Here is a 144,179-nt window from a genome sequence, read left to right on the forward strand (position 1 = left end):
CTTGTGTTCATACTGTACTGCAAATCGCTGCTGCTATTGAGGTGAGATGGGGACAGGTTTGGTGGTGTGGGAAGATTTAAGGGTGGGTTAAGGTGTAATGGATGGGTCAATAGTGCAATTATAAATGTAAGTACAAAAATGTATTACAGATGTAATTACATACTGTCACGTATGAAGGGTCTGAGGCGTGCGGATCCATGTGCAGGCTTTTATTAAACGAAGGCATGGTCAAAACAGGCAGGCGTCAAACAGGGCGAACAGGAATATCAGAGGCAAGACAATAGCAAAATCCAGAGACAGGCGGTGGTCAGGTCAGGCAGCAAACAATCACGGAATCAGAAGACAGGCAGGGTCAAAACCAGATAAACCAGAGACAATAATCCACGGGCGATCTAACAACGAAACAGGCGAAACAATGCAACCTGCAGTTGAGTGGCTTGCTGCAGTATTTATAGTCCTCTGACAGGAAGTAGCAGCAGAGGGAGTGATCGCAGATCACCCAGAGGTAAGAGCTCCCTCTGCTGGCTTGGTGACATAGCCCCCCTCCTAGGAGCGACTCCTGGCGCTCCACAAAACAAACAAAACAAAACATAACTGGGAGCTTGGGAGGGGTTCCGGGAGGAGTCAGCAAGCTGAGACCAGGAGGAAGAGACGGTGGGAGGAGCCAGGAGAAGACGGGAGGAGTAAGGAGCGGGAGGCGATACCGAGCCCAGCCATGATGGTCAGTGGTGGAGCCGACGGAGGGAGGAGCCATAGAGAGGGAACGGTCATCAACCCCATGGAGCCGACCGACGGCGGTGGAGCAGGTGGTCGAGGAGACTGAGGCGAAGGCGGAGAGCAGAAGAGCCAGGGTGATGCAGAGGCGCTGGAGGTCCCAGGCGACACCGCAGGCTTTGGCGACTGATGCGGAGATCGGGGGACGAGAAGGACGCGGCGGAGCCAGAGCGACAGAGGACTGAGGTAGAGCCGGGGGAAGGGAGGAGCCTGACAGAGCCGGAGGGACGGAGGGACGAGGCGAAGCTGGAGGAGAGGAATCCTGAGGCGACGGATGGTCGACGACCGACCAGGGCGTAGCCGGAGAGACGATGGAGCCTGGTGAAGCTGGTGGATTGACGGAGCACGGTGGAGAGGAGGGAGCTAGGAGCCTAAGGGAAGCCGACGGGTCTACAAGCCGAGCTGGAGTCCGGGGCTCGGAGGCGGGACGATGAAGCGAGGGATCCTTCACCCACGGCGGCAATGGAGACTGGCAGACCCGTGGCGAGCTCCAGGTGGAGGGCAGAGGATGAGTGCAGGGGCTGCTGGGATCCATCGTCGACGTGTGGTAAGGGTGGGAGGGTGGGTTAACTTGAGGAGCGCGACGAGGCGCGGGCACTGGACGGGCGCACGCAGGCGCGGGCACTGGGACAGGCGCACGCAGCGCGCGGGCACTGGACGGGCGCACGAGGCGCGGGCACTGGACGGGCGCACGAGGCGCCGGCACTGGACGGGGCGCCAGGCGCCGGCACTGGACGGGCGCACGCAGGCGCGGGCACTGGACGGGCGCACGAGGCGCGGCACTGGACGGGCGCACGAGGCGCGGGCACTGGACGGGGCGCACGAGGCGCGGGCACTGGACGGGGCGCACGAGGCGCTGGCACTGGAGGGCGCACGCAGGCGCGGGCCCTGGAGGGCTGGCACGAGGCGCGGGCACTGGAGGCTTGGCACGCAGGCGCGGGCACTGGAGGCTTTGCACGCAGGCGCGGGCACTGGAGGCTTTGCACGCAGGCGCGGGCACTGGAGGCTTTGCACGCAGGCGCGGCACTGGAGGCTTTGCACGGGCGCGGGCACTGGAGGCTTTGCTGGGCAGGCGGCAGCCATCTTGGGAAGCGGCTCTGGGCAGGCGCGCCATCTTGGAAAGCGGCTCTGGGCAGACGGCGACCATCTTGGGAAGCGGCTCTGGGCAGGCGGCGACCATCTTGGGAAGCGGCTCTGGGCAGGCGGCGACCATCTTGGGAAGCGGCTCTGGGCAGGCGGCGACCATCTTGGGAAGCGGCTCTGGGCAGGCGGCGACCATCTTGGGAAGCGGCTCTGGGCAGGCGGCGACCATCTTGGGAAGCGGCTCTGGGCAGGCGGCGACCATCTTGGGAAGCGGCTCTGGGCAGGCGGCGACCATCTTGGGAAGCGGCTCTGGGCAGGCGGCGGCCATCTTGGGAAGCGGCTCTGGGCAGGCGGCGGCCATCTTGGGAAGCGGCTCTGGGCAGGCGGCGGCCATCTTGGGAAGCGGCTCTGGGCAGGCGGCGGCCATCTTGGGAAGCGGCTCTGGGCAGGCGGCAGCCATCTTGGGAAGCGGCTCTGGGCAGGCGGCAGCCATCTTGGGAAGCGGCTCGGGGAAGGCGGCCATCTTGGGCAGCGGCTCGGGGAAGGCGGCCATCTTGGGAATAAATGCAGTGTCTTCTTCCTCCATAATACCCAACGTGAGAGCTGACCCCACAGTCACTAAACCAAACTCAATAAAGTGTGCCAGTGATTCACGTGGACCCTCTCGAACAAGTTGTGTTTTGAGTGGCTGATTTATTCCCTCGTGAAAAAATTCAATTAGCAAACAGTCCGGTAAATCAGAGAAGTAAGCCAGGTCCAGAAATTCCTGAGTATAATCCTCAAGTGATCGGGTGCCCTGCTTGAGGGTTAGCAAAGACATTGCAAGGTGCATACCTGGCCATGGTTCGGTGAAAAGCCGCTGGATCCTGGTGTGAGGTTGCATTCTGTCACGTGTGAAGGGTCTGAGGCGTGCGGATCCATGTGCAGGCTTTTATTAAACGAAGGCATGGTCAAAACAGGCAGGCGTCAAACAGGGCGAACAGGAATATCAGAGGCAAGACAATAGCAAAATCCAGAGACAGGCGGTGGTCAGGTCAGGCAGCAAACAATCACGGAATCAGAAGACAGGCAGGGTCAAAACCAGATAAACCAGAGACAATAATCCACGGGCGATCTAACAACGAAACAGGCGAAACAATGCAACCTGCAGTTGAGTGGCTTGCTGCAGTATTTATAGTCCTCTGACAGGAAGTAGCAGCAGAGGGAGTGATCGCAGATCACCCAGAGGTAAGAGCTCCCTCTGCTGGCTTGGTGACACATACATACCAAATGATTAATTTAATAATTTAATTTGAATTAACAATTTAAATGTAATATAAAGTGGGACCAAAACTATTATTTTGGATGTGATTATATATATATATATATATATATATATATATATATATATATATATATATATATATATATATATATATATATATATATATATATGGAAGGATGGATATATACATGCTTATATAAATGATTGATTGCTAGGCACAAAGGACCGAAAGCAAAATGTTCTGAGATTATAGCCAAAAAGACATGACAAAAGACACAAATGTTGCCAAATCTGACGCGCATCTTCTGCAATGTGTGAAGTGGCGCCCATGTCGCTTGCTTGTTTATGGAGGAAGTGAGATCAGCTGCCCACTGCTGAGAAGATGTATAGTCTGCAGAGAGTGAGCAGGTGTCAGATATCAGGAGGTCAATAGATGTGAAATGTTCTGCGATGAAGAGACGTTGAACTTGCATTTAAATTCCAGTTCTCTTCTATTGCTGCTGCTTAAGCATGTGCCCACTTACAAACACACACACACACACACACCAACACTCGTTTCTTCCCTCTCATCAACTTCATCTGCATACATGTACACAGACAGTCTGGACTGACTGTCACTTCCCATTAGGATCAGTCTCTCTCTCTTTGTGTCCTCTATTTCCGTTCACACCTGACCAAAAGAACCTCTGGCACCTCTGGATAAAATATGAATTATAAGTTATATAAGTTATAATAGTTTATAACATATTTTTCACCATATACCCAAATGACACAAAATCAGTTTTGGGTTTGGACAATGTTCGATATTTATTTGACTGGTTATTATTAAATAGTAATAAATAAAGCTTGCAATTTAAAATAATTTCTAATGCATCTAACTAATATATTTCTAAAGACAATTACATAAATTTTTTAGTGAATCAGGTTAATGTAATAATGCATTAAAGTGATCCAAAGTAAAAACATTAACATTTTTGGAATTATTAAGCAGCGCAAATGCTTTTAACATTGATAAAAAAATTAGATATTTTTGAGCTGCAAATCAGCATATTAGAATGATTTCTGAAGGATCATGTAACACTGAAGACTGTAGTAATGATGCTGAAAATTCAGCTTTAACATCACAGGAATACATTTCATTTTAAGTATACCCAAACAGAAAACCTTGTTTAATTTGAAATGTATTTAGATACAAAAAATGTGAAACTTTAATACTGGCAAATTATCTGACAGATCGAAAGCACCCATAAATGATTTCATATTTCCAAAGTGCAGCTGAGAACACAAATATGCTGCAATGTATGAGTCTTAAATGAAGAGAAATATGCCTAACATATGTTAGAGAGTTTCCAAGACCCCAGACTTCTGAAATATGAACATTTAAGTGGATGACTAGGGGTGCATAACTAATTCACATGCACTTAGCTGAGCAAAAAAAAAAAAAAAAAAAAAAAGTCTGAATCAAGAGAAGGATTACAGCTGGTACTCAGTGATCCAAATACTTGAATTATTTAAGGAAGTGGAATCTTCATTAATATATTATTGTATATGCCTTGGTGTGGACAAGCTAGAGAAGCTAAGGAGAGAGAGAGAGAGATAGATAGAGAGAGATATATATATATATATAGAGAGAGAGAGAGAGAGAGAGAGAGAGAGAGTGGAGTGAGCGAGAAGGGTTTGATTATTGACAGTGCAGTTGTTAATACACAGAGAAAGAGAATGTGAGAGAGCGATCAGAAGGGCAATAAATACTTTTATCTCTTCCACTGTTTATTTTCTCCTACAAGAAAGAGTAAAGTATCCTTACTTGACTCTCCTCGACCACGGTGACTGCATTCATCTCATGCCGGACAACACAGAGCTTTTCTGGGAAAACAGAGAGACGAATCGGATCTGGGGAAAAAAGAGAGAATAAGTCAGCCGCATTTTAAAATGTCAGGAAGAAAATGAGAGGAGGAGAGAAAAGAGCAACTGGGTTGTGAGATGTAACAAATGAGGAATTTGGCCTACAGGCGGATAGATAGATGAAGGAGGGATGGTATGCAGGCAAAAAATAAATAAAGAAAATGCTCGTGTGTACCGTATTCCAACCAGCTGCGACCAACTGCTTGGTTTCCATGTCAGCTTCATTAGTTTGGTAGCTCCGCCCACAGTGAAATTTTTATTGGTCGATTACATCTTCTCCATCACCTATAAAGCACAAGATGCAATATTAGCTGACATATTTAATAATCTCCACTGGCCTGTAATCAATACACTTGTACAGTATGATCGATCTCTCAGTCATTGCTGAAGAGAATAAGATAAGTGCATTTATCTGCCCTTCATTACGTTCTTTTATGTCCTTTCTAGGAGGGAGGAAAGATATAATTAACAGATTGACCACAAAACCATATTATAGTTTCTCCTGCACATTACATGCAAAACATTACACATTTTTTATGAACAGTCGAGATTCCCCAATGACTCTTGCTGAAGCATTCAAGTCAATACATACAAGTTCATGTTTTAGTTAAGAAATGAGATGCATTTGCATAATCAATCCCACCAACCTCTATACTCTCCATACTAACTCTCAAAGCAGAATATTAAAATCTTGTACCCTGTTTTAACATGTGTAAAATTGATCCAGAAGTTGTTGTTTTTTTTGGCGCGCTTAAGAGCAGAGGAAGTGGAGAATGTGATTTGCTGTACCATCTGCTCTGCTGTATGTTTATGTGGGGCGTAACCGAGTGTTAACAGGAGCTAAAGGTGTGACAGGACAGATGCTGCATTAGGAGTAAACAAGAATAAACAAGACTAGTAATAAAAAAAATCTTTAATTTGCTGTTAACATTTTTGTCAATTTGACATTGTTGGTTCATGCTGTTGTGTGAACAGCTCAGGTGCCTCATGCACACAAAAGGTCTTCTCAGTACAGGATGGGGTTAGGATAAGGAGAAGTGTTTAGTAAAAGCAAATTAATTGTATGGCGATTAGAAAAAAAAGAAGTTTAACATGTATGATAATTTCAATTTTAAATTAATAAATATAAATTAAAATGAATCACGAATTATATAAAAAATTTGTGTTCAAACTGATATTAATATTTTTTAATACATATATTTTTTTATTTTAGATGCAGTATTCGGGACTGGCTTACCTAGTAGTAGGCCTAAAGAAAATAAAAATAGTGGTAACATTCTTATTCATCCGTTTTTTTTTTTTATATTTACTGTGAAAACTTGTAACGCTTGTATTTAACTGCAATGTAGTGACTACAACGATTTATACCGCGCAGCTGTTTGTGTTTGATTCATGAAATGGAAACGACTCATTAGAATCTTCCATCGAGAATCGGACTACACTGTTCGAGCTGTATGTTTTTGATTCATTAAAAACGATTGTCTCGTCCGTAATACACTGTATGTGAAATTTGTAATTCCCTAAAAAAGACCAGACCGTAGGCTACCTGATGTCTAACTTTGTGCCAGTGAATAATTATAGCGCGGGAAAAAGCTTTGAAGAATGTACGTGCAAGAAACCTAAGCTATAGCATCATTCAGGTATTATATTTCACATATGTTTATATGCAGTGAAGATTAGCATTGAATTAATTGCATAGAAAAACTTTTTTATAAAGAAGTTGTTTTTTCTGCAGACGTGTGCCTATTTAGTCTTACTTGTTAAAAAAGCTGAACTTGCTAATTGTGGATGAAATGCGAATGTTTTAACCAACAGCAGCCCTTATTACAGTTCAAGCATTATAGAGGTGTTTATCACGTATGTGTGAAGCTCAGCCCGCAGTTGACTTTTTTAAGATTCACAGATAGACAACTTTATACATCACCTCCGCCACAAGAACACTGTTTGCGAAAGACAGCTCTACTTCAGATGACTAATTCAAACCGAACTTCTCAGCAGAGACAAGACGAAAAATCAACAAAATGACAGCGAGTTCTTTTATATCAAACGTTTGAGGAAGTGATGCAAAGAGCCGAACAGAGAAGCGAAGATGGGATCGAAAAGAAGAAAGGTGGAGGGAGCGAAAAGTGAACAGTAATGTACTGCTGCGTTCAGGTGTGATGGGAACACTGCTGTCAGCGTGATTTATGAAAATAGAAAATGTATATGTTGTAATGACTTTTCTGTGCATGTGTGTGTGAGAACGAGAGAGCATTTGGAAAGAAGGACAGAGAGTACGTTCTCATATAACACAGCCAACATAAGTAGACAACAAGGCTGCATCAATATCTAAGGCCTTTCCTGACCTCATCCTACGTGACGGATTCCCTTTGGACAGAAGTTTTATCTGGCTTCGGTGATTACGAAATAGCTTAAACTCTTTGTGATCAAAAATACTGTTTCATACTGTATAAAACATCTTAGTGTCGAGAATTTATTATCGTGTCAAGGCCAAGCCGCGGACCATTTTACAGTTTCTTTAAATGGTCTAAAAGTAAATGACTAAAGCGAAGTGCGAGAAGAAAAGGATAAACAAATGAAAGATAACCTTGGTGAGAGATGTGCGATTGTGCTATTTATATTTAGTCTATTTATACTTCACTGTTGCACACCCAAACACACGCAGTGTCACAGCTGTCTGAGACAGCGAATGTAATTACACCGAATTAAACAGAGCGCATTGATCAGAAGGCATTTAATGTCAAGACTTTGTTTGGCTACTGCACATTCTCCAATATCTGGTCTTTTTAGCATACTGGAGTGTAAACACCCATCAGAACAGACTCCTGCCAACTCTTTGATTTCGCGAAATTGCGCAGCTTGCCGAGGAGCTATTTCTATTACTTTTCTAAATGATTGGACTGACATTTTTTGCCTGGCAGACAATAAAACAGAATACAAAATATAAACTGAAGGAGGATCCTAGACATATCTATGGGCCAAAATACCATAGAGAAATTGTGATTTTTTTTTAAAACTTAGGCCTGTAAGAAACCACAAAGAACTATTTAGCACCCACATGAAAACAAGCTAGTAATTCCTCAGAACAAGTCTGAGGTAACTAACAAAACACCCAAGCAACCACATAACAATAACAATCACCGAAAACGTACTTGCAACTGCATAGCAATGTATTTGCAAACTCATTACGATATTAAGTAAAGATCATGTTTCATGAAGATATTTTGTACATTTCCTACCGCAAATGTATCCAAACCTTTTTTAACATGCATTGCTAATATGCAACTTAATTTGGATTTCCTCAAATTCATCAGAGTCCAGATTTTCAAAATAGTTGTATTTCAGCCAAATACTGTGCTACAAACCATCAGCGGAAAGCTTATTTATTCAGCTTTCAGAAGATGTAACAATCTCAGTTTCAAAAAATGTAGCATTATGATTGCTCTTGTGGTCCAAGGTCACATACAGTACGATATTTTATGGAAACCTGTTTCTACTACAAAAAAAGGTTATTTTATCTCACTTTTTACTTGCAGTTGCAAGTTTTTCACATTTCACAAGTCATCACACACTTTTTCTTACAATTCTGAGATATAAACCTGCAGTTGCAAGTTATAGTCCTATTCAGAAGACAAAAGATTATTTTCTTAAAATTGAAAGTTTATGTCTCACAATTCTGCAGTTTTTGACTTCTGACCTTCTGACTCTCACAGTTTTGACATTATAACACATAACTGGCACTTTATCACACAACGCAGAAAAAAGAAACGTCGTAATTGTGAGATGTAAATTTGCAATTGCGAGAAAAAAATTACCTTTTTTATTTTTATTTAGTGACGGAAACATGTTTCCATTTCTAGTTAGCCAAAACTAAACATTTGGTGCTTAATGTCCTCATCAGAAAGACAGATGCAGACGGTGTGAGTGCTGCCCAATTGGACCTAGTCCAAAAAAACAAAACAAAAAAACCCCAAAATGGCAATAAAAACTAAGTTACAGCAAAAATGGATGTGCACTTCCACAAGCATACACCCATTAAAACCGCTCAAACTTGAGTTTAGACATTTGGAGAACTCTGGAGGAAAAACAAGCTACTAAATACATGTCATTTCTCAGAGCTGCAGATCACAAGTGTCACGATTAACAATCCAACAGGGAGCTAAAAATATAAACAGTTGAGATTCCTCAATGACTCTTGCTAAATCAATACATACAAGATCATATTTTAGTTTAAAAAGGAGATGCATGTGCTAAAAGCTAAGAATACAAGCCTCAAAATAAGACAAAGCAACTAAAGTTTGAGGAATATCTTATTTTTATTCACCTCCACAGCTGTTTTTTCTTTGAAGAGTCTGGGTTCCCATCTAGACAACTCAGGATATATTAAATAGTGTGATTTCTACACTTTCTACACCCTAAAGTTAAAAATGAGTTCATTATCCTTCAATCCTGATCCAGCATCCAGTATATCAAGAACAAGCGGAAAAGTCACGGGGGCTTTGAAAAAACTGCCTGTTGTTGATAGATCAATCTGGTCTTTCAAGTGAACAAGATTTCACGATAACGCTAAAGTGATGCAAGTAACCACTGAATAACCTTCTCATCCAGTCCGTAGTGATTCAAACCCGAGTTCAGACACTTCTTTTTCCGCACTTCTGCTCTGCGTCTACGCGGCCCATATGGTGATAAGTGTGTCAACTGGGCTCGTGCCGGTGAAAGGCGACAGAGAAATGGGACATGCGATCCTTCTCAGTCCAGCCCTCGGTGCCTGCTGTTGAGTTTTGGGTCGTGAGCTGGCCGCCGTCCCTTCACACACATGGTGGGCTGTGGGGTGAATCAGAAATTCACACGGTCACAGAGCTTCCAGCAAACAACCCAGCTGACTAAACACTCACACAAGGTCACGGTATCAGTGCAAACGCCTGAGGGCCAGAAATGCTACGGATGGTAAGAAGGTATGACAGGGTCACAAAGCAAGAGAGAGAGAACTTTTTCGCATCTTAAAGGTATGTGAGACTTTTGTGAGAGGTTTTTTTTTAAAATAGCATATTATCACGCTAGCATGTGAATGCACAGTACGCTTGAAACGACCTTAAACGTTTGCTGAAATGTGCATGCAATCAGAACGCTCTATGAAATGCAATAAACCACTACTCAGTCAATGGCTTAACAGACAGGATTTTGTTTTGAAGACACCTATAGAAACTAGCTTTCAAGGCATCTGTCTGGTATGAATAATTTTCAAGGTTTCCGACATGTTTCAGTGTGACGAATGAACCAGAAGCAATGTCCATTTGCTACTTGACTTATAATTTCATCGGATTGCCAGAAACATTTTCCTTAAAATTGAAATAAGATGCAAAATAACTGGATGAGAATATGACCACACTAGAAAACCAGTGCAAATATAACTGATGTGAAGAGAATACAAGACGCAATAAAATCACAGATGTATGGGGTAATTATTATTATGACCACAGCTATCTTTCTGAGAGTGAGTCTGTGTGTGTGTGTGTGTGTGTGTGTGTGTGTGTGCTTGTAGGGGTGACAGTGTGCCAAGCTGAATGCATAATTCAGGTGGACCGTCTTCAGTGATGATGGGGAAGCAACGGGCAGGTCAACACAGACTGAAACATGACAGGAAAGTAATACAGCAGCAAAGCATATTTTTCCAGTCTGACAGGCCAAAGTTTGTTTGTGTGTGCAGAGTTACATGTCAGGAGAATTTGATGTGCCTGACATGCAGTGTTTAAGGTGAAGGTGGACTAGATGTCACGAAGTGGGAGAATAAATTGCTTAACTTGAGTTTGGACATTTGGAAGATTTTGGAAGAGAAACAAACGATTAAACTGAGGATTTTCTGAGATGCGGATTCCTGTATTAACACATTAGATAATAAAACTGTTTGTGTGCACGCATAGAAGTGAATATCCATGAGTGTGTTCAAGTGAATGTGTAAACAGTGTCGACTGCAGCGAGATGCTTCATTGCAAACAAACCTCTAGAAAATGCAATTGTTTCCCCGTCTCTTTGTTTTATTAATATGCAGCCTGGTACTGCACACTTTCTGTTCTGTTTCTGAAATAACAAGAATTTTCAGCTCTCTCTCTCTCCTCTTTTGATAACAACAGTGTTGGGCTAAATGATGACACATTGATTCAAGATTCTAGGCTGCCAAGCCTTTCCTGACAGACAAACCTAAACATGTACAACAAACACTGACTGTAATTTTGCCATTAGTTGACCTCCAGTCCCTCAAATCCTGGTCCTATTTCCGAGCCTGTAAGCACGTTCAGAAATATACAGGAATACATGCAGTATTGACATAAGAAATACATTTAAATACATTGATTTGTATTTAAAATGAGGCCCTAAAAACAAAAAGCTGGTTAGTGGTTGAGCTAAGCAGTGATATGTGCTTATGACTCAAGTGTTTTCTGTGTTTTTCTCTCTACTTAATGATGTGGCATGCCCCTCTGGTAGCGTTCAAAGTTCAGTAGGAGAGAGAAACTCCACGTCCCGTGAGTCACGAAATCCAACGTCGTCAGCAGTCTGCTCCATCTCCCTGTATATTCATTATCCCTCTTTCCTGGAAATTAGGACTCATCCCTCACCTCTTCCTGCATTCACACCATCATTTTCTGTGTTGGCGGGAGAGCTCTCACACCTTCTATCTATCTATCTATCTATCTATCTATCTATCTATCTATCTATCTATCTATCTATCTATCTATCTATCTATCTATCTATCTATCTATCTATCTATCTATCTATCAACATAAATATCTATTCATCATCATCTATCTATCTATCTATCTATCTATCTATCTATCTATCTATCTATCTATCTATCTATCTATCTATCAACATAAATATCTATCTATCTATCTATCTATCTATCTATCTATCTATCTATCTATCTATCTATCTATCAACATAAATATCTATCTGTCTATCTATGTATCAACATAAATATCTATCTGTCTATCTATCTATCTATCTATCTATCTATCTATCTATCTATCTATCTATCTATCTATCTATCTATCTATCAACATAAATATCTATTCATCATCTATCTATCTATCTATCTATCTATCTATCTATCAACATAAATATCTATCTATCTATCTATCTATCTATCTATCTATCTATCTATCTATCTATCTATCAACATAAATATCTATCTGTCTATCTATGTATCAACATAAATATCTATCTATCTATCTATCTATCTATCTATCTATCTATCTATCTATCTATCTATCTATCTATCTATCTATCAACATAAATTATCTATCTATCTATCTATCTATCTATCTATCTATCTATCTATCTATCTATCTATCTATCTATCTATCTATCAACATATAAGTATCTATTTATCTATCTTTGTTGTTCATCCTTCCTTTATCAGTCAGTTAGTCTGTCTATCACTTCATCTATCAATCAGTCTCTCTCACATACCCTCAGAGATCCACTGTTTACATGGCACATGCATATTGATTGACATATCTGTTGGGCGTTGTGTCACGGATGCCTGTAACCTTGGCAGAGTTGAGCGGGACTCCCACGGACCGCACAGCACATGTGCTGTAGCTAAAAGTGCACCAGTCGTTGAAGTTCACAAAATGACTCATAGTTTTCATCAGAAAGGAGGGATTGTATAATTTGGCAAGGAGAGTGAAGGCAAGAGCCCATCTGTTGAAAAGGTCGAGATCTAAGCTTCAGACTTGGATGTTAGGAAGCTAGAGTACAAAGTGTTCATTACGAGACAGAAGTTTGTGGGATGGTCAATGAAAGGTCACCAAAAGGTCAAAAACCCTTCAAGTTGATCACTTATCTGCCAGAATTGGAAGTTATATTCACAGCACAGGCTGCCAAAATTGATTTTAAGTTCAAAACAACATAATTATTTTTTTTGGCCTAATTATTTTTGGTGGTTAACTCGTGTAAATAGTATATGATTAAAATACTATTAACCATGAACCCAGAAAGTAAGTAGGCTACAAATCATCAAACATTATGGCCCTATAGGAAATGCTTGTTCCAATAATATTCATTCCCTTGCCAAAATCTCTAACAATTCCTCAAAAGCTCTGTAATACACTGAACATGAAAGAGAGAACATTCCTAAAGTCCGAATCCAAACCTTTTGCCTCTAGAGTCAAACCCTAATTCTTTATATATAATGAGGGCCTGTGAGACTAACTTTTAAGAGTAAATAACAGTAGTTTGCTTCTCAAGAAATTTTGCATGATGTGACAAAAAGACTATTCTCACCTCAATGCTCACCGCACACCGTGCTATGCATTTGTGAGAGAGATTTTGTGAAGCTTTAAACCAGTGGCAGAATGGGATCAACCTAACTTGTCATGTTTATTGCCTTATAAAGCTATGCCACCCTTTTCCTTGATCTTTCAATTTTCCTAGACATAGGGTTATTTTTTAGTCATAAGAGTCCATTCCCAAGTCTCCATAAGAAGAATAAACAGTGCGCGATGAGTTACATGTAAAGTTTAACATAAGAGCATTTAGGTGAAATAAAGTGCTTTTATATTCAGATGGTAAACTCAACAAGACTCAAGGTTTTCAAAACAAGCGAAAGGACAGACTGGACTCAGAAAGAAAATCAACAGCAGACATCCCTACTGAGTTCACAGTTCTTAGCGCCCTGGTGTGTGACCAGTTTCTAAATGTCTTCATCAGCACTTTAAAACAACGGATTTGTTGCTGCACCTCCCGGAGACAAACAATATTGTGTGTCAGTTGACCAGGTTCCTCTGGGAGAACAGGCACAGGCTGCATGACTCCTCCTCTCACGCAATGTTGTTTTGTCTTTCATTTCATGCATGCCTCATGCTTGCTTGTGATTCAGTGTCTGTTTTCCAATCAAGCACTGTAATGCAACGACTAAATCTTGACAAAATTGACCTGTCCTCATTTACCCATTCTCAAGTTTTTCCCAAACCATAGCAGCCTGCTTTTTCAGTATAAAGACATATATAGCAACCAATTAAATGTATTACGATGTACAATGTGATTAAACTGCATCCTCACTTTTCAGCCTGCTGGAGATAAACCAAAATGGAGAAAGCAAGGCACCACCGGGGAGGTAGAACAATTTATATTTATCAGTGTCCATCCTATGCCGGGTCCCCTGAGGGAGAGGGAGGGAGGAAAGGGGGAACATTATCCTCTTTACTCTGGATTAAAGCGGCCTTGTGATTGACCCTACTACTTTCTGGATTGTGTGATCCTGATGTGACAGGTGCTTTTGTCAGATGACGCTGGATAGGGACATTAACCCCCTTTGCCCTACACAGATACATACAGGACACAGGGACATTAACACTCTCACCTTACACAGACACAGAGATTTACGGCTTTTTGCTCTGACCACTTGGTTCAGTGAAGAAGGGCCGGTCATGCTTTCATGGCAGATTTATTGGTTGCAGCCAGATGAAAACATATCCTAAAAATAAATCACAAAACAACATATTAAAAATGGTACACTATAAATTCGTTTTAAACACTAATCTACCATTATTGATTACATTTTTAAAATAGGCTAATAAATCTTTGTTTCCTGAATGCATGATATGGATGACTTTATAATATCATGATCCAACACTCAAAAATATATCACCAAATCCAGACATACTCATGAAAGCTAATGCAATTTAAGCGGTTATTTTTTTCTTAAGACCTCGCTCTAAAACACTGAAAGATCGCTCCTCCTATCTTTCCGTCGTCAGAGGGTAAGTGAGAGCAGACAGGTAGTTTCATCTGCTCAGAAAGAAAACATAGGGCAGGCTTTGAGACGAACGGGCACGCATTAGCTTTCTTTGTAGCTGTAGGTCTGTCTGAGGAAGAGAAAGCGGGAAGGAAATATTTTTAGAATGAAAGTGAGAGAGGAGAGGGTCTCACTCCGTGTTTCATTTGGTCATATAGCCACTAGTGATGCCGATTCAATTCTGCTAATCGGTTCTTTTGAACTGTCCACCTTAATGAACGGTCCAAACGAAACAATTCAGAGATTCTTTTAATACGTCACAACGTAATCGCGTCATCAAGCGGTCCTTGATATCCCAAAACATACCAATAATAATAATAATAATAATAATAATAATAATAATAATAATAATAATAACAATAATAAAAAGTCACATTGATGTTTACGTTTAATTAATTATGGTGTTTAATGCAATTCACTGTCTCTCAGGTCAGTTTCATCATGATTTAGCTCACGAAAAAGTAGCAAGATCCATTTGTACAATTTCTAATAAAATAGTAGACCATTTAATGATATTAAAAGTAACTCTTATTCACATTTCTCAAACACCTGTAAGCCGCTAACAGTACGCTTAATATTAAACATGCATGCGATTATTGAAACGAATTACTTTTCTCTCTTTCACTGTTCTTTACGAATTCAAAACAAACGGTTCTCAAGAGCCGCTCGAGAGCTCGTGAGGCATTCAACCGATTCACCGAAAAGATCCGATTCATAAGAACGGCTCTTTCACGAATCGGGCATCGCTAATACCCTCCTCTACACCTCCCTCCCGTAGAGCTCCAGCTTTCCGACTCCTGAAGAGACACGGGCGCCTGTCATCCGTTAACCACCCGAGCATCTCCAGCATCCAAACGCAGTTTCTAAACAGAACAGCCCTTTGACTCGTCGTTTAAGTGGTCTGCAATACCAGAAGGCTTCTTCCCCGTCACATCGACCAATATTGCAAAACTTTAAATGTTCTACTTATGGCTGTCGGAAAGCTTCTCGCGGCAATTATAACTGCTAACTGAAGCTTATATGAAACATTTTGTCTGACATCTCTCGGAGTCAATCTCAGGGATTGTGAGACTTCCATGTCGGCGATGTTGTTTTCCATTTTAATCGATACCTGAGACCAGGGGTCAAGAGTTAAGAATCTGTAGCCTGTTTGGTGCGGATCGTTAGAAGATCGTTAAAACAGATCAAACTTTTATCACATATGACACGGATTATTAAAGATGAGACGCTTATTTTGACTATCACAGCGGGATAAAGTACAGCGCATCACCACCGCACCTTCAGGATGTTCCGGCGAGGTAAGATCAACATTTTAGATTATATAATTGCGTTTTTGGTGCAGTTCAAGCAAATGCATGATGCTGAAAGTAGGTTACGTTTCTATTCATCGCGCGCGTGACTCTTCCTCGCACATCCGAGTTTATATCTCTGAAACTCTTTATGAGGTTTTAACCAGGTTAGTTTCAGGTTTGTCTGGCTCTTTAAGCATCTGGCTGTGCGCCGATGAAATATTAATACACAGCACGTAATATTATTCTTAAAAATAGACAAGCGATGCCGCACTGCAGCTGACAATTACTAGAGCTTACTTACCGCGCGCGCTTAACTAGTACTAGTAAAACACACAGTTAGTGATCTTTTTTTAAGGCTAAAGAGGCGGTGCATGGCGACAGGCGCCCATGGGACCAGTGTTTGTGAACTCTTATGTGCTGCCTCAGACTCACACACACACACACACACACACACACACACACACACACACACACACACACACCAAGAAATAATATACGTTTTAATTTCGCAGTCTATGTCAGTAGGCAGTATGTGGCATATAAGATGTGGACAGAAAACCCAAATATATACTGCTACTCTGCTGTCTAGATATCAAAACAAATCTAGCACAGAATAATTCAAGAAACATCCAGGTCATGAAATTTGATGGATCGATATAAGTGCGTCCACAGAGAGGAGCTGTTTCACCTTTGTTAGGAAGTCATTCACGCCACAGTGTTTTTGGGACATTTTCGCCTTGGGTTTCATTTCACTAACGTTTTCGTTCTCTTTCTTGTCGTAATTAGTTGTAGATAATTATTCTGGATGATAATATTTGAGCAATTTAGATTTTTATTGACGCGCTCGCTCACGCGCAGACTTCCGGTGCTCTCGGCGCAACCTCACACGTACTGAATGGTTTTCATACAAAAACAATACATTTAGCGTGCATTACACCTGAATTTAACCCTCACCTAATCCTGTTAGATGTAAAGCAAAAACTCTTTAGCTGTTTGTGATTGTGTGGACCAGTTCAAATGCCTTCGCCTGTTGGTTTTTGACGTGTTTTACTATATTTTCAAACATCTACCTGCATAAACGAAGACCTCTCACAGATCCGTTCATTTTAACATTAAGCTAATGATATTAGCAATGCCCAAACCTAACCCTTAACTAGTTCTAATTAAAAGATGGAAACCAAAACACGATTTAGCTTGTTTCAAATAAGATCCTCATAAGTCAGAATTTGCTTTTTACCCACACACGCATCAATTTTAATTAAAATATCTAGCAACTTTAGCAAGAACTGCTTTAATTTGCATGTTTGATCTGCGACGTTGGTGCCTGCCGTTCTGCTATTATGTACCTGCCTAAAAAAAAAGCGAAAGAAAAAAACTCCTCCATCCGGTTATTTTTTCCTCCGAGGAGTGACAGCGGAGTCATAACACTTTTACTAATGCTCAGCCTGCAGCTTCAAACCAGCCTGCTCTGGGAACTGCTTCCTCATTTTCTTCTCATTACAAAAGAATGTGTGGGTTTGAGTTGAGGCAAAAGATGGGATGGAGAAAGAGAGAGGGGGGATTTGTTTGTGTGCTTAAAGCATTCTGCATCAGCTGTGGCGCTGAGCCCCTTCTCAATGCAAACACACAATAACAGACAATAAAATGATAAGGAGTTATGACTGTTTATTGTTGCTGCTCCTAGCAGTAGGGGTCTATGCGTACAGCCCCGGGGTACAGAAAAAGGTCTTGAATGCATAATAATGGTGAGCAGCACAGATGTGTTTACAGGAGAGCTGTAAGTCTACGTCAGATAGTGTGTGGTTTTACCGCTTACGGGCTTTTGACTGGTGACAAACTATAGATCAACAAAATTCCAATTAAAACTGCATTAAGTGGGTGTCTGAGTTGCTTACTTAGTCTTAGATGCCATATGGGAATTTAGCATATTATATTTTTATATATTTATGCAATTGGCTGATACTTGTTAACGGTTTTGTACACCCCTTGTGGATGAAACCCATGATCTCTGTGTTTGAGATGAGATTACAGACGGACAGACATACGGAAAGAGAGATAGACAACACAGCTTTGAAGGCAATGAAAAAAGTTTACAGTGTATAAAGTTATTGCCTCTCAAAAGAAATAGCCAACGAGTCGTTTCATGTTGACATCAAAATTAATTTTCGCATTGGTCTGAATGAAAACGCAAAAATGGATGCTATAAGAAAATGAAAGTGTTTTTTGACCTTGCGTGCATGTCAACCTTTTGTTTAAGACTTTCAAAACCAAAATACGAACCTTTAATAAAACATAACAGGGGCACTTTATAGGGGAAGTTACCACAAAAATAAAAAAAATATATTTATAATTTATGCATCCTCCACTGTTTTCAAACCTGTATACATTTCTTTGATGGTAGGGTAACACTTTAGACATTCAACATTCAGCGTTCTTCAGAAGCATTTCTCTTTTGCTCAGTTGAAACGAAAAAAAAACTCTTGCAAGCTTGGAACAACTTGAGGGTGAGTAAATGATGACAGAATTTTCTATTTTTGGCCGAACAATCCCCATAAAGGGTCAGGCCAGGTCAGGTGGAAGCCACACCTGAGACCATGTAAGACAAGCACAGGTTTTTATGTGACAAATGAGCAAATTCATGCTTTCTTTCCCTAATGCTGCCTGCGAGTTCGAATACCCACAGAGCCATAAGATAAAGACATTAAATGTAGTCGAGATGATTCTGCAGGCCAAAAGGCTCCTGTTTTTTTGGCAGCTGAGACTGTGGATCTGAAGCAGCAGGAGGCCCACTAGCTGCTTGCCGTAATGAGCCTGTTTCTTTTTCTGCCCACTTCTGCGATACCCTCTCTTAACCCCAGATTGCTCCAGGTTCTCTACAATATGGCACCTCTTTTTCCATTATCCCTCCACCTGCGCGAGAGCCCAAGCCTCGGAGTAGAAGCAGCTCAGATTAAATAAAGGTTTGAAACACAAAAAAAAATTCTATTGGCTGAAGCGCAGGCAGGAAACAGGAGGCTACTTACCATACAAAGTGCTACTGGCTGGGCAGTGAGCCGGTGCGGCTCATTGGCCCATTTTAATAGCTCGTTCAGTTGAAAGCTCGTTTAGTCAGAGATTTCACACGCAGCCAGAAAGAAATGGAGCCACGCACATTCCCCCACCTGTGGAGTAAAAAAAAATTGCCAGATTGCGAACCTACTTTTAACGATGATTCAGTGCGAGTGTCCTCGCTTGATAATTTCGAAGCATTTCTATGTTTTGTAGGTGTCTGTGGCCGGAGGCATGCTTGCTGCATGTGGCCAACTATTAGCATGTGGAAAGCACACTGAGTTGTAAGCGACTGTTCAATTTAGAAGTGATTAAGTGGCTCTAAATGATTGTTCAACAGGTCTTAGGTGCAGCCGGTGACCTTCATATGTGACTAATTGGATTGGAACGGAAACTCTGTGATTGTAATTAAAGACATGTACTACTATACATTGATATATTAGCATCATCCATATGTATAAAACGGGTATGAAGCGTAAATAATATATTTTAGAAAAATAAATGTGAGAAATTGTAACACTTAAAGGTGTAGTTCACCTAAAAATACCTAGAAACCTTTTTTTGCATAAAAAAACAAAAGGACAGTTTCTAAAAAATTTCTTTTGAAATCCTCAATGTAGTAATGATAGGGAGTAAATAATTACAAAATATACAATTTCTCGGTGAACTATCTCTTTAATATATTGGCTAACTAATGAAAACCCTAAATGAAAAACCTAAGCCTAGCCTGGGGCCCGTTCTTCATACTTCGCTAACTAAGTTAGCCTGATCTTGGATTGTTTGGTTCTTCGAAGCTCATCCCCGACTGGCTGTCATAGCAACAAGTCCATTAGCTTAAATCTGCTCTGGAGCAGGCTTATTTCATGCGCACAGGATACGATTGCATCTTTTTAAGCAGAATTGATGTTTCAAATCTATCCCAGGCACCGCTGTTTTATTACAAGAGTATCCTACTGATCCAGGGAGAGTAAATTCTTTGAAAAATAATATAATAACGTTGTGTAATCTATAATACTATAGACACAGCGGGTTTACTCACTGAAATATTTATTCATGATAAAACAATTACTTTACAACTGTGTTGGAATCTTACACACATGCTATAGTTAATCTGAGCTGTGCATTAAGTGCTGATAGATATTATGGGAGTGGCTTGATGGAGCGCAGGAGGTGCAGAGAACTTGATCCTGACCCTTAAGAAACTTAAATTAAAGCAGCCTCGTTACAAATCTCTTTCAAAGAAAAAAAATAAAGGAATTGCTAATTACAGCATTAAAATAAAAATTTACAAGCATTTACAAATACTAGAAATTGTAAATATAAATAACTGGAAATCATGTAAAAAATATACTGTATATTTTTACAGTTTATTGCATGAAACTAAATGCAAAAATTTTAAATAAAAATAAATGTTATAAATGTAAAATATAGTTTGAATATATATATATATATATATATATATATATATATATATATATATATATATATATATATATATATATATATATATATATATATATATATAAATATCACAGTTGAACTACACTTTTTTATCACAAAATTGTATTTAAGACAAATAATAATTAGAGATCATGGTATAAAACACTTAAACTGTAAAATTATAATATATAATGTAATAACATCATTAATAAAACGTTGCACATGTATCAATTAAATATATTTGATTTTATTATATCAATTAAATCAAAGCCTTGAGAATCGCCCTTACCCACGCCACAACTTCATTTTCATTACATTTTCTTCAAAATACAAAGCGCAGGCGCAGTTTGCGTAAAACAGGCCTAATTGCACAATTATATGGGTAAACGCACTGTTTTTCTAACATTACTCTCTGAGTCATAGAAATGTTGTTCAGAAAAGGGCAAAGCCATGAACCCATTTGTATATATGTCACATCTTCTTAAAAATGTTTTTATTCATCGCCGTTCACCTCGTTGCTGGGTAATCACCACAGTACGCTCATATTTAGCATTTCTAGAATCATAAAAATAGATCCCGGCCAAGTCTGACCCCTTTACTGTGTCATACAGATGATTAACCCAAACTCTCAGCAAACATTTGGCCCTCTCTTTCTCTTTGGAGTGTTAATTAAATCTGAAGGGTAGGAAGGCGCGGTCATTAGCTGATGATAATTAGGAGTCAACGAGAGAAAAAGCAAACAATAATCTTTCGGCAGAGGTCTGTCGTGTCACCGCCTATTGAGAGATTAATGATGTATTAACGGGAGAAGAGGCGAACCGTACGGCGAAAGGTCATCTGTGACGTGAGCTCACTCTGCAAACGGGGAGGCATGACGCTGGGTTCTGTTTGTGCTTGTCAGCTAGCTGTCTCCCTGACCGCTGAATGCTGTTTGTACAGCGGAGAAAAGTACTTCCTGCATAAGATTTCCATTTTATTAACTTGGAACCAAGTGAGCCGGGGGTGAAGGCAGAAAATGATCCGGCTGTTTGTCAAATGCCTACAACTTCCAGGGACCTTACTTGACATAAAAGACGTAAAGGTCAAAACAAGGCGGTCTGTAATACCTGGAGAAAGCTGTCTGTTACCGTTCCCGTTCACCTCCGACACTTGCTCAGCCTGCGCAGGACCCCCTGGATGTGATCCCTGAAAACCAAAAATATAAAACGTTTGTGATGTTCAGCGCTCACCAAGTAAGAATTTATCCACTAGTTAACCAGCCAAACTCTGACTCTGACTGTAGTGTTTTTTCCACTAAGGGACTACAAAGGTCTTGAGGTTATCTCTCTTAAGAATATCCTTGTTTTTGTTACAAGTGCAACTGCAGCTGTAAACACAGAAGTGTATGTCAGCTGATATATAATATATAACACATTTTATTGGGACAATTAGGGTCGTAGAACAATATTTTCGCGGTCAAAGATATTAATTCAAATAAATCTTTAAAAAAACAGAATCTAAATATTAGTAATAAAGTATAAAGCAATAAAGTACTGTATTTTCCGAAAAACAGGCCGATTTTTTTATGAACTTATATATTGCGGTTAATGTCAAGTGCGGTGAATGAGCGAGGTATGTGAGTTTATGCGTATAGAGCATTTCTCACTCTATAAATAATGTAGTTTCACTATAAATGAGTTTGTTTAGGCTTGGCGTTTAAATTAAATCTTGTTTATAATGAATGCCGCTATAATTTATGCCTGTTTTATACTTGCATTTGTCATTCTTGTTCTGTTTTGAATATCATTAAATTTAGAGGGTTTTGTCGTGGAGTAACTAAAACGGATGTTTTTAGTGTCTGTAATGTTATTTTTTGTTATATGATATGTTACGGTATATATCATTATTTATAAATATTTAAAAATATATATTTTCTTTTTCTGGAAAATACAGCTATCGAATTAGTGAGACTAAAAAAGGAATAAAGATAAACGGAAATATTTTATATCTAAATATTTCATGTATTTATATATAAAAATGAAAGCTGAATTCTACTGTAATATAAAATATTGCAATAATGCTAAAATAACCCTGAAAGGATTCAGCCGCTTCAACCCTGGTCTGGCAGTACCTCGCATGATAATAGTCGCAAACTTCCATAATGAACATCGCTGGACCATTTTGCCCGCTCTGAAATCTTCCCAGTTGCTTTAATGAAGGTGAGTTAAAATACAGAATGTGCTCATTTGAACCGCACCATCTGAAGTGAATACTTTGTCCATGAGGTTCTTAAATGATTTACTGCATTCAGAAAAGATGAGAGCTTCGCCTTGATCCCGACAGTTTAAAAATTGAGCGCTCATTATCACAGTCTGTTAAAAGACAGAACAAGGACGTCGGGTCTGGCGCGTGTGTTTTACCCCTCTCTTCCTCCCAGACGTTTGTATCTCAGCTGAAGGCAGGAGAAAATACACACCTTGAACATCAAGAGCGTTTGACAGGAGCCATCCAAATCTCTGATTCGACATGGCAGCCTTCACTTTCCTTGAGACATGACGTAAAGATGTGTTCAAACGCATCTCGGACTCCACAGAAAATGAGCTTGTGGTGATAATGCGAGAGGACGTTCTTCGGCGGCTAACATGTCAGCGGTCGCTTTGAGTGTTGGCCGTGTTTTATTTTGGGAGACAAGACGAGGAAAGGACTGTCCATTTCTGTGGCATCTTTTCCTCTTTTCCCTCTTTCTCTCTTGTCTTGTCAGGTCTTTCCTGATGCGGACCGACACCGAGCTAACAGAGAAGGCTAAGCACGGCAAAGCATGCAGAGTTTATAGAACTGCCTGCTTATTTTCAACCTGTATTTTAGGGCACGCGTTACCTTCCTGCCTTAGGCCGGGCAGCCTGTCAGGTAGTGTTCAGGGTGCTTTTCCCCAGCGGAGCCTCGGGCAGGCGCTAGTGCTGGTGCCAGAGCTGGTGCTCAGCCGGAGGATCTGACCTGACAGCCCAATGATAATGATGTATCTGACTGTGATACTTCTTAACCTGCACACAAAGACGTATAGCGCATTATGGTGGTTTACCGACACTGGAAAAAAAAAATATACATAACATAAAACATTTTTTAACATTCCTTTAACTCTGATATTGGCACTGTCTGACAGATTTGACGTCTTTAAGGATTTTGGACTTTACACGAAGGATGCCAGATTGCATGTTTACCTCCTTTAGATGTATGTAACAGTGCTTTTATATAAAAAGCGCATTTTAAGATACAGTGCATACACGTGTACCATGTTTAAACTCGCCTTTAAACGAATCTTTAAAATGATTTGCTGTTATACCCCTGCTCTTAAAACTCTTTATTTACTTTCCAGATGAAAACAGTGAAAAATCCTTGTTTATACTTTTAGCTCGGAGTTATCATTTTGTGTGAAATTTCATGCTGTTTTATGTTTTCTTCCCCGTTGCGTTAGGCTGTCAAAGAGAGGCTCACAGAGCAAAACCTCTGCAGAGAAGGAAGGCAGGAGGAGTGTAAGTGTTGTTAAGTAAACAGGTATCAGCCATTTCAGGCTTTGCTCTGTTGGTTTGAAGAGCATCCTTTGTAGAGGAATACGAGCCAGGACAGAGAAGGAGAGAACGAGAAAGAGAAAGAAAGGAATAAACTCCAGTTTGTCCAACTCAACACAAATACCAAAGCACTATGTTTACTCAAATAATGAAAGCTGTAAATGGACTTTTCTGATGATATTAAAGGTATTGTAAATAATCACAATTCTGTTATCACTGAAATTTAAGTCTAAAGTCTAATGTGGTGCAGTGTGTCTGGACAAAGAGCTTTTCCGCACACAGCATGCGAGTCACTTTTTTATGTTACCTTATTTTTGAATTGTTATATATTAGCTATTATCACTATATTTTTATATTCCCATTTATTTTGTATATTTTTAGTTATCAGTTTAATTTTAGTTAAAGTTTTCTTTAGCTTTTTTACATTGGTTGGTACTTTCAATAGTTCAGCTTCAACTTATTCAATTTAGTCGCCAATGTAGCATTCAAATGTTTGTTCACTTCTCTGTCATGTAATATTTTATTTAACAAAATAGTTTTAGGTAACCTAATACTTTTATATGGTAATTGTTTTTGTAATCATTCTTATCTTCAAACAAAGAAAGTAATGTATAGTAAAAAAACAAAACAAAGGGAAAGTTTGTGGAAGCTTGAAATACATGAACAGTGAGAAATACACTATTGTATATAATATACTATTATTGTGATATATAAAGTCACACAGTGAGCTGTAAGGTCAGAATTGTAAAATATAAAGTTACAGTTGGGAGATATAAAGTCCCAAACACGAGAAATAGAGTCATAATTGTGAGATATACGCTTCTTTTTTTCCTCCAAGGCAGAAACTAGCTTCCATATGTACAGTTTTTCTGAACATAAGTGAGAGTAAATTTGCCAAACCTTGTAAGTAATCTATTTTTAATAACATCTCAAAGTTTGAACAAGGTGACCTTGAGGTTTGACCCTGATGGGTTGCACACATTCTCTTAAGTGATGCAAATACCAAACAAAATACAAGGTTTGGCAACTAATTTCTGCTGAATATTAAACAGGTTACTGTGTTTGCAGCCAACTGATGTGATCATTGTACTAGTGAGCACATTTTGTGTGTTGCCAAACAGGCTGGTGGAAATTGATACCGCAGCACCTAGATTAGTCCATCTGAAGGGGTACTCACTAACAGATAGAATCTACCAGGAGCTGATGTTTATAAATGGGATACAGAGATAGAGTGAGAGCGGAGAGCAGTGCCTTCCCTGTAGATAAAGATGTTAAGCTTTGTCTTAGATAGCAAGAACAATGAGGTGGTTGGATGTGTACATTTACACAAGTGTGTGTGTGTGTGTGTTTATGACTTATTGCATGTCACTGCGACACCGCTCCTTAGGGGAAAGTGAGGCAGAGGCTGCTGGGAAGGCCTTGGGGACGGCTGGTGCAAATGCCAAACCAGAAACATGCAATTCCGAACTAGATAGATGTAACAACAGTGATCTCCAGAATGAGAGATGCTGTGGGTGTGCAACAATGCTTAGTATGATAGAGACCGTAGTGGTGGGGGATTTGAATCATTCCAGTGAATTCCTTTGAATCAGTTCGTTCAGTGAATCGCTACAGTCTGCATAAAGTCTGCATACACTCAATGTGTATAGTGTATCGTATGAATGTAATCCAAGCATACTACATTTACCATGTTGTCATTGTCATTTGATCTACCAATATCAGCAGCGTAGCTTTACTGGCATTTATTCCCGTCCCGTGGCCTCATGGGATAGTAACATGTCTGTCGTATGAATAAAAATATCAGCGTTGAATTCCACATTTACATGGTGATCTTGTGGGTGATCCCAGATATTGAGTAAAAAAAAAAAAAGTTCCCTTCAAAACTATTGTTTGCTGTTCGTATGTTGTTTACTTGACCAACAGAAAAGTAACTTGGTCTAAAAGTGCATTGCTACATTATTGCTATGAAGTAATTTGCGCAAAAACCCCCCAGAAAAACAAAAAACAAAGCACCCCTAATCTTTTGCGTAATGTAAAATTTACAAAATGCAAATAAATTAGCCACAAATTCGCTAAAACTTAAAACCTTTCCGTGGAAATAGTGAGGAAAAACAGAAACGGGGTCATACTTCAAACAGAAACATATGGAAAGAGGGAGAGAGAGGGATTGTTCAAGAGATTGCCGCTTTTTCCCTACTCCTCTGAGACCTGGGGATTCAGTGGAATCTGGCCTCTGCAGGTGCTAGAAAGAAAAAAAAAACGGCTGTTAACTAAACTCAGACATGTCTACATAGATTCAGGTTGTGTTGTAGGACTGTACCATATATGCTACAGTGTGTTTCTGGAAGGCACAACAGGACTTCCCTGATGAAAATTAACCACAAATTGAATTAAACTAAATTAATAAAAAATTATAATTTATATAAATCATTTACATACTTTAGCTAAAAAATGGTAACTTCAAATTATCCATGTTTTTTTACATACATTAACCATGGTATTTGTAGTAAATCTGTGGTTATACCAATGGTAATCAATACCAAAATCATAGTTACTACACTTACTGTAATAAATCCATGGCTAATTTTTGTTTAATCTTATAACTAGCCATGTTAAAACCTAGTAGCTCATATGGTTTTAGCTGGTGTGGTTTCACTTGTTGGAAATCCATCTAAAACCATGAAACCAGGCAATCATATCTTACTTAGACTGGTTTGTTTTGCCTGTTTTTTTTTACCTAAATACAATTTTAAACAGGATTGGAGTCTAGTTAAAACATTTATAACCAGCTAAGGCCATCAAACTACCATGCGCAAGGCTAGTTTAAACAGCGTCTAGCAGCAGGTTGTTTCCCATCTTTTTTTCTATCTGCTCTCTTTTATGTTTTAAAACGACCAGAAACAGAATGTAAAACAGTGAGCCATGCTACGCTAAAAGACGCTAACTACTTGACATTACAGAAAAAGGGAACAAAACCACTGTTAGGGCACTGATTGTTTTTAAAGTGAGATAGACTTATTCCCAATGTAATTGTGAAATAACTTAATATGCTAGCGGCGCTAACTGCTTGACATAACTGCTTGACATTAAGGTTACAAAACCACAGTTAGGGCACAAATTGTTGTCAAAGTGAGATTTTGAGACTTATTCCCAATGTAATCGTGAAATAACTAAATATGCTAGCAGCTATAACAGGCGCTAACTGCTTGACATTACAGAATGAGGCAACAAAACCAGAGTTAGGGCACAGATTGTTGTCAAATTGAGATTTTAAGGCTTTATTCCCAATGTAATCATGAAAAAAACTTGCGAGTTTTCACTAGCTAGTGAAAGAAGCATTACAGAAGCAAATAAAAGTTCCCTCAGGCCATGTAAAGGCCTATAGGTGTGCTAACACTCTTGCTGTTTCTTGGTTTTTATATAAAAGTAACTCTGATGGGCACAGCAGAACAATATGACCTTGTTAAGCTCTCTATGGATAAAATAAACCTTTAATTATTTAGTAATAAAATTTATGAGAAAGAAAAAAAAAAAACTAATACCAGCTGATACAGAACTTGTGTTGCCTGCGCCGCTGTGGAAATGAGAGATGGTTAAGGGGACCCAGGAGACCGTGTGTCCTCTCAAACACTCTCTGACCTTGGCTATCGATTCCCATGGCTTTGCCTGCCCTTCCTTAGCTGTCAGCGTAACTTTATAGCCCTTTAATGACCACTCCACCATCATCACCATGGTTGGCTGACGCACCAAACACAAAATATGGGATTGAGCATGTTTCAGACGATATTCATACACACTGGTGTTTGCAGTGGCAGGGGGTTCACTGCGCAGTATTTCATTGCTCAGACTATATAAACAGAGAGGTTGAGAACAAGCATTAAACAACATGGCATTTCATTGATTTTGCGCTTTTGTAGTATCTAAATTCCATTATTGACATTAGTCTGCTGCTTTGTTATTAATGCATTGGGTGTTTTATTCAGTGTTTTTTAATGAGGACTTGTTTATTGATTGAGACGTTTGTGCTATCGATCAGGTTTGACTTGTTTGTAGTGCTTTGCACTGCGAACTCCAGCTTTCTTCTCTTTCCTGAGTTTTTGTCATAGCGTTGTCCGCAGCCTCTGTGTGTCTCTCGCCCCTTTCCTCTCTCTCTCTCTGTTCCTGCTGAATTATTAAAGCATGTTTTGATTGCCAGAATGATTGGGAATCTTAGGCTGAAATACTCAACAGCTAAATCTTCACACTTTCTCTGCATCCATCTGCTATAAATGTCTTCAAAGTGTGTTTAAAAACATGAAATTTGCATCAACCCTGTTTGCTCTTTTTTAACGATATATTAAACTTGTCATATTAAACATGTCCAAATCATATTTAAAAAAATAAAATATAATATCAAATAAATAAATAATTAAATTATTTAATGTAATAATTTTGCATCAAGACATGTTATTTAAAATAATAACACGATTGACATGACTAGATTGCAAAATTAATAATCTTTAAATTTTATTCTACTACATTTTAGTAATGTTTGTTTTATTGCTTTTATTTTATGCACATTTCTGATATAAAATGCTATAAATTAATTACTGTATATTAAATGACTATAAATGAATGATTTTATGAATATTCAACATTTTCAAATAAAAAAGTGCTGCATTACACTAATGAGAATCAACACTGAGAATATGAAGAAGGAAAATAAATAAATAAAATGCTTGGACTCATCAAAATCATTTACGTCAAATTACATCTCAGTGGTCCTAAAAAACGTTCTATATTTATGCAAATATTTTATATATCATATAATATATGCTGGTTTGATTTTGAGGTGAGCTGTGACTAAGACAGGTTTCTTTAGTGTTTATGATTCATTATTAATAGGTTTTCATAATCTTTTCTGAGATTTTTAATGTAGCCTTATAGCAGAAAAGCAATCTTTTTAGAAGATGAAACTGATGTAACTCAAGCTTGGTAACTAAAAGCAATGATGAAAGCCTCAACCGAAGCTTTAGTAAGTCTGTTACTCCATAGATTCGGTTTTACAAGACTAAAGATAGATCTTCCATGGAAATACTCCCCCGTGTCTGTAACTCCAGCACTGTGTGTGTATTTTAACAGCATAAAGCAATACACCGTTGGCGTCAGAGCCATTGCTTACATAATGGACTGCATTAACTCTACATCTGCCTCTAGAGCCGTGAGGCTGTGCAAGGTTTACATGCTCAGCTGTGCTCATCTGGAGCTTTATTGTTGAGCTGAACATGAGTTCAAATCATTTAGTGTTGTAAAGCAGTTTGTATATTTTCTTGGAGCTTGGTTATGTTTGGAGCAGCGTATCCATATGTTTCTATATAGTGTGCACAGAAGCTATGGGAATTTTCTGTATGAATAGAATACGCAGACAATGACCTACATTTGCTAAAATGTGCAGTTTGCAGCAGATACTTTATCCCACAATGCAGCTGACTCCACTTGACCTTCCATTTACAGTGTGACAAATAAACTAGAAGCATATCAACCGTGAATCCTAATTTGCCAAAAAACTGATTTTTGTATTTCAAAGATGATCATTCTAAATTATTACGATTATTGCTTTAATTGCTTTATTTGTTTAAAATGAATTAAAACTTTGCAAGTACACAACATTGTAATTTTAATGGTAAGTGGATTTACGTTATTTTCATGATAATTAATCACATGTGGTTTTATCCTACCCTTATTTTTAATCTTCCCTTATTTTAGGAAGGATGTATTATTATTACTATTTACTGAACATGAATGCAAACCCAAAGTACATTTGTAAGATACAAGTTATAATGCAAAATGTAATTAAAATGTAGTAAAAATAAAGTATTATATTCATATTAATGAATTATTAAATATAATAATAATTGAAACCAGAGATGATCATTTTAAATGAGATGTTCATTTTGCATTATACTATTAAATAAAAGTGAATTTAAATAAGGAAAAATAAAGCCATACATTGTTAAATAAAAAATTAAAATAAAATTAAATTAAATTAAATTAAATTAAATTAAATTAAATGTTAATTTTAGTTTAGTGAAATAATATGTTGGACATTTTTTCACCCACTATTCTACATCCAACTGCTATTGTATAAGCAGTAAACCAGAACTAATGACAGATGACCTTTCTATTTGTTCATTCAAGGTCAACAACAAGAGGGAGTGAAACAGAGAGAAAAGGGCGAAATTGAAAGAAAGAAAGAAAGATCAGCAGAGAGAGCACATCGCCAATCCTTTTTAAGTGAAGGAGTTTTTGGCACGTGTTTATATGAGAGATATAAAGGGAGCGAGGAAACAGATTTTGAATAGGTCAGTAATTGGACTGTGACAGCGCAGAGACAGCTGTGTGCTGACAGTAGATTTACATGCTATATACTTACTGACCACAGGGATTTCTTCCAGTAATCTGTGCTGTGTGTGTGTGTGTGTAGCTTGATACTGTTTTCAGTGTGTTCACAGAGGTCAGTCAACTTACGAAAGCATCATGACTAAGCTGCTGGTATTAAAGTCTTGAACTCGCTAAATGCAAGAATAAAAAGAAAAAAAAAAAACAGGAAGCACCAAGCGATCCTTTAAAATGACCGTGATCTCTGCTCAGATCATGACTGATGTAAAATATTATTTCCTTGATGGAGTCAACATGCAGATCTTTCCTTTACAAGTTCCTCCTCCGTCTCTAATTCTGGCTCAGCAAAACATTTGGTAGCGTCTTGGCAGTAATAGTTATTATTAAATACGATCGATCATCCAGTGACGCATATCTTTCTGCCGGTGGGAGGAATGACTATGGCTAGCAAAATAGATATTGGCCTAGAGACTACAGTACTAAATGGAGGTTTAACAGTCAGTCTTTGAGAACATTTTATAAGAAATAAAAGATTTTTTTCTCTATTTTAATCCTTTTACGTGTTTTAAGGTCTCTTGAAAATGACTCAGTCTTCTGAATTGTAATTATGATGTAAATTTATTTCAAGATTTCAGAAGCGTGTGCTTCCTCCGTGTTTGTTTACTCTGTGTTCCCTTATAATTGGTTTATTGCAGGATTGGGAGCGACTATAAAACATTATTGTTTTAAGGAGACCATTTTGAGAGATTAGTGCCGGCAGAACCTCATTTAACCATTTAACCCTCCACTCCATCCTTCTCATTGTGTAGTCTAAGATTAAGACGTCTCTTTAGAGTTTTAATCCTACGCTAAAAACCAGATGAAACGCAAATGATTCACATTTCTATGGACTAAATTATTGACCAGAACAAGTAAAAAATTAATGATCTTTGATTTACCATGTTTAGGCGCAAAGCTTCAGGCGCAGTAGGACTTTTAAAGTTCTGATATCTATGGACTTATATTAAGCCAGTCTGAAAGTAGCAGATTACAAATAATTTCCAAAGCTATTAACAGTTTCGAAATGTTTCAGTGAGCTTTAGTCAGTATCGAGAGAAATGTGTAAATTTAATTTAGTTTACGTCTCATCATGTCAGCGACTATAAATCCGTAGTTGTTCACAGCTACATCAGTGGTTCTCAGCTGGTGATGAAAAATTGTTGACCTCTAATTAAATTAGTCATAACAGAGGTTTTTCAGCTGGTGATAAAAAGATAGATAGATAGAAATGGAAAAAAAGAATGTTCCACTCACCGATTGTTCAGATTTAAAAAAAATATGCTTATGTAATGAGTAGAAAATAGATTTCCCATTTTTCTGTTGCTGACGTTAATCGTTGTACATCTAATCAGTCTTTATCCGTAATTGTTATATTCATTAAATTTCATGACGGATAGGCTGTGACATGCTTATGCGGAAAAACCACGAAACAAATTGAGTATAATATGAATAGATTTAATATGTGATAAACATGGAGCACTGTAGATGTAAACTAATACACTGATCTAAAGGTGTCTACAATGAAATCCTTATTTCCTTATATCCTCAAAGAAACCTGTAAGGTGAATATTGTGCGTGATTTAGGCTTCAGTAATAAATCGACGTTCATGTGAATTTGCTTAAAAGACCATTTATATTGAGCTGATGAGCTGACCGAGTGTATGATAATGTCTCCCGCTTGTGGCCTTTCCGTCGAGGAAGGATAGACGTCATATATGACATTTCGCCCGTGATCTTAAGCAAGATATATAGCATAATTTATTTCCAGTTACGGACAGGTGATTTGGCGGTTGTCAGGGCCAGTTGTGCGCCAGCTCGCCCTTCTCACCCCGCTCCGAGGAGACAGATGGTCATGTGAGCTGCCAAATCACCGGGCGAATACGTATTTACAGTACCCGTATCTGCATGGAAACTCTCCAAGATATTCTTTATCCACTTTGAAATGTTTTAGCATACTGGCCTTTTCTTATTATGGCAAAACTGCCTTGCTATATGCCATAGGCTGACATACGAAGTGTGTTGGTTTCCTTCTGTGCTTCGTAATTATACTGATAATGCAAGAATAGGTTATAAAGATTAGGTGTGTCATTTTTTGTTCGGGAAACCTGTTTGGAAATTGTTAGTAAGACTTGTTTAAAGAAACCGAAAAACTTCCTACTTGCTGACTGTTAATTAGTTGTTTCAACTGAGAACCACTGATATGACAATGCAAAAGGAAAAAATATATATAATAAACAATATAAATAATTAAATGAGATTTAAGTATTTTTTAAGCCTAGAAATTTGGTAATTTGTTGAGCCTTTAATTTAATAATAAAAAAAAAAAACCCTCACCAGACAGGTGTGCCTTGAAGCATAAAAACACTTTTCTGAGGTGTTGAAGAGTTTGCAGCAGAAGAGCAAAAGAGCAGACTGTGTGTGTGTGTGTGTGTGTGTGTGTGTGTGTGTGTTTTGTGTATCGGTGACTACGAGAGGCCATCATTTCCCATAGTGCCTCTGTTTGGCTCTGGCTTTTATTCTGGTGTGGTGAGAGTAAGAGGTGAGTCTCATATCAACAGCTGTGCTCAACCTAGATAACACAACACATTTAAAGCACAGAAATGTCAACAGAAATTCATCTGAGAGACTACACTATTATACCATGCAGATGTTCAAAACATAATTCAGGGCAGGAGCCTTTACACTCACACTTTTCTTGTTGATAAAAAGCACTCAGGACTTGCAGTGGGGTCCAAAAGTCCGGGACCATGTTGAAAGTAAAGGATTGAAATGACAAATATGCATGTTTAGGGTCTTTACAATTTTTTTGAATGTTTTTTGGAAAGTTTCTTTAAATAGGCTGCATTTATCTGATTAAAAAAATAAATTAAAAACTAATGCTGTGAAATATTATTACAATTTAAAATGTAGCTTATTCCTGTGATTACAAACCATCACATTATTTTTGTGGAAACTGTGGTAATTTGTTTTCAGATTTATTTGATGAAAGGAATATTTATTTGAAAGAGATTTTTGTAACATTATCAATACCTTTAATTATGTGTCCTTGCTTTAAAAAACGAGTTTCTTAAACAAAATTAAAAAAAAGGAATTGCTGACCTCAAACCTTTGAACAGTAGTATGCATATAGACACACACACACACACGCATCTAAAAAGATAAAAAAGTAACAGAATGTATTTTCACTAGTGGTCTCAAGCTAGAAGATAAATGGAGGAACCTGCATGTTTCCAGTTCTTTTCTCATGTTTCTGTTCTTCGATTTTAGGCTCTTTTCTTATTTGTGTGAGTAAATATTTCTGGCAATGACTGCTCTAGATTACCAAGCCCCTTAAGATTAAGCAAAAATCATGAGAGGATCTGAGCACCACTAAAACACACACACACACACACACACACACACACACACACACACACACATTGCAGATACAGTGGAGTTAATTACTTTCCACGGATAAAGGCAAAAGCAAGATAAAACGAATGAGAAAGTAAAAGAGAGGTGGTGAGAGAGAGAGAGAGAGAGAGAAGCAGCAACAATGCTTCCAGGCATCCGTTCTATCACTTTGTTAAAAGCCTGATCGATAGTGTGTCAATGTGTCTTGTAACAGCATAACCTTAGACATGTCCTTATTCACTTACATGGCATAGCAATCAGCTACAACACGGTGCAGAGCACGCAAACGCACATACGTACATATTCAGCCTCTGATATAATCTCCTGCACAATACAGAGCTCTTGTAGCGATAAACCTTGAAATAATCTCTAAGAAAATACCACTGTCCTCGTTACAACCCAACAAATGCAGCACATGTATATACCTCTCTGCCCTGCCGCTTTGGTCTCCTTGCTGGAAAAACCAGGTCAGAACTGCCTAGCTGTGTCTTAACCAGTCGTGCAGTGTACCGGTGCTAAAGTACACTGCAGTGCCATCATTTAGCAAATTTCTGAATCTGACCTAAGCAATGCTATACTGCTATTCAGCACAGTTTGCATTTCAGCTTATTTATATTATTACATTTTTAGTGGCACCAAAAACATGGTCAGTTTTGTCCAAAACAGATAAATATAAACCGTGCAACATTTTAGTATGTTAAGTGTTTTATGTGTTGTGGCAAATCAGAAATAAAATGTGCGTTCAGTGGCGTTAAAAAGTAAATGCTTAATACTGTAACTTACCGTGAACCTAATGGATAGGTTAACATGTGAGATAAAAATGCATTTACTGAAGTAACCATGTCATTTTAACTTGCTTCTAGTGTTTGAGCTCTTTTATCTGTAGCGTTTCATGAGAGCGCAATGCTGTATGGGGTAAGCTACTGAGCAAGTTTACCACATCAGAAAAGTCGCACTTATAAAACGTTGGTTATGTAACGCTATAAATGTCAAAAAGTATAGTTTTCAAACCATGCACTGTGGTAAAAGTGTTTTAAGGTCATTTAATCTTATTAACTTTTTCTGCGTCTGTTTTTAAAAATAAAACGTTGCCAGCCACTGCCTGCATGTGTTGTATGGATATCTGAACATGCAATATGTCAAAACAAAGAACAGCCTCTGCTTTAATAAAGTTTTAATCTAAGCTTCTTTTTAAACACTTAAAGATGAAGTTATATCATCCTTCGACTCCGTTCTTGAAACTTCAACGGAAGAGAATCAATTGTTGAAGAAAGTCATTATTTTTGTTTTCTTTGCAAAAAAAAGTATTTTTGTATCTTCGTAAAATTAAGGTTAAACCACTGATGTCAGTGGTTAGTAAGCAACTACAAAAGTTAGTAAGGACATTGTTAAAATAGTCCATCTATTTTAACAATGTCCTTACTAACTTTTGTAGTCCCTTAAATGTAGTAGCTGTGTTGTTGTCCTTGGAGGGTCAGAAAGCTCCCGGATTTCTTAAAAAATATATTAATTTGTGTTCTGAAGATGAACAAAGCTCTTACAGGTTTGGAACAATGCAAGGGTGGGTGAACTATCGCTTTAAGAACTTCAATCAAATATTGTTGAAGCGAAACGTTTTTTTAAAAAAGGATTTTAGAACAAACAATCACAAAAATTAATTTAACCCCATTGAGGTTTTCAGTGAAGTGCTAAGCTGTGCTCTGTTAGAGCCGTGGTCGGTTTAGTCCAGCTAACAGAAAACTAGCAGCACATGTTTCCCTTAGAGAGCCATGAAACCATCAACCCTGGAGAGAGTCTTCCTCAGACCCTCAATAGACAGCCCATAAACGTATTGATCGGCAGTTAGCTGTTAACATTGATATGTTTGTAATGATGTCCTCTGCGACTCCATCACCTCATTAGCTAAGATGCTGATGCTTGCCCATACAGAACTGCTAGGAGAAATGGTGGCTAACATACTTTAACATAAACCTTGCTTTAGCTAAACTGTCAAAGTAACCAAAAACACTCTCTTAAAAAGAGTACTTGTAGGTTTTTATCAATGACAGATACAATTAGCAAAATCGCTTTAAAATAGCAAATATCGCTGATCCTAGCTTAGCACTTTTCCAAAGAATAACCCAATCACTCATTCCTGGAGTTGTACGAATGCAGCTCACGTTCAGCACACAGGGTCCACATAAGCAGGTGTCTGAATATGTCCCTCGATTTTGGAAAAAGAGTCCAGAGGTGAGACAGAGAGGGGACGTTTTATGTAAAGCTGCTTTGTTTTATGCAGGATGAGGGTAGTGCTCTGTGGGTCCTTGTGAATAATGCAGGGACGGGCTGAGCCCTCTGGTCTGTCATGGAAAGGCATGGAGGGATGTGATTAAAGATTTATACCCTCTGGGCCACTGGAGAGAGTCCACTTTGTGGTCTAACTCGGCTGAGGTCCTTTGTACCCCTGTCAGTAGGGTCATATATGTCCTATGAAGAAGACAGAGAGGACAGGGGCCCTGAATAATACAGATGTAAGGCAATGAAGTGACCAATCGCATCAGGGATTCCCACCAAGTGCATGGGTCAAGAATGCGTCTGGTGTTTATTTGAAGAAGTTTTTATTCTGCCAGTTTTACACGTAAAATTATGAAAGGTTTTTTGAAACATATGATTAATATGTTTAAAGACAAATATCAGTGGCTTTTTTTAAGCTTTGTTAAAACCAAAGGCTTTTTTGTTGCAGCATATTTAAGTGACAGATGCGACTTGAGAGGGTAGTGTTATAATTATGTTGTTAATGAAAAACGTTTGACATAAGCTTTTAGTACAATAAAAATGGAGAGATACAAGATATGACATATATAAAAAAGGCAAAAAATCTGGAATATGTATTTAGTTGTTTAAATCTGTCATGTTTTTTATTTATTTATAATGAATATGAATACTAATATGATACTAATATAGACCAAATGTAGACCAAAGTGTCTGTCTCTCTCTAACACACACACACACACACACACACACACACACACACACACACACACACACACACACACCTTATTTATAAACAGACTATGGACAGACCCAAAAAACACACTACAAAAAAAGTTAATATTTGAATTTTCTGTTATTATTATTATGTTTTGATAAATACACTTTTTCTTTCTTTCTTTCTTTTTTTTTTGCTGTGTAGCAACATTAACACTTAACTAACAGAAATGCATAGGTTGAAATGGATATTTCCGAGTAGAATTACTGGCTACAGTATTATTTTTCAGAGAAACAACTGTGTAAACGTAACATGGTTCCTAGATATCTTCAAACATATTGTTATTTTTTGACTATAGAAGAGTCAAAAACTTACATACAGCACCTTTAAGAAGTATTCTGACTCGAACTGGTGGACCAGGTAAGTCTTGTTAGCGAACAGGGAATAGCCTAATAAGAAGCAAAATTCAACAGAAGGGCCCTCGTACCCTTAACCTCCAGCCATCCTCGAACTCCTCGGCCTCTATAGCCCTTACGCAGCATATGCTGATGGATCTCTTAAAGTAACAATTTTTCACCTGTCGGTTGTGATTCTGGTCCAAGGCCGAGGACGTGTGACAGCGCCGCACTCTGCTCCTCTACCTCTGCCTCACATCCATCCAACGGACAGATTTAGGGCTGGAAACCAGCCTGCACATCTTCTCAAAATAACACTCTGCCCTTTTCACACAAAATCCGCTCCTTTCCTCCCCGACCATTACTGAAGGCCCACCTCTGAAAACACACACACACTTGTAATGGAAACAATGGCCACTAGCTGCCTCAAGCCTTGGGAGATAACGAGAGCGAGCGTGGTTTGGGAAGGTTAGATGTGGTATCGATCAGTTCTCCCGGTCTGAGACTTTTACCACGCTAGAGTAATTGAGGATGAAGCAGGCAGAGCATGGTGCTTTCACCGGCCACATCACCAGCTGTAGTGCGCTAATGGAAAGGCAGCTGCTCTTGTCAGGGCTTTCCTCCAAGTGTCCTTAGCACAGAATACTGAACAGTAAGTTGAGAACGTCTCTCACACACACATTGTATTTTCCCTGGAACCAAATCCAATTTTTCATCAAGCTAGGATTAGTTTCTCACTAAAAATGTAAAAGTTGTCATTTACTCACCCTCATGTTGTTTCAAACCTGCATGCATTTCTTTCTTCAGTTGAACACGAAGGGAGATTTTCACTGATTTACGTTTTACCTATGGCAAAGGCATAATGGCAAAGGTATTCAAAAATGAACATTTACAATTAAATAGCCAATATAAAATAAAATATCATTATTTGTACATTTATTTAAAATATTATTATCTGCTAAATGTGACTATAATGCTTAACATAAAAAAAATATATATATATATATATATTAGTATAAAGATATGAAATATTTAATTTTAAAATTAATATAAAATTAAATATATGTAATATTGACCAGTATATATCCAGCCAGATGTCATTATTCAATAACTGTTTAAGTATCAATATATTATGTATCCCAGTACTATCAAGCTTGAAAGAAAAAATGACGAAAAGCATAACAATACATTCATAAAAGCTCATCTGAAGGCACACTGTAGAGCATGACCGCTTAAATATCAGTCTGTTTCACACCAAAGTTATCGTATGGCTGTAGACGACTTGTATGGACTGCCTTTATGATACTTTTCTTATGTTTTTTTCTCATTTTTGGAGTTTTTGATGACATCCATCTCACATTCACGGTATGGAAATGAGCAGATATAAACATTCTGCCCTGCTTTTGTGTCCTACAGAAGAAAGCAAGATTTGCAACGACACGAGGGTGAGTAAATAATGAGAGAATTGTCTAGACAGAACTAATCTCTCAGGACCAGATACGCAGACCTAAACGCTCACTTGATACAAAGAAAAAAATTCTATTCAGAGTCACCATGAGCGATTAATGGCCGCATGTGAACTGACACTGAATTAACAGATGAATTCCAAGGGCTGTGAATCAGACTTAAAGGAGATGACCATGTCAGATTGTCAAAGTAGGAAAAAGACATACAGTTTCTAGTAACATTCAGTGGTTTCTATAGAGTTCCGTGTCTGACTGAGCGTTCAGTCATGAGTGTTTGGGAAGAATCATCCATCTCTCAGTAATTTAGACTTTGCTCTTATCAAACGATACAAATAACCCAAGCCCACTCCCTGACCGGCCTGTCTGCCATCTTTAATACTCGAAAACTGGCCTACTTAATCATGAGCCGACAAACGATCTATTGTAGATGGTGATGCCGTGGTGTGTCCTTGCAGCCGTGATAGATTCAGATAACACTGCCATATAGTTTCTGTACTCTTTCACAGGGCCATTCAATTAGCCAGTTAAATGCTCTGGCAGCTCTCATTGCCAACCAACACACAGAAATCAGAACAAACTTTTTTTTATTCAATGCATCAAATATTGCCCAAGGGCCTTATGAGCTTGCGAAAAATCCAGAGTGGGGGTGCTGTTAAGGATGAAAGGAATCGTTTACTCGCCGTCATCTGTCAGCATTCGCCACTTTCTTTCTTCTGTAGAACAGGAACAATGCATTTTGGAAGAATATCCTGTCCGCACTGCATGAATTATTTAAAGAAAATGTCCAGAAAAAGTTAAATACAACTTTTGCGCATTATATTACAAGTCTCTTGGGGTCATAGGATAAACTAAAAGGATAGACGGATTTTTACTCTTACTCAAGTAATCATTCAGGCTGTTACTTTTACTTTTTTATTTGAGTAAATATTTCTATAAGTACTTTTATTTTTACTTGAGTAGAGTTTTGGGTACTCTGTAGACAGACAGACAGACAGGCAGATAGATAAATAGATAGGTATGCTACCTATACAGATATGTATTTGGTTTATATTCATTGCACTTAATCAGCCAATCTTTGCGGACAGGGGCACTTAATTTCCTCAAATGCATTATCTGTGTTCAATTTCTTTGAATTCCAGTCCATCCAGATGTAATAAGCACTGCATCCTCACTGTTGCGAAGTTGCTGATGGTGCAGGGAAGGTAATAAAGTGAGGATTTCTGATGAGTCACACGGCAGCAGAGGATCATGGGAAGCAGGCAGAGGACACTTGGCAGGAGATAGGAGAGCATGGAGGGAGATTTCTGTTGCTATTTTACACAAATGAGAAGAGCAAGCAAGGAAATTGAGCGCTGAAGAGAGAATATTGCTGTACAGAAAGTGCAGCTGGTGTTTCCGTATATGTGAATGCTATATAGCACACATCCCCGCCGCCCGCTGTGAGATATGAAACATCCTGATCACAGATGCGGAGCTCCTATAGGTCCATTGTTCTAGCCGGCGAGCTCCCTCACAGCGAGGAAGAGAGAGAAACCGCAAGTTTTCCTCTATTACCCCCTACTCCGGCAGCAATCATCCTAGCATTCAGCCGTGAGCTGGGGCAGAGGGTCGCCCGCTCCAGCAGCGCAGGCCAGGAGGGTAAAAACCGTAGAGCAGAGGTGCACAACATGAGCAACACAGATACAAGCACAAACCCTCTCCGAGGACGCATTAAGCCTGGAACATTTCTCGTGCGATGGAATGGCGAACGCATAGCTCATGAATATTAATTATGTTTCCGCAAATAAATAATTGACATTGCATGATCTTTCATATACATAAATGCTGTACATATATATGCGCGCATATGGAAAAGAATGTATGGGTAATGGGGTTGGGTAACTTTGGTAAAGTAACGTTAGACAAAATGAGGCTGAGCTTATACCAAATGTTGATTTATAGTTATTTATATTTATTAATATTTTATTTATATTTATTGTTAAATTAAACTAAAATATTTGTTTGTTAATTGTTCCTATATCAACAGAGTAAGTTGATGGGCTTGGGACATATGCAAGATTATAATTTGAGGAAAATTGTTAGTTAAAAGTTATTAATTAAATAATAAAAAAAACTGCATAATGGATAGCAGATGCAAATTTAGCATAAAAGAAGCTATTACTAGAATCAACTGTCGATTTATAGTTTTCAATTTTTCAATTGATAGTTTTTAACAATTTTTTTCCATAAATCAAACACAAATATTTATTCATAAATGTTTTTTACTGTAACCTGGGTAACAGGACTGGACAGTTGGGCCAGACAAAAATAAGCAAAAAAATTAAGATTTAAGTGTTTTGTAATGAAAATTTGTGTTTTATTGTATATTTTAACATTAATATAGATCAATCTATTAAATATCTATTACTTAATCTAATCTTATCCTAGTTAATCTAGTATCTATTAGCTATGCACAAATAAAACAACATGACCTTTAAATGTCTTTCGATAAATAGTTTTAGGAAAGTAGTAGAGGAAGTTGCAGTGGAGGAAATGCAACTTAAATAAGCAGCAAAAAACAAGTGTAAAATGCTCTTGAAATGATCAGCATATTTACAGTTTGCTATGAAAACGATTAACATAAGCGCCTTTTAAAAGACTGTCAGAATATAGGTACCGCTGTTCACATTAAACATGCGTGAAAGGGAGAGAGTATAATTTACAGCTAGGCTGTGTGATATTAGCGGTTTCGCCCCGTGATAACCCTCTTTAGGTGTAGACAAGACAGGAGTTTGAGCAGCAGGGTGTGCTAATTACAGGTTTGCATTAAACGAGCCCCGCTGAGACTATAGCCCTCCACTCTCTTTCTAGTTTTTCTCTTTTTACAATCATTCCTCACTCTCTTTCTATGTCATTCACCTTCCTTTTTGCTTTGTTCATTCCAATCTGGTTCCTCCTCTCAACCCTTTCCTTATTTTTCAACTCTTGCAAAATAATCAGCGGTCTCTCCCAGAATAGAAAAGCCATTACTTACATTTAAAGCTCAAGTAATACATTGTGAAAATCGCAGGCAGGCAGATTTGGATTAACCTCGGCTTTCCGTACATCAAAAGAAAAATGCTGTCTCCCAGCGGTCGCGTTCAAGTTATGTGCCAGAAAGAAGGGGAAAAACATATTTCAGAGCCATTTTTTTGCATTAAATTGCTTTTCCGGTTGATTCTCGAGAGTCAAGCTGCTTTTCATGGCTCTACCAAAGATGTGCAGTCACAGGCCAAAAGTTCAGCAACCTCATCAAAAGCATGAGTTGTTTTCTGAAACAGCACATTCATACTGAGTCACGCTCAGACTGTGTGTGTGTAGATGAGTTGGAGTCAGACTGGAACAATGTGAGAGAGGGGCAGAGAGAGAGAAGACAGATAAATCACAAATAGAGACATCTGTCTGTCTATCTGCAGGGTACAAAACAGTGAAGTCTCTACTTGTGCTTTTTATTTAAGGGTTACATAAAATGGATAAAGATATACATAAGATGTACTTTAAGATGCATTATATATACTGTGTGTATATATATATATATATATATATATATATATATATATATATATATATATACTGAATATATGCACACACACATACAAGAAATATATTTGTTAATTTTTAACAAAGTTGACTGGCTGGCTGTGTGTGTAGTGAAGTGTAGTAAAATTACCTTTTTGGTAATGAAAATTAAAAAATATAATATTTTTGCATAACATTAATTATTTTACAGTTCATTTACATTAATATATTATATTATGATCATTGTCAATGTGTTAAAAACACTAAATTATAACAATAATAATGAATGATTATCAATTATAACAAACATAATTAGTAAACAAATCACAATTCTTTTTGTGAGTATAGTGCTGGTTTGTGTACAGTGCTACCAGGGAAACCGCTTTTTTTAATGTCCCCAAAAATTAATTTGCATTTTCTTTCAGACCAACACAAAAAAGAACAACAAGTGGGCGGGCAATATGCTAATATTGACGTGAACATGAAAAGGCTTGGGATTCAGTATAAAAAACGACTTGTTTAAATGATTCAGAGTCGACTCTTTCTTTTAAGAGAGAACAACTTTGAAGACGGTGCACTTTCAGATTTAAAACTTTGAACTTTGCAGGATGTTTTCATTCACTTACACACTGCACTTTAAAAGAAGCTACTACTTAATAGTAGTTTGTGACCAAATCTTGGTTTATAGTTATTTTAACATTAATAGTGTTACGTATTAAAAAATATGTTATAATTCATATTGGATTTTTTTTATGCAAAATAGATGCATTTCCACTAGTAGTCTTTTGGGACCTCACTGTAGATAGTAAGTCATAATTTAATTAATAAATTAGTAGGATTTGTGTAAAAACTGATGGATTACCTCAAAAAGACCCTCCAGGATTTGAGGGTTGGACCTTTTGCCCGGAGAAACAAAGCGAGACAAAGCTGTAGAACGCAGCACAAAAAGCCCAGGGTTTGCTGATGAGACCAGATAGTTTCCCGCTGACTGCAGAGAAAGAGGGAGGGAAAGCACAGTGTGGGAGTAGCTGTATTATTTGCAACATTAGAAATGTGCATATCCTCAACTTCATTACAAAGTACGTGGGTGTTAAGTGTGCAATCTTATCTGGCCCGGACAGCTATAACAGACTCCCACTACCACTAAATGTGTGTGTGTGTGTGTGTGTGTGTGTGTGTGTGTGTGTATGTGATGAGGCCTGCGTGAGAAAAACAGAGCTGTTTCTTTTGTAAATATTAGGCTCAAATACTATAAATCTTTTGCCTTTATTCTCAGCCGCAGAACAAGACGACGATTTGCTTCCTATCCGAATCTGCTTGATATATTTAATCTATTTTTGATGACTTAGATCACTGAAGAGACATTGATCTTTAAAAGAAAATCATTTGTTTTCAATCCCTTTCTATCAGCTTAAACCCTTGCGTTATTTTTTTCAGTTTGCACACATGAGATATCAAACCGTCCTGTCATTAATTCCCATCTCTGAGGGAGCAGCTGTAATCTACATGATCTTCTTAGCTACCTTGGGTCTGCAGCAGCAGTATCAAGGATGCAGAGCAGATCCGACGGCTCAAATGAGCATCCTCATGGGCTGTGAATCCCACAGCTGTCCGCCGTCTCGAAATCCTGTATTAATCAGCGCCTGAAATTCAGCAAATCCTGTTGAAGCAGTGCATTAGCCCTTCCTGGAGCTGTCCTTGGTGCTGATGTCTCTCCATTGCATTCTCTGCTCAGAATGAAGGACTGACATAATGAGGAGTGCTATATTTCACAGTTTCTGTCGGTGGTATTGAAGTTTTTGAGTCAGTTATTGATATTCCTTTTTAGTTTTATTATCCAATTAATGTGGCTTGAAATCATAGTTTATTTTCTTTTTGAAATCAAAGCCACCGCTCGATCTTTCTCACGATGTTCCAAACCTGTATGAGTTTTCTTCAGAAGAAAGAAAACGTGGCTGACAAAAAAGATTTTTATTTCTACTTAAGATGTGAAAGTTTTTTGTTTCATTTCAATTTTAGAATTTAAAATGATCATCACTAATGTCATTAAAATGTTTGCCTGAAATGCAAATTTGAGTTTCTTATATTTATTTGCATACTGAATTGTGATTCAGTATGCAAATAAATATAAGAAGAGCAAAATTAATGCAGTAATTATTTTCAGATGTTAATTTTAACGTTGGTTCTGTTAATTGATAAATGGCCAATATTAGTTTTATAAAAGTTTTTTTTGTAAACGCTTTAATTTCGGCATTACATACATATACATATATATATATATATTATATATATATATTTTTGCATACATGAAAAAGCATGAAATATTTAATATGAACAATACCACTAAATAAAAAAGTAGCAGTATAAATTTGATTTAGTCATACTAAGTCAAGTATGGCTGGTAAAGTTTGATCGACTTACACAGCACAAGGATCCCGAAGTGTAAGTCGTCTACCCACACAAAGGCAAATGAGTCTGTTAGGGAGTGAGAACACACTAGTTAGGCTGCGTATCGAGTGGGTCCCTCAGGGAGAAGCAGGAGGGTGATGTGACAGGCCCGCTGAGGCAGGGCGGATCAGGGTCAGCGGTGCTGCTATCGACAGACACATTACGGATCGGAAAAGAAGCCATTATTGAGAAAGGGGGTGTAGGAAAAGTAAAGCCACAGGAACTATCTCGGTAATAACAGGGTGGAGGAAAAACACAGAAAATAACCACAGAGACAAAGAGGAAGATAACAAATCGAGATCTAGAGGAGGAGAAGAAGCGATCGGAAGAGTGGAAACACTAGTCAATGAGAGACTAGGGAGCGAGAGCACCATTAAGGAGCTTGCGCAACTCTAATCTACTCTGTGACTGTACTCCCAATATAGGGAATTCAGCTCGCAAAAAAGCAAAAAAATGCCTTAAAATTGGTGCCCTAATTTTTTATTTTTTTTAATATATCTACTACATAATGTCATTTAATTACAATTAAATTAATCTGTACAAATACTAACTTGGTATTATTGGTACAAATAATAGTTATATATTTTAGGGAATTGTGCCACTACTGCTACTACTACTGCCAAATAATTTGAGCCTAGATAGACAAACAAAGCAGTATTATAAAGGATTATGTATGTGTATTTTTGTGTTTTTTAAAAAATATTGAATTAATCTGTGCAATCCCAGCTTGGTATTACTGGTGTAACAAATGTTATACATTTGTTATATATATATATATATATATATATATATATATATATATATATATATATATATATATATAGCTTGGAAGTTGGAATAATTGGTATAAAAAAATTAAAATAAAAAAAATATTAATTATACAGATGGCTATATAAAATATTATGTGTGAAACAATAATGAGTAGATGAATCAGTATTTAAAAAACTTATTTCATTTTAAATATTTCTTTTCGTTTAATTTGTGTAATTTCCATTTCCAATTTTTTTATTATTTTAAATTAATAATTAAATTAATAAACATATTAAATGTATGCCTTTATTTTACTTTTAACTGTTCTGTATTAGGTATTCTATAGTCCTTAAATCACTTTTCCAGGTCTATTAGAGCTTCTGACCCTTTTAAAATGCTTCTGCTCTGTGCCATTTTATTCCCTGAATACCTTTATGCAGGTTGTGTTAAAATAATTAAGGTTAGCCTGACTCGCTGTCTCTAATTTGGACATGAAATGCAATTATAACTTGCCTTTAGCTCCGCTGCGACGTCTGCTGGCATTTAAACAGCTGTTGTAAGAGACAGGTGAGATTGTGAGGTGAAGGACTGGACAGGTGCATTTAGCTTGCAGCTGAGGTCTGCTAAAGCTAGCCTCTTATGCTCACGGCGTGACCTACTTCTGTCCGTTTCTGAGAAAAACAGTGTCTGGAAAATACGAGAAGCTGAAATTTTAAAGAAGTTTTTTTCTTGACTTAAAGGCCATTAATACTGGACACATACTGTGTGTTTGCTGCTACATCTGCAAATTTCTAAAGCCCAGTGCCAGGACCCAAGCAATGGATTATGGGAGTTGCCAGGTCTCTTATGAAAGAACGTCACATGCCGCTTACTAAGGGGCGGAAGAGTCCGTGTCTCTTGAACAGATGTTGTTTAATAGGGGCTTAGCTTCTGTAAGCATGTCCTCTGGCCACAAAGTGTGCCTATTGAGTCGTTTGCATTGGACCGATGTAGACGCTTTCACTGGTGTGTGTTTATCTCATCCTAATGTGGGTTTCGCAGTAAGAACAGCAAAAAGGAAAGCTATGCGCTCAGAGAGGAAGATAACAGAGAAGCTGGACAACAGAGGGCTAAATCAGCTGCATAATATGGGCAGTATCTCATTCTGCAAAGCTTGTATAACAAGCCAAAGCCTCCAAACGGTTCTTGACATAATTGAAGCTTGTTTCAATTTTTGGGACTTGTGTGTGCTGTTGGAAAACACATTAAAATGAAAAATGGCTCTCAAGCTAACTCGACAATTGATGAAGGTGCATTATAATGAGAGGAATAAACAAAAGCTCTTAAAGGGGTAGTTCACTCATAAATGAAAATCTGTCATGATTTACTCTAATTTTGTTCTAAATCCATTTATTCTGCAGAACACAAGCAGCATTATTTAGGGCAATATGGATCCCTTTTCTGATGTTGTTTTTGTTTATCTTGGAGGAAACATTCTTTAAAAAACGACCTACGTTATCCTGGGATCATATGTGTCCATCGCATCAAGCTGTGGCGCTCATATGGGTGACGTGAGTTCAAATCCAGCTTGCAACACTTTCTGGCATCCATCGTTTCTTGTCCAGAAATGACTACAATGCAAATAAAGACAAATTTAGTGAAGTACTAAAGAACTATCAACACAGTAAAAAACATCTTTGATTGTCTCACACTTTGGCTTCTGTTGAAGGCCCAAACTATACTATGTTAGCGTATGTGTGCAGTCGAAGATGTAGCCTTTCAAAGTATACCTTATTAGATAGTGTGCTCAAAACTAGGTTCATTTTTGTTCAGCGTCTGCATTATTTTTCTCTATACGTTATGACCGATAATTATGTCTTTGTACTGTAGTTAAACTAAAGTTTTGTCTTTCTAACTCGTTTTTATTTGTTCCTTCTCTTTAGTTTTTACTACTGAGATAAAATGGCTTGGGCCGGTGTTGTCACCTTAGTGATTTGCACAAAACTCAATGCACACGTGCGACATGGGCGGACAAAGTAAGCGTGGTTAGAAAAATCAGTTTGTAAGAATAAAGTATGCACAACTCTAGCATCACATGCACATGCGCATGTAAAAAACAAAGTCTAACTCCGCAAATGACGCTTCAATAGACTCCCTTGGTAACTGTAGCCTATTAAAACAAGCTTTGTGGAATGTCCTATGAGAATGAATGAGCAGCAATCAATAGTAAATTATTGAACATTTGTGAGCAACACAGTTTCTGTGGCAACAGTAGCTAAGGTAAAATTGGTCAGTATTGATTTTAAAGAGATGGTTCACACAAAACTGCCACATCATTCTTTTTGGGATTGATGGTTCCTTTAAAAGCCTTCATGTAGCCTTTCAATTCATTAACATTGGAAAACTCTTCTTGAAGAACATTAAAGTCATCCTAAGAAAAACCGAACCTTTTGGGAACTAAAATTGGTTCCTTTTAGAGCCTTTATTTTTAAGATTGTACAGTGAAAGTCAGGAGGAAGAAATGCATGCATAAGTAATGCCAGAATTTCCATTTTTGGTTAACTCATCCCTTGAACATGGGGCTTAGCGAAAGGTCAGTGTCCTTGATCTCCAAAACCGCTGAAATGTTTTGACCCTCACACAAAAGCAGACGTCTCAGAGGTGATTGGCGACATGCATCCCTACGTTCATCCTCCAAAGGGAGCTCATTATGCGGCTGTTGAGCATCATCTCCTGTTCCATGTCTAATCTGGGCCACTGCAGCTTCTCACATTCCAGCGTCTTCAGCGGAAGAGTCTTCTTCGCACCCGCTCCTGACGAAGGGTGGCTGCTATCCAGGGCTCTGACAGGAGCAGAAATTAGTAGATTAAATACTGCATGAGTTAGAAAGAACCTGCTGTACTGTGTTTATCCCACTTCCACATGCAATAAACAAGCTGTACTTGTGAATTTGCTCTTGAGAATGGTATTAAATAAATGAATAAATTAAATCATTCTCATCCAAATAAATACGTTTGGAAATGCATGAAATTACTCTTGGGTTTTGCTGCAGAGGAAATGACAACACAGCTCCCTCTGTTTGCCACAGTGCAGATAGAGACAGACAGTGACCCACTTAAAGTACATTGAGAACCATACATCACACTCATTTGCATACAGAGTCCAAAATTAAGACTTTACCAAGTGCCAAATGTGAGTAAAAGGTTGGGGATGGCCATTATTTGAAAAGAGAATATGTTGCACTATTTGTTTAATGATTATAAGCTGAATCTTGCTTATATGTTCGCGTTAAAGTACTACAATAAAATTCTGAGGAATAAGGTCACGATGCACATATGCAAACACTGAGGACGTCATGGCAGGTGTCTGAATCGTCATGGATTTTTAATTTTTTTTGTGTCAGAAAGTGAGTGCACACTAGTTCCAGGAACTGATGGAGTGTGTTTGTAAGTGTTAAATATAAAGGTACGGTGTGTGATGGATGTGTTTGGACGCCATTCTAGCCAGGATGTGATGAACAAGCGCTAAGATCAGCATGTTAGGATGTCCACTAATCCCAACATGTTTGATCTTCTCCTCCAACCAGCTTGACTCAAGGGCACGCTCCTTTTTGTGCACGCACACACACACACACACACACACCAATAACAGATATGCTCTTTTTTTAATGTTTTGATTGACAGCAGTGTTTAGTGAAGCTTTATATAGCCCGTGCTTTATTTGACCTCGGCCCCAGTGGGATGGTTTGCTTGTCAGCTTGATGCGCTTGTAAATGTGTGTTTATGATGTTTTCCGTATGTGCATTTGTTTTGTGGTTTTGTGGCTTTTGCTTGAACATGCCTCGTGTTTGTAGGATGTGGCAGCAATCAGAAACGTGATACTCATTTATAGGAGAAGGATGTACACTAGATTGGAATGATTACATTAAAAAAAAAAAAGGCCACCAATGCTATATTTATTTCAAATATGATTAAATATTAGTACTGTGAAATCTTATTACAAGCTAAAATAACTGTTGACTATTTGAATGTATTGTAAACTATTAATAGAGTTTTCATGTCTCATTAATAGAGTCTAATATGCTTAATATTTTTACCATTCAAAAGGTTAGGGTAAAAAGGTTAGTAACAAAAAAATAAAAGAAAGTAGTATAGAAAGAAATTAATACTTGTTTAGAGAGGTTGCATTAAAGTGATCAAAATTCACAATAAAAAAAAAATCATTTTCATTTAAAATATTTTGTTCAGTTGTTCATCAAAGAAGCAGCACGACTGTTTTTACTATTGATAATAATAAGAAATGTTTCTTAAATAGCAAACCAGCATATTAAAATGACTTCTGAAGGATCTTGTGACATTAAAAACATTAATAATGGTGCTGAAAATTCAGCAGAGATAAATTACATTTAAAAATATATTAAAAAAATAGAAAATAGTTATTTTCAATTGTAATCCTATTTGGCAATATTACAGTTTCCTCTATTTTTTGTCAAATAAATGCAGCCTTGCATATAAAAAAAAAATTGTAAACCTCTAAATAATAGTTTACACATAGAATATGGTAAGGTTTGGAACGATATGATTTGATTATTTAGTTTTGGGTGAACTGTTCCTTTAAGTCTTTAATGCCACTACAAAATACACGACATCAATAATCCTGTACATTGTTCTCCACCGTCGATATGATGTGTACGATGACAGATCTATATCTGCCCACGACTCTGAATCCTGCAAAGTGAGCTTGTGTTTCATGCACAAGTGCTTTGATTATAATTCTAATTAAAGTAAGTTAATCAGCGTATAGGGACACAACGACCTAGTGTGCATGTAATTCAGTAACACAAGTTTCACTGGACGGGTATCGCTAGCAATTAAATCAATGTCATCACTGCTTTGTGTCGCTTCATCCGGATGGGCTATCAGGTTCATCTGCACACAAAAATATAAATGCAAACAGGCAGAAACTGACGTCGACAGTCAAATAAAAAGTGACAGCATAATAAAGAAGTGAAAGACAGGGAAGTTATGAAAGAGAACAAGCTGGCATTTGTTATGTCTGAATTACGCCAAGATTGCAAAGAGAGATGGAGCGCGGAGATATTCATAGAGCCGAGAAAGTGGGAGGGAGGCAGGGAACTCTATTGTGCTCACTTTAACAAGACAAGGGAAGAATAAAATGGAGGAAATGGCCTAAAATTTGCCAACCCACTGTCACTTCTTTAGTCAAGCCCAGTATTTATCGCTTTCCCTTTGCGTGACTCATCTTACCGATCGGCGTTGATTTGACAAAAGCTATTGAAGTCATTTCAAGTCACGCTTTCTTTCCCAGTTTGGCACTTTTGGGGGGAAGACGAGCGCAGATGACAGTCGATCAATTGCGAAACGCTAGCCGAAGTGACGTTTTTCTGTTGTTACATGACCCCCCTAGGATACGACTCGTTCTTTGTTTCGCTATTCGCTATCATTCATCATTCAGCTCACTCTGCGTGAGCGTTTCGTTCATTTGGACACATTCTCTCCTTTTATGTGCGGTTTAGAACAGAGCACTCGCAATTTCATGTAATTGTAATCTAATAAAGAGATGGATCTCTCTGTCTTCTCTTTCTGCTGTGACTCAGATATGTTTCATTAGATCCACTCACGTCTTTACACCTTCCAATCTGTTAATGCACTCGCAGGAAGTGTCGTGTTTGGATCATGACACTGAATTGTCCAAATCATGAGTTGTGAAAGGGCTTTAGTGCCCACGCTACACTAGTGAGTCTTATGTAAACATGAGTGCAAATTTTGATAATAAATAGTGTAAAAAATATTTTGTCTCCCACACTCAAGCGCACCATTCATTTAACCTTGTGTCGGTGGTCTTGGTGATGCTCCAGATACACACTTAACTTGAATCGTATTTGCTTTATTAAAACTTTTACTTAATTGCTGGTATTATATTTCAAAGACCACTCGTATTGAACTTCTATCAGATAACAACATAAAATAAACACAAAATAACATAAAAAAAATCAAATAAACTAGAAACGGCAAAATTATGACAGGAAAAGTAGACAGAATGTATACGTTTTAAAAAGCAAACAAACACCTGCCAATATCTGATATGGAACCAATATATTGTGCATTTCTACCAAACATGAAACATATATTGGTCAAATCCATTGTGTAAAAAGTACACTTGATACATGTCAAGACATTGATCAGATGATATATTTCACAGTATTTGTCCGGCTTTTGTACTTAAAAATGCTATTAGGATTATTTCTTCCACATCTCCTCCACTGTCTCCATTGTTAATTCCAAAACATCTTAGACCTAGTAACCGAGGCTTGAGCTGTTGAAAGCTGACTAATGCAGTTAATAGCTAAGTTGTGTGTGTGTGTGTGTGAGAGAGAGATAGAGATAGAGATTTGAAGTACCCAAAAGTGTTTTGCTAATAGTGAAACTTTTTTCGCCGTTGTTGCCTCACATGTGAGAAGTCAAGTTGTTTTAAAGTTGATGTTAAGGATTGAACATTGTTAATGTGTGCTTGTCTCTGAGGGAGAGAGGGCAGGAAAGATAGAGTATGTGCTTGTCGTGCATAATAAAAAGGTAATTTTGTGATCGTTTTTATCGTATTGATTATTACATCTATTTTTTGGGCCAGTGTCATTGTAAGACCTTTAAGCAATAGAAACAAAGTGATATATGATTGTAATGTGGTCAAAGAGCTGCCTGGAACTACTTTCTCTGTGTGGTTCAGTGAAAATAATTGCACACCTTAGAACGTCCGTCAGCAAATCAGATTCAAGCAGTTGCAGGCCTGATATTATGAATCACCTAAAGTTTATAAGAATCGTGTGTACTGAGATGAATAGTGAAATATCAATATTTGTACTAATATAGAAGAGAGTGAATGTGAAAAACACAATTTTTGTTATTTCAGAGGCAGTTCTTCATAAGAACAGACAGCATCCTAATATCGCATACACAAATATTCAAACAGACACTTGGCAGCACTTTCATAAAAGCTGCACCATAGCTCCAAATTACATAAGCGATTCCAAGAAGAGAAAGAAAGAGAAATAACTATTCGAACATTTTTAAGCTTTGTTCTTTCCACATCTGGCTAAGCGTTAACCAAATTACCCTAATGAGCTCAGCCAAAAAAATCTAATCTCTCAATCTTTCTCTTTCCCCCACCCCATTATGCACCTTTCCAACCTGCCCAATTCACTTAGAGTTCATTTATTGCTATGATTTGTCGAAAAAGGCTTTTTCAAAATCAATTATCCAGTTACCCTGCACTCTCATTGGAATAAAGGCTTGTTAGATGCACTTCCCATCACTGCGATCGGTGCTGGAAATAAAGCTAATGAATGCTAATGCATGCTAATAAATGCTAAATGGGCCGATCTATTAGAGACCAGGCAGCAGTGGCTAGTGACACCATCCTCACACAAAATAAGACACAAATGCACAGAGGCCACGCATATTATCTGTAACCCTAAACACATGCTATTAGTTTTACAATAATGGCCAGAATCACCGAGCGATCACATGAATGGGTGGTATTGTGCAATGGTTAAGGAGATGGGCTGGGCAACAACAAATATGACAACACAATTTTAAAACATAATGACAACAAAATCTTTTGCTGTAGGCTTGGAATTCAACATTATATAGGGACAACTGCGTCACCATTAACACCACACTGCAAAACGATGATGGGAAAGCTAAGTGCAAAGGTAAAAAACTAATGCATATTATAAGAAAAGTGTTTTTTGAACTCGCATGAACGTCAACCTGTTTGTTTGCACCATATTAAAAACTAAAATATGAACCTTTCATAACCCATAACAGGGCCACTTTACCATATAATTAGAAAGTGTGTGGACATGGCAACCCCAGCCCTCATTAATGTGACAAAAAACAATAGCATTTTAACCTACCCTGCTTCTCTAAAAAACATAGTTTACTAGAAAAGTTGAAAACATCTTGTGACAATAAAATAGCATTTTAAGCTAACATGCTAATTGTCTAGTAATGTAGTTTGTTACTGTAATAGCTAAGCTGCTTTAAAAAGAGTTTAGCTAATACTGTGCTAGTGTGAAATATATTTAAGTTATGATGGCTTTTGTGCTGTTGGTACCGAGCAACTGACATTCCCAGTCGATTCCAAAAGCATAAATCCTGCACACAGACTCACAAAACAAACAAGTACAACTGTTTGCTAACCGTTATGTCAATGTACACCAAGGGTCTGTTGTTGCAGAGTAAACCCTGTGCTTTCTAAGCGTGTAGGCCGCATAGATCAGCCTCAGCGCAGTGTCTTAAAAAGCCTTAGTGAAATATTAGGGAATCTTCTGCTTGCGCTGATGAATGAGCTTGCCGCTATTATTGAGGTCCTGCTCCGCTGTTCCCCTCCACAGAACGCAGGCTTGTGTACCCAGCACAGCGGATCATTGGCAAATTTAATTACCTTTCTGAGAGCTCTTCAATCACACGGATTAGTGTGTGTGTGTGTGTGTGTGTGTGTGTGTGTGTGTGTCTGTGGGGGAACAGAGAGAGAGAGAGAGTGACAGAAGTGAACTTGCAAGTGTATATTTTTAGAAGGTGTGTGTGTGACACTGTGGAGGCAACTATTCCTGTGGACGCAATGAAAAACTCCTCTCTGCTCTAATAAAGTCTCACAGAGCAACATTCCCAGAGGCTCTCTGACTGATACAGGGCTTGTGATGGTGATTCACTCTAAATCCATAAGTTTTTAACAACGGTTGAGAATTAATACAGCCTGAGGTCATTGGTGATACGGTGTATGACCAAACATGTGAAATCTGCAGAAAGTGACTCATATTTCCACTCTTTAAGTTGTGCTTTTTTTTATGAAATATTTAATTACCAAGTAGTTTCAAATCAAAATGATTATAATCCCACAAATGGATTACAATAATTAATTACAAAAATAATTAACAGTAATAAATGTAAATAATTTTTTTTTGGAAGTTTTCGGAATATTTTGGAACCTCTTTGCAACGCTAGTCAGACTATTATTTTTAACAAATTAGATACTAATTACTTTTATTTTTTTACTCCCACCTTTTTACACAGCCTAAAACATTGTGTAGAAATGTCTTATGCTATATTATTACTACAAGTTTATTCACCTCAGTTTTTGAGTGAACACTGCCAGAATAATTCACACACACACACACACACACGTATACTGTGAGTGAGAGAGAAACTGGTCTCGACTTGAACTCTGTTTTCTGACAAATAAGGCAAGTTTCCTTTCAGTATGCAGGTTATTTTGTGCTTGTCCAGATAGTCCAGCATCTATGTGTATAGGTGTGTGTTTGTGTGGTTAATAAATTCCATGATTCTGAAGGGCATCTTCCTCTTTTAACATGAGAGTGAAAAGTGTTTCTCCTTGATGCATGTCCTTGCTTTAGTGAGACATGTTTCTCTGTCTGAAGACCTTTATAAACAGATTACTAGCCCATTTTTTATGTCTCTCAAACATCCCCTTTAGTTAACACACACACACAAACTTTCTTGTACCTCGTTTTTTCCTCTTTAAACTGTTCCGGTGTCCATCTCACTCTGTCGTGTTCTGTTCCTGCCTTTGTTCTTCCTTTTCATTTCAGTTTTTTTCTCTCTGTCCTCTGATCCTCGGTTCAGAGTGCCGGTCACATCGGCTCTTCTAATTACAGTTCTGACATAGAAAGAAAGCCACCGGTTTATGTCACCTCATTTTCTTTCACTTTTTCACTCAGTCTCCTTAAGGGATCTGAATTTCTTTTTGATGCTAACCCAACTAACTTAACCAAGACGGTCTGTCAGGTGAAGATCATCTAAAAGCATGTAAAACCTGGAATTTCCAGCATGAATCTGATGGGGACTGAAGCAAAGTGCCCTTTATTGATTTTCTTTTTGTAAAGTGATAAATAACTCGAAATGAAAAACATTGTAATCTTTTACCCACCTCATGTCGTTTTGAGTTATTTTCTTCACTCTCTGAAACACAGAAAGATGTCAACCACATCTGAAGTTCATTAATGATTCTTTTAAAGGAAACATTGAATAATCGATTATATAGATGTGCTGTGATTTTCATTTACTGGTTATTCTGCTGATATGACCGCTTTTGTAATACACCAAGATATTGTGTCTTAGTGCATCACGATGTTTCCAGTATGACAGACACAAAACCCATAGTTTTTTGCTAAATCACGCACTTCTATGTGCGTTGCTTGTAGGCTATGTGCAAGTCCTTCTCAGCTCTGCTTTCCCCCCCCCCCATGCCACGAGCTTTGCTGTGAAAGCATTCTGGTGTGAAATGGCCAACAGGAGAGAGATATTAATCCAGCGGCTCTCGTCTCAGGTACTAAAGTGAGAAGCTCACCGGCACAGCGCTAACATTGGGATATTTTCGTTCCTCTGAGTTTATTTGGGTCCGCTCGTTTATGTTTGATATTCCAACAGCATCTGATTAGAATTGATAGGTATATGAACATAAAGTAGCGTTCTAGCACACATTCAGTGCTTTTTTGACAGTGACTGTATTGGCAGCGCCTAACATTGCAATCCCTGATCTAATATTTTCAAATATTTTGTATGTTTTTGAAAGGCTTATACTGCGAAAGAGTTTCATTTGATCAAAAAAAGCAACAGCGTATACAGTAATGTAATTTTTAGTTGTTATTGTGAATATAAATTTGCAATGGTAGCTTATCATGTTTCCATCAAACCTTCGAAAAGGTAACATTTATTTTGAATTGTCCTAATATTTTACAATATGACTGTTTTCACTGTCCGTATCATATAAATACAGCCTTGGTAAGTATATGAACAGTGAACGGAATAGAATAGTGAATAGAACTAATAGAAACCGTTCTACACTTTCAGTAGCCTCTTCTTTGTTGAACAGAAACTTTTGATCAGTACGAATACATATAAATACTACTATCATTATGCTTCCTTTTGCTGTGATCTTAAAGTCAAAAAGTAGTCATTTATTTTTCAGATCCTATTTTTCCTGTGGCATAATACCTATTACCTTGTGTGATATCATCCCCCCGCAGCAATTTGTATACATATTCATGTAGTCAGTCACGTTAAAACAGTTCATTACTTGGGAGGAATATTCATGCCTGATATCAATATTTATAGCGTTCGAACTAGAGTAGGACAGTTAGCAGGTGCAGACAGAAGTACATTAATGTAATGCCATGTGACATTTTACACCAATGACTCGATGAAATCAAGCATCATTTTCATAGCGCTCGCAAGCACATAAAATTCGCTCCGCGCCCGTTTCTCTCTCGTCTCACGCACACACACACACACACACACACACACACACACACACACACACACATTGATAACCTATAACCAATGTCAAGCTTCATTAGGAAGCCATTTGTATGCCCTCGGGACTGACTTCCCGTCTTGCGGGGCGTTCGTCTAGTCAGCCATTAATTCCGACCTCTGCTGTCGCTCATAAAAACATTATTCTCTGGCATTAGCCCCCTGCTCTCATTACAGCCGCACTGACCAATAGGTGAAGAGAAGCAGGTAGAGTGTGTGAGGAGAGATTACAGTAATCTAGCGTGTAGGACAGGCCAAGGAGACTCTATGCTGCCTACTTTTAATAGAGTATTATATTATCATTTCAAAGGATTATTGCTTTGAAAAAAGGTCTACTATCCGCTTATGATGGCTGACCTGCCAATCAGCTGATATTAATGTAATAATTATGTGTAATTATAATTATTATGTAAGAAAAATGATGCAACACTTTTTTAAAAGCCTGGTGTTATGTGTGCTATACTAAAGCAGTAAGCACTGTTAAGTGCTATAAACACCCAAATTGTGATTAACTTAAAACAACAACAACAATAATCACGTGATAAAATAATAATAATAATAATAATAATAATAATAATAATAATAATAATAATAATAATAATAATAATAATAATTTAAAAGTCTGAAACAACTAGTGAAAATAAGATAATTTACTTTTCAGGTTTAATATATATATATATATATATATATATATATATATATATATATATATAAATACATGTAAAATATAATAATAATAATATATATCATTAACGTATTATAACTAATTATTGAACAAAATATTTTATATTTCTATTTTAAAGTGAAAAAAACTGAAAAGATTCACATTTATATATTTATACATTTTACATTCGCTGTCAAAAGATTAATCATGATTAATCACATCCAAAACATTTTTTTATAATTTTGTAATAACATATTTTATAATATATATAGAATATTTAAATATAACATTTTTCTTAAATATATACATGCATGTTTTTGTATTTATATATACATAATAAATATAAATAAATATTTTATTATGGAAGTGATTAATTGCAATTGTTTGACAGCGCTAAAAAAAAAAAAAAAAAAAAAAAAAAAAATATATATATATATATATATATATATATATATATATATATATATATATATATATATATATATATATTTATACAAACAGACATGCATATACATACAATATCTAATATATATGAAAAAAAAATAATATAGCTGTAAATAAAACTAGATTAGATTACTAGAATAGTTTTTTATTTTTGGCAAGAAAATACTATTTCCGTTTTTCTACATCAACATTTTCTATTTCGTTTAATGTTTACTCCATTTCCCTGTAATTATTTGTGAAATTTACTAGCATTGAAAATGTTATGTTGTTTATTTCTCTAAATAAATCCGCACATAAAAGTGAAAATTCAATAAAAATCACCCAGCCCCATGTAGTACAATTACCACACACTCGCTTTCTCTCCAACCTTCCTTCACACATTATACTGCTGTCTAAACTTTTTATAGGTGAAACACACATTTTTGTCCTTTATCAGTGAGGTACTCATAATTACTGTCTCCTTTTTAAAGCAAGACATGCAGCCACAAATCACCCAGTTCTCCTGAGGATGACCAATTTAGTCTTTAACCTCTAGCCCTCGTGGAGAGAAATAAAGAGAGGGGGAGATATGTATGAGAGGTATAGAGCGAGTGAGTGCATGTGTGATAGAGAAGAAAAAGAGAGATAGAGGGAGGCCATCTGGGAGGAGGAGGCGTAGAGGAACATGTTGTTGAGAGGGGTTTATAGCCCGCTGTCTGAGCTCAGCCTGTGCCTGCAAAAACACATCAATTATACAGTGGTGCTTTTAGACAGCTGGCCTGTGAGAAAAAAAAAAAAAAAAAACAGCAAGCATGAATATAACATAAAAGAGTGGTGTCTTTTAAAGGCCCACTGATCTCTCCTCATTGAACACAACTGAGAGTTATTGCTGCACTTCGTGGAATGATTGCTTCTGCTGCAGCCCGACACCGTATTAAAGATCCCATTCACCCTCCATCTACTGGATAAAAAAAAAAAACTAAAAACTTTTTAGAGCCTCAGTAGATCACATTCGCTGAAATGAAGAGAGGTGTTTGAGGTCCAGAAATCTGAGACCACTGGAAGAAACGCTTCTGTTTTGCATTCGTTTCTAACTGGAATCATTTATTTACTATATATATATGATCTATAGTATTAGTTTTAGTATCAGGATTATACATTAACGTTGGTGCTCATTTATTAATAATCTTTCTTATTACTATCAGAATTTAAAAAAAATAAAAATGTTTGGAATATTGTAGAGAAATAAAACATTTATATTTTACTGAAAAAAATACAATCAACGTACAATTTAATAAATATGTATATAAATACACACCTACAGTATATATTTTTAATTATAATTATATAATATATATAAATATACTTCATATATAAACATAAAAGTTTTACTTATATATATCACGCACTTTTTGTTCAACATTTTAAAACGTTCACTTCATTTCATCATTATTTATGTGTAGTTTAAATGGAACCTGTCAGTGTTGTCTCAGACCCCCGCTAGGTCTTTGGTCTTATTGTCCAACAGTGTTGGCATTGGCTGCGGTAGGGTGACGGTAAGGCTTGCTTTGTTCCATTAGCGCGGGGTGGGCTGGTAACAGCGTGTGGGGAGTTGGCAGTTGTTTCATTGTGTTCAGTCAGCTCAGAGCTGACATTGCAGTTCAGCTGTCTTGAGAGTTTGCAGATTGTACCGGCATAATGGAAAGTCCAGTCGCTTGTCGCTCACTTACGTAAGACTGGGACATTTGAACTGACAGGAACCGCTAATGTGTACTTAAAAGCACACAGCGAGCCAAAAGTATTGAAATGCAAATCAACGATCTGTGCCGGCTTGTTCAGAGATAAATATGTCGCGACACTGCAAAAGTTTCAAGCAGAAAGTGCTTCCGTATTATTCACGAATAACTAGGAAACAAATTTCATCTGTGAACCTCACGAAACGCGCACACCCACACAAACTCTGATCGACCTGGGAAATAAAAGAATGAAATTAAAGTAGATGAAATACTGAATAAACTACAATGCACAGAAGAAGGGATTGGAAAGCAAGACACTAGATTTGAACTATGGTTTAAAAAATTATATATGTATAGTATCTCGATTTCATTTTATAAATATTGCATATAAAAATGTAATAGAAAAATGTATAAATATGATAATATGATTTCTATAATATGTATTATATAAAATGTTCTGTGATGTTTTTAATTAATATATTATTTATTTTATATGTGAACTAAATTACGCTATATATATATATATATATATATATATATATATATATATATATATATATTTTTTTTTTTTTTTTTAAATATATACATGCATGTATAGACACATAAATATGTAATAAATATGCACAGTATAGACACATTTACTGTAGTACTTTATAAGCAAATACTTTTAATAATATATAATACATGCTAAATATATATATATATATATATATATATATATATATATATATATATATATATATATAATATTTATTTCTAAATATTTAGCATAATTTATATATACACTAGTATATATACACTACTATACTTCAAATGTTGACTGCTGTATATACACATATGCACAATATTACATGTCAAATAAATGATTTATTAAAAAACAAAACTGTAAAATATGGTAAATATTTGAATGCGATATTTAATGTAGTACGGATATATATGTATCGATTGCGTTTCCTTTAAGGAAATGCCATAGGCTTGTCATTTTTTTATTATTCTTTACAAAGCCAATTATAATATCTTCTAACCTGTCCCATAATCCAAGCAGACTCATCTCAACAATCCTGAATCTGTCTGTCTCTCTCTTGCTCTGCATCTCTCTATTTGTTTCATTCTCTCTGCTTGTCTCTCTCACTCACTTTTTCTGTGTGGGAGATAGACAGGAAGAGTCTGGGAGCTTTGTGATTACTGAACCGGCCAGCCGTGATGTACAACTCCTTCTGCTCTGCCAACACACACGTACTGCCTGAGCGAACCAGGAAGATTCCTTTTGTCGAGATGAAAAGGAAAACTCTGTAACATTTGATTTGGTTGCTTTACATGCTTGTCGAATGCAAATTGGATGAAATTGGTGCATGCTGTCAGACTTCTGCTGATGATTCATGCTGCCCTATAAACGCAGCCTTTCACGCTCATTTTTACACAGTCCTGATCGTTAAATCAAGATGAACCCACATAAATCAAACGCTAAACCTGCGACAGGATCAGACGCACCTGCAGGTGGCGCTGGTCGGGCCGGGTGAGATCGAATGCGTCTCGGCTGAATTCCTTGGAAATGTCAAGCCGAAACAGTTCGACTTTCTCATCAGCTTTCGCCAGACAGAGGGAGAGAGAAAGAGAGAGAGAGAAAATTACATAAATAAAACGAGGCAGGTTACAATCAAGGGTGGGAATTGATTTCAGAAGCCTATTCAAGCAGAACACCACAGAGAGCTAGCACATCAAAACAGAACAGTTTTGATTAGCTTGACATGCACAGAAGCACGTGAACACACACACACACACACATACAGAAATGTGAACGTACACACGGTCTTCCAAGAAATGAGAAATTTTAATGTGGACATTCACTTTGACTTGCATTTTTCCAGGAAATTCTTCATTTAACATTCATTGCTACTTAATTTAGATTCTGAGATGCAACATCTTGTCAACATTTTCTTCTAATGCTCATTTTATATGGATAAAGTGCATTTAAAAAGCCAAATATCCTGTCTATTACCCAGTCGCTGGATTTTTTTACTGCTATTTGTTGCTCTTATAGAAAATATAATCCCTGGTTTTATCCCACTTCTTCATCCATTAGATTATAGTCATAAGAAACTGATGTGTTAAGCAACCATGGCTCTTATCAAAAAGAACTACATAAAAATCACTTGTTATCTAGTCTAGAATCTTTTTAATGATAATGGATAATGCAATTATAGGAAAAACAATATTAATCCATTAGCTACTAAAGCGCGTAATTACAAATGAGACCTTTTTAATGTCTTTTAATATTTTGTAAATAGCGATGAGATTAAAATTAGGAGAAAATTGGTGTTTGCTTGTGCTTTTCCTGAGAAAATGGCCTGTATGATTTCACATGTACCTCTTTTAGAGTTCATAAAACTGAACTATTTCTTGAAATGATCTTAAATCTTTCAGTATGAAAGGAAAAACCCCAAATTTTATCATGTTACCCAATTCACTGTAAGGTTACCATACAGTGTTACAAAGATATATATATACTGTATATAAATTAAAATTAATGGAGAATGGGTTTAGGACCAAATGTTGGTTGATAGTTTTTCACAACATATTTCCCATTAATTAAACAAATATTTATTCATTAAGTTTTCTCATCGTAATCTGGGTAACTAACATGGTTCAACAATTGGGTTAAATGAAAGCAACACTAAAATTTGTCTAAAAATCGAGTACATATAAGATTAATTATATTATTATTACATTTATTATATTATATTAATAATACATCTTAAATGTAGTCTGTAAAAAAATTTTTTTTACGCCCATTTGGGTGTTTTTTCATTATAATTTATTTGGGTTCTCCTAAATTTTTTTGAGAAAAATCTAGGACAAAGCAGGCTCTTAATGAAAAGTAAATGACTGTGATCTTTCTTGTTATCTAACCTGCTTCAGTTTAAATACCTTATTCAGACAGGGGACAAATGTTGCTTCAGCTTTTGTAATGGTTGCATTATAGAATGTGACATGAGAGAACACAGAAAGACAGATTGTTGAAATTGAAAAATCACCTGTGACTCACATTCAGAGCAAAGGCAGCAAGGACTTTGGCAGATGAAGAAAGAAGGGATCACAGCACAAAGGTGAAGCTCTTAGAAGGAACACAAGAGAGCCCTTTCCCATGAGCGATGAGGTATAAACCTCAAACGACTGTTTAACGATTCACATTTTTATTTTTCATGAAGGTGACTGACTTATTCATGCCATGTAGCGTCTTTGGGATAATTTTGTAAGATCTGATGTGACAAGGTCTCTCTTGGCTTTATTGATCTGCAGCTCTTGAGCTTTAACGTTAAAGCCTTGCAGCTTTGGAGAGCGATACCTGCTGATTGGTTGCTGCCTGCATCTGATTGGACGAGCACAACAGGCCAGACGCTGCGATTGGCTGAGCTCTCAAAACAAGTCACCAGGCTGTTTTCTGCCAGAAGTCAGCGCTGTTTCTCCAGCTAAACATCTAGACGGATAGAGATAAACAGAGAGATAGAAAGAGCGAGGGAGAGAGGAGGGGTTAACAGTCATTTTCAGTCCACAGCAGTTTATAGAGTGAGATATTACATAACCGATACCTAAGGAGATTCTTCAGCGTTGCTTGTGGGAAAGAGTGCCTCCTGCTTTGTAAGACATGCTGACTGAAGCCAAACAGCTTAATATCGACAAACTACTGAATAACAGAGAGATGCAGTCCTCTTCAATCTTTCCTGCATGTAAATCCTTTTCTGTGACTGAACTAGCAAATATATGTCAGATAAGAACGTAAACATTTTACATAGGTTTTGCATAATTGAGTCTTTTTTATCATGCGACGAAAATGTCTGTCACTGTATTTTTGGACTGCCATGTGATGCTGTTAGTTACAGAGAATTGAACTGAAAAATTGAAAATTCATTAGATTGCAGTCATTAAAAAAAGATCCATAATTCAACCATGACTTATATCATAAAGACCCTCAAAAAACTCAATTATCATCCTTGTAAGAGTTCTGAAGGACTAATAATAGCATATTATTATAAACGAAGGAAAATTGCATATTATTATAAAAAATAGCGTATTATTAATTTTTATTAATAAAACAGTTTTTAGATTATGAGCCAAATGGATCAAAATTAAGATTGCTGGGATTTTGTGGGTTCAAATAAGGGAGAATTATTCAGCTCTCCATTTTAACAGGACGGCCATGTTCTGTCTCCCTCTGTGCTGATTCAATTCATCATCTATGTATAGATATATATATAGATCCATCACGTATGCTATGGGTGGATCCATCATCTATTCTCCAACCTACAGAGACCAACAGAAACATGAGAGAAAAATCACTCTGAGATCTATTTTGAGAGGAAAAATTCAGGAGAGTGAAAGAGGGATGGCAGAATGCTTGCATAAAGATTGAAGCGAGGAATGCCTATAGCCAGAGCGAAAATGTGTTTATTAAATTTTCATTAAATTCAAAAATGCCTTCATCTGACCCAGAGTGCACTAGAGCTGCTATAACAGAGATCTCTGCATGCCTCGTTCTCCCTTCTTTCTCGCTCTTTATCACTGTTTCGATGTGTTCTGGTGTGTGAGGTCACGAAAGGGTCAAGAGACAAGTAGTAAACAGAAAATAAGCAGAAAATACAGTAAAGGCAACATATGAAACTATGAATATATCAACATGGTTAGATAGGCCCAGCCGAAGGTTTAATGCACGTTCTGTCTTTTACTTGTGCTTTTGAAATGATCAGAAATTAGTCCAAATGTTAGTCTGTGGGTATAGGCAGAGAGTTCAGAATGGATCAAATATAACATTTTGTTTTCACATCCCTCCTCAACAGAATACAATTCTACAAAGGTTTTTAATCTTTCTCATAAGTGACTACTGTGAAATTGAGACCACGTTACCAATCGCACAGAGACCTTTAGAACAACATCAAACATGAAGGTGAAAAGCAATATGTTCACAAGATCATCTTTTGTGTGCTTTTATCTTAATTTCAACTATGAAATTGTGCTTCCCTTTTCAGCCTAAAGTGTTTTAGCAGCTTAGAGTTTAACCTGATTTATTTAGCCTCGAAATTCGACTAGTCTGATGTAAACTACCCCAAACCCCTCTAGAATCACTGAAACAGCTTGTTGGGCAACAAAGACCAGCGAACCACCTGATTTGGGCTTCTTTTTTTCAGCATGTAACACTTGCACAATATCGGTTAATCAACCTTGTGGTGAAACACTGTTGTCAATACAGATAATGAACATGCCTGATGGCAAAAAAAAATCTGTGCTGCATTTTGTTGTTGTGTAGTCATGCCTCCCCGATTAAACACTTGTCTTGAGGTGCACTCATTGGCATGTTATTGTGAAGTCCTTGGTTTAGAACAAGCTCTCTAATTAAGCCACAATTAGTTAGATTGATCAAGCGTTCAGTCTTTGGGGCTCAACTGAACCAGTTGGAAATGGAAAAAGTGGCAAAGCCCAGCTAAAACTGCCTGATTCGGTGCAGAGGACAGTGTAAACCCCCTGGGAACACATTAAAGTCAGGAACGAGATGACATTATGTCCCGTGGTCAGCGGGAAGCCTTCAGCGAAGGCTTTAATCCGGGTGTGATTCTTAAATGTGGCACTGGATGAAAATAGGAGGATATTAGATGCCGCGCATGACATCGACCAGAGCCCAGCAAAGACTTGACGATCTATAACATCTGGCCATCAATAGAGCATACACAAAGACGCAGCCTTCTTAGGCCGCATTGGAGGCCTTTCTTCTGTTTGGCTTTTGATTTATTTGTTTCTTTGTTCTCTCGTTGATCATTTCATTAACTGCCTGATGCAAATACCAAGAAAACCCCCCTGCAGGGACTCAAATCCTGAGGCTGATTACTGCTTGTCAACCACTGCTGAGAAAACACACACACAAACAAGATTTTTATATTTTCTGAAGAAAATAAGTGGCACTGCATATGCATGCAAAACTCGCTGGCATTACTGGCACGTTGTGGGTGGTTGCAGGGCATTGCTATGTGTTTTCTAAGGTGTTCTGCATGGTTTTTAGCATGTAACTCCATTAAAATTCCTCCATTCTTAACCAGGAGCAATGTAAAAAAAAGTTCACTAGGGCTGCACAATTATTCGAAACCAAACAACTTATTGCAATTTTTGAATTGTAAAGGATATTATTTATTTAAATATACGTGCTGCATGCTCCATAGTGAAACATTGGCTTTGTGTTCTTTTACACTCAAGTGGCTCATTATCATGACGTTTCTTCACAGTTAAATGCTGCTCCTAACAAACTCGCCACTGCTTCGAGTTTGGATTTCTTATACATTCAGCTTGTAACGAGAAGAGCTTATAAACTAGCTGTTGCCAAGAAAAGAGAAGCTTCTTGTGAAAAATTAAGATATAAATATAAGCATTTTGGTAGCACTTTTTTGAGGTGTCATAATACAGAGTAATTACCTAATTAGGTACTCAGTAAAATGCATTCATCAAAGTTATGGAACAGCCTGTTATTAAAGTTTGTACTTATGTATATATAACAGGCAGCTACTGTTACACATATGTAATAGACCTAGTCTGTTACACAGCTACTTATATAAGCACAGTCTTGATACACTTTATTTTAAGTAGTTTATGCCTTTGTAATATTCTGTAATTTTAATGTAATTAGAAAGGTATCACATGTTTTTAAGCTGTGTACTAATGGATTAAATCAAACTAAGATGCAGCTGGATAAGGTGTACAGTATAGATACATAGGTACTTTATTTTAAGTAGGCCTAGCTTATGTCTGTGAACTTGAATTTAGAATTACGTTGTGTAAAGTCTGCAATGCATATGTGACAATATTTTAAATACATACCCAGCTGTGTAACAGACTTGGTATGTTACAAATGTGTACCAGTAGCAGCCTGTTACATCTACATAATTACAAACTGTGAGTACGTACAACGGCTGCTACTAAGTACTTACTAGGTAATTACTCTATATTATGGACACCTTAAAATAACGTGTTACCAAAATTGGTCAAAATTTATTATATGGTTACACCTACTAGTTGTTTATTAGCATGCATATTACTTGAATATTATCAATGTATTAGTTATATATAAGCACATATTATGTCTTATTCTGCATGAACTTATTCTACATCCCAAAAATCCTTTAACTTAGAATTTTGCCACAGTTATGTCCTAATTTGCTGCTCATTAATAGTTAGTAAGGTAGTTGTTCAGTTTAGGTATTGGGCAGAAACAGGGAGGTAGAATATGGTCTAGTTGATAGCGAGGCTTGTGACACGAAAAACATGGATACACAACGACAGGTGAATATGGCTGCTTTTAAAGATACTCAAAATGTAGGCAAGGGAAAGAAGAGGCAGTGAGGGAGTTTAAGGATGACAAATATGTCTGAAATGATATTTACCAAGAGAGCAGAGCGAGACAGTTGGTGCTTATCCAGCAATACGCCACGATGCCAGAAAACTTTGTACAAAAAACCTGTCAGGAGGGATTGAAATGGAGAGATATTATAAATGTAAACAGAGCATATACTTTCGGCCCCAGCGCTCCAGACGGACAGGGGCTCAGACACAGCGTACCACACACGGTTCTCCGTTATGATTACACTTTATTTCTCTGTCATCGATCAACATGAAGTCACATGCTTATCTTGTGTGCGGCTCTATCACCGCTGTCATCTTTAAGGGCTATTTTAAGACCTCTATATATCTCAATGGCGCCCGGCCCTCACGATACGCCTGGATCTGCTGATAAGGATGTACGACAGAATGCGACAGACCGGTTGGCTTTATTTATGCGCAGACGGGGTCAAGAATGTATCGATATCTACGTGAATCATGGTGTCCTGTCATGTTGCAGCTCATCTGCCGATCAATGGCCTGTTTAGCGCCGCAGCAATTAGCAGCCGACATGACGGCGACCTTTCACATGCTAATAAACTGTGATGATGACAGTGTTTGACTAATAGGACACTGACAGGCCGCTATGTGTGCGCATGAATGAGCAGGAAGAAGGGACCAGGGACTAGTGTACACTTCGCCGGAGGGGACAGCGCATGAGTGAAGCAAACAAGGAGGACACTGGGACGCTTCCTTAGAGAACGAACACTTGTATGTGCTGAGCATCATGGGTATAAACCTATATAGTGCACGCTGCTAACAAAAGTCAAAACACCTTAGTCATTATCACCGTACAAAAAAAAAACAATGATGTCGGTTGAACTTAAATAACCGAACGCTGGGTGAATCACTAGAGGCTGCTTATTTTCTTTTCAATCCGATACCGTAGTATCGCAGATATTGATATCGTCATCGTCATCGATATTTAAATGGAAAGTTTATTCTGGGAATTGAATGTGTAATTATACCCACAGGGAAGCATTTTACAGCGCTCACTGCAGATGAACCGAAACCCTGTTTTGAAGCAGAGTTTTGTTTTTGTGAATAAAAGTGGTTTTGACTACAGTGAACAGCAACTGTGAGCTTGCGAGATCGCCAGGCGATGAATAAATGAGTAAATAATATATGAGATAAAGTAAATGTCAAAAAATCACTTTGTTCAACCGGAAAGCTGCAGAACGCAGCACCTCGACCATTTTAAGATTCTTCAGGTATCGAGTGTATGTCCTCGAGTGTTATATCATCAACGTGATTCTCTGGAAGAATCTGCAGAACAGAAAACAATCCTCCCAGTGGGAGAAAACAATCCCATCAGACTGAATTAACTTATTTTACCTGCAAAGTTGTGCAGGTGCAAAATAAATAAATAATCACGTAACAGCTTGCCATGCTTTTCTTTCTAAAAATACTCAAATCTTTTGGAAACATCTCGTCTTTTTCCTCCAGGGTAAAAAAAAAGAAGAGAAAAAAAGTAGAAGAAGAAAAAGAAATGCTAAAACTGTGCCTGCAGAGTCACAGCACTGCTGTAAAATAAACAAATAAAAAAAATGAATAATAATAAAAATAAATTAATGAATTAAAAATAAAACAAATGAAATTAAAATAAAAAAATGGCTAGAACTAAATAAACAAAAGTTACATAACACATTCATTTCTCTAAAGTTATTTCTGTATGTAACAACTGTTAATTAAAAATAGTACTAAAAAATATATAGGTATATATTATTAGGTAAATACATAATAATAGATCTTTTAGAAAGGAAAATTATCTGCTTGGAGTAGTAACCTTAATGGTACGCAACGGTACACATTTTTACCCTCAAAGGGTACATATTAGTAACTTAACTACCAGTGCACATCCCTTCTAAGTGTGGAAAAGCCACAAATGTTAAGTTTGAAGGTTACACAAGTGTGTGACTTTTCATATGCACTATATGCTTTAACTTTGTGAGAGTGTGTGCGTTTTAATATAAACTTCAAGACTCACAAACAGTCTGCCAATATACCTTACCCACAAGCGCACAGCACAGTGCAAAATCCCATAAAGTTGGGTTTTAGTAAAAGTCTTGATCTGTAGCACACACAATCACACACACACTAGGGAAGCGAGTGGCAGAAATCTCTGGACCTGGCATATGGACTCTGGAAACAATCCTATCAGGCTGCTGCCTATCCCTCTTCCCTGTGCGCTTGAATATTGAAAGCGGGCCGTGGGGGCCGTGACAATGTGGATAATGGTAGCAGACATACTTCCCACAGCGCTTCCAAAACAAGCCTTCAGAGGACTATAAGGAACTCGGAACCGTTACAACAGAGCAGAGGATAGTGGAGAAGAAGACAAAGAACAAGGCAGCAGGAGAGACAGACAGGGACGGAGAGACAAAGAAACAGACGTTTGAGACTGATGTACGATCATCGGTCCTTCTCTTTCTGCATATGTGTTCATTATTACAGTTAACAGTATATTAATCTTACTTATCAAACGATTTGTCATTTTAAAAACAAATGCGTCATGTTGTTTCGATCATTTACTCAGTTTAGCTACATTTCCTGAAAACCATTAAAAAATGACTTCATTTTCAACTGTTATTTTACATTTAAAATAAAAATAAATACCATGACTGTCATCTTTATAATTTACAGTTAAATCTCCTTGTTTAAATTAAACTCAAATCCACTTTAAATGTAATGTCGTATGTCCATAAAATATTCCATGTAGTTACATTTTAAATTTTAATTGCCATTTAATAAGGCTAAAATTATTTAAGGCAAATGTAAATGTATTTTAAATAACATTTTTGTATCTGTATGTAATTACAATAAGATACAATTATTTTTAAATTATTAATTTTTTATTAAATTAAATTAAAATAAAACCATTTCAGTTAAATACTGTTTTTAACTGTTGCTTTACTTTTAGTAACTTATACTTAAGGAAAAATATTGATCACAGGGATAATTCACCTAAAAATGAATTGCTCGCCCTCATGTTGTTCCAATTACCCATCGAGTTGACAAAGAAAACAAAAATAGTTACTTCATTCAACAATGCAGCTCTCGGATTTCATCAAAAATATATTTGGTTTGGGTTACGAAAATGAGCAAAGGTCTCACAGGTTTGTCTTACAGCTGAAACGACTTGAGGGTGAGTAATTAATTAAAGAATTTTCCTTTTAGGGTAAACTATGTCTTTAAGAAGAGCTGTACAATGTTGGTGGCCTGAACGCAGAGCCTCAGGGAAAGTGACACATCATGCATGTGGACAGGTGGTGACGTGGCAATGATTCCTCACTTCTGGCCTCTTCGTGTCTGAGACAAAAGTGCAACAAAAGACCTGAGCACAGCACCAACAAACAGATGTGTCAAATCGGTGTGAAGGGCCCGTTTGTGATCGCTAATGTTGGTTTCAGGCTTGCTGTTCTGAAGGCTTGTTCACACGTAGTCCGATGAAACTAAACGACATAAACGAACGAGTATTCACAAAACTACATTTCACACCAAAATACTGTTTGGCATCTGAGCACCTATAGGAAAGTTGTGTCACAAACAAGTTGTTTCACCTAGTCATCAAAATGTATGTGACGTTTTAAAGAAACTGCAAATTTATAAAGTCTTAGGAGAACAATAATGTGGTCTTTAAAAAAGAAAAACGTGTCCCAGCTTCTTCAGACATAATGTAAACAAGTTCACAGAAAGCTATTGTTTTCTAAAAAAAATCTTGTGAGAGTTCTGCATGATTTCAGAACAAAAATGGCTCATTTCTAATCATTGTGTGACTGAGGTCAGTCGAGAGAAGTGCCAAATGAAAACAGCGGCATTATCATGTATTTTAACTATTTAAACATACACACACTCTCAATGAGCAAATTATAATGGCTTATATATAAGATGTTTTTAAAATGACAAGAAGGGCGTTTTGATTCCTTAATTTATGATTCCTTTAATACTGCCAATTTTATGACACGAGGGGAGAAATAGACAAAAAAAGCAATCAGAACATATATTGCACCACATATTATGCACAAACAATCAGCTTTCTTGACTCTCTCCTGCAGGTGTTCAATTTGGACCCCAAGGGTTCTCCATATGTTTAGCATTTATACCTGTAGGACGTCAAACACACACTCAGTGATATTTAAAATATCTCGCCTGTGCCATCCATCTTCATTAGCTGGTGAGGCCGAGAGACTCTGCAGACACTCTCAACAGTTAATAACATAAAAAGCACATCACGGGCCTAAGGGAGAGCTAACACAAGGTGGAGAGAGCTATTAATATCCACACACACATTTAGTATGTACACCCATGCTCATATGATCGCTCCTGCACATTTGCACACACTAACCAACCATAAACCCCGAAGACACAACAACCTTCAGCATTATGAGGCAGTGTGACCTTCATCCACGCTCACAAACTCTACTCCATTATGAAGCTGCAATCTTACATCTGCCTGTTTTTGCAAATATAAGCATTCTGATCGAGACACGAGACTGCACTTAGCACAGTTAAGAGCCAGTTACAGAACTTTGTTTAATTACATGTCATGAATTTTGACCAGCAAAACTGCTGAAGGCGAAGCATTAGACATCTTATACAACTGCCAACGAACAGAGCTTTAAGTTCTTTAAATGGATCTCCTGTATATTTTCCTGTATATTATTATTATTATTATTATTTACTATTTTAACCCATACAATGTATTTTTGGCTAATGATGTACTTTTGACTGGTTTTGTGCTCTCTCTCTCTCTCTCTCTCTCTCTCTCTCTCACACACACACACACACACTATTTTTATTTGCAAAAACAGATTTGTCTTGTGTTTTATTGTGCTAGTTAACTTTTTTTTAAGTCAATGTTTAACGCAGTCAAAATAACTCAATGCACAATGAAAAACATGACTTAAAATTGTTAAAACAGAGTTATCTGTTTTTTTGTCAAGGTTCACTTTTGTGTGTTGTGAATCACTGAATCATTCACTCAGTTGATTTCTTCAAAATCATATACTATAGATGCAGTTCTTCCACCCAATTTTCTTTGATTATTGTTAAGAAAATAGACTCACATGCCAGACAGACAAAGACCGTTTAATTCCGTCAGTCAGCAGATCCTCATTGACGAAATAGATGCGTCAGAACGTTTAGTTTGTTGAAGGCTGTCAATTTTTTGAAGGCAGGAAACTGACACACTGCAAAACAAAAAATATGAATCAGCTCATGAAACGTCACAACAATGATTCGATCATCTTCTGAATCTATGGATTAGATCTATGAAGTTTATCTGTGTGTGTTATGAGTCATTGAATCATTCACTTAGTTGATTCCTTCGAAAACATACAGTAGATGCAATTCCTCCACCCCTTTCTTTCTCTGTGGTAAAGAAGATTGACTCACATGCCAGACTGAATGATCGACAAGCGTCCTTTTATTCAGTCTGACAGCAGATCTTCACAAACAAGATGCATCAATGTCTTCGGTTCACAGAAAATGACATGGAAAAATGAACAAACAATGCATGGACTATCATAAGAATGATTTGTTCGCCTAAACTGATTAATTCCCCAAAAAGTTAGAATTTCAAAGTGTTACTGTATATATACATACACAGTGCCTAATGTTAAAGAGTGTTTGCAAAATATCCTTCAGGGGTTCAAATCAAACATGGAAATGCAGTTTTCATGGTATTTAATCTACATGCACCTCTCAGCATAGAAGGCTTCTGCAGGATTGCACGTTACGGTTAGTGTCTTCAGGGTGTGAATGTTTTAACCCTTAATAATTAGCGATTTCTTTTGTTCTACTGTTCCTATTTTAAACCACAGAGCTGCCAAGTAATTAAAAAGGAGAAATCTGAAAAGCCAGTGTCCCGCAGAGAACATGCATCAAAGGAGGCACTATTTTTTTTATTGTTTCTTATTCATCCTGTTGTCCATCAATATACTCTCTCTCTCTCTCCTTTTCCGTTTCTCTCTCTCTTTTTTTTTTTGATATATTTCCCATTTATATCTCAGTGGGGAGCGAGTTTGCTCTGTCCACCGGTGTGGGCTGGTGTGGAGAGCGGCTGTGTTTCTCCACCGCTGGTTCATTATGTATGAGCACGGCAGATCCGCAGATCTGCGGCAGGACGTTCTGAGATGCTATCTTAGCCCCATCTCCCCAGATACAGTTCAGGCATGATTATATCACAAGCCAGAACACGTTCCAGAACAAAAGCCCTATCCAGCAGAGCTTCTGATGTCAGCACACCTACAGCAGTGACGCCCATCCTGCTTCAATAGCGAGCAAAACAAGATGATTATTTGAAAATGACATGCAAATAGGTTTTTGAAAATTAGCCAAAGCTCTGCCTTCCTTTCAGATTCATCACAGGCACAATTTCCAGTCGCAAGGATATAATTAAGATGAGTTTGCGCAGTTAATGTACTTGATGTGAAAATTAATCTTAAGTGCGATGAAAAACACACACTTCGTTCTAATCGTAACATAAAATATCTTTAAAAAACAGAAGTACAAACACCCACAAACGTGTGTATGATTGTAAGCGTGTGTGTATACACACATACACACAATAACTATTATTAACTATGTAATCTGTAACAGACTGATATTTGTAAGTAATCTATCCAGTCATTGATAGCTAAACAAAAAGTGTATTATGCATTACCTACACATTAAAAGATTTGAGGCAGACAGATATAAAAATAAACGGTTAAGCAAAAAAAATAAAAGGTGTGATGGCAAATACATATCAACCAAATATCAGGGCACTGAGCAAAACAATATCTAAAAACTGAAGGGAAACAACAAATTCTTCTTCTTTTTGAGCATAGTCTTTAATTACTGAAATTAGAACGTCAAACAGCGAGACAAACATCTTGAGATTTGTCTTGAGTAAATAGCACCGTCATCCCTGAGGAGTTTCCCCAAACACGCAAAAGGAACAATGAACATCAAAGTTATTCTCAGCACATATGCAGCTGTTAAAAAGATACCAGAATCAGATGAACTGAATTTTTTTCCAACTACAGCTGGTTAAGTTACAAGGTTTCAGTCAGATCAAAATTTAGAATGATTACATGGAATACTGGGTAATTAAATATCATATATCCATAAGTTGCCCTTAAATGAAAATCATTTAAAGATATTGCACTGTAGCCATTACAAAAAGTCAGTATATTGTTTATTCAGTCAAGCCGGGTGAATTTAGGGCTGTTCACGCTTTCCATCTGCGCTATTCTGTAAATATGATAGCATCTGCTAAGAACATGAATGTAAAATTCAGCAGTCCCGGGGGGAATTCATGCAATTTTACATGCAGCTTTTCACTATTTGTTTAGTGAAACTGCAACTCTTCAAATGCTGCAAGAAGCGGGCCCTGTATCTGTGCAGACCAGTGTGACAGAGATGGGAAATGGAGAAGGAAACACAAAACTCTGAGACCGAGACAGATAGAAATAGAGAGAGTTTGAACATTTATTTACCTTTCTGTTGAGAAACAGATTACAGCTGCTGGCCTTGTATACAGGCCACTAGCTAAACACAGTCAGCACAGAGCACATGATGCCTGAGAGACATGTTATACAGTAAGTAAATGCATTGTTTTCTTCCTGTTTCTTCTCTTTTCTTTCATCCGCTCTTAAGCCGGTAAGCCAGCAGTGAAAATGCCACCTTGAAATGCCCATTACTGCTGCTGTCAGTGTGTGCCCAACAGCAGCTGCCAACCGGGTGTAAATGTCACCTGCTCCTCTGTCCTCAGGAGATGGTCAGTGTGAGAGGAAAAAGAGACAGCTACGGTAACAGTGACAGAGAGAGAGAGAGAGAGAGAGAGAGAGAGAGGTGTAACACTGGCCAAGGGTAAATCATACTCTACTATAATTATTAATCACTGCAATGTCATGATGAAAAATCATGCTGCGATTCAAGAAAACTCTTAAAACTTCAGGCAGTTGTCAGGCAAAGTGTCATTTAAATACTGCTTTTTTAAACCTTGTATTTGCGTTGCGTATTATTTTATAAAACAGCTATATTCAAAAACAGATCTTGTTTTTATAGACTCTAAAATCTTACCCCGTGTTGTAGAATAAAAGTGTTCAAAATACAGAATTCTACAAATAGTTAAAAAACGTTTTTGGAGATTATATTAAACCATTTTTTTTCTTAGTCATAAATCAATAAATCAATTCTGTTAATAATTAATAATTATAGCATGAAAAATTTTCTATAAATTAAAGCTATTAAAAGCACGCTGTTAGGGAAATGCATAAGTCTTTAGGTATTTTAGTAAAACAAATTTTTGCATCATATTCCTGCTATATTTATTGTAAATACTGTATGAACATTAAGGTAACAACAGGATGCTGTTTGTAGAGATGTACAGCACACTTTACCTGCTGACACCTACAGCAGTTTGTGGCACTCTCACAGAGGATGTTATAAATCTTTCTCTCTTCCAAACCTCTGAGCTTTATTATCTTATATCTGAAGGTCCCCTTGAAGCACTGATGGATGACCATATGCTTTATATCAAGACACTTTAGAAAGAAAAACTGGAGGACTTTTGTAGGGGATAGAAAGCCAAAATGTACACTCAAAAAAAAGAAGAAGAAAGAAATAAAAAACACTAGCTGTTACATGTTGTGATACATGACATGAATGATAGCTTAAATTGTGTGGCTTGTTGAAGAGAAATGTGCTGTTATTTTTTCTAAATGGCAGTACCTACAATTTTAACCTGGTGGGTGATAAAATTGTTAAGGTAAAAAAACAAAACAAAAAAAAAAGCAAATACCAAACAGAAAATCATAGGAACTTGACCTATGATATGAATGACATGATACATGATATGAAATGCTTAAACTATAAAACTATAATAACAATCCATATCCATATCCATATCCATATAGCAGTCATATAGCAGCACCCTGTAAACTACCAAAAAAATACAAAACTACCAAACAGCATGAAACAAAAACAGCAAAATGTTCAAAAACATATTGTATAATGGGAAGCTATAGATACCATGAAAAAGTACCCATAACACTTTTACAAACATACTATTTAAACTCACTATAGCAACCACCCATAACACCTTAGCAACCAGCCAACAACATGGAAAACACCCATAATAATTCCACCAACGTACTGTATACCCAGACCCTAGCAACCATCCAGAAAAGCTTAACAACCAGCTAACATCATGAAAAAAGGTCTTCACACAGGAGGACTTAAGTCACCGTTACAGCGGCATTCCAGTAATCAACATGTGAAGCATTGCTTTCCATGATTGCGAATTCTGTGTAAATGCATTTAGGTCAGAATTGAAATCTGTGTAAACACATTACATCGATCGCTTGTGGTGGCATCTGTGCAGAGTAAAACAACTCTAAATGGGCATACTTGGCTTGTAACACCGCAAAGAGACCCCCGGAGGCGGGGGGTGTGTGTGTGTGTGTGTCCCGTACACCGGCGATAGGTCTTTGGAGCAGCATCTATGATGTGTTAAAACTGTGTTGGCAACAGCAGGTACCTCAGAGATGTATAGAGAGGAAGAACAAGAGTAAACCATGCATCAGTAGTTTGATATCGTCCTCCCACACAAACAGCAACATTTGCCTTCCTCGTGTCGTCAAGCACTTATCGAGAAAGCCTGCAGCCTCCGGGGGACCGGCGAGAGCGATTTAGCCTCTGAAAAGAAGAGCCGGTTCCTTATCCTGCCACGCTAATCTGATCTCAGGTCTGAGGGCCCCTGTGCGCTCTCACGGTCTCTCACCTGTCTGTCTACAGCAGAGAGGTTTTGTTTGATCGCTCAGGTCTGAGATGGTGACCTGGATGAGAGCTCGACGAGCCTCTAATCTGTCTTTGACAACCGAATTCTTATACAAAGGGTTTTTAGGGTCTGATAGAAGCAGGATCGTCATAATATGGACTGGTTTTTACCTCGCCTATTGTGTGTGTGAGAGTATATTGAGAGCAGAGATGAAAGACTTGAGAGAAGAAAAGTGGAAAAAGATAGCACATGGGCCAACGAGAAGGTGTACGAAGAGAGAAAGTATAAGAAGATAAAAATAGGCTGTGTGAGGGAGTGAGACATTCAGAGCAAGAGACATCAAGTCAATGAGAAACGGCAATGACAAATGGTTTGATAATGAAGGCTAAAGCTTTAGGAAGGAAATTAAAATTTTATCAGGAACATAGACACATTGAAATTAAGTGCATCTTTCATCACTATCACAAGAGCTTCATCGGTATAGAGATACTCTGGGAAATAAAATACATCTGAAGAGTTCTTAGATAATAAAAACAGCTAGCTGTCTAGAATGAAGATGTCTGGATAAACTGCTATTAAACCTATTAATAATATAACATACACTTTTTATGTTACTGCATGGCCACTCGGTCAGGGTGCCATATTTGTGACCACATCCAATCAGCATGCCTTGCGCTGTGCTATTTATAAAGATTTATAAAGTGATACTGCTGTTTACTTCTCATGTTTCATTATTCATAAGGTTCATAAATAAGATAAATGATTAATGAGTAAATTCATCATAAATATTCATTAAATGTTAAGATGCTTTAAAGCTTACAATTTTTACCTCATCATCTAAAACATCAACCATCGTTACAAATTGTCAATTTAAATTTGTAATATAATTGAGTCGGAAAGAACTCATGCTTTATAATTGTGTGGAGATTTGGTATCATATATGAACATGATAGACATGAAACCGCTCTTTTAATTAATTTTCAAATAAATAATATAAAACTGCATAAATTATTATTTAACTGCCCAAAGTATTTGAAGGGAGAAAGTTACATTTAAAATATAGATGTAAAATCTTCTGTTAAATATTTTTGTTTTATACAGAATTTTTCTATATTATATACAGTAAAAAAACAAATAAATAAATCAAGAGAAAAATTAATTATTTATCAATTACTATACTAATACTAACATTATGTAAATATATAACTGTTTGCACTGCAGTTATATATATATATATATATATATATATATATATATATATATATATATATATATATATATATATATATATGGAGTGTAATGTTATCAGTACTGCATTATATATAATATACATTATGTCAGAAAAATCTATTTAAATATGTGTAAATATTTACATTAGGATGGGAAAAAACTTTAAGAAAAATACAGTTTCAAATAGTTTCATATTTAGTAGAAATACCCATGCTCTTTAATTCATCTCAATGCATGGCCAAAAGTTAATTTTGTACCTTGAATATGAATGTTCAGAGAGAAGAAACTTCAGCAAGCATCTTCCCAAGGCCATAATTTGCGTGATAACATTGCGTTAGCTATTTTATTCATCGCGGTGCTCTCTCAGGGCCTGCCTCACTGCATCATTCCACGCTACATCACAGCAGATTAATGTCAAACCCTCAAACTCTACTCGGTTTAAACTAAAACACTCCCCTCCCATTCGGGAATCTTCATTTTGTTCAATTAAAAAAGGACCGTCACACGTACAGACATGTATGAAGCATGAGTATATGGATGGACAGACAGGGCTGTCAGTCATGATGGCTCGAAAGCCCCGCCACCCAAACGTCCGCTGTCTTGTCCTTTTTGAAACGGTGAAAAACTGACATGTGAATGCTTCAATCCTAACATCAGTCCATCATTCATTTCTATCTTCCTCCTTCCTGATTCCCTGCTGGTGCAGTGAGCAGAGAGAGAGAGAGAGAGAGAGAGAGCTGTGATAGTGTGTAAGCTGATAAATGACAGATCCAGGACGGCCTATTTCAGATACTTTGTAATTGGACTGTGAGCACATTGTAAAATATGGATCATGGTGGGAGAGGGACATTCATGTTTAAAAGCTACTTGTAAAAGTTTTCTCAGAGCTAATGGTTTGGGAGGATCAGCACCTCGCAGTTTGCAGCAAAGAGGTGTAAAATGATTTTTATCAAAGAGAATGATATCTGGATAACACTTGCCGGGACACAGCGGGACATGAAGTACTGTTTCTTTAATTCTACACATTCCTAGCTAGTTCAATTGTACAAATGGAATGATACGTGCTGTTACATGTAGCAAATAAGATTAGAGCTCATTAACACTTAATGGAACAACTGCTGAAGTGGGACATAGCCAATAGGTTGAAAAATTAAACAAGGTGGAGTGGCATTCATAGGCTAAAGAGCATCTGATTGGAGAAAATATGTGTAGTTTATTCAGAAATGACAATTTGGGGAAAATGTGCTGCCCCCGAGGCCATCCAAATTGTTTGATGAGGTGAGATTTAGCATTACATCACTTGCTCACTAATGGATCCTCTGAAGTGAATGGGTGCCGTCAGAATGAGAGTTGTCTTTACACAACTGATAAAAACAGGAATGTTTCATCTGAATCAGGACAGAATCAGAACCAATACCGTTTTGATGTGAGGGGACAAACGGGTATAGATTTTTCACTGGAGACAGTGTTATTATGGACACTTACTTTACTTTACTTATGGAGTATTTTGGTCAGAAGCGACAATTTAAAACGCTTTAACAAGGGATTTGTTTCTTACATGCAGTTCTTCACAAGACATTACTAATGGACCGGAGTTGTGATGTATTTAATCAGCTGTTTGATTCTGACGGCACTCATTCACTGCAGAGGATCCACTTGTGAGCAAGTGACGTAATCCTACATTCCTAGTTTTTAAGGGATTATAAATACAACGAAATGTTCTGTATTATGCAACGTACTGCTGAACATCAAATCATGCCAGTATGCGTTTGTAGTTGTCAAAAGTGATACTTTTGAAAGCCAGTGTTTTTCAGTAACAGAACTTTTCAATTTCTGACAGTGCTGACTCACAATAGAAGCGGTTCATTTTACGTGCGCTTTCAGAGTTAACATCAAATGCTGCAACCTGGGACTCGTAGACCGTCTACGGTGTCAGACTTAGCAAAAACTACCGTGATGATCCCACAATTTTCTCATCACTTGCTCCAAAGCATGCGCTAACCCAAACCGTCTGTCCTGTCTTTCTCTGTCCTCATTAGTGAGCGGATTCACATTTCTGGCATGTTTTTCCATCTCTCCAAAGTCATTTTGGTATGTTGGATGCTGCGAAATCTTCAGACAGTTAATTCAATAATGTCATTCGGAACGCATCAGTGTCATGTCGGCGCAGTGGAGCATGATTGTTGAAGGAACTGCTGCGGCTCTGTAATAGTCTTAATTAGCACAGAGGTTTGAGGACGTCGGAAACACAGTGGCGCTGTTGGGATCCACGTCCTGCGGAACAGCACTTGCCAGTGTTGGATACGGTACAAACTTCAAGCTCAAGTGGATTCTGTGGTGTACTCGAACTTGTTCTAGCCTTGTTTAATTATGCAATCTGTAGCCACGAATACGAGCGGAATAAGTTCTCATCTTTCTCTGTAAATTTATCAATGCTTCCTACTTTCTGTCTTTCAGCTTTTTTTTATTAATTGCAAAGTTTGCCTAATAGTTCAAGCAGAAATGAAAATTTGCTGAAAATGTACTCACATCCAAGATGTAGACAGGTTTTAAACAGATTTGGATAAATTCTGATTAACAATGGATCCTTTGCGATGAATGGGTGCCGCCTTAATGACAGTCTGAAGATCACAAACAACACAAATAATTCACATGATGCCAGTCAAACTGTAATTTCCGGACAAAACAAGTCCATAATTCACAATAATTAAAAATGATATTATAGATAGATGATGGATAGACATTTTAAATTTACTGGCACCCATAAATTGGTAAGCAAATAATGTAATGCTAAATTTCTCCAATGAAGAAAGAACCTCATCTACTTCTTGGATGGGCTAAGGGTGAGTGACGTTTTAGCTCATTTTTATTTTGGCTCGACTACTCCAAAATGAAAACTGTATCATTATTGCTCACGCAGCTTCATACCCATGTATGATTCCTTCTCTCGTGGAAAACGGAATATGCTAGCCACTCAATATATTGTTTTAAAACATTGAAAAAGTCTGTCAAAAAAAACCACACACTGCTGATATATTGTTGATGCTTGACGAGGAAAATTTCACTTTTTAGTCATGTGAGTTTGAAAGAACATGGTAAATAAATGAAAGAAAACGTATTTTTAGATAAAGTGTTCCTTTAAAATAGACTTTGCTCTATAGGTAGTTAGAAACACACTCTTACATCTGCATTTTAGCCTGATAGATGATCCTCCATTTTCCCGCCATTACTGTCTTTTTTCGCCCATAAGTTTCTTTCTCTCTCCCTCTCTGTCCATCTCTCCTACTCTTTCACTTTTTTTGTTCTTGTTTTCCTTCTCCCTTTCTCTCTTCTGTCCTTTGGCTCTGTCATTGGTATAATCTTCAGTCAGACAGCGCACAGGCCATTAAAATCAGCTCAAGCTCTGTCATTGCTTTGCTCACTTCCTGTCTCTCCTCTGTCTTGTTTCCTTGTCAACTACCATGACAGCGGCTGAAAATATTTTCATGCAAACACACACTTACACACGCTTATGTTTTATGCATACGCACACACATTCTGAGGGGACATGGATGGAGCCCCACACACACACACACACACACACACACACACACACACACACACACACACATATACACACACAGACTTACTGTCAAGTATTTAAACCAGCAGTGAAATACACGCAATTACTAGCTTCCTGAAAGGGGGGTGGGAATGGAGTTTGTGGATGTGCTAACAGTTCATTTATTTTAAATTAAAACCAACTCATATAAACATCTACACACTCACACAAACACACAAACACTATCATATGGGCTCAGAAACATGCAATTACTGTTAATTGAGGAGAGAAGTCTCACTGAGGCAAAATTGATCAATTTCACACTGAGTGGATACAGAGAAACAGATGCAGCGAGAGGAAACGATAGAGATAACAGTGAAGGGATTGGGTGAGGGAAAATACAAAGTGAACGAATGAACGAACGAATGAATGTACAGCGAAAAGTTCAAATGATTCTGCTTCTTATAAGGATTTTTTAAAGCATTATGCATAAATGTTTGCGCACATGTATAAAACCTACATACAAAACAAAAAACACATATCAATTATAATGTAATATGATAATATAAAACATTTGCATTATTATTATTAATAAAAAATAGTATTTGTAACAAATGAATGGACGAGTGGATCAATGAGTGCATCCCGAAGACAAATGCATCTCATTCGTTAAAAAAAAAAAATAAATATTTCAGTTAATTAGTTAAATTAATAATAATACAATTTTATTCAAATATTTGTAACAAATAATTTGGAGTGGATCATGAAAGCACATACAATAATCTATTAATGAAAAATAAATACATTTTTTATACATTAAAAAAAAAAAAAAAAATAATAGTTATTACTAGCAGTAGTAGATTACACTTACTTGCCATTAGGATTTGCACATACCTCTGCTTTTATAAGCAATTTCAAATAAATGGCACAAAATATAATAAGAAAATGAAATACTAACACTTCAGTTCAGTGTGGAGTCAATGTCATTATCAAACACTATCAAACGTAATTTTATTCTAGAGTATATAGAGTGAATGTCTGAGTGAATGTCCAATGTTAAAATAGCATGAGTTTAAATTGAATAGCCTCTATGAGATTGTAGAGACTCTTACAATCATAACGCACAGACAGCGTTTATTGGGCAGCGGTGTTTCAATCTGATTCTGCAGTGACACTACATGGGCCTAATAAAATAAAAGCGGCAATTAAAAATGAATTAAAACATTCAACAATCAACAGCATCTAAAATTGTATTATTGCATGCTATAATAGTGATGCTTTAATAGAAAGGCCCGCTCTCTAGTTGCTTTCTAAATCAAATTATGACTACACGTCTAATATAATGATCACAAGATTGCTTTTAATTAAATTTTCGCCATCTTTGCTCATGCATTGGCCTTTAAAGTAAAAATGTCTGACTGAACATGCATAATAAAAATAGGACTTTATGTCTTACGTAAAAGAACGGTAACTCTGGGATTTAAATAAAAGGCACACAGCGTAACTAGGACAGGAAGGTTGACCACACCTGACATATGGAGACATGAGGGTGCTATCCTGTGAATTTGAGCATGCTCTCACTCCCCGCTGCTAATTAGGAGCCTTAATTAGTGTCTAGATGGAATTTGCAATCATCCAAATGACCCAATTACGTGGTATAAAGAGCATGTTTTATTTTTGCTGGGTTTGTGCCCAGAGTTCTCCGACTAACAGAAACTGAATAAGAAGAGTTCACTGGCTATACGAGGAGAATATATCCCATGCAGAATATTTTGAGGTTTGCAATGCAATGTTACCAGTGAAATTTGTTTTAATTTAAGTTTGGATTTTTTTTTAAAGAAATTAATACTTCAAGGATGCATTACATTTATCAAAATTGACAGAAAAGAATCTTTAATCTTTTTATTCCTCAATAAAAATTATTACAGTATTACAGTTTCCACAAAATATTAAGCAACAACTGTTGCCCACATTTATAATGAATTTTTAAAAATCTCCTTATTAGAATGATTTCTATAGAATTAATAAGTTTCAACCGAAAACAGTTACTATAAATTGCAATAATATTTGACAATGTCACTGTTTATATAAACACAATGTATGAAATTCATTTTAAAATTATTTGACTGTATTTTTGATCAAATAAATGCACATAAGAAAGCTCTTTCAAAAACTCCAAACTTTTATTATATATTATAGATAATCATTTTGTAATCAATAAACTAAACTTAAACATCATATATAAACATGATATTTCAACAGACTGCTTTGAAGAACGGTCAATTTTTCCCTGAAAAAATATTCAAGTAAATGTTTAACTGAAAGGTTTGTTGGCATGAAAACGCTATTTCTAACTTTTTTTCTACTTTAAATATACTTTAAGAATAAAAAATGTCAGTAACTACAGAAAAAAAAAGTGACGGAGAAGCCAAAAAAAAACCCCAGCAAGCGAGAGATACTATAAACCGCTGGGAATCAGAGTGTTGGGACACATGCGGAAATGCCAGTCGGAGCGATTTCACAGCTGGATGCCTCTATCCTCACGTACACCTACACATCTGTCTGCACTCCACGCTTCAGAAAAGAGATAGGTGTGTGCGGTCACAGTATATGCACAAACACACACGACATTTATTCACAAATCTCACTGATATGCGTGCCTGTGTATCGATGCACCTGCGTATTGATGGAAACCCAGCGCGCTTGTTAGTTATTTGATTGGTTGTTTTGTTGTGTTATCGCAGCGTTTGTCCTGTGGTATCACTGAGTAATGCTGCGGCCCGTATTGATATTCATTACGTATCAGATTAGTGTCGAGCGCAGATTGGAATAAAGCGGTTCGAACGACAACAAAGTATTTTGAAAATCCATTCGATCTAAAGCCTCTGCAAAGCAACAATTATTAAGAGCTTCGTATCACAATAGATTATAAAAAGATTATGTACATATTACAGAGCAAATCAGATAATGTTTTTAAGCTTTGCTGGTGGGCAGACTTTTTCCTGTATCGTAGAATCGTTTCTGTATTAATTTTATTTCAAGGCATCTTCTTTTCATTGTCTAAAAGAAAAGGCAGCGAGTTTAGCCCATAAAGCATTTTTGTCATCATGGAAACAGAAATGATGAATGACTGCATGATGATGAATGGGGTGAGTGAACTGACATGACCATAACATAAGCTGGTTTAGAATTAGATTATGATGGCAGAACATTTAAAGATATTAAGTCCACCGCAGCTATAGATGAGAAAGACATTAGCAAAATTTTACAGGGTCGGGTGGAGAGGCGTACATGATTATTTGAAAATGTTTTTCATGAATGTTCTTTGTGGCACTTTTGCACGCTGTATGACTTTTGATCAATTTAAAGCATCCTTGCGGTATAAAAGTAGTACTTGCTGTACTTAAAATAGGGGATACTTACTGGCACTTAATGGTAACTAGTTTATACTACAATATAAATGAAATAATTATTAAACTCACCCAAACCTGTTTACAGAAGGCGAATTAAGTTATTTTGAAGAGTGTTTCAGTTGTTTCTGGCCATAAACTGAAATTGATTTCAAGTCTAAACATCCAATGACTTTCATTTGTATGGACCTATTTTGTATTCCACAGTAAATTAGGTTTATAATGACATGAGTAAATGATGGCAGATTTCAATTGTATGGGTGAACCTTTGCTAAAAAGGGGCCCTTTTATTTATTCATTGTGATAATGCTATGCTGTTTTCTTAGTGCGCACAGAAAGTGTCTATCACACAGCATTTGAATATTAACCTAAGTTCTCATTCATGTTTTAACTGTCGGATGCAAACATGTTAATGTTAAAACACACAACATGGTTGTTTCTGTGAAGATAAACAGCTGGGGAAGAAATCACACGTTTATATTAGATATGTGTATTAAGTGACAGCAGTGTAATATACAGTTGTCACTCATTGCTCCTGACTAAATACATTCTATAGCTTTGATAAGAAAACATTATGCTGCTTTCAAATGCTCAAACCTGAAGAAAAACCAGGATATGGTTAAATATTATTTGCCAAAAAATTTGTTCATCACTAAATGTTTGTATGCAGCTATTTAACCTCAAACCGATCGAGGGCTAAAATGAAAAGCTATTAGCAGCGCAGTTCATTCAGAGTCCATTCTCCGCTCAGAGTTCTCAAACAAGGCCAATGTCTCCTCAATAAACACATCAGTCATCTGGTACACATACAGTGCCGCCACATTCAGGAGATTACAGAACGTCAAACCATTAACCTTGAGACAGGTGCTCAGACTGCACTCCATCTCCTTCCATTAACACACTCTGCCTCTCGCAGAGAAAATAGAAAAAAAAAAAAAGGTTTTCTATCTTCTCCGTTCACGTACAAACATTAAACGGACGGTCATCAGTTACAAAACAGTTATGATGAAGGTCAAAGAAAGAACGCAAAAAGCAGAAATGGAGAAGACGGTGTGAGAATCATTCATTACTCAGAGAGTCTTGACATAGTCCCTCAAGAATCCCCCACAGGTGCCATCGTGGTCACTCCATGTGGCCATAAAGTACGCCAATTACACAAGCCTGAAAGCTTGAGGGTCTGTTTGGTTGGCGGACATCAGTATGATTGACCACTCGTTGTTTTGGAAAGCTTCTTTGGATGAGAGCAACCGTCAACTAACAGAGACTTTCACAAGAGTGCCCGTGGCTTTGCGTCAAGCACTAGACTATTAGCAGTGTTTGTTAAGACAAGCATAACTACTGCTGAAGCTCATGCAGTACTTGACTCATACAAACCAGCATCCTTAATCCTTAACCTTTGATGTGTAATCTTGCAACACTTTAGTACAATCACACAGCGCAATGAGGGATAGCGTGCTATTACTATATTCAACTTTGACGGATTTCACCTGGTAGATGACAGAATGGACAAAAAAACACACGAATAATCGCACTACTATTATATTACTCTTTAAATAGGCCAATTGTGGCCAGTAAGGTTTTTATTTGAAAGAAATGAGCGCTTTTATCCAGCAAGAACATTTACCTGATCAAATATGACCTGCCACTTCCAGTACAAAAGATTTCCATTTCAAATAAATTCTGTTCCTTCATATTCATCATAGAGTACCGAAACAAATATAGCAGTTTCCACAGAAGCATTAAGCAGCATGACCATTACAGCGATATGTTTCTTGAGAGGCAAATCAGCATATTATAAAGATTTCTGAAAGATCATGTGACACTAAGGACTAGAGTAAGGGCTACTAAAATCACAGGAATAAATTAAATATAAAATAGTCTTGGTGAGCATAAGAGCTGTCTGTCTAAAAACAATGTTTAAAAAAAAGGGTTGGGAAATTTGAAGGAGGAAGCCATATAAGGAGCGAACTAGATGCTATACTCTTTTAACTTGAGCCTCTAGTAACTAACCAAAAAATACCCTAACAACCACATGCAGGAGTAAAACACTAGAACCACTTAATTAAGTTATTAAAGTTGACATCTTTCTGTGAGTCAAAGTCTACATTGTTCTGGGAAGTGGTTAGCAGGAAAAAGTATCTCAGAGAAGAAAACTTCTGTCGACAGGCTCTTCACAAAATAATTGTAGCGATTGCCATAAACACAAGAAAATAATTCCCACAGATGGCATCGTTTTGATGCCTTGTCTTTGAGTGTTTCTCATATGTCTTAAAAGAGAAATGCAGCGCTGACTGTTTGACACGCGTTTTAGTGATGTGCAGTATATAACATCTCTTTTGAACTCGAGTGACAAGGATTTCAGTTTGAAAGGTAATGGATTCCCTATTATACAGGCAAAAATGGTGGGACGGCATGCAAGAAGTTTTAAAGGTTTATACGCGGAGAAAACTAAACTAATCCTACTGTCAGTTGATTCTGCCAAAAATGTAAACACTGGCACTTTCAAAGCATTGCCTTTTATTTGAGCATCTCAATCTGCCTCACAAACAGCAACATTTGCTCAGCCAGTGGCTTGAAAGGGAGGCGGGGTTATCTGATTGGTCTGACTAATCACAGAAGAGCAAAGTGTTTGGGGAAACCTGTTTGAAAAAATAATTTTTAGCAATTCTGTTTGGTGTTGATTTAGATGCAATTGTATAACATATGGATCATTTATTATCAGTCATTTTAATCTTTTTTATGTTATACTGTTTTTTTAAGCAAAATAAAGAAATTATCTGATGATTCTCCATAAAACTGTAAACACTATCACTGTGGTACAAACATTGCTCTTTGTTATCCTGACCTGCCTGACAACAGCAATATTGCCTCAGCCAATTAAGTGATTTCTGGGCAGGGCTATCTGATTGTCTGACCAATGGCAGAAGAGCAGGCGGTTTCGAAAACCTGTTTGGGGAAAAAAATAGATTATTTTTTCAATCTCCCGTGTGTCTCAGAAACTACACACTTCACCTTTAGAACATGAGGATAATTTATTATCAGTCACTATAAGGCTTGAAAATATACCTGTCGTCTTAGTTTCCTACAGCTTTCTCGACACACTTTTGTCACTGTCCTCTTTTTGATGTACTACAGTGACATTTACCTTCTCGTTCCTATCTTCATTTTTCAAACTTACACGATTCCCCCTGGCATATCTGCTTTTTTAGCCGGCTGAACGGACAGGCATTCATTCCCCGCTTGGTGCAGCAGCATAAAATTCCTTCCTCTCTCTAAATGCCACATTGCCCGACTCAGACAAGCAAAACAATCAGTATGAGACAAAGAAGACCATCAGGTCCAGTCCAGAATGCTTTTTGGCCTTTAAAGAAAGTGGAGAAAAAGGGTAAATTGTATATATTTTTTTTTTTTTACAAATTTTTAATGCAGAGTCAACCAATTCAAAGAGAATACAAAATAATATGTTTGTGCACAACTGAGCTTCCATGCACGTGCAGGCTGAATTGTTGGACGGTATTCAGGACAGCTTTTTCCCAAGAGCCCTAACTCTTCTGTACTTCCCTACAGCTATCACATAAAAAAACAACGGATTGTCATCCACTCCCTCCAAATGTTTCAGAAAGAGAGATGGGTAGACGGGCCGATATGGGGGCCGTGTTTGGCATGATGCAGTGGCGTGTGAGTCTTTGATGTTGGCATGTGGCGTGGGGTGGGATTGCCCTGAGACGCAGAGGATTCGGGGGATAAGTGGCTATCTCAAAGGTCCAGATACCTCCTGCTAAAATGAGAGCCGGGCAGCAGTCTGAAACATGGCTGGGCTGGGCCACACCAGAAAAAAAAAAACAATAGAAATGAGGTTTGTGCAGTTTGTGTTTTGAATCACTTTGGATCACTCAAGTCGTCATACTGTAGGTGGACTGAGAACAAAAAAAAATAACTGATATAACTGGGCAAAAACTATTTACATGTATGTCATACATATGATAAGTCACTTCAGCAGAAAATAGGAAAACTTAATTATTTCATTAATTTATTATTTATTTTATTTATATTATTATTTTATAATTATATAAAACTTTATTTACATAATAAATTACATAATGTATTAAACTAAATAAATAAAACTGATTCATTACAAAAAAAGCTTTAATTAAGGACAATTTTTATGGACTAAATGAATAAAAGAATAGATTATTAGTATCATAATACATGTATATATTAAAATATTATTTACAGTAAATAGCAAATGCAAAGTCAATTTTAACTGATTCATTTCAAAATGAAACATTTAACAACTGTATTTCAATAGATAATATTAGATAAAAGAATAGATAAAATTATGTATATTTACTAATTACTGCTTAATCTGATTATGATCCAAAATGAAAAACTGCTTAAATAAATGTATGTATGTATATATATATATATATATATATATATATATATATATATATATATATATATATATATATATATATATATATATATATATGTAGAAATATTAAAAATGTATCATTTATGTATATAAATGTTGTATTTAATCATTTATAAGTGATATATAATTGTCAGGTGTGAGTAATTATTAAGCAGGTTTTCTTTACAGATGAACTATAAACTGAACCAAAAAGGGACTGGCCTCAGACTGAAGTCAAAAATGATAAAATCCCATGGGAAATATTCAAAACCAGTGCAATACAGAAAGTGCAAATTTAATTCATGACAATTGCTCACTGGGTCGGCATGTAAACACAAACTTTTATTTTGAATGCGATTAATTGATTTGACAGCACTCCCATAAATAAAAATACTTGTACCAAACGGGTACAAAGAGCACTTGTGGAAACGGATGAAACATCCCAAATCTATTTATCTGGTAAAATTTAAATCAGAGAAGCTATTAAAGCATGCTTTAATGCTCACAGTCATGACACAAGGAGGCGGTAAGAAACTTGCTCACGGCGCAGTCTTTACAAAACTTAATGAGCAAATAAAAAGCCCATTAAAGATCATTACGATATTCACAATGCTGCTCGGTTTTATATCACCAAACATGTCAAATATATCGTAAATATTCAATATATATTACCCCAACCAAACAGAATCGAGTTTTTGATTTATTGTCTGACCCTGTTTCTGCCAAATTTTACATCGCAAACATCAATTCCAAGTGCACGAGTGTGTGAGTGATAGATGAAGGCTACACACAGAGCTCTCTCCTGATTAGCAGTGTTCAGCTCTGTGAAGTTAATGAATAGACATTACAGCAGGATCAATGGCGCCTCTCTCTCAGTCTCCGTATGAACAGGCCTAATGAAAAGGAATTACACTCGTCAAACCAAGGTCTCTGTCTTCCTCCTGTTCCTTGTTCTCTGTCTCTTCAGTCCTCTTTTGCTTTCATTCCAATTCTCTTCAAGAAAAAAAGTACAAAAACCCAAAGCAGCAAACTCGTAGATCAGCTAACACAAACCTGCTAATCTCAATCTCTTTTTCTCATAATGTACTGCAAAACCTGGACTAACGCTCAATTGATATGATTTTATAATCGAAGCAGACGGAAATCTTATCATAAGTGGGATGCTTTGTCGATATCATTCAAATTTGATCTGTTCGCTCGCACCCAAAAATGAAGGTTCTGCGGGGGAAAGTTTTTGTGCGGCTGTACATGATACATCATATCATGAACAAGATGAGCGCATATCAACGCATGAATCAAATGCGTTCAGTATTTGACAGTTTTCCACACATTTTTTTATTGTATCGCTCTATGTGGGCAGAGATAAATCAAATGCATCCATATCATCCATCATGGATACAGTATCTTACAGGAGTTGGATCACGTCTATAATTCCATTGGATGTTTCTGGCTCATCTTATTTGCATAAAGTTAAGTAACGGAATTCGGTTGCTCTTATTCAAAAGGCCACGTTTTTGCTGCAAAATGCTCACATTGATGGACGCAGGTGTCAAGAAAAGTTGAACTCTATGCAAATGAGGACTGACGTGATGTAACAGCTACCAGTGGAAGCATAAAGGCACTGAAGAAAATATGATCCATCTCTACGAGATCCTCGAGTCGAGTGCAGGCAAGATAGAGGAGTTAATAGTAACTGTGAGCAATGACCCACAAGGATATTGTTCAAAAAAATGATGCATGGAAAATCATGCTAGAAATAGTCAGCACTGCGAGCAAGTATGATTCGTGCACTGGTAATAAATCATCTCGCGTTTGATATGATGCATCACGCACACCCCCCTTTCCCTTCCAGAATGTCCTGTTTTATTCATTGTCAAAATGGAATGACATTCTCATTTTTACACCTCATTTGTGATCAGATTTTCAAAAGTTATGGTCATTTATGCAGCCCACGAAAACATTCTTGCAGTAGAAAAATAGGCAACGGTGTGTAAATGGGGTTTAAACATCCATTTGTTACTTTATGATTTAAACGACACGCAAAATGTGATACAATCTTGTGTGTTTGCATGCCGAAAGTTGCTCGTAATTGGCTTTTGATTTTATTATTTGCACTCTGAATCAATTTTCCTGTGTTAAATGAGGCGTAAATGAGAATGCGAGGCCGAGCATGTTTGTGCGCCGCGTGTCTGGTCTGAACGATGCTTGTAAAGACTTAAGCATATAAGCCAGTCAGTGCAAAGAGTTCAGAAGGGTTTTTCCCCAGTTGCAAGCAATTTATAATGAGAAGTGTACACATAATCCAGCTCTGTGTACAGACACCAGTGGCCTTTAGTCACTGTTGGTCCATCTTGATGTTGTGCTTGACATTGCGAGTTAAGAACATCGGCTTTACACGCTATGTTTGATTCGCCTCAGTGTTATTTTTTTAGCTTTAGCTCTAAAACCCATCACTTCTTGAACTGAGCCTAGCAAATGTGGCATATGAGCTTTAACCCTTCGCTGTTTTGTCATATATGCATTTGTTTTCTACTATATTTTTTGTCATATACTCATTTTCCTTTATCTGTAGTAATTAATATAATTGTTTCCAGATAAAAACTGAGACAAAGAAACATATTAGGGAAAACTATTTTAAATCCTGTCAGAAAATGTTAATACATTTTAACATTTTTAACTGATTCTATGATTTTAATGATTTTAAAAGCTGTTTGAATCTGACTTGTTTAGTTTGTGAGTTCATAACTGAATCCCACTGGATCCTGAATCAGTGGTCTGAACTGAAATGAACCACGAACCATTACTGTGATTACACTTTAGATTCGTGTGAGTCTTATTTCAGATTCACGAATCTTACATTGTACTTAATTTCAAACGTTTTGGTCAGTGAACAGTTCTTAGGAACCAGTGTGAAGAACATTTTAATAATCTAAAAAAACTTTTTTCACTGTAAAGAATCTTTTGTGGAATGAAAAAGTTCTTTATTGAACCGTTGATGCCAATATATGATACCTTTATATTTAAGAGTGAGTAACCTCAAAATTAAATGCACAATTCTGAGAAGAAATGCAAGGTATAAAAGCATAATTCATAAATTCTGAGAAGGAAAGTCAGAACGCTGAGAGAAAAAAAGTTGATTGCCTATATTTAAGTTAGGTTCAAATGTGCCATTCAGTGCAACCCTCGCTTAGCTTTTGGTTATACAGAACATAAAACAATGCAATGATACCAAAGCACTTGCCATAAGCACATAACACAACACACTGATAAAGAAACAGACAGCGTCCCACTTCCTGCTGACAGGGGCAGGAAATTGAGTTTGTCCAGAACAAAGGGAGAGAGAAGGCGCATGAGAGAGAGACAGCGAGGTTCAGTATTGCCTCTCATTAAGACAGACAGTCAGCGCTCATAAGTGCTGTCATTGATATGCATGCGATCGCCTCAGCCCGTCCATCTGCAGCGGCACGCGGCTGCTCGTCTATTCAATCAGACATGAGAAAAAAATTAAAGGAGCCTTTATGCTTTATCTGTCTCACTGCTGAAAGGACGGAAAGACACGTACTGACAGACGAGCGCTGAGGGTCACTAACACGTCCCCGGCACCAGCCTTTCAATTAGTCTCTCTGCAACAAGACATCAGCTGTGTCGCACAGGAAGTAGATCCGAAATACAACCCACAGTAATGCAGTCTCTCTTACTTACATTTAAAATTGAGACTATCGAGCAAAACAGTGAACACTTTAAAGCAAAATACTAAAGATATTTCATCACCTTACAGCTTACTTTAGTGCAGTGATAGGATGATAGGGAAATATATCAAGAATAAAGCTGTGTCGCCACTGTAGAAGGAAAAAAGTTACTAGTGTTATACCGCGGATACAGATATATTGCATACACAGTTATGTGTGGTTGCTGTTCATGTCTTTTGATCTTGCAGTATATCCGCTATTGTATGGCTTTTAATATTCCCCATATTCAGACCAATGCTATAAAATTTGTGTTTTTTTTAAATAAATTATTATTTGTATTTAGCAAGGATGCATTAAATTGATTAAATGTTCTTTTAATTTTTTTTTTTAAAAACAGAGAATCCTGAAAACAAGTATCATGGTTTCCAAAAAGTACTGAATATTACAATGTTTTCAGTATTAATAATATTACAAAGATACATTTCTTGAGCTGCAAATCGACCTATTAAAATATTTTCAGAAGACTTGTGTAACTGGAGTAATAGCTTATAAGTAATGGATAGAGTAATTTCCACAGTTATTACTACTTTAACACATATTTGATAAAATACATTCAGCCTTGGAAGCATAATAGAATAAAAAAATATATTTTAAATAAAATGTTTGGTAGTGTATTTGTTAAGAACCTTCTTTTTGTAATCCAGTCATTCAACTCATTTTACATTTGCATTAATTGTCAAATAAACTTTGTTTATGTAGAATTTGTGCTTTGGGAATCCAAATTACAGTTTTCTTGCTTAAATTCTTGCTCTTTCTACACATTTTGAAAAAATCATACCTATCTGTAAAACATGCTTTCTTAAGCATCTACTGTAAATATGGGGGAAAAAACCGTGTCCGCCACACTACCAGCAGCTGCGCATCGCAACGTGGCCAAACTCAATCGCTCCTATTACAATCAACAAAGCTGTCAGTCATCAAAAAACTATTTTGCACTTTTGCACAGTTCTGCTGATTGTTACAGGAGTGATCTTGTTTTATTGTGTCGCTCAGATAGATTGTGAAAGACAGAGTCAGACAGATAGAAACCGTCCAGCTTCAAACGGAGAGACATGAGCATTTTGACAGACAACAATACGTGCTGGCATCAGACAGAAACTCCTTCTTATTCTTTGGCCCATTCTGTTAGACAGGCCTGGCTGATTACAGAGATGTTTACTGACTTCATTAATGAGAAGGAACCACAACAAGAGGTCAGGGTTTGGCTGGTAAGCACGGCCCAGTTAACCCCTTCCGGCTGAAAGCAGTACTACAGCATTCAAGACATTGACAACTTGGCTCAAAAGCATCTTTGCTGAGTTCCCATGAGCAAAGATTCAAATATCAGATTTTAAATCACACGCACCAGCCGAGAACCAGCCATTAAGATTAATGGGAATTCTAGTGGACTGATTCCTACAGTTATTATAGCCCTCCTTGTGCCATACGGCCCTCAAACACAAACAGATCCTCCCCATTGTGATGTTTCAATCGTCCAATCCTCATTCTCTGTTAGCCTGTAGTCTTTTATCTCAGTGTGGATCTTTTTTCTTTGTCGTTTTGCACAACATTACCCCCAGCATGTGTGTGTCCACTCGCCCCATGCCGTATATTCAGACTGTCACCGCTGCCTACACCCACTCTCATGTTCTTTCTTGTGCAGCTCTTTTACACGGAAAAAAAAAAAAACACATAATGTAGTTTGATGCATAACATCCATAATGACACATGCGCTCAGGAGGAGGAATACAAACTCAGCCGAAACCACGAGTGTGATGTTTATAGCCGCCATTTTCAATCATAATTTGGAATTCAGAAACGTTTTTATTATCAGATTTATACATTGTGAAATGCGTTCGAAGTTTACCCATGAATGACCATTCGCTGGAAATGTATGTATCCTCAGTCTACTCGAAATGTAGAGGAGTTTCTTTATGGGAACACATTTGGGAAATTGCTGATTACATCACTTGCTCATCAGTGAATGGGTGCCGTCAGAATGAGAGTTCAAACATCTGATAAAAACATGTGAAAAGCTGTGAGTTTGTAATACAAATTAAAAGATATTTTTCATTTCAAAGCATTGCTTTCAGCTAAAATATGAGTCCACAATTCATAATATAACTCGCCTGAATCAGGAAAGAAATATGGAGAGCTCGAGCAGAGTTTACAAGCGAAAGGAACCCAAAACATTTCTAAACATGTATATCGGTGGCTTTTGATGTGAGAGGACAACAGGGGATGGGCATATTTCACTGGAGGAAGTGTTTTTATGGAATTTTTCAGAGAAAAATACATTTCGATAGGAATCTGTGCACTGAGGGTGAAAACTTTTCCGGTATTTTCAAGTTAGCCTGTAAATTCACTGACCAACAGAAACGGAAAGTGACTTCTGCGTGCTTTATATATTGACAATAGTCGATTAATCTTTTTTGTCGGTACAATTTGAGTTATATATTTAGTTGGTAGCTGAATGCATAATCAGATTAATCACAATATTACTTGAACGAACAAGCAGGGGATATGGAAAATGCAAAACTTGACAGGTGTTTAAATAATGTTAAGCTTTCTCCACGTGAGCCTACATGAACACAATTGTTCAGCTGTTATAGGAAACATCTTCAGTAGAAATAAAAGGAAACATTCTCAATGACCCAAGCCATCATTGAGAAGGGGGCATCGTAATATATTTAATGCACTTAATTATCAGCCAGAGTTATAATCCAAATGTGAGCAACAGAAGGGGGGAAAAATAAGAATGGGATCAGAGCGAAAGGTGACCCGAAGGTTTTTCTCCACCTCCCAGAATGTGGAGGGATTTCAGCAGCCTCTGTTATGTGATAAGAGAGAAAATCAAAGAGGGTCATTATGGAAGAGCGAATGAAAAATGAGAACAAAGGACAATGGATACATAAAAAGGGCTAAAGATTTGTATGCAGTTTGTCATGTTCGTATTCAAGTCAGCGGACAATAAACAAGTACACAAATGCACACAGTCGCATAATTAACTGTGCTGACGGTAAAAATATGCTGATAAGCTTTGAAACTAATTAAAATCCAGCTAAAAAGACAGAGAGAGAAAGAGTGAAGTACATGATCATTAAAGTAGAAGGGATAAATGAATCAATGGAGTTATTAAAGGGTGGATTAACGTCGTTCAATCTGACAAAAAGGATGTATTTAACATGCTTGAAAACACTGACATATGTTTGACTTTGACATTTATGCTTTATTACATTAAGCAGACATTTTTATTCAAAGCGACTTACATTGCATTAAAGTCACAGTTTTACATTTTTATCAGCTCTCGCTCAGCTCTTGCAAAATCGAAGTTACTAAAACACAAACGAGACATGTTTTCTCTTTATAGCAACAATAACAACAACAACTTCACCGACACACCAGAAATCATTCTAATCAAATCATTCAAGAAACATTTCTAATCAATGTTGAAAACAGTTAAAATAGGATTTTTTTTTTTGATGAATAGAAAGAACAGCATTTCAAAATAACTTGTGTAACAAATGTCTTTACTGTCACTCGTGATCAATTTCATTTGATCAATTTAAAATTCTTCCATTAAAAAAAAACAAAACAAACCTTTTCCTACCCTAAACTTTTAAATGGCGGTGTAATTATAATACAAATGTAATTTAAAAATATGTTCAGGTGATATCATTAAATTATTTCAAATCGCACGAAACTGCCAGCTTTCAGAAAATCAATCCAATCTGGAGCTTTCATTACTAATAAAATAATGATCTTTGCCCAGAAGGCTAAATTAAAATTGTTTGAAATCTTTCCAATATTTAACGGATGCTAGTTCTCGCCAGTAGGTGCTAAGATGTCAGGCGGTCCTTAATCAGGCCTGTTTAACCTTTCTGTAACCTGCAGAACTGATACTCAAATACATTTTCATTTGCAAGTGCTGCTTAGGGGGAAAAAGAAGACGTGCTTTGACCTTTCATTTAAGCGTTAGTAATCTAAAGCTCCTAAACGATCGTATTCATGCTTGCCGACCCTTCCTGTGCATTACATGGAGTACGATTGTGTGTGTGTGTGTGTGTGTGTGTGTGTGTGTGTGCGCGCACATGAAGAGATAGAATGACAATGAAAGAGATAAAGAGACACACTGTCTAGAAGAGTTATTCAGGTGCAATACAGCATTGTAATACCCGCTGGTTTGACTTGAGTCCATTTTCATAATCAAATAAAGAGAACCCTATCAGACAAATTCAATTCATACCGCCAGCAGAGCTGTGTATACAGCATTTATTTTCAGAAGAATACACTTCATTTCACCGGCCAAAGAGTGTAATTTTGTTGACGTCGTTGGACTGCTGTAACGATGATAAAGCAAAGAGAATGTTTGGCATAAAAAAAAGTAAAAAAAAACAGCCCTGTGTCAAACAGCAATGCAAACATTTAAATGCAAAGGCTTACATGTGTCATCCAAGGCTGTGTGCGATTTCACGCCGTATTAGGCATTGGGTGCTTTTTGAAACAAAGCTTGGCTGGAAAAGGTCATCTGTCAACTGTGTGTATACCGAGGAGATCAGCGTAATCTTAAATAAACACAATCACGTATGTCGAGGCATGTACAAACACACGCATTTGGAATATAATGACCTGATGACTGTTCTAGGTGGGCCCTAACGCTCCAATAGTTCACCCAAAAAATTTTAATGTTTATTTATGTTGTTCCATAGGAAATATATCATCAAGGATTAAAGGGTTAGTTCACCCAAAACGGTTAGTTACCCTCTTGTCGTTCCTCCATTTATCGAAAGATATTTGTATAAAGATTTTTATACTTCCAGAAATTTTTGCAATGTTCCACTGTTTGTAAAATATATGCATAAACTATATATATATATATATATATATATTGTTTGTTTGTTTGGGTACAACCAATTTCAATGCAATGCAAATTTCTTCAGTAAACCTGTTAAGTACACCGATTTCTACATTTGTGGCTTTGCCCAGTTTTTAAATCAGAGGATGTAATGTTGTGATTCACTCCCTCAAACCCCTGGTTACTTCATGTCTTATAAATCTTTAACGTACTTCCTTGGGAAAAGAAAAAAAAAAAGATACATTTGGAGGGTAAATGACAAGATAATTTTCATTTTTAGATGAACTGTCTTTTTAACACTACCTATGCTAAAAGCATCAGTATTCCGTCACGCTCCCTGCTGCTGAATGTTTGAGAGCATGGTAATGTTTCATATCAGTGTCAGAACACCCCGTATTACACCACATCACTCAGCTCTCTGCACAAGTTCACTGTCTCTGTCAATATCAATCTCTCTCCGTTTCTTGCAGAGAACTGATCCTTTTAGTTCTTGTGCATCCGAAATGACTCACGCGTTCCGTCTCTTCCTCGAAACTCTTCCCACTGCTGTGCACCTCTAAACCCCTCTCTCTCTCATTCCCATTTCAATTCGACATCAAAGAGGCGAATCAATGCTGAGCCACTAACGCTCACTTCTACAACACCGCCCTTCATCGGAACCTCATCTCTATGGTTGTATCATTTATTCCCATTCCGCCCTTTTCTGCCTCTTTCAAGGAGGTTTTCATTCTGATATGTTGCATGCACACACATACGCAGTAAAGCTTATGTGCACATGCATTTATTTCCTCTGTAACCTTTAACATTGATTTTTTTGCTTTTAAAGTATAACCTTGTGGGTTGGGTATATTCAGAGATGGAGGCAGAGACCGCATCTGTATTAATGTCACATTGGCTGGATTTGTACCTATATAATTATCAATTTTTTTTATATTATTTTTCATTTTGCACTGCTGATATTTACTGTCATGGTGTATAGTTACATCTTCTTATGCTTATTTATTTGAGCAAAAATACAGAAAAAACACTAATATCTTGATATATTAGAATTTAAAATCATTGTTTTCTATTTTAATAACTTTTTTCAGCATCATTACTTTTGTCTTCAGAATCACACCATCCTTCAGAAATCATTCTGATTTGCTGCTCAAGAAACATGCATTATTAATGTAGCACTGCTGCCTAAAACTTTTCAGGAAATATTATTATTTTTGTCAGGATTCTTTTGTTGAATAGAAATGAGAAACAACATTATTCGTGTCTTTACTGTCACTTTTGATACATTTTGATCAGTCTTATTAAAAAGTATTTAATTATTTCTTTTGTTTAATTCAGACGTTGTAATGGTTTTTTAACCACAGTTTCCAAAAAGATTGCATCATTTCAGTCTGTGCAATCAGTATGCCTTACTTTATAAAAGTGCAGTGTATATAATACAGGTGTATTACAATATACTAGAGAAGTAGCAAGATCTCATTAATGAATGAGTCATTCTCTTGAGTCAGAATCAGTTGATCTATTCAGAGAACTGCTCTGAATGATTTGTTATACCTACATTGGTATTTATAGCATACTGTAGTACATTGAATTAAGAGACCATAATGTCAGATTATCCACCATATAATTTAACTTAAATCATGTAAAGTTTTTTTTTATACTCACATTTCCACCTGTGTTAATTCTGAACCTTCTAATTACTGCTAAAATTGATAATCAAATAAAAATGAAAATAGTATTTCTGTACCCCTGAGTTACATGGATGCTGTTTTTATAAGAATAATTGCTTTTCTGTGTTCTTTTTTTTGACTAGCAAATTCAACCAGCTGAGATCAGCTGGAAAACGTTCCAAAGTGTTCTTTTTAGCACTGAAACACGCCCTGATCGCATGTCCTTTTCCTCACCTGTCTTTCCGTAGGCTGTGGTCTGGAGTTTCTCCTGGTGCTGTGCGGTTTAGAGTTGACCCAGACGTGTCCCCGTCACTGCATCTGCTACGACTCTCCCAGCACGGTGAGCTGCCAGGCTCACAACTTCCTGGTGGTTCCAGAGGGAATCCCAGCCCAGAGCGAGCGCGTATTTCTGCAAAACAACAAGATCCAGCGACTGCTGCAAGGCCATTTCAGCCCCACCACTGTCATGCTTTGGCTCTACTCCAACAATATCTCATACATCCAGCCCTCCACGTTCATGGGCTTCACCCGCCTGGAGGAGCTCGATCTGGGGGACAACAAACATCTCCGCTCTCTGGCTTCTGACACTTTTCAGGGCCTGACCCGACTCCATGCTCTTCATCTCTACCACTGTGGCCTAATCACTCTACCCGCTGGCTTATTTGAAGGGCTGCATAACCTGCAGTACCTCTATTTACAGGTTGGTATCCCTCGACTACTACAACAATAAACGGGAATAGCTTATGGCATTATTTATAATGTTTTTTTATATATATATATATATATATATATATATATATATATATATATATATATATCCACACACACAGCAAATACAGTAAGTGCCTGTTCTACTAGGTCTGATGTTCTGTGTAAATATATCATGTTTAGGCCCTTCTCAGCCAAATTGAGTGTGAATTTATAAGACGCTTGGCTTCACAGTTGTGCTGACACTTTAGAAAATCTGACTGGATACAATACAATTTTAAAGAAATCAAAAATGCCCTTCTTGAATGGATATCCTTTTTTTTTTAGACTGGCAGTGCTCCCGGTTTGAACTGTTGCTTAGGAATCATCTGACTTGCCAAATAAATCCAGATAAGGTCTGCTCAAAATGTTCAATATCAGCCTTGGCAGCAAAAAGCGCTGCACTAAAACGATGACCAGAGACTATATTTTTTTCTAATGAAAATGTCAAAAAGGGAAACATAGAACATTGCGGACACACGACTCTTGGAATTTGATTTATGTTTAAGGTTAAGTGTTTCTGACCTTTCATGAGGTTTCATGAGGGTAGTCATATATTCAGGATTATAGATAAAGCCAATCCAAAAACCTTTTTTTTTTTAAATTGCTTAATATATCAGAAGAATTTTCTATTATCTATTTTTCAATAAAATGTGCCAAGAAAAGCAGTGTCTTCGAGTGATTTCCGCTCTGCTTGTTTTGCCCCACTTTCACAGTATTTAGCTTCACATATAGCTCATAACCTGATAAAAGAGGCGTACTGATGAGGATGGATTATTGGGAAAGGTAGTTTGGCATATATGTAAATGACTCCCTTATTTCTAATAAAAAATGTCATAAAAAATGCACACATTAATTGCTCTCATACCAATCTTTTAAAACCTGCATCGTCATGCATGCCTATTCATCATTAATACCAATGAGGTTATATCTATACACATATTTACCTTCAACACATTTTGTCCTGAGAACACAGTGTATTGAATGCAATAATACGAATACATAGAAGAAAAAGGAAGATCTAATATCTAATATGGTCCAGAATGAATATCCAAGTTCTTGCGATTTCATTATTCGTCTTTGTTAAGGTGCAATTTTATGACAAAAATATCAATGATTAAGCTATCTTAAATGATGAAAAAAAAATGTATGAGTAATACTTTTCAAATACAAACACATCTACTGCTGTGAGATATTAACAACATACTAACAATGTTTCTAGCATTTTATCAATGTTTTCTCATTCAGGTGGTCCAATCATAGTTATTCGAGCTGATTGAGCTGTTTTGTCTCTGCATCATTTCAGTCAGAGTAAAACAGGCTAAAATGAATTCATACAACATGATGAAATATTGACTAAATTTGCCAGGACATTTCATCAAAAGACAAAAACAATAACACTGTCGTTTGGGATATTCATATCTGTGACTTGTTTTTTCTGTGCCTCTTACTAACTGTTGGTGTTTATCTGCTGTTCTACAGAACAACCAGCTGGAGTTTCTTGAGGATGACATGTTCATTGATCTTCTGAATCTGAGCCATTTATTTCTGCATGGAAATCGGCTGTGGAGCCTCCACCAGAACACTTTCCGTGGCCTGGGGGCCCTCGATCGCTTGCTGCTCCATCAAAACCGGCTCCAGTGGGTTCACAAACAGGCTTTCCACGACCTGCGCCGTCTGACAACTCTCTACCTGTTTAACAACTCCTTACCTGAACTTCCTGCTGAAAGCTTGGCTCAGCTGCCAGCGCTGGAGTACCTGCGGCTCAATGACAACCCTTGGGAGTGCGACTGCAAGGCTGTGCCGCTCTGGGATTGGCTTCGGCGCTTCCGTGGATCCACCTCCTCGTTAATATGCGCGGCTCCGCCGGAACTGGCAGGAAAGGATCTGAAACGTTTAACGAAAGAAGAGCTGCCCTCCTGTACGGGCTCGGAGTCGCTCCATCAGAGCAAATCCAGCCAGGGGGATGTGGGGGTGTCGCTGAAGAAAGACCACCATCATCGATCGCGCAATCATCATCATCATCATCCTCACCTGCCACATCAGGATCAATACTATCCCACCTCCCCGTCGCCGCTTCCTCGGCCACCCAAGTCGGGACGCAACAGGAACTGCACAAGGCATCGAAGCCGCAAGGGCAATGCTCAGAATGAGGTGTATAACTTAAAGGAGTTAGCCAACAAGGAATCGGACGACAAATATGACCCGTCAAAACCAAGACGAAAGAACAAATGCATTCCACGGACTTCGGTGGGTCCCCCTAGTGGCGTGCAAAGAGCGAACAGCAGGGCGGCATCCCTCTTGGCACCTTGTTTCATCATCCCTCTTTGCTTATTGGTGTGTCTCACTGCCCTTATTTTCCGCTGAGCCTTGTAGAAGCATCTACTAATGGTTTTACCGAACAAACTCAGCCCTCTGTCTACTCTGGCTCCTACACTTTTGTGTGCGAATGTGTGTGTGTGTGTGGGTGCGTGTGTGTGTTTGTGTGTACACGTGAGCCCCTTTCGAGGGACAGAGGACTTGTGCGAAAGGCAGGCCTGGAATTAAACCGGAGATAGGAAGAAACTCTGGGAATTGTGGGCGAGAGATGGGACACTAAATAGACTACTCCTCGATTATCACCATTTCTTGTTGCTCCAGGGCATACTCAATAACAACAAAAAAAAAACCCCAACTGCATTTGTTAACTGCATTCAGTTGTACATCACACCTCTGCAGAATAATTAGCAGCTCATTGTGGTCAAGCTCATCGCCATTAAAAACCTCTGAATCCCTGTCCTGACCTTTGGCCCAGTAGAGGAGGGGGGGGTGAACAAAATACATAACCAAGCATTTACACAAATGTACAACTGGGCTGCTTCGCCAACCTGTTAGCATCTCAGCGGTTTCTGTGGTAGGGTTGTTGTTAACACCTTTAGCACCTGACAACATAAAAATGAAAGCCAAGCACACAAGAGAGCGACTGGGTTAGTTCTGAGAATGTTTTTTTTTTTTTACATATAAGAAATAGAATTGCACTTGCATTATGAATGCACTACAGCTCGTTCATACAACCCCAACAAATGGTTGACAAGGTTGATCCGACAAAAAACAAAAGTTGCTGTTTGCTGTGAATTAGGGAATAAATACTACTGTTCTAAAGCTGCCGTGTTGGCGATGTCAGTAAAGAGAAAGTAGAATTACTGAAAAATGGAGTTGGCTGTGGGTTTGTGTATGTTGTTATTTGTTGATTGTGCCCTTAAGATAGTATTTTGCATAAAAACTGGAAGGCAAAAGTTATTAAGACATGAAAAGGTCAAGTGGAGCTCATGCAAGAAGCATCATGTGTTATCTGTGGCTTGGCTGCAATAACCTAGAAGGGAAACAACACCAACACAACATTAATATCTCAAAATAATTCACAAAAGGGAAAAATACAGCTGTTTGGTCACAGACGCCAAGCCTAACCTGGAAGGTTAATTTGCCATAGGTTCCCTCAGGAAGTTCTTAATGGTTTTTAGGGATTATTGATTTAAACCCAAATGGAGAAAGAGACAGTTAGATATTCTCTATATTAAAAATAACACTAATGAAGTAAAGTGCACTGTGTATTATTTGTTTTACAAACTATACATCTGCCTTTATTATCCAAAATACTAATTAATATATATATTAACAAAAAACAAATGCAAACAGGTATGAAATGACATGAGGAGGACTAAACTCATTACGCCATTAAAAGACTCAAAAAACATAAAATACATCGTCACACCCACATGGATTGTTTTATAATTATGTTGTAAATAAGTTCATAAATAAGGACTGCAACTACAGGTATCACAAGTGTACGAGTTTACATGCTTAATAAGTCAAACAACCTCCTGTAGCCACTTAGAACAAAATGTGAACAATAACGTTACCCACAGGCCTTATTTTACCTGTAAATCCAAAACTACTTTTCTATAAACCCATTAGAGACTCCAGAGGGAACCCATTATTCCAAAAAACGCCAATTCTTGTCCAGATTTTTTGGAGGAGGCTATAAAGTGAAAAGGTCCATATAGAAAGTCAACACAAATTCTGAGGTAATAATCCTTGAAATCCAGATTAATCCATGCAAGCCATAGACAAACTTGTCTGTCACTCACCGTCTCTGACCCCTGCTGCTGTTGAGCCATAAAATACATGTCTGTATTGGGATCCTAAAGCTGAGAGTTATATTGTCAATGGAAAAAGTCACAGAGCCCCCTTCTGGACAGGTGGGGTAATAGCACTTCCCCCACCCCTACCTTGTCCCTCCTCAAAGACTGTCTATCTTTATACAAAAGTGAACTGAGAATATTCTGACATGTCCAATGTGAACATTTATTTGTTTGAGAATATGTGTCACTTACTGACAAAAGACTATGTGTATGACACTGTCGAGGGAAGGAGGACGTTTTTTTGTATTCATGTACTTTTTCTTTGTACATTGTCGTCAAACTGCAATTTTGAACATACAAGTGCACCATACTAACACCTCCCTTGTATTCCTCGATCTGTCCTTCATCTTTCTTCCTCCCTTTTTCATAACTCAAACTTTCTGTCTGTTATGAAATACCACCAGACTCAAAAGCTGTTTCTAAAGAATATTAAAGAGAAATGTGGTCTCATGTTGATGGTGTCGGGGTTCCTCTTGTTTGGATTCTGCTTCGAAAACCGAATAAAGTAGAAATCAGATGCTGTTTAACCAGGGAAATGATCACACAAGACAGAGCTTTTCATTTTCTGGAGTTAGCGCAGAAACACTTCATAATGATTCACATTAATCTTAGGGCTGAATTAAATTCTGATTATAAAAGGCAGACAAAATTTAGCTCTTTCTCAATTGCATATATTTTACCTATTCACACACACACAGTGGGAATAATTGAACGGATATATATTTCAGGCGTAATTTCTTCATGGACTTGCAGGACATCTCCATTCAATAGGCGGATATTTTATTAAACCCTGAGGAGGAATTCTGTCACCCAGACAGATAGTAAAGCCTTGCTCAAACTGTTGCTATGTACATTATGAGAGTAGTTGATCTGAAATGGAAAAATTAATTTGGAAGAATATGAGTTCATGTGAATACCTCCTGCAGTGCCCCCTGTGATTTGGGCTAAATCTAAAACACTTCAACTGTGTTTGTTTTTGTTGTTTTTTTTCCCCCTCGTACAATTTGGTTGTCATTTCACCTTTTAGTGCTTAATCCTGTCGGTTTCATAAATGCTGCAGTCATTTACAGAAGTAGCAACTACTTGTTAATGATCTGTTTGAACGCGTAATACATCAACTACTTTATTACCTTCATAAATTGGATGGATTTATGAGGCGAGCACGAACAACAAGCCCAAAGTTGCTTAATAAGTGTTGCTCATAATAAGTGGACATGGCAACCCTTTGGAGAGAGCGCTCTACAAAGCGGCCTTCCAAACAAACAAAACATGATAGCTCTGTTAACAGGTTTAGTTAAAACCACAGAACGTAATGAGTCTTTGATCACTGTGATGTTACTTTGAATGAAAATAGTGAATACCAAATGTTGCTATGGTTACCATGCTGTCAGTCATCGCATGATCTGTACCCACACGAAACTATAATTTAGGTGACTCACCCTGTATTTAAACGCAGCTGTCACTCCTTTAACGCCGCGTACGTGGTCAGTGTAATACAAAGTAGAACTAAATGACAAAAAAAAGTTCACACGGAAGGTCGGGAAGATTGTTAATGGAACTTGTGAGGAAAAATTGCCTTCTTTTCACCCTTGGCACCTGATAAAAAGTGGTGTGAGGGTTGGGATAAAATCACAAAGAAAAGAACTTTATGCAAGACTGCGGTACAGACAGGCTCTGAACTACATGAAATATCAGCAGTCTGAATCTTTCAAAGCAACTGACCTTCTTATTCTGTTCTGCTTATTCCCATGCTAAATATTGGTGAAACTTCCAATATTTTGATGAGAAACAGAAAGACATGACTGAAAGCCTGTAAACAGTATGATATTGACTGGAAAAGCAGTCCATGCGTGTAACATTTCTGCAGTATATACACTATGCACAGTTAGCTCGTTTTCTGTATGCTTGGAATATTTGGATGACCTTCTGAATTTTCCAGACTATGCAATACACAGTGAAAATAAAGTGTCCCATAATGTAATGCGCACAAATCTATCTTTACATTTGCACATAAACTCCAACCTTCTTCTTTTGAACAATTTTTTTACACCATTTTTAATAAAAAAGCCAAAGTAGCTGTATTTACTTCCAAATGAACACCATGAATTTTATAAACAATGAAAACAATTAACAGTAAAATTAAACAAAAAAAAATTTAACTAAAAATGTATACCAGTATACATTAAATTAATTTATTTTTAATTAATAATAGTACTAATAATGTGATTATATATATATATATATATATATATATATATATATATATATATATATATATATATATATATATATATATATATATATATACAGACACATCTTAAAATTCCAATGTAAAACTCTTTACAAATAAATCATTTATTCAATAGTCAAATAGTTTATTCAATTAGTAAAAAATATTAAAAAGAAGGGGCTCACGAAACTTTGATAATATGGCATTATATGGCAGGTGCACTCAAATGAGGCTACCGGTCTGTAAACATACTTTAACTTTATTAGTCTTCACAAACAAGCACTTAGCTTTTGCAGATTTGATTTCCTTATTTGCTATATACTCCAGCTTCTCATTAGGGAAGCACAACGAGTGTTTAATTAAATACAAGCATATTAAACACACGCGTATTAAAGTGAAAGAGGACAATGAGGTGAAGGAGCGCCCCTCATAGAGTCATGAAGCGCAAGGAGCGATGACACTTCAAAAAATGAGTCTGAGCAGGAAAGGAGGCAGGTGGGGACGAAAAAAGTGGTATGTGAAGAGAAATGAAAGGGTTCTTTTGTTTCTTCTGTCTACCTACTGAATCCCTCTTGCCCTTCACCCCCCTCCTCCGTCAGTCCCTGCCTCCCAGATCAATCATAAATCTAATGTCGCCTGTTCTCCTAAAGCTCTTACTTTCTATAATCCTTTTATCCTGGTTATTTACTAATTCAATAGTTTCCTTCTGAGTCCAAGGACACCTGGCAGCATGACGAGAGGAAAAGAAAGAAAACTGAGAAACTGAAAACAGGAGGAGGCGATGGTATGGGTGAGATAGCAGCACCTCTCACAGGTAGGGGATGGTAGTGCGTGGTTGAAGGCAAAATATGATGTGGCAAAATTAATTACATTTTCAACTTTTCACACATTGTCGCCTCAGAAGAATGTCATTCATCTGGGATCAAATGCATTGGATGGCTAATGGCTCATTCTTTACGGGAATCGAACCAGAAACCATCTGTTCCCAACCCTAAGGTACAGTATACACTATCATCATAATAATGCAACACCAGCTGTTTTCAGATGCACCGTTGAGCTTACCAAAACTTTTCACAAAGAAAAGCAATGTCATAAAAAAAACCTTTGTTGTATCTTTAGTTGTTTCTCCCAGCAATGAGAATAAATGCAACTGAAACTTTTTTTTTCAGTCTTAAATTTCATTAGTTGTCTCTTCATGTTTCTCCTTGAGTTTCAGGAGGAAAACAATCAGATGTGTTCAACAAAATGCCTACAATAAAAATCCGTGATTTCAATAGGAATTTAAGATTTTTTTTCGATGTTAAATTAGCCAAGCCAAGGAAAAAAAAAAATAAAGGTCAAATCAAATAAATAAATAAATAATAATGATGATTTAAAAAAATGACAACTACTTATATATATATAGAGAGAAATTTTAGAGAAAAAGGGGGAAAAGACAGACCCTCCCCAATTATTATTATCTAGCAAATAAAAAGTAAAAAGTAAAATAATAATAATAATACAAAATTATTTTTTATTAAATGCATTATATAATTTATTATAATACATGAATATATTACAAAATTATTATTTTCCATATAATACATGTTTTAACATCACAATCAGTATTTTATTACACACAATACAAAAAAAAAAGAAAAAAAAGAAGAAGCTGGCATTTCCTAGTTGGCAAATGAGTGGACTGACTTGCTTTACAGACTCTCTCTATCTATGAAAAAGTAACCTCTTAGTGATAAAACTGTCCTATGGGTTTATCTCAGTTAAATGCCATCAGTTTAGTGTCACTTCTCTAATATGTTTCTCACTAGAAGAGCACAGTTTAGTCCTTTCATGTTTATGAGAGCACAGGCATGCTGAGAACTCTAAAGTGTCATCTAAAAAGCCTCAGTGAGGAGCTCTTACAAAATTCCCAGCACTCCTTTCACTGACATGAGCTCAATGACTCCAGATTTGAACATGTGACTCCAGAAGTTTCGATGTGATCCTCTCTTAGTACTTCTAAATCCACTGTGCTGTCAAGTCAAAGCAACGCTTAACTCAGAGACTCGGAGAAAGAGAGAGAGAGAGAGACAGAGGGAGAAAAAGGGGAACAAAAGAACAAAGTCAGAACGAGAGCCTAAATCTCAGCTAGAGTCTTTATAAGACAATTGTGGTGAAGAGCTCGATGCAATCACGCAGAGCTTCAGACATGGTTCATCACATGCATCTCCCAGACTGAGAGAATCACTAAAACATGAGAACACGCCAAAAAGCGGGTACTTCAGCCATTAGTTCTAGGAACTATAAAAACGTTTCTCCGGAGCAAAAGTATTTATTTGCATACATCCTATTTTCAGACGCGCGCTTTTATCGTGACATGACAAATGTTTCCGTATCTATCCATCTATACATCAATATATCAAAGACTTTTTATAGTCGTATTAAAACCTTTTTGATAGCTGGATTATTGTGGATTATTGTGATGTAAAAGCTTTAGTTTACGTAATCTATATGTGTGCTGTATATATTTATTATGTATTTGTTAATACACACAAATGCATGTATATATTTTATAAAAAATATGTTACGTTTATTCATTAAATGTATTTATTGATCATATAAATTGGATATAAATATAGACATGCAAATACATGTTAATATTTAAAAACATATATACTGTATGTATGTGTATTTAAATATACATAATAAATAAACGCAGAACACACACATACCGTATATTAATGGTTTGACAGCACTGATAGAATACATCATTGTATATTACTTACGTAACATAACTTACATTCATAAATCGTTCAGAATGTATTGATTCTCCCATCTTTTACCTTTAATAACAACAAATGTAATTAATATCCATATAGTACAAAAATAATGCTATTTAAATTAATGTTATAAATGAGTTCAAATGTAATCATATAGTAGTCTGATTATATTATGTTTTTGGTAATCGATTAATTTATAATTTTCGGCATGCCATTTGGAATCAGTAATGGAGTGCAATCTGTAAGTAATACCCAGCACTAGTAATTAATAATTAGTAATTAACAGCTGGTTAGTGTCTACACTTCATTTTAATCTTCATGGCCGGTAAAAATATGCATGCTATTTACGATTGAAAAATAACAAGACAGGCTAAAAACGTCTAGCCAAAGATTTTTTTTATGTTATAAACTGCAATTGTACAGAGCACAGAGTGCATGTGAGTTAAAAACAAGAGGACACGAGCAAGCAGACATTTCACTGACTTGACTTCAGGGAAGAAGAAAGAGACACTATAAACAGAAATTGAAAAGTTGAGAACCAAACCCATGTCTGTTCTGTCCAAAAATGTGCACATCCTTTGTATTCACACTTCATTGCTCCCTGCATCTCACTCAGTTCTCATTCATTTTCACAGACGTTTCTCTGAGACTAAAATAGCTTTGTTTAGACAAACTAATTTTGTACCAACACACACATAAGGGTTTACAGAAGGGCCCGAATAACAACAGAAAGCCCAGCGAATCATCAAATCGGTGTGCTCATTTCATTTCTATTTATAGTTACGTGATTATCATATCCATTCTCATTAGCAGGACATTAATATTCCTTAAACTGGCAGAAAGGCATGAAAATATAATCCTCACAAATCTCAACAAAAACAGAAGCTCTCCATGGATAACTACTCTCGGCACATTTTAAGACGACTGGACAATTTTTTTCGTATAAAAATTTTTTATTATATTGCATTGATTCTTCTGCTGTCTTATGAGGATTATGGGAATTAAAGGCCGGAAACTTATTATCATGCATTAATCAAGTTTAAATGTTGCTGGACGAAAGGCAGCTCAGTTTACCCACATTAATAATCCAACTTTCCTTCCGGATCATCAGCTACGCATCAGATTCATAAACTCACATTTCAACGAGCCCAGACGGACACGAGCTTCAGATGTCAGACAACCTGAGCTGTTTTATGCCATTTAAAGCACCTCTGCGGTATTTGCATAAGTCGCCAAGCTGGCCACATTCATTTGTTAGCAGAAAGGATGAAGAATGGCCCGTATCAGCATCCTCATTACTAATCATATATCACCAGGAGCGGTATTACCATACTGATTAAGGCCCTGCTCAAAGATTCAGAAAAGTTTTCCGTGGCGATATGAATATTAGAATTAGAAGAGTAATCAGCAATATTCCATCTGTTCCGGAGCCTCCTGGAACCGCTCTGTCTGTGTCAGAACCTGCCCAGAGGCTTCGTGGTTAGCAGATTGTTTCGCGTTTTGAATTCAGACCAAGATCTGATTTAGCCCAAAGCAGGCGGCTCGGAGCGCTGCTGATCCACCTACTTTTTAACTGGCAGAAGGACAGAAACTGCCTCGGTTTGATTTAACAGCTGTGTTCTGCTAAGATGACCATAAAATTAAGTTGAGGATTCTGTCATCATTTACTCACCCTCATCTCCTTCCAACTCCGTATGACTTAATCTCATCTGTGGAACATAATAGGAGAAGGGTTGTTCTTTTCCATGCAGTTAAAATAATATAATCAACAGAGACCAGAGCTTTCTTTTTCTTTTTTTTTTTTTTTTTTTTTCAAAAAAAGACCATATAATTCCTGTGGTACAACAAGTTGCAAAATATCTTTTCATGCATGTCCCATTTGATGTATCACTAGCATATTAGTACTTACTGAGCTCATATTCCGCAGAATCATATTTTACATCTCCTAATCCTACCTAATACCTATACTTAATTACTAACTACTACATTAGTAACTATTAAGCCGTAATTAAGAGTATATTGAGGCAAAAGTAATAGTGAGTAATTAGTTAATAGTAAAAACTGGACCTTGATATAAACAGTGTGTGTGTGTGTGTGTATTCTACATAATATGTATACAAAGTATGCAACTCTAGATGAAACTCTAGGTTCTAACTCAGCAGTAGTAGTTGTAGCACACCTCAGAAACCCTCCACCTGTATAGATCTGCTCTGGGGTGATTTTCCTACCTGGTCTCACTTTTTGTGTTTTGTGTTTTTACATACTCTACTGCACAGTTTTAAAGAGAAATGTCCACTGACTGATGCTAACACGGGTACAATATGTATATTATGTTAATATAAGTACATATTTTCATTACGTTGCTTGAGGTATTGTGACAGTTCAGAATTCCAATATCCGTGGACTGTTGCTAAAAGTTAATGCTCTACCGTGGAAATATGCAATGCACCAAATCCAAACCTAAACTTACAGTGTTATAGTGTTAACAAATGCAAAAAAGGCATTCGTTGACGCAACCGAACCGTATGCACAAATATGCACAGATGTGCATTACATAGGCTAAACAAAATCTTTTATTTTGGATGTGATTAATTAATTGTTGCTGTGCACTCACATACAGAAGTCAACATTTGAAGAGGATCACTAAGCTTGATCAAAATTGTCCTAAAACCTAAAACCAAAATGCATTCTTGCCTGAGAACACTTTGATCCGCTTCAAATGTTGACTACTGTATATAAGCTGGCTTTGATTCTGAGGGTCCACTGCAGCATTTCTCAGACCGATAAATAAATAAATAAAAAGTATGCAAGATACAGCAGCATCTTATCCGTATTCCCAAACCAACTGTGAGTGAGATTCTGTCTCCATAAGAATCTTGGAAAAGGAAGCAGAAAAAGAACTGGATGTGCTTGCGAAAAGACTCTAAAAGATGAGACCTGTGGACTTACATTAAGTATCAGAGCACAAGACTGCAGTTAATTCTACAACTTTTCCTCTTTTTCCTCCTGCAAAAACACCGAACCGACCACTTTTTCTTCTTTTTTATCTTCAAACAACACTGTCTTGCGTGGTAGGAGGCTACAAACTTTTAGCATTCTTTTAAAAAACAGCATTCTTTTTTAAGAAAACGCTTTGAGGAGAACGAAGCCACCCCATTGGATAAGGAGCACTGGATAAATGAAATATTTCAAGTATTCAGTTCATGTCTACGTACAATGGAATGTGTGATTAAGACAAGCTCATTAGCCGAGAGTCCAAACCGTTTCTCAAAACCATGGATGAAAGAAGAAAGTATCCTAATTAGCTGAGAACTGCTCACATTAGATCCACTTATGTCATAACAAAGAAGTAAAAAATGGTGATGCCTTTACAGCAAAATGTAAAAATAATACCTCATGACCTCTTGTTTTTCACAACAACATCTTTCCTATTCCTTTGAAGAAAATCGTGCATACAGATAAAAGTCAAAACAACATAATAACCAGTCAAAACATGCAGTCAAGCTCCGTCAACCAGATAACTCGTTTCATTTCAAATCTGAAAATTAAACATGTTATAAAATAACCTATTTGGTGAATTAAGTGCCATATTCGAATGCAACTTCCCTTTTTGTTTAAATAGAAAAATGTATGACATGAATCCTTTATTTCATTTTTTTTTCCCAGGGTCTAATTAAAATGCTAGCAAAGGTTTTTCTGCAACAAAAGAAGTCAAAATCTAATTTTTATGAACACATTCATATTCGGGAACTGAATTCATCCTTTATTCAAATCTAAAAAACTACTTCTTTCGGGGGAAAAAACTGACTTCAAGTGCTTGATTTTTTTATGTTCATGCTGGCTTTATTATTATTTTATTTTCTTCTTACTGTTTAAAAAAAAAAAGGATTCTGGACCTTAATAAATGTAGACAGACTCACCCAGGGGCAAGTTACGCAATCAAACAAAACCGATCAGAAAGTGCCTTCATAATAACATAAGGGAAGTCCATTAATGTTTCAGGGATTTCTAAATGATGGCGTGAGAGTGAAAAGAAAGGTTGAGAGATGAAAGGAAACGAGAAGCGGTTCATTTTTGAAGATTTACAAGACAATATGAGACACACAAACAACTGTTCTTAGACTATACAGACAACTGTTTACCAGAGACAGACTGCTGTTTCACCAATGCTGAACAAGCTTGATTGTTTGACTGCTGTTTACGTGCTGGCTGAAAAGAAATCGCAAAATCCTTTGCACAATAAAGATTTTAACAACTTTCCCTTGCAGCTTTAAGCTCAGCACAGTATGAACAGTGTGAGACATCATTGTGATCGTTTCAAGAAAACATGTGCGAGCCTTTAGTTCTGACAAAATCTGAGAAAAACAAATGTTCAATTTGATACAGCATGGGAAATTTCCAAGTGCGAAGAAAAGGTGAGATTTCAGCAATAGGTGTGACATTTTGTGACATCACTGTGCAGTTTTAGGTTGGCATCTCGTTCAGGTTTGGGTTGAAGTGAGGTTTAAGAGAGTGTTCTTTGAAGACCTCAGCTAAACTCAGGATGCAGATTCTGCTGGCAGGATATATGGTACAGCATGCCTAATTTGAGCCCGAGGCGGCACACCCACAAACCACCCACAGTCCGTTCATGGACCTCCTGATGCTCACTGCACACAAAAACACCAAGTGCTAACTGAAAACCATCCGTTTCAATCTGATTGACAGGATTTACGCAACTTTTGGGTGCGCCAGACTGCTAAAGACAAGTTGGCGAGGTATCGAGTTGAGCACTTTGGAGGAGGAAATAATCATTGGATGCACTGCTTTAGCGACTCGACTTTTGTTTAAGGCACTTAGTAACAATTCACAAGCAGAACTGACTATTTTGCATTCTCATATATGTATGTGTGTTTTACTGTAAAATAATCTGTGCACTGGGAAAAAAGGGTGTAGAAGTGGTTTTCCACTACGACTGCAAAGAAGCAGCAGGTAGCGCATTTAATTAAATGTGACATTTTGTATTTTAAGTATTTAAATTTTGTTCATTTTTATCTTTGTTTAAAATAATTTAAGACTCCTATTACAACATGCTTACGCATGCTTTTTAGCGCTCTTGAAGACTGAAACAGAAGAGAAGAAACTGTTGAACAAAATTGTTATTTTTGTTGTCTTTCGGACTGCTTTAACAACGTCCTTACTATCTTTCTGGGACTTGAAGATTTCAGTTGTGTTGCTGTTTATGCAGGATCATAAAGCTTTCTGATTTCTTTAAAAAAAAAAAATTCTTTTCAAAGCTGAACAAAAGTTTAGGGTTTTGGAATGACATGAGAGTGAATAACTAATGACAGAATCTTCATTTTTGGGTCAATTATTCCTTTGAATCAAAACTTAATGTAAAAATAAGGGAAATATACAATTTAGCGTCGGCTATTCACCTATACAAAGTCTCTCATTTCGGCTGATAGCCAATATATCAGACATATCACATGCAACTTCATGTTAAAGTGCCCCCTATTGTGGATTTTTGAAAACGACATTTTATGCAGTGTATAACACAGCTCTAAGTAAATAAAAACAAAAAAGTGCATCGTGTATAAAGTTGACTCTTGAATCATTGAAATTTTTAAAACGAATCTTAAGCCGTTTCATGATGACATCAACATGAACCATTAGCGTATTGGCCGCCCACTTGTTGCCTCTAGGTGCCTTTTTAGAGCTTAAAAAATAGCTGTTTCCCTGGTAACAGCTGTACAAATCACAAACACTGTTTTAAATGATTCTGACCAATCGAACCAATCACTGCAGATTAGCATCACTCAAAGGAGGAGTTTGGAAAAAAATTTATCGTTAGGCAGTTGTTGAGCAAATAAGGTAAAAATACATGCATATTATAAGAAAAATATATATTTCTTTTATACATTTGTGATTTTGGGATCTGTTATGCACCAAGCTAACTGAGTCACCGTTACCTTTCTTCAGATGTTATTTTATGCATACATGACTGTACAAGCGTACAGATTAGCATATAGAGAGCAGAGAAGATGAACGAACTGAGAGAGTGTGAAAAAGAACAAAAAGTTCCCTCCTCATGAAGGCCCGAGGGCAGAGATGGTTAGCGTGACAGCCATCCATCTCGTCAGACGTGTCATGCGCAAACCGATCAGTCTCGTCAAATTTAGGTGCAAGAACACATTTGCGTGACGCCACTGGAAACTTGAAGGGAGTTTTGTGACGCAGGCACAGCAGGGGTGGTAGACGCGCATGACAGCGCTCTGACATGTTCTTGAAGTTCTGGCTTGGAAACTGCCAAAATAAACTGCCAAATTAAAAATAAATGATCGTTTTTAAACAATAAAATATGTACAGCTTTAATTATAGTATACACACATATGACAAAAAGTGAAGGAACTGCAGTGTACTATAATTTCATTCGCATTATCATACAAACGGTTTTTAAGTCTTTTCAATCAAAAGTAAAAAAAATGTATATATATAAATAACATTCAAAAGATATATCAAATTTAAAAAAAAATTCTTCATAGACTCATATTATTATAAAATATTAAGCAGCACATTGGTTTGTAACACTAATAGTAAGAAGAAAACTTTTTTTTAGCAACAAAATGGCATATTAAAATAAATTCTAATGAATAATGTGACATTGAAGACTGGAGTAATGATGCTACAAATCCAGCTTTACCATCACAGAAATAAATGACATTTTTAAAACACTTTATTTTATGGTCACACTTATTAGTTATTAGAATGCATATTACTAGAATACCTTACTAATTATTAACAAACGGCAAATTAAGAATTTATTGAGTGAAAAGTCGTATTTCATAGGTAATAAATGTTAACTATTCTAAAGTGTTAGTGAAAAATCTAATTTCAATCTTTTTACACTATTTTGATCAAATAAATGTAGCCTCGGCAGAGACTTCTTTCATGTTTCCACTTTTGAAATATTGTGATACTCTGATTTTGAAGACTTCTGATGCCAAAATATTTAACACTGCTCTTGATTTGTTGGATCTTCCGGCATTAGCGCACACACACACACATACACACAAATTGCACGCACGTACACACGTGACACACACAGAGGCAGAAATGATGTTGACAGCCACACACACAAAATAATTTCTTTCTGACAAGCAAGGCCAAAACCTTAGGCCATCAACTTCTTTTTTTTGCAAAAAGATCCACAAAATCTACATGAAATCATGCTGGAATATGTAAAGGCCTCAATCTCAGGGAAGCAGGGCTGGACCCTTGAGAAAAGCTAATCCTCTTTACGCAGCTTCATCGCCTGAGCCAGATTCATTCTGAACGTTTCAGACAGACCGGTACTGTGACTCATCATCGCTGGTGGAGGGAGGTGCAAGCTTTTACAGAACGGCCCGCAGCGGAGGGCACGAACGCGTTTAGCGGAACAGCCCTCAGGACAGCTGCTGATGGCTCTGAGCAGATAGACGCAGTTTGCTCATTTTCTAAGGATATTTTCCTCGCGTATTTTGATTATTTATTCTCCTTTGCTAAAGCGCCAAACGTCCATCAACTCTAGGCGTGGCACGCGTCTGGAGGCGTCCTGTCAAAGTGTGTCCCCAGAGACATTTGCACGCCCACACGCACGCGGTATTCACGTCTCAATACACGTCTCTGTCATAGCGCTTTCTATAGCTGTAACTGGCAGCGACTCGGGCTGTTGGTGAGCGTCCACGTCCATACAGTCTTTCTCAGACAAAAACAAATTCTTTTATCTGTCATGCTGTCGGTTGGAATGTCTGCTGATCCGAAAGTCGTAATGATTCAACATGGTGTGTCATTGAAAGCTGTGACACTTAAGACCCGCCTCAGTGAGCAAGGGCAGAAGACTAAAGCCTGCGACGCACCATACCGACATCAAAGACCTAGCGGTGACGAAAGGCGACTATGTCGCGCCAACAGCAAAGTAGCATGTTCCGCACGTGTGTGAGAGGAGACACCTGTCTATACCAGCAGGTGGCAGAAATAAGGAAGCAACAATTGCGTTTTTTTTCACTCGGTTATTAAGAACATTCTCAGAAAGGAAAAAAAGATATAAGCCCAGAGCTGTGCATGAGCTGTTCAAAGGCCAAAATTGCGAGATATCGTATAAAATCACAATTGTAACTTTCACCCGTTGTATATTTTACATTCTGTCTCATAATTTTCTTCTCAGGATTATTATAGATTTTCTTTCTTCAATTTCATATTTAGATGTTTTTTTCTGGCTGTGTTGTAGCACCTACTGCCCTGCAGATCACTTCTGAAGGATACCAGTATCAAACCAACGTTAGTAGATAGACTAAGTATTCTCGTAGTGTCGCAAAGTTTCTGGGGACATTTCGGTTGCGCTGATGTCTATGGAGGGTCACATAGCTCTCCAATTTCATCAGAAATACCTTAATTTGTGCTCCGAAGATGAGCAAAGGTCTTGGAACAACATAAAGGTAAGTAATGAATAGCGGAAATTCATTTTGGGGTGAATTAACCCTTTAAGTACATGCAAAAAAGAAGCTTACATATACATTTTTAAAAGCTTAGGTCTCTAAAAACAACATATTTAATTCTAAAAACTCAAAAACTACTTTTTGGGTCTAAAATAACACCTTATTATATAACCTTATAAACACTTTATTATAAGGGGACCTTAAGGTTGAACTAAAAATGTTTACCTGTCACTTTAAAAAGCAGAGTGGAATTATGGGCTATCTATTACCATCGATGGTTCAAACATAAAATGATCTAAAGTTATCTATAAAGGAAACGTTTTTACGTGCCAGCATCTTGTTCATTTGCGTGGTGTACCTGTGAGTAAACATGTTTACTCCTACCACCTTGTTTACGCGCGCTTCATGCAAGACCATTTGAACTTCTCGTGGCAGAGGAATCATCAAATCTCAACAGGCTGACCCACCCCATCTCTACACTCGGTACACACAGGTTTTTGAAACTTACTTCAGAGCGCAATGTAAGTCTTTAAAAAAAAAATTTATTGAAGCCTCCAAAAGGCTTTCAGAGCAGCAGGGGGGCTTCTCAGCCGAGCATCACATTGAACAGAGATGTCTTCATGGCCACAAAGAGTTGCTCGCTCCTCCTGTCCCGCAGCAGGCATCAAGGACAGAATCTACAGAGAGAGTTTCATTGAAGATAGGGAGTTTGCTCACAGATGATGTGGAGGCTTTTACCAAATCCACTGTTAGGACGTAATTCAGTGGAGTAATAAAGCTGCCACGCAAAGAGCACAACAGAGGCCGGAAACACAGCACTTACAAAGGAGAATCTGATGTTGTGTCAGAGCCTCAGCCATGACTTCTGAATTGCGCTGCGCAGGTGGTCAATGCAATCCAGCTCGTGTCACTTCCTGCCGTTGCTCTCCGTTTCCTGTCATCGCAATTATTTCTCTCTGTTCTGAATAAAAATTGAAAAGTTGAGCAAGCAATTATTTCATCAGCTAATTAGATTAAAACTATTTCAATAAACGCAAAGAAAATTATGGGATACGAATCATCTAAAAATAAAAAAAAACAACATAAAACAAAAATTGAATCAGTTTGAACTGATAAAATATTGTTTATTCAGGCGTGCTATTAATATAATTCTTTTAAATTAAAAATAGGAAAGTATAACTGTATATTTCTCTGAAATGTATTTTATTTTAATATTTTTAAATGACATTTAGGCACACTTGGCTTGCACATAGAAAAATGTGAAATATATTTGAGCTATACATGCGCTAGTACACATGTAGTACAGAATTTCCCAAAAAACACAAATGAAGATGAAAAACTTTAAATATATAAAATGTTGACCAATGAAGATGTAATTATGATTGTCAAGCTTTGAATGAGCTGTAACCATAGATGAACGTTCCCACATTAAAAAAGTATCCATGAATTTAGAATACTTTTTGTTTGTTTGTTTACAAGCAGATTTTCTTTCTTTTGATGTTTTGTATTTTCAGATATTCACATAACAAAATATATACACTTCAGTACCTAAATAGGGACATAGTAGTATACTTTAAGTATGATGTAAAGTTCCCTTAAAGAAAACTTATGAGTATACTTGCAATATAAAACTTGAAAACTATACTTCAAAGTATAATAAAAATGCTACCACAAGTATGTAATCAATAAGCTATCAGTATACCTATGAATTTATACATTTTTCTACAAATGTTTATGTAAACTACTCAAATTTTACTACTGTTATACTTACTACACAAAGTATACTAAAAATACACTAGAATTTTACTTAAGTATACTTGAATTGCAATATGCTATTTTTTGGAAACTCATTTAACCGATAGAAATGATTAAAAGAGTCAGTGTTTAACTTCAAACAAACAGCAATTTATTTCGGCGCAGTTCTGTCACTTTATTTGCTAATTCAATTCAACATTTAGAATATTATTTTTTACAGTGCATAGGATTATTTAGAATATACTAATATTCAGACAAGGGATCAAAATGAAAAATGGGTTCGGAATAACATTTCAGCACTGCGGACTGTAAAATATAATTACCGGCTACAGTTTCTGACACTCATTTTCCAAATCCGTGCTTGAATTCACTGTGCAAATGAGAAACAATGCCTGCAGAGTTAGTGCTGAATCAGGCCTTTTGAGGAAAATAGCCACAATAAACATGTCAGTGTTAGGATAATTCATAAAGCTCTCCGCTATCGTCATCCCCCACACACACGCAGACGCTAATTTGCCATAAGTCCATTTAGTATGCCTATTATATCAGCTTTATGTGTGCGTGTGTGCGCATGTTTAGAGTGATAGGTTGAACATGTCATTCTGTGTTTTTCTATTTCAATTGATTATTATGGGGGGGGGATTCAGAATCTCAGAAATATCCTATAAAATTAATTGAATACGAAATGGTCTTCTCTATCAATTGAATGGATCATTACCTTGAAACCACTTTGAGCGGATAAATCTGTGGCTATTACTTTCAACTCGACTGGACACCAGCCAAGTTTAATCGTCAAATGAACCAGAATAACAATTTGAGCCAATACGCTCGTGAAGAAATTTTAATAACTTAATGAATAGCAGACAATACCGTAAAAAAAAAAGTATAGAATCGTGTATCATAATACCGTACCCCATTATTTTCACCAACAGGTTCTTGTTTGAGATTTGTCATTGGTACCTGTAATAAAATAAATGAACTTGTCGCCATGGTGACAATCGGTCGCTAGTGATAAATGTGTTATAAAAGAAAGGTGATGGCAGCCATTCAAAGGAGAATCCAATTAAAAGGAGTTCAGGAACAGAGAGCTCAAGCCCCTCATAGGAATCTTTTAGAAAGCTGCTCAGCAGATGTCGGGAGGTTATTACACCTCTACATTACCACTCTGCTCTCATTAATATTATAGATATGCATTGCATACATAACAGGGTACATTTTCTTCTTGGTCCCCTTGAGCAAAAAAAATAAAAAATAAAAACGACTCACTAAGTCATACAGCAGATTGAAAGATACAAATGATCATGAGTATAGATCAGGATTGTCACATAACACCAAACATTAAGCATACAAAGAAATGCCATTATTTTGAAACACGGTATAAAGCAATACACCATATGCTATAAAATCTGCTAGCTATAATAATATCATAACGCATGGTGCAACGAAGTAATCTTGTTTATAGGATTATCGCAATACCACAAGTTTATCACACGATACTATTACAAATGAAAGTTCATGTATATTAATAAATAAAACAATATAAAAATGTAATTTCATTTATCTAAAATGAACTACACTAATTTATACAAAATTAAATTTTAAATTGTAAGACATTAAGATACAAAATAATTGTAAAAAAAAATATTAAATGGGATATTAGACTAATATTTATCATTTAAAAATAACACAATTGAATAATTATTAAAGAAGGTGATAATTATAAAACAAATTCTGTAACGATAAAAGCAGACAGTGCATAATGCATAAATGTCTATCATTTAAATAAAGATGATCTTTTGAGACCTGAGACGAGTGCTACTACACCTGTGAAACACTTGATGGCACACAAGAGAGTGTTTGGTGGAAATGCGGAACAGGAAGCTTCCAATCTAACACTTCATCCGTATTGGCACCTCAAATGCATAAACACACACACACATACATACACACACACACACACACACACACACACACACACATGGATGGCTGCAGTTGTGACCTGATCCTGGCCTTGGCAGTTTTGACTGTCAGCTTGGCTTGAGTTTTAAAGGAAGTGGCACTGCAGTAAGTACAAACATGAGTGGCACAGACCCTCAGGCCAAGCTGGTCTAGAGGGATGAATGCAGAAAGAGAGAGGAAAAAAGAGAGAAATCACTTTCTCACTATACTCATGTTTCATCTGTCCTTCATATTACTGAATGTACCTAGAAAAGTCATGATTTGACTCAGTGGCCGTTTGGGGGATTTGAATAAGAGGCCAGCTGTTCTTTTAGTAGGACAACTCCATCATCTTAAATGCATATTTATATACATGGACACAAAAAATACCAATAATTAATGACTGGATTTTACTTAGGAAGGATGCATTAAATTGGCCAAATGTGGCAAATGTGACGTTTATAATGTTGCAAAGATTTCTATTTCAAATAAATGTTTCGAACTTTCTGTTCATCCTGGATTTACACAATAAATATTAAGCAGTTTTGATGATGAATAAATGAATAGTTCACCCAAAAATGAAAATTAGCCTGTCTTTTACTCACCTTGGAAGCACCTTAGGTGTAGTTGACTTTCTTCTTTCGAAGAATCCAGTCAGAGTCATATTAAACAATGTTTTTTATCTTCCAAATGTTCAATGGTCCACAGAGGCTGTTACTTTTTAACTGTTCAGAAGACGTGTAATTTAGTGTGCGTATTCATATTAAAACGACCCTCACAGGGGGTGAATAAAGGCCTCCCGTAGCAAATCTATTTGTTTTTGTAAGATAAATTTCCATATTTAGAACATAATAAACACTTTTCTCTCACTTCTGCTGAATCCGTAAGCCAGTAGGACGTGACACGTGTGCGCTTTTGAGAAATGTAGGAGCAAATATAAAAAAGGAAAACCAGTGTCTTCTTGGCTTGTATCAGAGTCGTCCAACATTTTTCTTTGTAAATCCTCGTTTTGTGCTTGTAATTCATGAACAGCGTTTATATTTTGTATAAACGTGGTGTGTTATCCGCACTATCGGCTTCCGGATTCAACAGTCAGCAGAATTTACACAAAAGTGTTTGTTACGTTTGAAATAGGGATATTTATCTCACAAAAGGGCATGGATTCGCTACAGGAGGCCTTTATTCACCCCCCGGAGCCGTGCGAGGGACCTTTTTTTTATGAATGCGCATGTTATTTTGCGTCTTCTGAACTGTTTAAAAGTAACAGCCGCTGTGGACCACCGAAAGCTTTGGAAGATCAAAAACATTGTTTAATATAACCCCGACTGGATTCGTCTGAAAGAAGAAAGTCAACTGCACCTAAGATGCTTTCAAGGTGAGTAAAAGACAGGCTAATCTTCATTTTTGGGTGAACTTTCCCTTTAAAGCAATAGACAATTCTGTCATCATTTACTCACTCTTACTCACTTAATTTCTTTGTTCTGACGAACACAAAAGAAGATATTCTGGAAAAAAGTTTGTAACTATAACTGTTTTGGGTCCCCGCTGACTTCCATAGTATTTTTTTTCCTCCTATGGAAATCAATGGTGACCGAAACAGCCTGGGTACAAATTTTTTTCGAAATATCTTGAACTACTTGAGGGTGAGTAAATGACGACACTATTCCTTTATCGCTAGAACAGCGCCTCTTTGTCTGTGTGTGCTGCTGTTACACACCACAGCGGTTGCTTCACCGGTTTCCAATTGATGATCGATAGTTTAAGGGCTACAGACAGTCTACCTGAAAATTAACAACTCTGGGGGCTCCTCTGGGATACGAACCCAGGACCTCGCACAAATTGGGGCCCCGTGCTGCCAATAAGCCAGGTGCCTTTGAGTTTAGAGATCAATAGAGTTCAGCAAAACACGCGTAAAATAAAAGTCTCAACCTTTTCTTTTCTCAACCGGTCAAAACAGCAGAACGGGAACTCTTTATGGAAACTGTATGCACGCATGTAAGTGTGAAAGGGCAGACAGACTTTTGTTGAGTGGGTTAATTGAAAGAAAGAGGGTGCAGTCAGAGGTTACACAGATAGCAGTGACCTCGAGCACATGATAAGCACAGCTTCATTAAGATAAGACCCAGCACCCTGCTTCTGATCAGGGCCCATGACTCCAGCGATAACCAGCGTCTTTCTGTCTCCCTCTATCTGTCTGCAGACGGGAGGATAGCCTAAAAAAACTCTTTAAAACTTAACGTAAGCTCCCCGAGAGCTTGTAATCTCCAGATGACATGAAATAAAGTTAATTTTTTTTTTAAAGTTATATTTAACTTAACTGCAAGAGATACACACTTATTTAGTGTTAAAATAAGCACGCACAATTAAACTGTAAGAGAATCGTTAATGTTTTAATACATTTATTATTGTCTCGTCATATGAACTGTGACCCTAGAGCATAAAAACAGTCGTAGGTGGCATGGGCATATTTTGTAGCCAACAATACATTGTTTGGGTCAAAATCATAGCGTTTTCTTTTTTTATGCCAAAAATCATTAAGATATTAAATAAAGATTATGTTCGATGAAGATGTTTTGTAACTTCATTTTTGAATAGTAATATAATTTTATTTAGACCACTTTAAAAGGAGATTTTCTCAATATTTTTTTTTTTGCACCCTCAGATTCCAGAATATTATACTTAGCACTTACACTGTCCTAGCAAACCATATATCAACGAAAAGCTCATTTATTCACTGTTCAGATATTCTTTCAAATCTTATAAATAAATACTACAACAAATCGACATGAAAAATTATTTTGAAAAGAAATAAATAGCTATTAGATGGCGCCATCTCCAAAAAAAGCTGCAATATATATGCTAGCTGTATATACGCTGAATGTTTTCGACTGTTTATGTGAATCTAATTGTCTTTCTTTTTTAAACCAAGAGTAATTTTCTCCACCTCTTCCAAGAGTGAAAATCCTTCCTTTTTTCTGTTATGGTATGTAAATAAGGTCATGTTTAATTAGACACGTTTCCTTTTCAATGATGCTCTGCACTTCAGAGCGAAGAAGAAGCTTCCAGAAAGGGTCACGGAGAGCAGGAAACACTGCGGATATGAAAGAAGGGGGTTTATTAAGGAAGCGGTAGGCAAGCAGTGATTTAAGAAGATCAGAGAGAGGCCTTGGATGTGTGTGAAATTTGCTCGACACGCTGAAATGACTTGTTCATTTTTAGTGTGCTGGCAGATGTCTCAGCCTGTGCTGTGTGTGTGTGAGTGTGTGTGTGTGAGAGGGCAGATTTGACATCAGCGAGTAAGGGTGTTACAGCTAATTTCGGCCACTCCCGTGGAAAGCACTCATCACCAACAGAGACATGGCAAAACCGCATTCTCCATGGATATCGCTGTCAAGCTTTAAACGAACACACACATACATAAACACAAACGTACGGACACCCAGGCAGCAACAAAGCCTTTTAACTCGCACAGGATGAAATATTAAATGACATGCCATTTTAATGTTATACCAGCCACAGAGGAAAGCATAAATCTTATGTCTTTTTCTAATGGCTATTTTCAGAACAGAATACGAAGCACAATGCAGACTGGGTAGTATAAACTGTATACTTATTTTACATTCTAGCGCATCGTGTAAGCTAAACAATTAAGAAATGACGATACAGTTTTTTTTTCACATTACCTATTAAAAAGTCCCGTTTCAATAACACTAAAAGGTTGTTAAACACGTTGCGAGATTCGGTGCGATTCCTAAGATACTAACTGAAGAAATTTTCCGCCATCCAATTCTGCCATGTAAATAGCGATGGCTCGAGGGAACGAAAAACGGTAAAAAAAGAACAAGAAATTAAGCTGCAATTGTGAGAAATAAATTGTTGGTTTAAAGATATAAATTTAAAAAATAGATATGAAATAGTCACACTTTGAGATATTCATCGCAAGCCACAATTATGAAAAATAGTTGCAGTTGTGAGCTGCAAAGACCAATTAGTACACGAAATAACGTCGTAACAAATAAAGCTGCTAATCTGAGATATTAAATAGCAATTATGAGAAATACATTTGCAATTGCAAGATGTGGAGCCTCTTTGTAATACAAAAATGAAAATACAAAATAGTCACATTGGAAGATATTAAGTCGCAATTATAAGAAATAAAGTCACGTTATATATATCATAAATAAAATAGCAGTTATGAGATACACAGTTGAAATTAGTCACTATATTAGAAATAAATAGGGGTATATTAAGCTGTAGTTACAAGAAATACATTTGCAATTGCAGAATTCACTCATTGGGAGATGTGTTTAAAATAAGTTATAAAGTCACACTATGAAATATTGTAAAACAAAGTAGCAATAATGCTTTACTTACAAGAAACATTCAAATTTTTTGACTCTGAGGCGGAAACGTGCTTCCATAAATAATGACTCAAAGAGGAAGTATGGAATGGTAGTGTGCTATTCCGAGCACAGCCTTAGTACATATTCATATTCATCAGATCTTTCCACGTTCTCTCACAGGCTGTCTCTATGTAGATTAGTATCTCTCTACTGGAGGTAAAATTGAGCTCAGAGTTGGTCAGATCTGCCCACACCTGATAACAGACAGGATGTGCTGACAATCCCACCACAAATGACTACGATAAAACTCTTATCCTGCCTTGAAACTCAGCATATCTGCCTGATTCCCTTAGATGGTCCAAAAACACTTGCATGCTCTACTAAATGTTTCCATATAGTCCAGGACTGCAGGCTAGTTTAGTGATTACGGCGTATGGATGGACAGAGATTGCTGAAAACACGAGATACTGTGCTCATTTTTCTATTTAACAAGAGCATAAGATTCCAAAACATCTATTTCCAGCAAAAACTGTCGCCCTGCTAAAACAGTAGACTTTTTATGAAGTGCATTACGCTGAATTAATGATGCGTTCATAAATATTTAGATGTTTAAGAAATACAACCAAAGACAGCAAATACGTGTCATGCGAGCCGACATCTTGTTCAGAGCGGCCTTAATGAAAATTCTTTATAATTTGGGAGATAAAAGAACAAAAGTTCTTCTCGTGAGAAGAAAGGAACCTTCATTTACGTCATGCAACTAAAATGAGCTTCTCATTTCGATCGTGTTTGTTTCCCCGTGCCCGAAGGGAAAAAGTCACTCCGATAGTCACAATCACTTTGGTTCATCAGAGTTATCAGCGCTGAAAATGAAATGCAAGAATACCTTTCCACCCTGTCACTGCTGAACAGAGCTGTCGCATTGTAAGTGTGACCCACAAAACATGCAGGGTTGAAAGCTTTCTTTCAGGGTCTGAAGAAAATAAATCTTGCTGAAAGCCCTGTGAGGAAAAGCATTAACATACACATGCAGAGAGGAACATTTTTCATGCACATTTGGGAAATCAGGTTTTGTTTTTGTCTTTAAACGTATGGAGAGCACCGAGCTTAGCTGAATTGATCTTGTATTTGTATTTAACATGGCCAGCCTGTCCAGTGGCTTAAAGTATTCGTTTCATATAAAAATTAAAACAATTTTTGTCATCATTTGTCAACATGACAACATCATGTCATTCCGAATATGTGTGAATTACTTGCTTTAGTAGAACAGAAAAGATGGTATTTTAAAGCAATTGTTCATAAAAATAATTACATAAGAAATTAATACATTTGTTAGAAAAGGATGGAATCTACAGACTAAAATCTACAGTAAAAGGTAAAAAAAAAGTTTTTTTATTTTTCAGTAAAAGAAAACCTGCTTATTAATTATGTAAACCTGAGTATAAGGTATTTTTCACTTACGGGCTTGTTAACAATTATATAACGCAATATACATTATTTAATACAAAATTAATAGATATTAAGATTGGTTTGGATTCGTCAAAATGCACTTGAATTCTGAGAAATCAAAACACAAACAAAAAAAAACTGCATAGTAATGTCTGCTAAAAAAATCTTAATCAGGTTTGTCTATCACAGGAATAAATTAGATATTTAAAATACAAAACACTTTAAATTGCTATAATATATATTCATAGTTTTTCTGTTTTTATCATATTTTGAGAACAAATGCAGCGTTGTTGAGCATAATAATGAAATTCATGCAATAGATCTGTACAAGAAACAGATTTCAATCATTATTTGCTATTTGTTACTTCTCAAATCTTATTTACGCTTGTGTACATTAATTAAATTTGACCTCAGATGTGATGAACGATAACGGGAGTTTTATTATCAATTTTGAATATTTTTGATTTAAGCATAAAATGGACAACACCATTTAAAGTTCAGCTAACACAAAACCGTTTTGCAGATGAATGAGGAAGCTGCTAATAACTCATTTCTACACATCCGCTACGGTTCTTGTCACCTCGGATGAATTTGAAAAACATTTTAACACGTTGAATATCTTACAGTAATAAATGCGCCATGAAAGGCTATGGCATGAAAGTGTTTTCACTCAGAATTCTACAATGTTTTTTCAGTTTTATAATCAAATGCATTTAATTATGACTGTAACACACTGGCGGCAAGAAAGAACTGGAAAAAAACGATTGTAGGCAGGAGGTGAGAGAGAAAGGCCAAATGTGTTTGTAAATGTGCGTGTGAGAGATCACTCCCTGAAATATTCTGGGAAGTAGTTCAAGGAGCTGAGGGGATTCAAATTTTTCAACAACACAAATCACAAATACAGGCATATTAAAAATGAAGTGGGAAACATACGTATGTTTGCCAAGATATGAATTTCAGTTGAAGGTTACATGCAAACACAATCTATTTGAAATGCAAACAGAATAGTGGTGATTCACAAGAACATTAACACCTCGGGCAACAACACATTAGAGCTACTTCAGTCAACTGACGTACTGTAGAGAAGTAACTCTGTGCGGATAAGTGTCCTCTGTACATACTTGTGTTTCTACAAAAGGATTCAGGTTTGGTACGGGCGCAGAGTTATGTCAAGTTAATTATTTCTACAAGAAATCAAAATAAAAGGAAGAGTTGCATCAACAAAATTGAAAATTTTGCATTGCATCGCTTGCTAGCCAATGGATCCGCTGAAACGAATGGGTGCCGCGATCATGAGAGTTTAAACAGCTGCTAAAAAACATCACAAATGCATGATTTCTTACAAATGCAGTTGAAAGTTGAAAAGTCAATGGGGAAGTCTTGCAAAAATGAGTTTTGTGTTATGCTACCATGTTTTATTGTGTCAGTTGGTTAATTAGTTAGCTGTGTTTTTTAGTTATTGTTTAAGCTAATCAAAATGACCCAACTGCAGTTTGACTGAGATTCACTGGAATGCACAATTTAAAAACGTGATTTTTGATCATTTTTTTTTATTTAGTTATCTGTTTTTGCAAATATTCTTTAAAACATCTCCTTTTAGGTTTGACAAAAAAATAACAATAATAATAATGACGTTATGACATATTTGAGAGAATTTATTGTTACGTTTGTTGCGTAACGAGAATGTGAAGCGGAAGTAAAACCTATTAAATCATTCTAAATAGAAAGAATATTATTAAAACATGTCTCGTTTGAAAACAAAAAAAGAGACATTATATTATTAATAAAAGAAAAAAAAGCTTCAGCTCCTGGAGATAAAACAAAATATTAAAATCTGCACAAATTAAAGCAGCGTAATTATTTTTTCTAATTAATCTCTGTATTTACTTTATTATATTGTAATACTACAAAATAATACAATCTAATTTTATGAAAGAAGTGCACATTTTATTCAGTAAATGAATGCAAAAAGCGCTATCGTGTGGCTCTTCCAGTTCTCAAAGTGAGCGATGAAAAAAAGGAATTAATTAGACTAAAACAGAGCAGAAATGATGCATTTGCTCACAATAATTACAGCACACACACAAATTTAATGTTAATCTTAAAAGGCAATTATGCTGCAGACTACTCCAGTTAAGTTAATGTCAAGTTAATACAAGCTCTACTGTTTTTATGCTTATGTTTTCGAAACGCCAGTAAATTACCTTAACTTTAACTACATAGATTTCTGTTTATTTCTGTCAGGACTCAACACTTTTCTCTCATTATTGAGACTGTAAGATAATGAAAAAGAACATTCTTAGCGTCACATTGTCATTAGCAAGCGCCTCATTAGCTGTAAGTGTGTCCCCTCAAGCATCGTTACATGATGCAGAGAGCAGCAGCCGGTGGTCCTGGCCCAAGAATCCCTATATGCTGCAACATACCCGAGATAAACAATCAAAACAATTACATTTATGTAACCGGCCAAAGCTTCTTTCCATGCATTAGAAATGTTAAACGAGCCAGTGTTTAGAGAGAGCGCAGCAGGCACTGAAGCAAACGCGGCATCGTGGTCCACCACGCATTTACTTCGTAGAGAGCCTGTTGTATTTCGCCTGTTTTCGGACTCTGCTCGTCTTTATTTGCTTTTTTTTTTTCATTCAGGCGGGGGAAGGACATGTGAGGATAACCCGAAGACTCTCATTCTCATGCATAAACTCACATATTCAGTCGCAAGTGAGCAAATGCAGTTTTTTCCCCCTCGCACAAAATGCATTTTCAGTTATTTACATTTTTATTACCCCCGATGCCTCTCACATCTATCAATTACAGTTAGGTTTACACCTCAATTAACATCAGGCTGCCGTCAAAGAGTGCTTTTTATTTCACGTCGAGTCAGAGCCCTCCAGAGGGCGACAATGTATACTGCAGCTGAATGGAAAGTACAACATGAAACCTGCAAGGTAATTTAATAAGGTTCGCACGTGTTAGTAGTTTGCGCTATTATTTAGCTGCCAAAAAATAATGCCTTAACCGATTTTGTGCATGCAGTGTTAGTAGATTATCATTAGCTCAATGCATTGTCTTTAGCTTTAATATTTTAGTAAATCACACTTATCAGAAGAACACAGATCTGACACTGACCTTCCATAGAAGTTTAATTCAAGGCCCAGAAAGGTAGTGCATGTGTTTTGATCTTGAGTTTTTGTTGACCCATATTTTGTTGACCCTGGAACAACATTGTAATTCAAAAAATGCATCTTGGCCGTATCCCTACACCTAAAGCGTAAAGGCCTAAAATCTGAGGAAATGATAGATGAATGACACTGATGTGCAAACACCGAACACTGATTATAAGCCGAAACTTCTAAAATCTGATTGGATAACCACAACGTTTTTTCAGGGTCAACTAAGATGTCGAATTCAGTGAAATCAGGTTCTGCATGTGAGATCAGTGGTTCAATCGTAATTCTACGAGAATACTTTTTGAGAGCAAAGAAAACAAAAATAACTTTTTTCAACAATTCTTCTCTTTTACGAAAGTACTAAAAATCACAAAGATTCAATTCAAATGAAAATGTTCAAATGTTCTAATATAAAATGTCAATAACTACCGTAATAGTACAAAAAACAGTACTAAAACAAGATTGGCAATTCAAACACTATTACCATGAAAACAAGTTTTGTTTGAAGGGGGGAAAATTAATATGAAAAACACCTGGACTATTTTTTAATAAGTTGCTTTTTTTTATATCACCCAAGGACCTGAAATAAATAGCAAAATCCACTCAAATTACTGTTCTAATTACTTTTCTCCTTTATTTTCATGCATTCTTATCCATGAAAGCAGGGCTGTCATACTTCAAAAACCGCCCAAAAAGAAACAAAAGAGGCTCGTAATGTTACGAGCCTTCTAAAACCACATAAAAGCTTCACGCGAGGAAAACAAATGACGCCAATTAAGTTAAACCCAGTGCAGCATGTCTTTTTCTAATGTATAATCGCAAATGTACATGAGATTTTAGAGAAAATTCTTTTAAAATTTGTAAAAAGTCATTTGTGAACCCCCGACCGAACGGTACATACTCAGCCATGGTGCTAATGTGGATATGTTCAAATTCAGTTAAAACACTCCCTGAAACCATTCCAGTGGCACCTTCTCCCTGCTGTGTGTTTATCCAATAAAGAGAGTAACTTTGTTTGGCCCAGACTATTTCATATATGACATCCTAAAATGGAGATCAAACTGTGTGGGATGAAAAATCGCTCTTCTGTGAGTTGTCTTCCTTTATCTCCACACGCTAGCTGCTAAAAACAGCAGGTGGCATGAGTTGTTTACCGGCACATGTATTTTTTGACGCATGACAAATGACCGGTGTCATAATAGCTCATATGTGACAGCCACATTTTGCATGAGTTTGGTGGGTCGTCTCCCCATGTCTCTGGGCTCTCCGTCTAATGATGATTTATAGGGCTCATCGCGCCCACGGCCTTGGCCATGCCTCTGTCTCCATCATTTATATTCACTCGCTGTTCCGCTCGGCTTTGCTTGTCTAGGTGGCCTAATTCCACACACGTACACACACCGACACTTTTACTTTTACTAAAGTTTATATAATAGACTGCTTTACTTGAATGTCTCTGTCCCTTGTATTTTGTTGCTGTCCCTTCTGCGGTGTTATTGTTGATTTATCTAACTCAGCCACTGGGCCTGGTGTGCATTTCAGGAACAAACTTTGCAGAAACAATTTCCTGGGTAAATACAAGTTTTATCAACAGTGGTGTGTGGGCATATTACCAATTACAGATATTTTTTTAAATAAAAGCCATGTAAAAATTAATAGTAACCTTGTCTAGACAAAGTTCTGACCTTTAACAAATAAAAATTATATATATATATATATATATATATATATATATATATATATATATATATATATATATATATATGTGTGTGTGTGTGTGTGTGTATATATATATATATATATATATATTTTTTTTTTTTTTTTTTTTTTCTATGCAGAGTCACAATTACAAGAAGTAAATTTCAGTAAATTCTATATCATATATCTATGTTTACATCTATGAGAAATCAAGTCTGATCTGACATATAAAAAGTTTCCTTTTTTAATTTTATTTATTCTGTGATTCCATAGCATTATATGGGTTTTTATATTGGTTATTATATGGGTACATTTAGTAGTAGTAGTATTAATAATAAAACGATTTTAAAAAGCTTGTCCATTGAAAATTTCATTTTAGTTTGTTTTTTCTACAGCGAAAGGATGAGCTATTATTATTGATAACAGCATATCACAGACACCACTGATGAAGCTTAACCCAGAAAAAAAAATCCTTTATAAAACAGATGATTATAGCATTGTGTCTGTTGTGTTATTGATTTCTACTGTTTGTAACAACAAAAGTGGAACAATAAAAAGAAAAAAGTAAAAAGATCAATACAAATGGAATTACAAGTAAACACAAAAGCATAAAAATAAATAAAAAAGCCGTAAAGTACAGCTTCTCATTTTACATATTAAAAAAAAAGTGTCTGTGCCTTGTGATATTAGGCATCTGAATCTTATCGCAGTTACTTCTCAGACTATATAAATGAGAACTGCGACACACACACACACACACACACACGCACACACAAGGTGTAGAGGACATGCAGCAATGAGATGATAGGTTTAATTAACAAACAGCCAACTCTGTGTAAGTGAGAATTTACAAGCGAGGTGAATATTTGATGGAGCGTGAGTCTGACAGTCACGTGGACAGAGAGCCAGAAAGCCTCGTTCCAGCACAATGCAAACCTGCCTTATCAAAACACCACAGATGCGACAATAAACCAACAGAGAAGCCGTGAGACAAAGGAGAGAGAAAGAGAGGGAGCAAGAAGGGCAGAAAAGAGAGTAAAAGGGATTGTGGAGAGGGAGACACTTCATATCCATCTCATTACAGTAAATGAGAAACACAAACAGCAAGTGTGAGGCGGACAGAGCTAATGAGCCCAGAGTGCTGAGGTAATTACATCAGAGACGACACATCATCAATAACACCGACCTGATCCCAGCCCTCTTCACACACACACACACACACACACACACACACACACACATGCCGAGCGCCGACACCTAATCTAGCAAACACACAATTAACATGCCACGAGCCGTAAACACACACGCATACACAAAAACAGTCTAAAAACAGGAATCATTACTATCAGGAACGAAATGCTAGCATGATTCGAATTACTAGAGACTCATTTGAATTTATTTCAACCAATTAAAAAAATACGAACAAAACAAGTTACATAAAGATCCGGTTACGTAAAAATCTCTAGATGGAAAACATCGACCTTACATAAAAAGGTTTCTTCATTACGAATCTTTTAGATCTTTATTCCTAGACAGGATGAGATGTTGCTTACTGAATAAGAAATGACACACGGATGCCGTGGTCTTTACTGAACCATTTATACATCGGGATCATTCCGTGTCCATTCAACCAGAGGTCACTGGCTGAAATTTTGGATTTTGCTAATATAAAGCCAAAATATTAAATGCCATGGATGAATAATTACTGAGTAATCCGCTGTTGTAAAGGGGGGTCAGAATGGCCATTTTCGCCTGAGATTCGGAGCCTAATTACAAGGGGGTACAAAGAACTTCATCACAATAAAAATGATCATAATTTTATTTTCACACAGATGTGGGTAGGTCGGTTAGTAAAATATGTTCACTTTAGCAATCTTTGCTGCATCCAATGGTGACCATTCAAAAACGGAAAACAACACTTCTCAAAATTCAGATACTTTTAGTTTCTAGAGATGTTTAGACGTTCCTCTTGAAAGGAAAAGAACTGTCCTATTTTTGCTAATTTTGTTTTTAACCATTGAAAATGCGTGCATTTTAACAGTTGACTCCTAGAGCCGTATTGGAATTTCAATATCTCGTTTTCAAATTTGGTTGATTTGACATGAAACGATTATTATGACAATAACTGAAATTATTCAATCTGTTGCTCAATTATTATTGGTGCTCGAGTTGTTGAAAACAGACTTTGCTGCTTAATATAAATTTCAACGAACAGCAATGTTTTGAAATATTTTATAACGTTATAAACCTGTCACTTTGATCAAAGCGAATTATGTGGAAACATCTTATAACATAAATGTTCATTTAAATGTTTAATGTTGCGCGTTTATACGTTCTATACGTTTTTATGGACGGTTCATCCTCATATTGTTTTAAATAGCCTGTCAAAACATTATCAATAAAGCATAATGTAGCGCCTGAGGGTTCTGTTACATAAGCTTCTCTCAGCTGAACCACCGAACTTGTAATGTGAGCATAACTATCTCGCTTTGTAGCTCAAATGAACTTCATGCTGATATTTCCACCAGAAGATCCTTTAACCATCCTTGATCCAGCGGAGCATGTTCAAATTAATGAAACTAAATTAATTAGGCACCAACTACTACTTCTGGGAAAACTTGGAAAAATGATCGTGAAAAATAAGGGAAAAATATTAAATTGTATATTATGTGTTACGGATTAGATAGCATTTTGCTACAACTATTATTATAATTATAACTCTTAAATAATTCTTATATGACAACACTTAAATATTAGTACGAAGAAAAAAAAACACTTTCATGAACACAGAGTGGCTTTTGATTGATTTTGACTTTCTTTTCTCTTTAGTTGGCCCAGATTAATTGCTTTATTGACCACCGACCAGGCCACCAAAATTAATACTGAAACACAAAGAGCTTTTTTTCAGGAGACAGATGTGCTCTATCGATCATCATAACACACACACACACACACACACACACAGAGCGACACAGCACCACCACAGACAACTCTGGGAAAATGCCAAAGCCTGTCAGTGGATATGACACGCACACAGCGACAGTCTCCCTCGGTTAAGGCGATCAGACGTGAGGGCATGGAAGGCTCCTCGCATAAAATCAACAGTTGTCTTCTTCGATTCTTGTCTAGATATCGTATAAATAATGTTGTTCCCAGAGCAGATATGAACGCTGTCTACGACTTCAAATGTATGCTATAAACAGCTGCTCGATGCTTACATTTACATCACATTCGAGCACTTGCCAGACGCTTTTGTACAAAGTGGTTCGCAATGCAGTCAAAATATACAATTGTACCCTTGGATTCAAACCCGTTATGTGTTGCTGTAGTAAACTGCGAACGCGTAATCACTCGATTGCACGTATGCACCCAAAAGAGGCTTATTCAGATTCACGAGAACGGCAGAACAATAGATGCGCTTTTTAAGATACTTAAGGTTTGTCGAAATTGTTTATCCTACCATGTAAAGTAAGCATAATGATTTGAAATCCAGCAAATAGCTTGAAAAGATGACAGCTTCACAGACCCCACACACTAGTGCGTTTTCATTTTAAACTGCATTTTCAGAAACAATCTCAGTGACAGCTTTTGTACCTACAGCGTATATTTCTATGGGCATAGATATACACACTCTCAGAACTACTGAGATTGTCACTGAGATTGTTTCTGAAAGGTGGTACAAGTTTGTACCTGAAGGGTCCATTTCGGTACCTTAAACCTAACATATTAGTATCTAAAGTGTACGTAGTTAAACCTAATAGGTACAAAAGTGTACCTTTTTGAAATCGCTGATTATTCGAAAGATGCCTCAGTCCTGCACAGCCGATGGTCTGCGAGAAATTAATCACAGAATTTTCATTTTCAGATGAACTATCTCTTTAAATTCATCAAAACTGGCTGTAACAATGGATGCTAAAGATTTCTCATATCATGACAAAAAAAAATATAAGATATTAAGCAGCGTAACTGCTCTCAAAATTGACATTAATACGAAGAAATGTTTCTTGGGCATCAAATCAGCATATTAGACAGATTTCTGAAGGATTATGTGAAGACTGCATTATGTGAAATCCAGCATTTCATTAAAGGAATGAATTGCTTTTTAATATACAGTGTATTCATACAGTGATTTTTTTTTCATTGCAATAATATTTTAACATTTTAAATGTAGCTGATATCTAACAATTTTGCTTTGTTTCATAACCTTCATTTACTGCAAAATTATAAGGCGTTTATATTTCACTACGTGATTGTTATTCGTATTTTAAACTTCATCTAATACTCGCCTGTTTGCGTAGTAAGAGATATCTCCATAGTAAAAGATATCTCCATCTTCCGTAATACTAAATACAATGGCATCACAGGCCTACTGTGTGTACCTACTGAAATTAAAGACAAATGTAAACGTTCCTCTGACCTCAGCGGGCCGTGAAGCTTAACTGAGCAAACCGGGTTTCACAACCCAGAAAATGAAATCAAACAGTCTGTTTGGACAGAACGTGGATCAGGACTTCATTATCCCATGGCTGAACCAAATCTCGCAAGACACGCACAATAAAAACACAGTGAGCCCGAGCCACGGTGTCTCGGCTGGTGTGTGAGGCTTTATATGAGAAATGAGTGCGTACGAATGCCAGAGAGAGAGGTTTGACGTGTATTTTCATCTCCACACAACTAAAAATGTTTGTTCAGCTGTTTAATGCATTATGGTTCTTGGCTCTGATTAAAACGAGATTGTTCAAGCCCTAATTCTGTGCATACACCAACTAAAAGCCATTCAATTACGTGATGGTACGACATTGTTATGCTCTGCAGGGTGCTGTTCACATCTGCTCGCTGGTGTTATTACAGCAGGCATTGGAAAATTCATAGCGAATTGAGCGGAGAAACTTAAATGATCCTTTATTGTTAGGGTCTCCATTTATATAATCTAATTTCTCGCCATTTTCTACAATAGAAGCCCTCCTGAGGCACGCAACTTAATACTAGGTGAGATATCGGTTCTTGGATCAAGGGAGCAAAGCACACCACAAATTAAAATCATTTGAAACTGGAAATAAATGGCAGATATCGCAAACAAGAGGTCACAAACAAATGACTCTTATATGCTGGTTAAAAAAACGGTTTGCTTTATAGTTTAGAGCAAAAGCTGAGAGTGAATTTAATTGCAAACGAATCAAGAATTTTAAGCAGTATGCAAGGGGTAATAAAAAATGCATCATATACTAAACTTAAGAGTGAAGTTCATTTGTTAACTGACTCACATTTTGAACATCTGAAACGATTATATGCAAATGAAGGCTCATTAGATGACACCGTAAAATAAAAAGAACTCTTTAGAAAGATGGTAAAACATCAGAAAGCACAACGTTCTTGGAAAACATTCCACCCACAGGCAACAACAAAGACAGTCACGAAAATACAAGATGCAAAAAGTGCCCCAGATCACAGGGTGCATTAATAGCAGCTGTTGAAACGCGAATATGAAACACGAACAACAGTAGAACTTAAAGCTCTTATAGAGCAACAACCACACGTGTGATAAGCACCATCCCCCGGGGATCTCACGGAAGCAGCTGCTTTACAGATACAATGCAACATTAGCATTCACATGCAGACATAGGAACACTTCATAAAGTGAAAGCAAGCCTTATGCAAAAGTAAATAGTTTTCATTTAAAATTAAGATTAATATAAGCCTGTCTTCTGATAAGCGTGCCAAATAGAGTTTATGACAATAAAAAAAATTAAAATAAGAAGTGACCTCAGATGAAGGAAGCTGTATTGTTTTGTTGTTGTTGTGGAAATTATTAGTATTGTATAGCAGTTCTCCTTTAGCAGATGCTGATTGATTTAATCAAAAATAAATTCTTCTTTTTTTCGGAGTACAATTACTCGGAGCAAAACAGACAAGTTAGCCTTACAAATCCTATAAATCCTTATGAAGGAGATTCCGACTTTTAATATAAATCCCTGGGACACTGATTAAACACTGCATTTATAATAATGTCATGGACATTTTCTTCATTTTCAGTGAAGAATCTGCATGAGATCTTTCTGGTCTGAAAGAGTTGTATCTGCAGACAAAACCAACTCTCTAAACGGTCCCTGTTTCCCACTGGAGATAAAATATCTAATGAAGTCTCCAGAGAGCTTGACCAACAGAAGAGATATTAATGGAACAAAATACGTGGCGATAACTGTGACACAGTGCACTTTTCTAGTGGTACACTTTTTTAAAAGGAGATTGTAACGTGGAACAATATCACCACCTAGCGGGAAAATGAATGCACCCTCAATCCTAGTGATTCTCAAAACATGTCTACTTTTAAATAGACATCCGTGTTGTTAAATGATTGTCGCTACGCGAACGCTATCATTAAAAAAGAATATTACAAATATTATTATCTTATATAATGGCGTGAAATAATCATACATTTTCAAAAATGTTAGATTGAGATCACTTGAATGTAGATTTGAGATTACCTCAAGGTAATTTTTTAAATATAAACATTAATTTATTCACTAATAATGCACACACATTAATATAATGTAAAACATCTAACATGAAATTGGTTTTAACAAAGGGGGCTAGAAAGGGCCTCAACAAAGTGGGAAAGTTAAGTATTTAAACTAATAAATTATTATTAATATAGTAAAATAATCTTACATAATTTAATTTAACATAAAATGCTAAACCGCGCCTATTAACGTTTTTAATTTTATTACCTTTATTGTTAATTTTGATCTAAATTCACTTAATTTTGTTTAGTCAAGATATCAATATTTACGAGTGTTACAAGTATGCGTTAAGTACGTTATGAGCAGGTCCTGTATTTTGAAGATTGATAAAAGTTTCAACAGGAAGTCACTTTACTGCAGCGAAATCCAAAGCGTTTGAACGGTTCCGTGCACTTTTATTTGCAGGGTAATCGCTTATTGACAGGTCTTTCGAATGGATCTGCCTTGTAGCGAGTGGGTTCGGCTTGTCGAGCAGAAATGGACGGAAATGAAAACTGAAGGAACTGAGCGCTTTTGCCTACTTACGGATACAGATGCCATATTCAGCTACGGGCTGTCGTTGATATGGTCGGTGTGGAGTTGATGATGAAGCGATTAATACTAAACTATTATTGCTGCAGACGTTGTTACTTTAGTTATTCTATTAGTGCCGGCAAAATGCTTAAACGGCAGCAGCTATACGTTTCTAAATAATAAATGAATAAATGTTCAGCCTACCTTTTTTTCATTCGTCCATATTTCAGCCCAGAAGATCTCAACAGGTTTTCCGGAATCTCCGAGAAGTACTCCGTGAAAAAGTCTCCCGAGAGGGTATCTGAGTTTAGACAGCAGGGTAACCTCAGCTTCAAAGTCAAGGATTATACAGCTGCAGCACTGTATTACTCAAAGGTAAGGAAAAGACGCGATCTAAACACCTGCTTTGTTCTAATGATGCTTTAGAAAAGGTAACGTGATTACAAAGTTTGATGCGTAAACCACATTCATTTACACAAAATTATACAGGCACTATAAACTATACAAAACTATACTGAGTATTGTTATTTTCTTAGTAGCCAATCATAGTGTGTGTGTGTGTGTATGTATATATAATTTTTTTTTTTGTTAAAGATTATATTTATTTTATTATTTATTTATAAACTATAGCTATTTAATATAAAATAAATTTTGGGAATTTGCATTTGAAATCCGCCTGTTCAATCTTACAGTGCAATGTCCTAAACACGTAAACAAATATTTGTTTAAAAAAAAAAATCTGGATTTTTTTAACCCCTATCATTAAGTGTGATTTATTTACATTGGTTTTCATTGCTTTGGCAGACAGTTTAGTGTACAGACCTTAAAGGAACACCCCGCTATTTTTTAAAATGGTAATTTTTCAACTCCCCAAGAGTTAAACAGTTAGGCTTTATTGTTTTCGAATCCATTCAGCGATAGTACTTTAAAATGCGTCTTACTGTAGATAATTAAATCTCATTAGACCATTGGCATCTCGTTAAAAAATGACCAAAGAATTTCATTATTTTTCCTACTGAAAACTTGACTCTTCTGTAATTACATTGTGTACTAAGACAGACAAAAAATGACCAGATGCTAATGTTCTAATTAGATTCAATGATCTATGCTAAGCTGCAGCTAAAAGTGCTCCACTAGATTGGTTGAATGGACCAGAAAACTGTAAAACTCAACTGTTTAACTCTAGGTGAGCTGGAAAATGAGCCTATTTTCAAAAATAGTGTGTTCCTTTAAGATATTTATGCCTTTTATAAATGTCAAAGTAATCGTTGAGGTGCAGTGACATACTGTGAATAAAGTTAATCGCTGTTAACTTGTTATGCTGTTTTGAGCATTTGTGTTTCACTGATAGTGGTTTGGATTTCAAATGGCAGATGGTCCTGTGAGCATAATATATTCCCACTCTCTCTGTTTGATGTTTCAGGGTGTTTGCCATGCTGGCAAGAATACAGAAGAGCTATCATTGTGCTATGCTAACCGTTCTGCTGCCCTCTTTTACAAAGGCCTCTATAAAGTAAGATTTTGTTTTTCGCATCACAAAACAATTTACACATTCAAATAAGAACATGCCACCTTGTTCAATGCATACCTGACTCATCTATGTGAGTGATTATTTTCTTTTAAACAGGAATGCCTTAAGGATATCCTGCGCTCTTTGGAGGCCGGTTACCCAAGTCACCTGCATGACAAACTGAGAGCTAGACAGAGCGCTTGCCTAAACCAGCTTAAAAAACTTGAAAGATCTAACCAGCCAAACACAAACCATCCAACACCATCGTGCCAGAAAAGTAGAAAGAATAAAACTTGTATTTCACCTGGTGTGTCTGTATACTTCAGCCCAGAGAAAGGTCGTCACATATTAACTACTGAAAATAAACAAGCTGGTGAGGTCGTTCTGGAGGATGAGGCCTTCTGCTGCGTACTTATACCTGAAAAAAAAAACAATACAATGACCGAAAAGGCAGGAAAGATGTTTAATACTGAAGATCGACACTGTCACCACTGCCTGAGCCAATCACTGAGCTTTGTGCCCTGTCCAAATTGCAGTTACGCTCGATATTGTGGAGAGAGTTGTCAAAAAGATGCTTGGGAGAGCTGGCACCAATGGGAGTGTCCAATTGGAGCAGATCTGCTGGCCATTGGGGTTTTAGGTCATCTTGCACTAAGAGTGACCCTAAAAGCCGGACAAAATGAGGTTAAAACGGTGGAAAAAAGCACTTCACAAGAAGACCGTGTTACATGTAGCTCTTATAAAAGTGATTTGCCAGTCAAATTGAGTCTTGGAGATCCCTGTAGAGAACGTTCAGACCACACTGACTGCTATCATGGCGACTCGTACACGGGCATCTACAGCCTTTTACCGCATGTGGCACAACACTCACCCAGCTCACGCTTTTTACTGGCAGTCACCATGGCACTGCTTTATAAGAGACTGCAAGGTGGACCCCTGCCAGACATGTGGGCATCTTCCGGGGATGAAGGAGAACGTGGACCATGGCAGCCTGAGATGAGCATGCTGGGAACCACTGCTCTGAGGCACATGATGCAGCTCAGATGTAATGCTCAAGCAGTCACTGCTGTTATGGTCGAAGGTTCGGCAGAATACAAACTGTAATTTAATACATTTGTTAAAATGGAATGATTGTTGATCATTTTTCCCCCTCGATTCCTACAGAAGAAAGTGGCGTGGCTGTTCAGTCCAGTAACGAAATCCGCATTGCCACAGCAATTTTTCCTGTTCTCAGCCTGCTTAACCACTCCTGCAGTCCAAACACAAGCATCTCCTTCACCACAGGCCGTCATTTCGTCCGTTCTGAATGTGACGTTGACCGTCCGGAAACCTCTCGCGGGGGTGTGACGGTCACTGTACGTGCTTCAAAAGATCTTACACCAGGACAGGAGATTCTGCACTGTTATGGTATTATGTGATCTTGGGAATCCAGTTTTTGTTCGGGTTGGGGGCTCGTCTGGGATTATTATTTTTAAATACATGTCGTTCCACACAGGTCCTCACTGTAGCAGAATGGAGGCGACGGAGCGCCAGCGCCTCCTGCTGGAGCAGTACTATTTCCACTGTGACTGTCAAGCCTGTCAGAGAGACCTAACAGAAGGAAGCCAGAATGCAACAGAAAACGCAGCACCAGGGCTGAAGTGTGCGAAATGTGGAAAGCCTCTTCAGGTAAACATTTGCAGAAAAGCTCAACCGGTGCTTCGCTGTGTGTGTCTTGATGTATGCTGTACATTTCAGTCCCACATGGATAGGTACATGTGCTCGTGGCCGTCCTGTGGTCATCAGATCTCCAGTGCTGATGTGCAAAACAAACTAAAGGGTTTCCGGTGTCTCTTGGATGAAGCCTTTCATCTCATTGAGCGAGACAGATTTGGTAACGCCTCGATATAAATTACAATCTGTTTTGTGTATGTGTTAAATATCCATAAATAAAGGTTTCCACGTTTTGCAGACGAAGCCCTAAAAATCCTAAAATCAGCTACTTCTCAGGCAAATAGCATCCTAACAGAGACTCACCCTCTTCAAGGAGAGCTAGCAGATGCAACAGCTCGTGTGTACGCCACCACAGGTCAGAATAACAGCCAAAATCGTACATTTATGACAGTGTAAAATATGTATGGCAGTGCTACATTGTATAATGTATAAATTCATACAAGGAAAAGGTATAGTATGATTATTATGTTTTTTTTTAACAGGTGAGTGGATTCTGGCTGCGTCCCATCTGAAGCGTAGCATTGTTGCCATTCAGGCCCAATTTGGAGAGGACAGCATTGAGCTGGGACAGCAGCTTTTTAAACTAGCACAGCTGTATTTTAATGGGTAAGAGCTCAATGTGTCGAACTTTATCTGATGAGGCTTCTTATACACTGCTTAGGATCAAAAACTGTTTTTCTCACCTCAGCATCGCTTTTTCCTTTGACAGGGGAGACTGCGGGGCGGCTCTCTCTGTGATTCCCAGGGTCCATAAGCTCCTCTCTCTCCACTGTGGCCCTCACTCTGAAGAAGTGCAGGAACTGCAGGAAATGGAGCGTTGTCTGCAAGGACTGCTGTGAAATAACTGCTAAAACTGAACTGTAGTTTCATCAAACGTAATAAATTCAAAACCATTTTTTTTACAGGATGTATTAAAAGTCATGAATTAACAATGTGATGTTGTTGTGGGCTCAACTATTATTCTGATATTTTTACATCTGATATTTAGTGAGAAAGTAGTAATTCATATCTGAATGTAAAAATGTATAATACATTTATATAATAATAAGTTACATAATGTTTAATATGTATTTTTAAATTATGTAAAAAAATATATAACAGCAAAAAAAAGTACAACTATAAATTCAATTCTAAAATTAAATGTACTAAAAATGGTGCCAAGTGTTGACAGAGCAAGTAAAAATCATGTATTTGTCATTATCTGAAGCCCAAATGATGTACTTGGGTTTAAAGATCATATGTTCATATATGTGAGCAATAATAGTCTGCAGACACCATTATTTAAACCTGATTTCAGTATCTTTCATTCCTCTAGATGGCGGACTTTAACAACAAAGAGGGAATACAATCACGCGAGACATGGTGCATTACACAAACAGACCTAATGATGCATCCCTTTTAGACTATGACTGTACTCCATATTCCACTTTAGCATGTTATTTGCTATTATTAAAGGCTGTAATTCATACTGTACCATTGCATCATATTATCCCTCAAG

General features: G+C 37.0%; 2 protein-coding genes across 4 annotated transcripts in view; both read left to right on the forward strand.

Moving 5' to 3' along the window:
• The first annotated feature begins 15,601 nt into the window (after positions 1-15,601).
• On the forward strand, positions 15,602-105,079 carry LOC122352506 (reticulon-4 receptor-like 1). Its single transcript, XM_043249933.1, has 3 exons — positions 15,602-16,120; positions 99,950-100,401; positions 101,931-105,079. The coding sequence occupies exons 1-3, from the start codon at positions 16,108-16,110 to the stop codon at positions 102,813-102,815; spliced, it is 1,350 nt and encodes a 449-aa protein (XP_043105868.1). The 5' UTR covers positions 15,602-16,107; the 3' UTR covers positions 102,816-105,079.
• Positions 105,080-139,290: 34,211 nt separating this feature from the next.
• smyd4 (SET and MYND domain containing 4) overlaps positions 139,291-144,179 on the forward strand; it is a 4,900-nt gene continuing 11 nt past the window's right edge. Inside the window, exons 1-10 of one of the 3 annotated variants that reach the window (XM_043249956.1) lie at positions 139,291-139,512; positions 139,689-139,833; positions 140,882-140,971; positions 141,086-142,049; positions 142,133-142,375; positions 142,464-142,841; positions 142,920-143,036; positions 143,164-143,287; positions 143,391-143,556; positions 143,997-144,179. The exon at positions 143,997-144,179 is cut by the window's right edge and continues 11 nt beyond it. In XM_043249956.1, coding sequence (XP_043105891.1) covers positions 139,379-139,512; positions 139,689-139,833; positions 140,882-140,971; positions 141,086-142,049; positions 142,133-142,375; positions 142,464-142,841; positions 142,920-143,036; positions 143,164-143,287; positions 143,391-143,520 — 2,325 coding nt within the window. In that variant the 5' untranslated portion in view covers positions 139,291-139,378 and the 3' untranslated portion in view covers positions 143,521-143,556; positions 143,997-144,179. Of the gene's footprint in view, positions 139,513-139,688; positions 139,834-140,881; positions 140,972-141,085; positions 142,050-142,132; positions 142,376-142,463; positions 142,842-142,919; positions 143,037-143,163; positions 143,288-143,390; positions 143,975-143,996 lie in introns of those variants that run through there. The other 2 variants (XM_043249957.1, XM_043249955.1) reach the window with 2 other exon arrangements.

The sequence above is a fragment of the Puntigrus tetrazona genome, chromosome 10 (assembly GCF_018831695.1).
Source record: "Puntigrus tetrazona isolate hp1 chromosome 10, ASM1883169v1, whole genome shotgun sequence".
Taxonomy (NCBI): Eukaryota; Metazoa; Chordata; class Actinopteri; order Cypriniformes; family Cyprinidae; genus Puntigrus; species Puntigrus tetrazona.

Bases quoted from the DNA above. Each gene is read 5' to 3' on its own strand.
- LOC122352506 (XM_043249933.1), top strand. The intron at 100,402-101,930 runs GTTGGTATCCCT...GCTGTTCTACAG, and splicing joins TGCAGTACCTCTATTTACAG to AACAACCAGCTGGAGTTTCT.